The 112,891-nt window shown below is 35.6% G+C and overlaps 1 protein-coding gene across 3 annotated transcripts; it reads left to right on the top strand.

Moving 5' to 3' along the window:
* Window positions 1–19,300: 19,300 nt before the first annotated feature.
* Window positions 19,301–103,317, top strand: UBE2E3 (ubiquitin conjugating enzyme E2 E3). Of its 3 annotated transcripts, none has more exons than XM_024243529.3 (6): window positions 19,301–19,930; window positions 20,974–21,192; window positions 22,998–23,048; window positions 97,919–98,051; window positions 100,890–101,037; window positions 102,683–103,317. In XM_024243529.3, the coding sequence occupies exons 2-6, from the start codon at window positions 20,999–21,001 to the stop codon at window positions 102,778–102,780; spliced, it is 624 nt and encodes a 207-aa protein (XP_024099297.1). In that variant the 5' UTR covers window positions 19,301–19,930; window positions 20,974–20,998; the 3' UTR covers window positions 102,781–103,317. The 3 variants fall into 3 exon arrangements, with proteins under 3 accessions (XP_024099297.1, XP_002812689.1, XP_002812690.1); XM_002812643.5 differs by lacking the exon at window positions 19,301–19,930 and adding an exon at window positions 20,018–20,437; XM_002812644.6 differs by lacking the exon at window positions 19,301–19,930 and adding an exon at window positions 20,018–20,345.
* The last annotated feature ends 9,574 nt before the right edge of the window (window positions 103,318–112,891 follow it).

Genomic DNA, 112,891 nt, shown 5'->3' on the forward strand with positions numbered 1-112,891 from the left:
TGTTCCAACAGGTCTTTTAAATAAGTGTGTCTTAATTGTTGTGGGTAATAGTGACTGAAGGAGCTCTAACCTGGAGGCAGAGAGGCTAATTTTAAGCTGTTTGAGGGCTATAATCTAGTACATAGTCTACGAAGAGCTACATGATCTGGCCACCTACCTTTTCAGCCTCAGGGTAGTCCATTCTCTGCCCTCCACCCAAACTGGCTTTGACTCAGCATCATAAATGCCCCAGGTCCTTTCCTCCTCGGTTTCTTTCAGCACATTGTTCCATTATGCCTAGATTGCTCTCTCTCTGCTTCACTTAGTTAATGCACTGCTTCAGAGCCCAAGGTAAATAGCACTTCTTCAAGACATCGTCACTTGAGCCCTCCAGACTAGATCTGTCTCTCTAGTTATTTGCTGTTATAACTTTTCTTTCATCTGTGAAACTACCACAATTGTAGTTGTATGATTAATTTTACAATTTGTCATTTACTCTCTGTCTGCCTTGTTAGACTATAAATTCTGTGAAGGAGTGAAAGCATTTATCCTATATTGCCACAGTATAATGCCTTGTGCAGGGTAGGTCCACAATACATGTCTGTTGTATAAAAGAGGTAATAAAAACCTGTGCTAGGGTGGGAGCTATGGAAATGCAAAGAAAGGACAGAGGAAAGGTTTAGGAAATGTTCTGACTTAGCAACTGCATGTGGTGGGCAAGGAAGGAGAAATCAAAGATGGTACCAAGATTTCAAGTGGGAGAGAAAGATAGTACCACTGATAGAAATGAAGAGGCCAGAGGAACTAGGTTGGGAGCCCCATCTCACCATGAGATAGATGGTGAGACAGGCAAGTAGAAACATGAACCACTTAAAGAAAGAAAGGTAGGTAGACAGATATTTGGTTGATATGTGGGTCTTATGCTGGTTCCAGGAAACTCCCAACAATCACTGTTGAGGGAAGTGATATTCTAACTTATTTGGTCTGCATTTCCAATATACATTTACAGTCATTTTTCATATGTGTAAGTATTTTTTATTTTTAAAACATTCACATTTAAGGTAGATAATTTGGAAAATAAAAAAATATAAAGAAGACCTTGTGGGACAGGTACACATAAGTAGAAATTGACTTGCCTACAAGGGAAATATGTAAATTGATATAATGCTTCTGGATGACTATTTGAAAATGTAACATAAAACACTTAAAAAACAAAAATGGCAATATGCCTCATACTGGATCATTTACATGTTTTGGAATTTATTCAAAGGAATTAACCAGATATGTGTAAATGGTTTGCTTAGAAGGATGCAATCTCTTTATATGGATATGACCGCTGCATGGTTAAGTTTTCATTCAGTAATTTTTAAATGTTTGGTCTTACTGTACTAATAATTTTAAAATTCAGGTCACACTATATACACTGTTTCAAACTCTGCTTTTATTTTACCCTATCTTTGCCATAACCATATATTAGCTTATGTTTCAATAACCTAATAATTAGGTTATTTCATTTTTCTTTTATAATTTTGCTGTGATAAACACTTCTATACATAAAGCCACTTCCTCCAAAAGTGGTGATCAGATGTGAGCACAAAGTCAAATTGCTGTGCCTTTCTAAGTCTCTTGATAAACTACCAAATGATCTTCCAAAAAGTTGAACCAATTTATACTCTCACAAGCAGGATATGATATTTTATTGTGTCACCAAATTCTGGCCAAGTTTAACGCTATTTCTGGTTAGATATTGGTTACTTACTGGGGCCAGTCGATGTCAAACAGGCATTTGTCTGGGCTTTCAGAAAGGAAGAAGGAAAGGAAATCACCTTAATCACATACCTATGATTAGTGAGACAAATGATATGCACAAACAAATGGGTGCACAGAAGTCAAGAAGTGAGGTTTGAAAACCTCCGCCTGCATTTCAGAAGATGTATGGAAACACCTAGATGCCCCGGCAGAAATTTGCTGCAGGGGTAGGGCCCTTATGGAGAACCTCTGCTAGGCCAGTGCAGAAAGGAAATGTGGGGTCAGAGCCCCCACACAGAGTTCCTACTGGGGCACTGCCTAGTGGAGCTGTGAGAAGAGGGCCACTGTCCTCCAGACACCAGAATGGTAGATCCACTGACAGCTTGCACTGTGCAGCTGGAAAAGTCACAGGCATTCAATGCCAGCCCATGAAAGCAGCTGGGAGGGCGGGCTGTACCCTGCAAAGCCACAGGGGAGGAGCTGCCAAAGACCATGGGAATCCACCTCTTGCATCAGCGTGACCTGGATGTGAGACATGGAGTCAAAGGAGATCATTTTGGAACTTTAAGATTTCACTGCCGTGCTCAATTTCAGACTTGCATGGGGCCTACAGCTCCTTTGTTTTTGCCAATTTCTCCCATTTGAAATGGCTGTATTTAGCCAATGACTGTACCCCAATTGTATACAGGAAGTAACTAACTTGCTTTCAACTTTACAGGCTCATAGGCAGAAGGGCCGTGCCTTATCTCAGGTGAGATGTTGGACTGTAGACTTTTGAGTTAATGCTGAAATGAGTTAAGACTTTGAGGGACTGGTGGGAAGGCATGATTAGTTTCGAAATGTGAGGACATGAGATTTGGGAGGGATCAGGGGCAGAATGATATGGTTTGGCTGTGTCCCCATCCAAATCTCATCTTGAATTTACACATGTTGTGGAAGGGACCCAGTGGGAGGTAACTGAATCATGGGGGCAGGTCTTTCCCATGCTGTTCTCGTGATAGTTAATAAGTTTCACGAGATCTGGTGGTTTTACAAAGAGGAGTCTCCCTGCACAAACTCTCTCTTTGCCTGCTGCCATCCATGTAAGATATGACTTGCTCTTCCTTGTCTTCTGCCATAATTGTGAGGCTTCCCCAGCCACATGGAACTGTAAGTCCATTAAACCTCTTTCCTAAATTGCCCAGTCTCAGGTATGTCTTTATCAGCAGTCTGAAAACAGACTAATACAATCTACAACCCAATATGGAACACAAGCTGAGATGGCATGTAAACTTGTCTTGTTCCTAAATTTAAATTGACTAAGTTTTACTGGTAAGATATACTTTAGTCCTCACAAAATCCCTGTGAGAAAGTAGGCAGTTATTATTTCCATTGTAGAGGTGTAAGGTCAGTCTGTCGCTAAGAGTTGAAATAAACAGGTTCAGTATTACACAACTCAAGTTTTAGAGCTAGAATTTTCATCTAGGTCCATTGATTCTAACACCTGAATTCCTAACCACTGTATTCCAAGTATGCCTTCACTGCATGCATGTATCTGTGTATTTACAAAAAACAAGAGTTAAAATAACCTGTGTTCCTTTTGAGTTTCTTTTTACTCTAAAAAAAGTAGTTGAATCATTTTTAAAAACAAAAACTTAAAAGAACCCCCCAAAATAAAACAGATACAAGTGAGATTGTTCTGGGTAAACCTGGGATAGATGGCCCAGAGCTGGGTCTGTTCTGTCTATTCCATTCACCCTGGTATCCTTGCTTGAGGTACCTATGAATTCTACAGCACCTGAAACTGCATCTGAAACCACCAATTTAGAATATCTCTCCCTTTCTAGGCAGACAAGTAGATGTTTGTCTTATTTAATAGGAACTGATACTTAAAGACAAATCCACCCTACACCCATGTTCCTCCTTGGCAGTTAATTGGCTGTTGGGTAGGTCAGAGTCACTCAGATACTGTTTACCAAACCGCAACAGCAATGGTCTGAACAGAACGGCCAGCGTCCACCACAGGATTGGGTTTGCTAACTTGTTTTGTTACGCCTTTTTCCCCACAGTGCAATGGATCCTCCAGTTGCCTGACAGCAATTCAGGACAAGGGAAGAAGAGGCCCTCGAAGCTCTCTTAAATTATATTTGTATATGCCTCAGCAACAGCCGATCTCAGGAATAATCTGCTGCAATGAGAGGAGGGGCGCCTGAGCATCTGTTGAGAGTTCTCAGTAGACTGTTCTGCCCTAGCAGTCTGAGTGTCATTTTTGCACCAAGGTTTTCAGAGAATGTTCCAAAATCAATGTGGCATATTCACAAGTAGCTCTTATTTAACTACCTAGGAGAAGGCTTTCTGTAAAAGACACTGTACACAAGAAATAGGTTATTAATCAAAACTTCTTAATTGTGTTATGGCTCCCTTTTTTGGTAGTCATAGACATGGCTCTCCAGGATCTAGACATCTTAGAATGTGTCACAACTTTAATGGGTAACTCAGAATCAATGTAAAGTAAATACAACAGATGGGCAATATGTATAGAACCTAAGCATAAGTGGCAGACTGAATAATCGTCCCCAAATATCTAGGTCCCAAACCCTGGAAAGTGTAAATGTTACTTACATGCCAAAGAGAACTTAGAGACATGACTAAATTAAGAATCTTAAAATGGGAGAGTTATCCTAGATTATATGAGTGGGCTCTGAATGTTATCACACATATCCTTGTAAGATATTTGACACCGAAGACAGAAGGTCATGTGACTATCTCAGCAGAGAGAGTGAGAGATTTAAAGATGCCATGCTTCAGGGGGTGGGGGTAGGAGGGTGAGCATTAGGGAAAACAGCTAATGCATACTGGGTTTAATACCTAGGTGATGGGTTGATACGTCCAGCAAACCACCATGGCACATATTTATCTATGTAACAAACCTGCACGTCCTGAGCATGTACTCCCTAACTAAAAATAAAAATTAGAAAAAAAAAGAAATAAAGATGCTATGCTGCTGGCTTTGAAGAAAGAGTAATGGGGTCATGAGCCAAAGAGTGCAAGAACCACAGCTCTAGAAGCTGGAAGACCAGGAAACAGATCCTCCCCTAGAGCTTCTGGGAAGAGCATGACTCCAACAATAGTTTGGTGTTGGCCCAGTGAAACTTATTTCAGGCTTCTGACCTGCATAACTACAAAAGAATAAGTATTTGTTATTTTAAGACACCAACTTCGTGGTAATTTGTTATAGAAGCCATGGGAAACTAATACAACATGTTTTGGATACATAGCAAGAAAAGATAGGGGAAATCAAAAAAGTTGCTGCAAAAGTAATGATAATGTTATCATTGAATAAAATTTTCCAAACCCCTGGGAATTTTTTACTAGGAATTTATAATCTGAGGATGTTTTGTTGTTGTTCTAATGGCAATCTCCCTATTTTTAGGCAATTCCAAAATCTGCACACTAAAACAAACAAAATGCAGTCAGTATATAGTTTCCAAATGCCTGACCCTAGAATGAGGCTGGCATAGGATATTTTTAATTGGTCCTTAGATGAAGTGAGAAAAATAAAGACAATGTAATGAGTTTTTTCAAAATTAAATTTATTTATGTATTTGCTCTTACATGTTATATTTATATTATCTTGTAAAATTATATATGCCACTGTCGTGTTATAATTTTAAGCAGTAAGTTTAGAATAAGGCAGTAAAATTAAAAGCTAGCAATTGGTTCCAGCACTTTTTGGAACTTTTACTGGTCTATTAAATTCATAAGTTTAGTAACCATTTACCTAATGCAGATAATCACAAGAATTTTTCTACCTTATTAATTGTATTAGTTACTTATTGCTGATGTAGCAAATTACCACAAACTTACATCAACAGTGTATTATCTTACTGTTTTGTAGGTTAAGATGCCTGAGTTAGATCTCACCAGAAGAAAGTTCACTCACTTCTGGAGGCTCTGGAGGAGAAACTCTCTCTTTCCTTTTTCCAGCTTCTAGAAACCTCCCACATTCCTTGGCTTATAGCGCCTTCCTCCATCTTCAAAGCCAGCAACAGCAATTGAGTCCTTCTCAAAACACATCTCCTTCTTTGACTCCATACTTCTGCCTCACTTTTCCATTTTTAAGAATTTTATTATTAAATTAAAATTTTAATTGAGTTATTTAACAATCATATTCAACAGTTTGATAAATGACTAATCTTAAAAATTAGTATGTTTTTTTATGTGCTTTTATCATATTTCATAAAATTGAAAATTTGATTCTAAAATGTCATTATTTTATAAACTTCTAAGAAAAATTGTTGTCAATTAAACAATAGCCCACTATTAAATCAAATTAAAAATCTGATTCTATGATGAATCATTATTTTGTGCTACTATGGAAGAAAAGTTACTGCCAGTTAAACTACGATGATTTTTTTTTTTACTACTTAGAATTGTTACTTTATGTTTATTGAAAGAATTTTCTTAAGCTTAATTGGACTTATATTTTTATCATACATCATAGCAATATGAAGAGCTATGGCCAAGTTCATGCAGTCACAGGCAATGACAACTATATCACCAATGCTGCCTGGCTGAGAGTGATTTAAGACATCATTGATTGGAAGGTATATTTTGATTTGAGAGATGTTAAAATGTGCATGTTAGAATCAATGACATTATACATTAGGGAGACTGTTAGAATATGTTGATTCTTGATTCCCACTCTTTGGTAGTAACTGAGGTGGTTCGGGATGGGAGGTGATTTCTGCTTTGCTGGGAAACACATTGCACGTTTCCTGTCTGGTGCACAGGACAGGGTTCCTCAGTTAGTGAATAAGCCTGGTGGATTATGCACTCAACTCGCACAGCTATGAGTGCACACTCATGCAGAAACGGACACTCTCCTTGCCATCTGATGCCTAAATTTAAGTATATGCAAAGATTTCCTATAGCCCTAAAAAATAGCAAAGGTCTACCGTGGGTAGTTACAGAAAATAGACATATATTCCCAGGGAGAAAAAAAAGCAGGTTTTCAAAAAATCTGTTTGAATAACTAAAAATCGCTACCATTTATTCGGGGCTTACTACATGGCAGGCACTATGTAAGAATTCTGTCAACATTTCCCCCATTTAATCTCCCACAACTAACAACCTTACACAGACGATGTAAATACAATCCTTTCATACATGAAAAAAGTGAAACCCTAGACTAGGTAAGTGATGTGCTCTAGGAAACATGCTAGGAGGGGGCAGAGCTAGGTTTTGAGTCCTGGTTTGTTTGAGTCTAATCAGTGTACTAGACAGTCTTCTATATTCTACATTGATTATATCTAATCAAATAAATAACTGCTTCCAACTTACTGAAATTACATTAAAGTTGGAGGGAATTTTTGTATCTCTACTATAACTCGTTTTTCTTACTGGATAACTCTAAGATACCTCAGGAAAACATACTTTATGAAAATGAATATAATTAAGGAATAATAGCAGAAAGCATAGATTTATCTTTTTTCCTAAATTGAGAATGGCTTAAAAATCAATTTCCCAAGGACACCTGCCACCTCCAATTACCCATTTGAAAATTATTCATTCTGCCTCATGACTACACAATAATGTGTATATTATACTTCAAAACCACTTGTTTGAAAAATGACTAAACAAGTTAAAAATAGTTCTTATATGACCACAGAGGAAATCTATAGGAAAAAATAGTTGTCATACATTAAAATACAGGGGCAAGTGATTTACTGGTGTACTTCAGAACACATTTCTATAATTTGTAAATTTATTATTTCATGCAATAGATGGAACTGAAGTTAGGATGTTTCAATGAATCAGAAAAAAACAGCCAAATAATCTCTTTCTATACATCACTGGTCTATGGCAATTTGAACAATCACTAATGTTCATTCTTTAATTTAGCAAGTAGATATCATTTTCTTACCATTTTTCCACAGTACTGATTCTTCACATCCCTACCACTAAGTTATGTAAAGCAATGATTCTCAACCTTGACCATACATTGGAATCACCTAGGAGAGCTTAAAAAAATATTAATGCTGAGGTCTCACCCCAGAGCTTATGATTTAATTGATTGGGAGTATGGCCTGTGCATCAGGATTTTTAAAAGCTCCTCAATCATCCCCAGATGATTCTAATGTGTAGCCAAAGTTGACAACCACTAATATGAAGAGTTAGATAATCAAAAACACATCTGTCAGTTTGAGAAAGAAGGCTGACTCAAATAGCTTAACAGTGGTACTTTTGAATTAGCTACAGACTTCTTTGTATATATTATATATGTTCTTATAACACCATAGATAATGGAGACTTAGTTATGTTGCCAAATACACTAGGCATTTCATGAACCAAAAAATATAACCAGATCCTTATCTCATTATAACTTTGCTCCTAAAATTATCTTATTTGTTTTTAGAATTATATAACAAATCTGTGTTTGGATCATAACACCATAAAATCCAATACTACTACTGTCTTGGGGGTGTAGGTGGGAGTGTGTAGTAAAAAGGTTTAAAATTTATAACTTGCCATCTTGGGCAGTAATCCTGGCCAAGTTTCTTAAAAGACAATTTGATACACTAATAAAACTTCTGCCAAAATAACCTTTTGCAGAGCCAAAGTAACTTTAGGTATGATAAGCTGGCCCCAATGCATGAACTTATGAAACAAACAGATAATAACAGGCTATCTGTACTTCTGATATTACTGTTTTCTTGAAAAGTATACATAGAAGAAAGTAAGATTTTGTATAATAAGTGGTAGAGATGCAGCTAGGCCCCCAAATAATACTTTCTATTCACATGTAACTTTATACTCTGTAAAGCTTCTTTACAATAAAATTCTTTATTTGGTTTCTGTGGTTATTTAAAGTCACTTGACTCCTTGGTAATGTTCTTAAATAAATATCTTTCCAGCTCAAGTGGTATACTAATAAGGTAATTTAAAAGAAAATTCATGATTGGTTGATGAGAAGCTGTCATGATGCTGTCAAGAAAGTTAAGGTAAGTCACTATGATGTTTATATGTAGCATTATTGCAGTTTCTAACTAGCACATTTACTTCTGGTTCAGATTATACATCAATACTCCACTTTACCTAGCTCCTTTAATATTATGCCTTCTAAACAGACAATTGGCAACCGCAATAGCAAATACTCTGTAAGAGGAAAATATGTTCTCTTAAGAGGAAAGTGTCATCTACTGGGACTTGATGTCAGCAAATGAATATTCATTCAAATAAACATCTGTTACTTCCACAAGCCACTGCAGTAAATCAGTTTTAAGAAGCTGTACAGAGATGAATACCATATCACCTTTTCTCACCCCAAATCAATCTCTTTAAACTGGGATCCCTGTTGTCTGGATTTTACATTGCACATACCACATTAAAACACATTGTAGCTGGGCAATATAGAGCCTGTGCATGTGCTCCTGATGTCAGTCCCTGATATTGGTTTTAACTTATTTAATATTTGCAGCACTCAAGTTACATGTGTTTGTCAAGTTATGTGGTTGAGATTGCTGCAATGTCAGTCCTCATTTGTAGTGTCTTTAATAAACAAGTGCTTGTTCTCGTAGCAAACTGACCATCTGTGCACACACACACTTACATGTATATATGTATGTGTATACATATTATATATATACTTGCACTCTGTTCGATTAGAGTAAGTACACTTAGATCTAAGTCATTAGTCCAAACACTATTTGTGCCACAGTAGACACAGATGCCTGGTGATGCTGGGAATTTTCCCCAGACAACTCCTTTAAATAACTAACAATTATTTTTATATACTCACAGTTAAATACACAAATACAGCTTATCAGTGATTTAGTGTTCTTTACAGAAACTCAGATTTCAGCATTCTATAAACTATCCCTCAGCCTACATTAGGCACACATGAACTTCTTGTTCCTGTTATAAAGTGAAGGGTCTAATCAATGTTCCTAAATCTAAATGGGGGATTTAAAAAAATGTAAAATTTTAATAGGAAATGCTTTGTATTTAAGATTTGGCCATATCTTCTAATATTGAAGTGACAGAGTACCAAGATTTATTTTTCATAATCTCTCACTTTTTATAGTCCACTTAGGGACACTATTCTTCTGTTAAGAGTCACTGACCTCCATGTTCCTCACCAATAAGAAATCATTTTTAAGTTACTTCAGTTGTTTTCTTCTAATGGAAGTGGAGAGTGTGTGACGATATAGACATTTGATTTAATAAATATTTTAAAATTTAGGTCAACATTATAATAGACTAAATGGGATAGTAGAGGAAAGGGACAAAGAAAGAAAATGTCATAAAGAGAAGGAACTAGAGAGAGTTTGGTAGAAGAAAAATTTCCCAGGAAGACCACAAATTGTTTCTGATTTTTACAGGAGCTTCTTTACACACTTCTTCCTCATTGGACAGTCACTGTCAATCCCACTATCCAAAGGCTGTCCAAAAGCAACCTCCTGGGGATGCCTGAAACCACAGCACTCCCCCCACTCCTCACTGGCTGTCAACATCTCCAGGCTGTCCTAGACATCTCAATCCTTTCATGCCACTGTGGGGACAATGATGCTGTTAATTTCTTCTCCTCTTTCTCATCTCTTCACTTGGAATGCCACTTTTTTCTTCAGAAATGGCAGAGCACAGCAGCCAAGAGCATGTGTTTTGGGGCACATTCCAACATTTACTAGTCATGTAATGTGACCTCGGGTATGTTGCTTTATTTTTCTGTGCCTGTTTTCTCATTTGTGTTTATTAACATATAATAATTGGGGTTATTGGGGGTATTACCTGAGTCAATGTATATAACAGACAGCATAAAAGACAGTAACGCTACAAACTTGTTTGCTATATTTATTCAACAAATGTTTACTAAGCTCCAACAGGGTGCTAGGCACTGGGGATACAACTGTGATGGTAGCAAGTGAGTGAGACAGTCCAACATCTGAAGTATCCCAGCTGAAAGGTTGAATTCTGAATTCTTTTTTTTTAAAAAAAGATAACCTACCACAATGTGAAAATAATTAAACTGCTGCTATTTAACCACCATATAATTATCCTAAGATAGAACTTGTTTTCTATCTACTCAACTAGTCCTTATTTCTTCAGAGACTGCTCTGTGTGCATGCATGCATGTGCTCATGTGTGTGTTGATGGACATGTCACCTACATTCAGAAATACAGTTTTCTCTCTGCAGGACTAGGTATTACAAAACACAGTTTTTTCATTTGTTGAATAGGTACTCAATATTTGTTTGCTGAGTCAGTATATAAATCTACCTTTCATATGCTCTGGCCTACTCTCTAATGAATTTGAAGGTAGCAAAACAATTCCAAGGGGCTACTTATTACCTAAAGAATAGGTAAATGAAATTCAGCCGTTGTTTTTTAGGTAGGAAGTTCCTGTTTTTAGACCTTCAGGCCATCCCTCTTAAACTATCCTCCTAGATTATAAATCCTTTAGAGCAGAGATGCTATCCTATTTTGTTTGGCACATATCACTCTAGTGCCTTTGTACTGTACAAAGTCCTTTAAAAGGACTTTATTATATTTATTATATGAATAAATAAAGTCTCAGATATGCATGTAATTATATTTCCTAAGTTCAGTTTTATGGGACCTTTTGTGTGTATAGCAAGAGTAGCCATAAGGTAGTCATAACTTTTTTTTTAAGAAATTCTTCTAAGAACAAGAAAAAAATTAAGTTTAGAATTAATCTAACCAGAAAGTGGAAATCTCACATGATAGAAACAACCTTATTAAAAATGAAAAATGACATCAATTTTTTTTATACAATTCTAAACAACTTGAATTGCTGATGTATTTTTTCCCATTTAAATTGACAGCTGGTTTGGATACACATATGTTCATATAGCCAAAATAATGGGGAAAAGGTGGCGCTGGTTATGGTATCCTTTACATAAGACAGACATTCTAATTTTTAAAAGCTAAATTGAATTTTAACAGTTAATCGACTCATGTGGATATATATGGACTTAAATCATCACTGGCATAAGTGGTGCCTTTAAGCACTGTTAGTTTTGTTGTTGCTGTTTCTGTTTTTAAAGATGCTAAGAACCATGTTAGTTAATTCTGTGTGTTCAACATTATTTATTTAAACAACAGCATAAATCATAGGGATTCCAGAATTGGAAAGGACTTTCAGACTCTTCATTTTACTGATAAAGAAACTGGCATCTAGAAGGCTGAAGCATTTTAACTAGGACTTAAGATGCTGGGTTTCTGGGTCAATGACCACGATGTTTTGATAAAGTAGTAGAGAAAGTTGGACCAAATGTATAACAGTTTTATTTTCCATCAGTTCTTTTAAATTGCTCTGCCAATGAGTCTGAGATTGATTGAGGTGATTGATTTTAATCTTAACTGCCAGGCTTTAGCTTTATAGAACACAGAACTTGATCTCTTCTATGCAGACATTTTATTAAGCAGGTTAGAAAAACTGTGCTGCCCTGCTACACTTTTAGAAAACAGCGTAAGCCTATAGTCCAGTACTCATTCTCTGACCATGATCTTATTAGAAATTGGGTGAGAAAATGTGGTCATTGTTCTCCCTGACATTTATCTCAGAGGTTAGAGTCATATACCAAACATCTTTAATTTATTTCACTGTATGAAACTACTGTCCTTTAATTTCTCTAAATACCTTTCAATTCCTGTATGCTTGGCCTATGCTGTCTTTAATGAAACTGGCTCCATAAATATATTAGGCAGTGTGAAAAGATAATTTTTCTTGTTGTTATTATTCCATAACATTTCCTTCAGTTGGCTCTCTCTGAGTGTGAATGAAGGTAACTTGGTCTCATTCAAGAATTATTTTACTAAATATTATATGCCACGTATGCCAATATACAGTCCTAGGCACAAAAAATGGATATGGGACCTTCCCTCCTTCTAGTAGGGGGAGAAAAACATTGCAGAAATAATCACACAAATAAATATTTACTTATAAATTGTGATAAGACTTATCAAGAATATATAGGATTATTATATAGAGAATGATTATAACAGGATTACTGAACTTATACTACCATATTAGAGAAGGTCTCTTTCATGTTTATGAACAAAGATGCAAAAAGACTGTTAAAGTTATAATAACTTTCTGATGACAGTCTTTTGACAATCTCTACAGGAGCTGGTGACTTGGGAGACTGGACTCTGTGCCCTAGTAGATATGACAGAATAGCAGAATGGGCATAGAATTCCAAAGTGCTTTGTACAGTTCTGTCAAGAGCTACCTTTAAGACTTTAGGAAAGTGATTTATTGTCTCTAATCCTTAATTTCATCGGTAGAAAAAGTCTAGTACCTCAACATCCTTTCTGGATTATTAGTACTGATACTAAGTGGTCATTCCTTTATGAATCTAAGTTGGAGATGTTCCTTACCTCTACCACACAGAACATATATTCTTTTTGAAAATTCTTTATCACTGTTTTTTTAACTCATTCACATTACTCTGGGATATTTACTTTGTCTGAGTTATTTTGGGATATTATAATCCAGAGAAGTTAAAATCATATACACTTTGATATTTTACTAGGCATAAAAGATTTTTGAGATCTTTATAAATTATAATGAGCCTTTAAAACGGACCTGAAAAAAACTAAGTCTTACTCTTGAAACAGAAACATTCTGTAAAAATATTTTGTTTTACTACTTTAGTTATATACATGTTCAATTGGCACATAAGCCTGATTATCATATCAAATTAAACTACTTTATTTGCAGCCCCAAAAGAAAGCACACTGCTCCTTATTGAGTCTTTTCTAATTAGATAACCATTTATGCAATATGGAAGAGGTAGCCAGAATCACAAGCAATCAGGCTACTTATTCCAAAATAATTGTTTGCATACTTCTTCCAAATCTCTATTATACATTTTTCAACCATCATGGATACAACTTCGTTTTCTGAAGCAGAAAGGATACATTTAACCTGATTTTACAGAAGATGCTATAAGACATCTCAGAAAAATTTAAGTGACAATGTTAAGTAAAAATATAAGTTAAAAAAATGATGTATGACACTTTTGTTAGTCTTTTTTAACTAAGCAGGACATGAGCTGATTTCACAGAAAAGGATTTTCTGACAAGGAGGAATTGATAAACAGTTAGTTATAATACTCACCATTTTATATTCATGTGTCATATTTCATCGAGTGAATGAACCATAATTTACCAAGCATAGTCCTTATGTTGGACAGTTTGAGTGGTTTCCATTTTTATATAGTATAAATTATACTGGGATAAACATTGTCAGGCATATAGCATTTAAAAAATATTTTGGATTATTTCCTTAGGATAGATTCCCAGAAGTAGAATTACTAGGTTAAAAGAGTATGAACATTTTTATGATTCTTGTAACACATTGCCAAATTGCTTCCCAAAAAGGTTATATCAATTTACAATGCCATCAGCAATATAGGAAAGTGCCCTTCTCATAATACTCCTCCAGGTATTTGGCATTACAGTTTTTAGATTTGCAAATTTTGAGGGCAAGAATGTTGTACCTCATTTTAATATATATTTCTTACATTTTTAAAGGCAAAGATAAATATTTTTACATACAGCTTAATAACTTTGAATTTCTAACATGTTCTTTAACTATTTTGATTTTTTATAAGCCTATTCAGAATTATATGTGATATATACTAATCATTATTCATAGTATTATACAAACCATCTTATCTAGCCTGTTGTTTCAACTTGCTACATGTACGTGGTTCCTTTAGGAAGGCATATTGAGGCTTCAATTTTTGTACCTGGTCAAATGCGTTGTTTCCTGTAATTTTTTGTGTTGTTGTTGCTTTTTAGCATAGTATATCGTAACTCTCTCTCTCTCTCTCTATCATGTACTCAAATTATTCTAATTTTCTTAAGTAGTGACTTTTAAAAATGTTAACTCTTGAATTCACTTGTAATTATGTTGATGTATGAAATAAGGCATGATTTTAAGTGACCTTTTCCATATTGGTAACTAGTTATCTCAGTCATTTATTGCATAATACTTCTATTTTGTATGTTTTAGGTAAAATCTCATCTGTTACATAATTAAATGATCTAATTCTTGGTTACTTTTTTTCAGTGATCTATCTGTCCTTGAGCCAGAGCTTACTGTTTTATTTAATATGGAGTCTCTTCACGTGGCTTTTCTCAGTATTTAAAATTGGTCTTCCCTATTTTTTCTTACATCAAATTTAAAGTCCTGACAAATTCTAAAACAGTCTGCTTGAACTTTCATCATTTCTTTTAATTTATGTAAGAACTTATTTTGAAAAACTGTTAAAACAAAACAGCATTTATTTTTGCCAAATCTACACCTCTGCATTTATTCACATCTTTTTTCCCCTCATAAAAGTAGTACCTGCTCATTAAACTAGAAAAACACTGAATATAGTAAAAAGAAAATAAAGTTGTTCATATTCATAGTCACTTTAAAATCTAGGTACTGGTCAACCTTTTGTTTTCAGACATTTTTGTTTTGCTTATTATAAAAATATGATGCATATTCATTCAACAAATATTTATAGATGATTTACTTTGTGCTCGGTACCTTGAGAGGTATTGAGGCAGGCTCTGATTTCACAGTGACTAAAATAGACAAACTTCTACCTTAAGTGTATTTTATCATAATCTGTTTTTGTATTTTAGCTTGCTTTTCACAACTGTTATTTTAATAATGGCAGATTTAATTATGTGGGTGAATCAGTATGTGTAATCATTTGCATATTGTTGGACATTTCCAATTTTTCAATATAATTTTTCTCACTTTTAGAATGTTTCCTTCAAGTACATTTCTTTTGAAATGGAGAAATCTGGTCAAAGGGTATGGCCACATTTAAGGCTCCAGAAAAAAATTTCCAAATTCCTTTTCGAAACATGTACCAATTTTCATTCCTACTGGAAATGGACAAAGGGATTTTTTTTAAACCAATTTGCCAGAAATTATTATAATAACTAAAAATTGTTTTTGTTATTTTGATAGATATTTCATTTCAACTTTCCTTTCTGGATAACTAGCAAGACTAAATTTTTGTTATAATGTTAGATATTTCTTTAAAAATTTTTGCCTTTTGACATACTAAGGTGCTCACGGTTTTGTTTCATGTGTACAGGCTCCTTACCATGACATGAGCCTTTTTTGGTATATACCTTCCCTGAGAGTTATCTCAAAAGAGAAATACAGAAAATAATCACTGAGTTATCTGATGTCAAACCAAGGCTTATGCACCTTTCCAACTCCAGGGCCCAGCCCTTGGTGTAGCACACAGCAGATTTTCCCCTCAGGATGCAGTGGAAGTGCACCCAGATGTCAAGCGGCACATTGGATTCTGGGGGTCCAAAAACACTGGGACTAACAATGACAAACAAGGCTGTGCAAACTAAGGCTGAGCCAAGAAATACCTTCCTAGTAAACCAATCCAGTCTTTATATGGGTAGAGAGAGAAAATTTCTTAGCCAGAGGACTGAGAGGATACAAGTAACTGGAAAGCATCAGAAACAGCCAGTAAAAAAGAAGGGACTCTTAGAAAAGTTATCGACTGGAAGGAAACAAAGTACCTTAAAATCAACAAAATAAATTCATATTTATTCTACATTTTTTATGTGTGAGGGATGCTGCTGGTCATGATGGATGAGTAGAGGTCTATACCCCAGCTTATATAATCATTCAATTCAGAAACTTCTTAGGTAACTCAGTGATAGATCCTGTGAAATTCTTAGCTATACATACTCACAGTTATGTACACAGATAACACTGAGACTTATTGAAAGGCGCAGGAAAAAGCATCTCCCAAACTAGGGGGGTGCAAAGGATTCTGGGGTCTGCCTTATTTGCCCTTAGGCAGGCCTCTTTTTGTCACAACATTTGGTGGATAAGGGGATAAGAGATAATCATTGTAATACTTACTGCAATTGGATTCGGCATCTTTCCTCTTACCACTGCCCTTCTCAGGGTTGTGAGAGGCTGGCAGGACCCCACACCAACAAGAGAAAATAAAAGAGACTGAGAGGAAACAATCTTCTTTGTGGTAGCTGGTGTCTGCTTGTGGAACTATTCTGAGGGACCTTATGGGAAAAGGGCCCTTTTTATATTTTATGAAATAATTGCATTAGGTCAAATTTGTATGCTCCCAAGAGTGCCTTTGAAACATGATCCTTAATTTCAAGGATTGACATAGCAAAAACAAGAGAGAGAGAAAAAATAATTACAAAACAGGTTGTCACCCGAGGAAGAACTAAACATTAGAAACAATTTATACCTTACAAGTTACTTCTGGTGGAGGTGATGCCATGTCACCTGGGAGAGGAGCTGTGAGCTGAAATCATTTGAGCAACCCCTTGAGTCAGCTGAATGAAGGCAGCCAGGCACCTCACATTGTAGGGGCAGGGCACCACTGCCCCTAACCTTATGGAGCCATTCATTATCTTTACGGTGACTTTAACAATAGGTATTAGCTGTTGAACCCCCAAATTCCAGGTATTTTGCCAAGAGCATTACCTATATTATCTACATTATCACTGGCCCTAGTGCTCTCTCTAGGACCAATCTAATGTTTCCTTCTTTGACCTTTACCTCATGCCCCACAATTCCAACTTGAATTAATAGTTCCATTATTAATTAATTGATGATTAGTAATGCTCTTTTCTCATTCTCTTTACTTCTTTAATACGGCACTTCTCATTCTGCAGGCTACGTTTCTGGCTGCCCCACTGCACAATTGAGCTTGGTTAAGAGCATGACCCATGTTTCACTCCAGTTTCCCAAGCAGTTAGTAGATCCTAAATATTCTGTTGGGTGAATGTTAAGTTAAACTCCATGACTTCAAATCCACCAAAGAATCACGGAATCATGGAATTTTTGAGCAGGAGAGGACTTAGAACCTTTGACACAATCTCCTTTTACATAAAAGTAATTGAAATAACTTAACTTGCCTGAGGTCATATGAACTTCGTAGAATGAGGATTAGAATACACTTCCCTTGCTTTTCAATCCAATACTATTTCTTCTATAGAAAATGTTACCAAACAACTAAATATCTTTCTCCCCTAAGCTCCTTACCCCACTAAATCCTATCAGCAATTGGCCTTTGGGCCTTCAGGCTATTTCTGTTCTTAAATTTCCTAAAAGAACCCATGTTTAACATACAGCTTTCCTTTTATGTCTCCCCATTCCAAACAAAGCAAAGCTTCAACTCCAAATTGGCTGGCTTTTGCTGTAACATCACATCGTGTAAAGCTGGGGGAAAATTCTGCTTTTATTTTCACTAACAAGCTTTTCCCACAGCACTCTTTGACCCAGCCAAATCAAAATGCTTGTTCACACACAGACCATGATCTTTTTTGAGGCATGAGATATTCTATCTGTTCACTCTGAGTGGAATATCCTTACTACTTATGAACCTAGCGAACTTTAATGAACTATTCCCCTTCTGGACTAGGAGCTCTTAGCACAGAGTAGAGACCTGGCTTTAGTCACACAGCAATTGAATGAGTGTATGTCCAGCACCTAGCAACATATAGCCCTCAATAAAGTTAACTGAACGTGTCTTTGGAAAATTACGGAAATGTAACTTACTCTTTAGAGTTGTTATCAAGCCTTTACCAAAAGTTTTCTATTAGGAGAAATAATAAGCAAATACGTTGGCTCACTCAGTCTTTTCTTCTTTCCCTTAGCTCTGGTACATGTTTTGACTGCCATTCTCACTCCCTCTGTGAACTGCACATTCTCACAGCACCCCTGCCCCTGGACACTTGTGGGAGAGGAATCCACAAATTCCTTTGAGGCTCCATCACCGGAACAAGTTCTCAGTAGCTGGAGAAGGTCTGGGCGGCAAACAGGAAGTTTTTGTATTCTGGCTACTTTGTGCCGCGGGGTAAAAACCGCAGAGTCCACCTGGAGACTGCAAAAAGAATGGTAGAACAAACAAAACTGTCACTATCTCCACCTAAAGCTTTTCTGGGTGGACATTCTGACCCAACATCACTCAGGACTTTTCTTTCCAGAACTGGCACCTCATGTGCAAGACAGAAGAGTCCCTCAGAAAAGTGTCATGTTTTAGCTGTCATCGCCACCTCCCAACCCCAAACTCTTTTTCACTTTTAAGAATGTTGAGCGGGACATTTTAAACACTGTTTTGGATTTTTAAGGTTTCAAAGAATCCGAAGGACAGTTCCCTTTGGCAGCGACAGTTGCAAGGTATGACCCAAAAAGAAATAGAGGTTGGTCCCCTAATCTCCAAATACATTCTACCCTCTTCAATTCCCAGGACCCCAACTTGTCCCTTCCTCCAGCTTACGCGAGAGGCAAGTGGCAGCTCTTCTCCGCCTGCGTGCCTGGCCTCGTCAACAACACCCATTAGTCTCCCGTCTCCCGGGGCGGCGGGGGACTCCCAACCACGCGCCCAGGGCCCTTGCCCAGGTACTGGGGCCCCGGGAGCCACGACGGCCCCCGCGCAGGCGGACGGGATGGAACCAGCCCTGGGGACGCGGGTAGCCCAATGGGCAGCCTCGCCCCGGAGGCGGGCCCAGGCCGGAAGCCACCCCGCGGCACAGCGGCCCCGCGATACGGTGCCCGCGCCCCCGCCTTCTCTGGCACAGGCTCCGCGGCCAAGGGCGGCAGGGGCCAGCCCGCCGGGTCCCCGCCGCGCTCTTTGTCCTGGCCGCGCGCGGGCGGACGCGTGCACCCCCAGGGTGAGGGGAGGTGCGGCGAGCGCGCGCGGGAGCGCGCGGGAACGGCTCGCGCCCGCCGGGCGTCGGCGGCGCGCGCCCCTCCGCCAGGCAAGCAGCGAGCACGCGCGTCGCCGCCGCGCCCGCCCCACCCCCCGCGCTCGCCTCGGAACTTGCTGACTGCGCGGCCGGGAGGAGCCGAGCCGGGCGGCGGCGGCGGGAGGCTACAGCGCGCGGGGGTCTCCCGCGTCCCCTCCGCCTCGCCGGGAGCTCGCGCCCTCGCCCAGCCGAGCTCCCACCCCCCCCTTTTTTCCGAAGGCGCTGGGCGGCGCCACCCTCCGGCCGGAGCCCGGCACTGCACAACCCCCTCCGACTTTCAATGTTCCACACTCCCCGGCCAGAGCCTCCTCGGCTTCTTTTTTTCCCTCCCCCCCCTTCCCCCCCCCACAGCTGCCTCCATTTCCTTAAGGAAGGGTTTTTTTCTCTCTCCCTCCCCCACACCGTAGCGGCGCGCGAGCGGGCCGGGCGGGCGGCCGAGGTAAGGCGGCGGGGCCGGGGGGCCGCGTGGGGGGCGGCCGGGGCGGCGGCGGCGGCTGTGGGGGAGGGGGCGGGGGCGGGCAGCTTTGTTCGCGCCGGGCGCCCGCGCCGCCGGTGTCCGCGAGCCGCGGCGGGGCCGGCCGGGCTGCTCGCGTCACTTGGCGCCCGGTGCGGCGAGCGCTACCCGCGGCCCCCGCGCGGCCCTCCCCACAAAGGGCCGCGGAGCTGCGTGGCCGCCGCCGCCGGCCGTGGCTCGCCTCCGCGGGCGCGGAAATTTGTTGCACTTCTTGGGGCTTTGTTTATTTGTTTGTTTTTTCTCTGGGTTTCTAATTTTTTTCATTATTTTGGACAAAATGTCGGTCCGTGATATAAAAATTGAGCGAGGAACCTTGGTGGCATTGGGAGCTTTGCAGAAGGTGCAGTTTGAATTCTGCTTTTCCCAGGGTGGCAGCTCGGTCTTGGCCGGATGAATCTTCGCTGCTGGCCGTGGAAACAGCTAGAGCAGCTTGTTAGTTGATTTTTAAATTTCCAAGTGTTGTGTTTAAAGGCTTTACGTGCACTGAGGAGGAATCGCCACCTTAAATAAGCATATGGGCGATTAACAGGGTGTGTTTTCCTCTCGGAAAGGGAATTTGGTAGCTTTGACCAATGTCAGTGTGTAAATATTTAGACGTTATTAGTGACTTTTAAACATTTTTCAGCGAGATCTGTTATTTACAGTGTGTCATATGTTATTAATGCTTGTTGCCTAAGTTCCTTGGCAAATCTGTTTCATGCCTTCTGAGAAAGTAGACAATTGATAGATTGTCCAAGAGATGGAAAAAAATGTGAGTGGGTTTTCTAACTTGAGTTCGGCAAATCCCTGCACGCTGGCGTTGTGTGACACATCACCTCCCCTGTACCCTTGCTGTACGATGAAATAAGTGTGAACACTTTTGAAGCTTTTTCATTACAAGACGATTTTAGATGACTAGAAGAAAATGCTGTTGGTTTATTTCCTAGATTTAACATTTTCTCCCCCTCCTCCCCTGTTCTCTTTAAAAGTTTTCCAAGAGATAACTTCACCAAGATGTCCAGTGATAGGCAAAGGTCCGATGATGAGAGCCCCAGCACCAGCAGTGGCAGTTCAGATGCGGACCAGCGAGACCCAGCCGCTCCAGAGCCTGAAGAACAAGAGGAAAGAAAACCTTCTGCCACCCAGCAGAAGAAAAACACCAAACTCTCTAGCAAAACCACTGCTAAGTTATCCACTAGTGCTAAAAGGTAACGTGTAAAAGAAGGATCCAGCACACTTTGTCAGGTTGTCTTCCAGGTGGTTGGACGCTTTTGTTGGTTTTACCTCAATAGCAATAGTTCAGAAATATTTACTTCATTATCAGTTTAATTGTACTTGAATGAGTTGTCATTCTTTAAGTGGTATGTAAGCAACATTACTAGAATTATACTTTTAAGCAAACTTAATTCTGTACTTCGGTAACTTCAGTTAAGAGTGTCCTTGAGTAGAGATTAGACTAACATTCTGACAGATTGTTTAAGGAGTTGGCAAGGAAAATTTGGTGAACCCAAATTAGATGGTACTTTGGGGATGTTTCCTTTTATGAGTCATAATCTTCTTTAATGAAATTGACACTTCCAGAGATTAGCAGTGCCTCTCTTCATGAAACTTAATGATCAGAAATGATCATATTTGCTAGAAAATTTGCATATTCAGGCCTTTGCTGTATTTGAAAGCAGATTTAAAATTGTGCTGCACATCTGCTTACATTTTACAAAACATGACTTTAAATCGTGTATCACAGGTAACTTTCCTGGTTAAATTATGATTATCCCTTCCTGTGCTTGTGAGGGCAAATCAAACTGAAAAGTAGCCCTTTACAATTTGAGGTGTCACTGGTGATACAAAACTTTCATTGTCCTTGGGCCTCTTCACTCTGAAACTTGTGGATGTGCTTGACAAGTTAATACTCAACAGCAGGAGAAACATATTTAATTGGATGTAAGTGAAAGATCATTTGTTTCCTATTGATTTATATTTTCTGATGGAGAAAAAAAGATTCTGTCAATGAGACTCTGTCAGTGGTAGTAGTAGTGGAATATCCACAAACTCTAGTAATTATACATAAAATGTATAATGATTACAGCATTAACCAATTTTGACAGTTTGTTAATTTTTATTGTTCACAACTAAAGGAAAAAATATAAAAACTGATCAAATATTGCATTCTGTGGTGATTCATAAATACTCATATTTTTCTATGGATTTTCACCTTTATTGTCTCAGTAATGAAGTATTAATAACTTGAGAATATTTTTGAGTGGCAGCAGTCTTTGACATAATTTAAAATTCTCAATTTGGTATAGTGTTGATGTGGAACATATTAGACACATCTAAAGTTTTGAAATCATCTTAAATTTAAATCAAATCAGAGAACTGCTTTTCTCCACCTTAACTCAGGCCTATGTATTTTCTCCTCTTTCTCTCAATGTTTATTAAATTTAAGTGCTGTACCTAAAATCAGGGAAAACAGAAATGGTTAAATTAGAATGTCAAGTAGTCTTTGAAAGTTTTTCACAAGTAAAGACATTTGTAAATTTTAAACTTTTTTTTGACAGATAAAATATTGTCAGAACTGTTAGTGTGCTCTTGCAGTAGCCTGTTAATTTTTACCTCAGTAAAAGTCACTTCAAGTCCTTGTCAAATATTCCAGTGCTTTCCCTCCTCCCTTTTTGTCTCATTTGCATATAAGCTTGAAAAGAGAATTTCTTTGGTAAAAAGTGTTTTGAAATAGATATTATATTCTTTACTGAGTACTAGTGGATGAGTATTTCTCCAGTCAAGTGTAAATGACTTACTTGTTTGCAGCAGCAAGTGAGAAAAAAAGCTGCAAAGTTTCTGTTAAGGGATTTGGGTTATGCCTCTGAGAACAAAGAGGAAGCAGCCATGTTAGCATTACTGAAGGCAGAGCCAGCCTTGCATTTAACTGCATGGTGGTAGAGGGCAGTGTAATTCCCTGGTTCTTCTGTAGACTGTCTCAAATCCTTTTTGTCTCTTCTCATTTCACTAACAGAATTCAGAAGGAGCTAGCTGAAATAACCCTTGATCCTCCTCCTAATTGCAGGTAAGAAATGAATTTTGTTGTTTTGGTTCCAAATTGTGGAAAAATACTAAGAGATTGATGTATTGTCTGGATATGTGTGCAGCAGAGGAGACAACATTTGCTTCTTTACAGCTTTGCAAGTGCATTAAACAAAAATTGTAGAAGGTGAACTAGATAAAATTGGGAGAAAAAATACTTTTTATCATAAGTATACATTGTGGATTTATGAATATACTGATTTTGTGCTTCTGATATTCGTATGAATGGTGCTGATTTTTGTTCTGATGTATTTCTGTAGAGGGTGTTTATTCAGAAGTATACTGAAGAAACTTCTAAAATTTTGCTAAGCTTTAAAGTTACTGCTTGTGTGTGCAATCTGAACTGACCTTCCACATTTAGAAATTGCTGAATGTGGTGTTACAAAATGTAAATGCAGTAAATAAGCATATAGTTGTTTCTGTTTCATTTATTCAGTTACTAGCCTTAAGGACAAATTTTATGGGCTAAGCTAATGCTTTTAGTCGTCGTTTCCTACAGAATGCATTGTTGGAATTATTTACGTTTTAAGCAAATGTCCTAATTGCTTGGGAACAATTTTGGTAATTTTGGTAGTTGGAATATGTGTATGAAAAGCAGTAAATGAATTGGAATTGTGGGAATTCATTTTAGTGGAAATCAGGTAGATGAATTTAAGATTATTGGTTGGTATAAGATACATTAAAAGTAGCTGGTTGATTATTTTTTCTCCAATAATTTTTTTCATTTCATTTGTATAGCGCTCTATTCTTTTTTTAATGACTGTATGGCTTACAAAATTGAACACACATAGAAAACAATATTGTAGATAAGTTTGTGAAGAGATATGTGCTCAATAATGCGAGTGGCAGCAAGAAATTAGGCAGTTTTATGGTTTGATAGGAAAATGTTTTTGTGTTTAACCTGTATTTTTGCTACAAGTTGTATTCACTTGGGATGATCAGACCCTATCTCTGAAGTCTATTTGTGATATAATATGGTATAATTCAGTTGCTTCTTATTGTGTATGTTAACTGGATCCTCAGATAAGGTAATTTGATCCTGATTTATCCATTGAATGAACAGTTCGCTTGTATTTGTAATTTCAGTTCAAACAGGAAACATGAATGTAAACTAATTTTAAGGAGATAGTGGTATGTGAGATCTCGAAGTATTACTTAAGAGCTATGCTGTCCAGTAATGTAGCCACTTGCCACATGTGGCTATTGACCTCTTCAGTTGTGGCTAGTCCAAAATGAGATGTGCTGTAAGGGTAAAATTTATGCACATTGGATTTGGAAAACTTAGTACAACAAAAGAATGTATAATACTGCATTGACTTAAAAAAAGTTCATTAATATTAAAATAATATTTTGGATATATTTGGCTATATAAAATGTTAAATTAATTTCACTTTTTTACTATTTTAATATGGTTATTAGAATATTTAAAATTACATATGTGACTTGCATTATATTTCTGTTGAACAGTGCTGCTTTAGAGAACAAGTAAATCAAAGTATTTTCCCTCCAGCCTTCTAAATGGTGTGTCAAATCTGTAGCCATTTAGGGAGGTCAAGTTAAATTTGCACCCTGGAAGAATCACTTAACTTGCAGAGTGTATTCTGATATTTCCCATTATGAAAAATGTAAAGATCTATCAATTCAGAACTCTTAAATGTTTTAAAATTGCATGTAAGGTCAAACATTTTTAAAGGTTTCTGTTGATTTTCTGCAAATGGAACAAACTAATGTATGTGCATAAATCTAGAGAGCCTAGTAGACATGTGTTGAGTGCCCTCAGAGCAATAGCCTAGTGTTGCAGTTGCCAAAGAAATCTACTTTACATGTTTAACTTGGGAATGTTTCCTCAAGGTCACTGAGGATTATTTTAGAGGGAGTAGAATCTTTCAATGAGATAGGAGGTTACACTTGTCTTTCTCTGTATATACCAGATTTCATTTAAGTCCTTGAAATAATGCTTCCTCATTTAGTGATTAGACTAGCGAAACATCAAAACTTTGGGCTTTCTGTGAACAATAACATGGAACACCTCATCCCTGCTTTCACTTGTCACAACCTGTGATGACTATCAACTATTGCAAATGACATCTTTCAATTCTCAAGTTCTTTTAATAGATGAGTTTATGTGTGGCTGTGGTATGTGAAAAACAGACATACAGTATGTCTTAGTAGGGAACCAGGATAAGTGGTTTCTTATTATTTGGAGGCAGTGTTTTACCATATGCCTCACATGTAAAATATCCAAATAGTTTGTTTGTCTTCAAATTCTTTTGGGTGGAAGAAGAACTAGTTTTTGTCCTTGAGTAGGAATTGGAATACTGAGTGTTTAGTAAAGGTGTTTTAGAATTTTGACAAATAAAAAGCCTGAATTTGTATTGTATTTTTGCCTTCATGTCAGATCTGTGACATACTGTGGTGTTATGTTCTTTTAATTCACAAGTGCGTAAATGAGAATTTTAGCTTTACGGTGATTGTACAGTTTAAATTTATTAATTTATGCTGTAATTAAAAATGGAATCTATATTCATAAATTCTAGAATATGTGAATTCATATTGCCTGAGATCTATGAAACCTAATACATTTGGCTTCTGTATGTAGTTATTTAATCAGAATTCCATTACAGTTTTGAATATGATTTTTACAAGCTTGTCAAAGTACATGACAAATTTAATTCTTCCTCAGGGAAGAAATGTAAAGTATATCTGTGTACATTCAGGAAAAAGTTGAATGAGACACAAGAAAACTCAGCAAAACCAAAATTATTCAGACTGGGATGATTTCTCTAAAATCCCTTCCTGTGTTTTAATTAATGAAATATTCTTTAATTAGTATATAGTTATGTCTAGTACATACATACCCAGGGTGATCTTAAGATAGATTTAATTGAATTGTGTATGGCTTTATACATGTTTTAATATATTTTGATAGCACTGATATTTCTTTTCTCGATAGTGTAAAAGTTTGATAATGACGTTATTTCCAGTGATTTGATGTTATTTTAAATGGTTTTAGGTATTGGAGGGCCATGGGCCATAGTGTACTAAACATAGGGATATATTTATTTATTGGTTTCAGTTTATGCTGTTTACATAGAGTATAAATAATTTATACATCAATGAGAGTCAAGGGAAATTGTGTTATGGGCATTTCCCTATTTGTATTTAGAGAGAACTATTGACTAGAATTGTTTAGTGATGTGTTATTAAGACATTTACTTTCCATCTGTTTCCCAGAGGGTGTCCTTGTCCTCTCCTAGTCACCACTTGTGCAAACAGCAAAAGTTTAGAAAGGTACTGGAGTTCTAACTTAACCCTTAATTTCTTTCCATACAGGAAGAAGCACAAATATACAGTCTTAAAATATTCGTCAGTATGTTCAGATTGAATCTATTCTGAAGATATTTGGGGGTATTTGTATTAATAAATAGTTTCTTGATGTAGGAAAGGCCATATTGGGGGAGGATATGTATTACAGTTTCAAATTAATAGTATTAATATATTGACTAGCAAAACCTGAGATCAGGTAATTTCGTTGACTTCTTTAAAAATAAAAAAATAATGAAATCACAGAAGAAGCAGTTGTTTCTAAACCAGTACTTGGTAATCTCTAGATTCCTCATTAGCCTAATTGTCTGAGGATAAATTCTACTTTCTTCTGGGGGTTGCTACCACTTTCCATCATTTTCTAGGGTGGACTAGAACTTTGCTACTTAAAAGAGTGATCTGCTGACTGTCAGCATCTGCATCACAGATGAGGTTGTTAGAAATACAGACTCTTGCTTCCCCCAACCCCCAACCCAGAATTTGAATTTAACAAGATTCCTGGTGAATTGTATATATAAGTAGGTTTGAAAAGTGCTGGTACTGGAGCAAGACTGTCTGGTTTCAGATCCATGCTCTGTCACTAACTTGCTATGTTATTACCTTAGATACATTTTGGAATATTTCAGTTCTTCTCAGTTGTAAAGTGGGGATTAAAATGATACCCCCTTTTATAATAAGGTTATTGTGAGGATTAAATGAATTAATGTGTTTAAGTTTTGTAGCAGTGTTAATCGAGTCAGTAAAGTGGCCACAGCAAGATAAAAATGGGAGAGACAGTGTAGCCTGTAGAGATGTGCTCTCACTGTTGCTGGCATTTTCTCCAGTGCATTGACATCTTATGTAATTTTATCTTAGTTCACCAGATTATTGAGTACAAGTACATAACAAGCAATTTGTTTTTTAATGTCAGTAAAAACAGTTCCTAGGAACTTGTGTAAAAAAGAAAATTAGCCTAAAAACTTCAGGCATAGATGAACAAATACTGTATCCCTTTTAAAGGAACATGCATAAGATTAATGATATTTAATTCAATAGAGAAAATTATGATTGTCCAGTAAAGTATAATAAACAATTTTTAGATGAGTAATGTTTTCCCCTTTTAAAATATAAGAATTTGTGATTTTACTGTGAGTGGGATTATATCAGCAGTTGTAAAATTCACATTCTGGATTGCTGTTACCTGCATTACCTAACCCCATAGCATTCTTTCCTTGTCTGTGAACTAAGGAGAAATTTTGAAAGCTTTTTTCTAATTGGCATATGAAAGCAGGTAATAATTGAAATAACATGTGATCCCTATATTAGCTTTGTTGGTTGCTTATAGAGTACTTGGTTTTAAACTCTCTCACACATGTAGTTAGACTGCTTTTTCTTCTTTACTTAATACATTTGATTGTTTTTGTTTTAGTGTTTGCTACAAGATTGTATCTCATTAGTTATCTAGTCCTTTTATTTTCAACTCTTCAAAAAAAAAAGGTCCTGGAACCCCCTTTTTATAAAAATTAAATCCTAATTGGAAGCTCGACTGTAAAACAGATAAATACATAACTACTCTGACAAAGTATTTTTCATCCCACTGTGCCGAGGGTGGTCATCTACAGATAGTTTGTATTATTAGTTTTATTGTTAATAAATTCATTTTGGCATCAGCATAAACCTCAAAAATCATGAGGGTTTTTCTGGGGACTTGGGTGTTAGTGATAATTTTAAATGGTTTCTGATCAAAGCAAATTGATGTTTTATTTTTCAATAAGCCAATAGTTTCTTCAGCACAACTTTGAAAAATACTTTTTTCATGCTGTATTATAATATTTGTCTACTTTCTGCAAGAGCGACTGTTCCTTGAAGGGAGGGATTGTCTCATTCATTTTTGTATCTTTTCCTTCCTTCACATGGTGCTTTGCATGTGAAGGTCTGTTAATAAATAAACTGAAGTCTCTCAAATTGACATAAAAATAGCTATTCCAGGCAAAACAATGACTTCAGAGAAAATTTATTAAATATCCTATACATTCTTTATCTTTTTCATAATTATGATACTTAATATTTAATAACCTATTCAAAGTTTACCTAGCTACTGTTTTTGCTTATAAGAAGAAATTGATACTCACAGTAGGCCTAGTTATTTCCTCCATACATGCCAGTGTAGCAGAAATACTCAGTACTCTGTGTGGCTGGAAACATTTTCCAAAAGAGTGACCAACTGAAAATAATATTCTTCCGTCTAAACTTCACATTTTTATTAAGGATCTATTAAGTTCAATGCAGATAATGTAATTAGAAGGTAGGTAAAACAGCATGTGCTTTTAAAAAAAGTTTTGTGTTCACTTTGCAGCTACATGCTCTCATAACCAATCATATTCCTCTCATAACCAATTAGTACTTTATGCTCTCCTTAAATGAGTTGCTGTAACAACAGATGGATATGTTTCCTTTTCAGGAAAATCAGTAAGTCTTGCATAGAGTGTAAGGACATTCAGATTGAGAATGAAGAACTTGACCTTTCAGTCTCTTCTTCCCTATCAATATGAGATAAAAACATAATAAAATCACTTGTAAATCTAGAGAAATAGAAAGTGATTTTTTTTTTTTCCGCATACCAATTTTGACAGGTAAGTATATTTGGGCATTTTAATTGGAATCTGGAAGCTGAAACATCTTCAAACTTTTAATCTTTCTTTTGCCTTTGGATCAGTGGTTCTCAACTGAGGCAATTTTTGTCCTCCCCTTCCCCAGCCGCCAGGCTAGGCGACAATTGGTAACGCCCGGAGATATTTTTTGCTTTTCATAACTGAAGGAGAAGGGGGCTACCACTGACATTAGTAGGTAGAAGTCAGGGATACTGCTGAATACTCTATAATACATAGGACAGACCCCCACAATAAAGAATTATCTGGGCCAAAATGTCTAGTGCTGAAGTTGAGAGACTCTCCTATAGATATTTGTTCCTGTACTTTGCCTCTTGAATTTTTGAATAGTTTGCTTTTGACTGTTTTCCTGTCATACTAGTGATGCCTCCTTAATATATTCACCTACACCTTCCTCAGCTGATTCTTCACTTCCTGCTACTTCTATGCATAGTTTACATATGTCTTATATTATTTGACATACATGTGTGTTATTTTTTATGTGAAACCACAGGAATGACTACCTTGAGTACTTGCTAAATTATGGTCTTCTGAGGCCAGAAATGCTTACAGCAGTATTTTATTTCTTTTAGGTCTTGTGCCAGTTAATTATATCCCTGCATGATCTAGCTTTAGGCTGGTTATATCTATTATGTTCTACTAGGAGTATTAAAGTAACATCATGGAGAAATAACATTGGACAGTCATCAAAATTCAGTTTGACCTTGAATTACACACAGGTTAGAAATGTGTGCTCTTCGTTTGGGTTTTATTTTCATCATTACGACAATACACAAGTTACTTCAATTTTTACAAGTTCGCAATCCTTTATTTCAAACCCTTGGGGCCAGATGTGTTTCAGAATGCAGAAATTTTCATGTTTTAGAAAGGTAATATGATGTGTTTCTGGTACTTTATGTAATCTGTTCCACAGCATTACTGTTTTTCGACATTACTGTTTCCACACCACAAATGTATTAATATTCATACAGGTGGGATAAGTAGAAGCTACAAATAGTTTCAAGTCAGTTCAGATTTAGGGTTGCTACCAGATTATTTTGTAAGAACCTTATTAAAAAACCTTTGTTTTTTTTTTTTTTTTTTTTTCAGAGTTTTGGGATTCTAGAATTGTAGATAAGCAGTTATGGCCCTATATAATAGTTCCCCCTTATCTATGGGGAATACATTTCAAGACTCCCTCAGTGGATGCCTGAAAGTTGAGATAGTATTGATTATATACTGTGTTTTTTCCTATACATACATACCTATGATATGTTTACATAAGGGTTACAAATTAGGCACAGCAAGAGATTAACAACTTCCCCTTAGCATATCCAAACTGCCAGCATCACTACTCTTGGGCTTTGGAGCCATTGTTAAGTAAAATGAGGGTTGTTTGAAAATAAGCACTGCGGTAGTCTATAACTGATTTTAATAGTGGAGTCTGATAGCCAAGACCACTACCAAGTGACTAGAGCAAGCTTGTTCTACCTGCGGCCCTTGGGCCGCCTGGTGGCCAGGATGTCTTTGATTGTGGCCCAACACAAACTCATAAACTTTCTTAAAACATGAGATTTTTTTTGCGATTTTGTTTGTTTGTTTGTTTTTTTAGCTTATCAGCTATTGTTAGTGTAGTGTTAGTGTATTTTATGTGTAGCCTAAGAGAGTTCTGCTGCTGCTGCTGTAGCCCAGGGAAACCAAAAGATTGGACACTCCTGGACTAGAGCATATACAGTATGGATAAAGTGGACAAAAGTATGATTCAAGCCCAAGTGGGATGGAGCAGGGCAATGTGAGATTTCATCATGCTACTTAGAGTGAGGTACGATTTAAAACTTAAGAATTATTTCTGGAATTTTTCCATTTAATATTTTTGGACTGTGGTTGACCTAGAGTAGCTGGAACTGTGGAAAGTGGAACTGCACAGATAGGTAGGGACTGCTCTGCTACTTCTGTTACGTGACCATGACTGAAATTACTTACTACTCATGATGAAAGGGTATTTTTATTTCTTTTGCTTTCTTTTTTACCTGTTTCCTAATAGCTGATTTTGGTTTCTCAGTTGTTGTTTTTGGTTTGTTGGGTTTTTTGTTTTGTAACTTGTATGCTTAAGAGTTCTTTTCTCTTAAGGTGAAACTATCAGTGTCTACTCATTTTTAAGTTCTTTGTATATTGGGTTGTTTTTCCACTTTGCTTTCAAATACTGTCTTTTAATCATTCCATTCATTCTAGATACACAATATTACACAGAAAGGAAGATAATCTTTTAATACTTAAACACAAGTATTAAGTAATACTTAATACTTATGTATGTATTTTGCCTTGCATTATTTAAGTGCAATTAGACTGTAAAAGGAGACATTAAATTTTTCTGGTTGTGTTGTGATTACAAACAAACCTACAAGGCTCAGTGGCTCAATGTATAAAGATTTATTTCTCACTCATGTGAAGATCACTGTGAGTCCAGGGACTATCTTGGGCAGCTCTTCTCTGTGTTGACTTATATCTGTATATCTTGTAGCTCTGACATTTGGAACATATGTCCAGGCAAGACACCTGGAGGGTCATGCGGCAACTTTCAAGTGCTTTGCTCTGAAAGTAAGGCATGAATTAGTCATCAGTGTAGAGTAACTGCAAAGTAGCTGAAAAACTTGGAGAATTATACAGATAGTGAGAAATCAATTTCCGTGCCACAAAGAAGATAGACACACAGATACTCCCTCTCTCTCTCTCTCTATATATATATATATATAAAAGAATAGGTGACTTTCACTCTCACTTCAAAAGCTTACAGAGGAAGTAATTGAGTACCAGCTTGGCACTATACTAGGTTCCACAGTACAGTAACCTAATAATACAATATTTTGTTTTAATTCCCAAAACAACTCTATGAAATATCATTATTCTGTTTAGATTTCAAAACTGAATGTGAGTGTTGAGAAAATTGCCAAATGTCATGCAGTGTGTATGTATATATGACAGATCCAGGGCAAATACCTAGTTTTTGACTTGAAATGAAAGCATTCTTGGTTTTGTACAGTGCTGTTTGAAAAATCTGGTAAAAGCAGAGTTGATATAGATCTTTAAGTACATGCTTAGTCTAAGTATATCCCATTCATTTGCTTATTTCTCAAAGGATCCAAAATACTGTTGCTGTCAGGCTTTAGAATCTGGCAAAGTCCAGATGGTAAATTGGGGAAAGAAGAGAGTTTCCTTCTTTGGCTTGGGGATGCCAGGCCCTTCCTACATTTATGTTTTTAAAATTATCATTCAGAAGCATTTTCTTTTCAGGTAGTATTCCTCAAGTGGTCAGCTGTCTTTTCTTGTTCTCTTTGTAAGAAGACGGTCAGGGATTGAATATGATCATAATGGAAAAGGTAAATCTTTGTTTTCAGCCATGTAGTTCTTTATGTATGGCTTTCTTATAGGCAAAGGAGTAACTTTTAAATCTACCTTTACTTTTTTCTCTGGGGTATTGTGAAACATTCCATGTTTATGAATTGCTTTGAAGTTGGAAAAAATCTCTCTGCAGATAAGAATTTTTGTGTTTTATGAGGAAAAACTCCAATCATGTAGGATTTTAAGGGATTTTTAAAGCTGATATCTCAGTAATGTGAGCATGTATTATCTTTTAATATTGATACCAGCTCTGTTTTTTTTTGCAGAAATTTGGATTTTTTATTAGGTCCCTCTTTATTTTGTCTTGTTTTATATATTTCATAGTTTATTTAAACTGTTTTTTCCAAACTTGTGAATTTGTACTTGTGAATTTATATAAACTTATCATCATTAGTATGGGGATTTGCTTTTTCTTCTTTCTTCTCTTTATGTTTTTTTGAGACAGGCTCTCACTCTGTCACTCAGACTGGAGTGCGGTATGATCTTGGCCCAGTGTAACCTCTGCCTCCTGGCCTCAGGCAATCCTCCCACCTCAGCCTCCCGAATAGCTGGGACTACAGGTGCACCCCACCATGCCTAACTTTTTTTTCTTTTTGGAGACCGAGTCTCACTCTGTTATCCAGGCTGGAGTGAAATGGCGCAATGTCAGCTCACCACAACCTCCGCCTCCCGGGTTCAAGCAATTCTCCTGCCTCAGCCTCCCGAGTAGCTGGGACTGTAGGCATGTGCCACCACACTCAACTAATTTTGTATTTTTTTTTAGTAGAGACAGGGTTTCACCATGTTGATCAGGCTGGGTTTTGCTTTTTCCAGTGAGTCTCTTTGGAAGAGTGGCTGCTCCACTTTACAAAACAGAACTAATGTTCTCAGGGTGACCTACCACATTTATATATTTCATTTTAAATTGATGACATTAATGAGTTTTATGAATCAAATATGTGCCTTGCATCTTGTCTAAATGCGGTAGTAAAGTTAAATTGTAAAGCCTTGGGATTTTTATCTCTGTTGACATTCTATCAGTTTTATAAGGGTATATAGAGAAATAACAAAAGCTTGTTTATCACATCTGTTTTGGATGTGCCCGTCGGTAGGTGGTGATAAAGTAATACCAATAGTGAGGATCAGCTTAGGGTCATTCAATTTTTAAAAATCCCAGTTCCTTCTTTTTGGTCCTTGATGTATATAATAATTGTTTTAACTTTATGGTTATTCACAACAAGTGAAGCTTTGAAAGGAACTGTGGTGTAGTCTGCCTTTTTTGGAAGCTTTTGGACTAGTTATGCCATTCCAAAGTTTTTTTGCTGCTTTAATGTTCCAGAGCAAATATACTCTGTCATTCTGTTTAACTTCCAGCTTGTCTGGGGAAAAATAAAGACATCTCTAGTCCAAAATTGCTTTTGGGAGTATAGTTCCACATCTTTTGGTCTGAATGAAAGGCCTAGGGAAACATGAATTTTGTTACCTTTTTATTTTATTTTCCTTCACTTATAAATCATCATCATGATCCCCCTTTACATGCATGCATCTCACTTTTTATAAACACTGTTTATTCCCTTTCTGAGGATGGTTATTTGTAGTTAGTTTTGCCATTTATGGTCGTATAGGTCCTTTACAAATGGGTCATTTTTTCACATTAAATTTTAGTAGATCAAGAATCCATTTATTCAGGGTCCTGAAGAGAATCGATCTCAGAAGATTGTGGCTACATATTTTTTATGGCTTCCTATTGCTTTCTGTAGTCTTCTCAATTTAAACAGTAGCAACAACAAAATATAGAGGGTACCATAAGGCATTGGCTTTATGATTTATTCTTGCCTCATACTTGTTTCTTAGGGTATTGGTGTTATTTGTTAGATTTGTGATATATATGGTTGTACTAAATTTACCTGGTATCACAATGAGAAGAAACCTGGCATTTGAAGGCTTTGAACACAAACTCAGAGACATGTAATCTATATGGAATTCAATGGCAGTTTTAACTAGTGTGCCTTTAATTTTTCTTCATTTTATATTTACACCAGTGTCCTTGTGAAATTTTAAAAGACATTTTTCTCATCTTCCCAGGTGCTTACTATCCACATTTCCATTAGAAGATGCCAAATACTCATTTTCTTCTTTTGAAAACCCTAAAATAAGCACGTTGCAATGATCACTTTTCCCTTCTGCCGAGGTTTCTTAATTTTGGAGAACTTGAAACATATACAAAAGTAAACAGGCTGGTATGATGAACCCCCATATATATAACCTTTATCCAGTTTCAGTAGTTACCTAATCATGGCTAATCTGGCTTCATCTATACCTCCGTCCATTTCACCCTCCCATTATTACATTAAAACAAATCTCAGACATCATTTCATCTATATCTTAAAACATGCAAATATTTCACTATGCACTTTCAAAAGATAAGACTCCTTTTAACTTAACCATTGTGACATCAGCATGCCTAAAAATTTTCAGTAGCTCTGTAATCAGTCATTGTTTAGGTTTACAAATGGGTGTTGTCCTTCCTTCCCCACAGTTATTTGAATGAGGATACAAATAAAGTCCAGTTGACCTTTGAACAGCATGGATTTGAACAAGTGGGTTCATTTATATACAACTTTTTTCAATAAATGTATTGGAAAAATATTTAGAGATTTACAATTTGAAAAAAACTTGCAGGTGAATGGTGTAGCCTAGAAATAGTGAAAATATTAAGAAAATATTAAGAATCCACAAAATATATGTGGATACTAGTCTGTTTTATCATTTACTACTATGAAATATACACAGATCTATTATAAAAAGTTAGAATTTATCAAAACTTACACAGTCATTTACAGACCATACATGGTGCCATTTGGAGTCAAGAGAAACGTAAATGTAAATATTAAATCATAACTGCATAAAATTAACTATAACATACTGTATTACCGCAGTAATTTTGTGGCCACCTCCTGTTGCTGTTGCAGTGAGCTCTAGTGTTGCAAGTATCTTCTTAAAACACTATGTGATGCTAATCATTTCTGTATAAGCAGTCCATCACTCCAGTAAATTGTGTATTGCGGTAAAAAGTGATTTCTCCTGGTTCTCGTGTGTATTTTACTGTGTTTCGTGCAATACTGTAAACCTTGGATAACACCATGGGACCCATGTGAAGTGGCACTAGTGATGCTAGAAATGCTCCCAAGAAGCAGAGAAAAGTCATGACTTTACAAGAAAAAGTTGAATTGCTTGACATGTACTGTAGGTTGAGATCTGAAGCTGTAGGTGCCTGCCATTTCAGACAAGCTTACAATATTGATAAATACAGTTTAGTACTGTAAATGTATTTTATCTCCCTTATGATTTTCCTTTGCTTATTTTACTATAAGAATACAGTATGTAATACATGTTACATACAAAACGTTTTTGTTATTGGTAAGGCTTCGGGTCAAGAATAGGCTATTAGTTAAGTTTTTGGGGGCATCAGAAGTTATACTCAGGTTTTTTCTTTTTTTTTTCCTAATCTATAAAGTTCTCAGTGTTGTCTTCATTTTTGCAATTTATTTATTGAAGAAACTGGGCTGAGTTTCTTAGAGTCTGTTTTGCTTATTGGATTTCTATGGTGTAGTGTAATATTTTTCTTCATCCTTAGTGTTTCTTGTATGTTTGGGCGTTAGATCAAGAGGCTTGATCAAATTCAGGCTGGATTTTTTTTTTTTTTTTCTGACAACTGCCACTTTTTGTTTGTTTCTTTGTTTTGTTTTAACAAAACAAAACTCCTGGTGTGCTTTTCTATCAAAAGGCACCTAAGATCTGGTTGTTTTTCTGTGATGTTAGCAGCCATTGGAATACAGCTCTAAACAGAAACTTATTCTCATCTCCTATTTGGTTACCTAGTCATGTAAGTTACATGGTAAAGGTAAGATATGTGCTTAATCTTTTTCTCTTATCAGTTTTTTCTTCTTTTTCAAAATAATGAGTTGGTGTCCTAGTATCCTTTTCAGAATGACTGTCACCTCCTAATTGTGTTTCAACCCATTGTAGTACTTCAGTATATTGCTGTTACCATCCTTATAGAATTTCTTAATTTAAAAAAAACTTCAGCTTAAATTGCTTTGCTCTGGGAAACCTTAGAGGGTAAAAGTCATATGGACCTATTTGGTGTATAACAATGTGAGTACATACACTCAACTTAACTATTGCTCTAGGTATTTTGAAAACTGAATACTTATTGAAGCTGTTGTTTCAAACATGACATTCTCCTAGCCACTTCCTTGTCAGTTGTCAGAGATAATTAAGTCTTGGCATTAGGAGAACTGAGATATCTTTATTAAAACTATAGGTCTGCTTTAAGTTTTGAATTAAACTGAGGGGGTAGATTAAGGTAGAACGCAAACCTTTATCAGAATCAAATTAATTTGTCACAATAATTGGAGTTAAAAATTAACCCTGTTAATATACAAGAAGCAGCCTCCTTTGTTTAGTGTTTCTCATCAGGGGCATCTTGGTTATTTTTGACTGGATTGTGCTTTGACTTGGAAGACATTGAACATCCTCGGACTCTGCTGACTAAATGCTATGTTCTGGCCACCAAAACCTGCCTCTTCCCCCCATTTCCAGGTGTCTTGGAGGGGAGGGGCTGTCACTTGCACTTGCAAATTACTGGTCTAGATTCCACATTGTAGTGATAGCAAATCATAATGCTGTAAGAAACTAATTTTATATAGCATTACTTTGAGTAATATATAATAATTTGTAATAGTTGTGTTTCTTATGTAAAATGTATGTCGACCAAGATACATTTGTGTGATTTTTACTGCATATGTAATTGTCTAATACGTAAAAAAAAATTTCTTCCTCTAGCCTTTTAGTTTTTACACCTCCCCGCAATTCTGAACTCTCATAGTATATTTGAACTTTGTGCATGAGCTTAATGTGTACGTATGCACACATGGCTCTTATAAATATGTGACTCTTTGTATCCCTTTGATCTTTTTATTATTAATGAATTTATTTTTTCCACTTACAGGAAAACTTGTGTTCTTAAAAGGATTTCTGTTACCCCATTGCCTCAAACTACACTTTTTTTTTACTCCTAATCTCTCTTCAATTATTTAACCTCTTTCCTTTTCTAAGAGATTTTTTTAAGCTCATTTAATTCTTTCATCTTTCTCTACTTATTATCCACTATCCAGCTTCCCATTTATCTATCTGTATTTATTTTTTTTCTGTCCACTTTTGTGTCTTGTATTTCTTTCATATTTTTGTTATCTGGCTTTTCCTCTTCCATTTTATTTTAGAAAGGTCATTTGGTAATACTAGCTGTTAGTATTTTTTCGTATGACTTATTCTGGTTTTTTTTGTTTTGTATGCCCACGTTCTCTTCAGTTTCATTTTCTTTTCTGATGTACTTGAAATGTGTCTTCTTTCTCCCACTCTCCTTAGTATTTAGTATTTCTTCATGTATGTGATATATATTCTTTTTTCACCCTTGTGTCGTTTATCCCTTCTCATCTCCCCTAGGCTCTCATGCCACATTGTATCACAGCTGCTTTTTGGTGATGGATTTCCCTTAGAATCCCAGTGGTTGTCTATCAAAATTACCTGCATTTAGCTCTCTTAATTTATCTTTATTTTTATCTTATCTTTATTTTTTCTTCCAGTATGTAGAAAAGTCTTATGTTGTAGCGAAAGTATTGTTTCCTATTACCTGAGTAAAAGTTGGGTTTTCTAGATTCTGCATCTTTGTTTACATCTCTCGTTGCCTAGGATGGCTTTCATCCTTCAAGTAGTAGTGATCTTTTAAAGCCTATTTCAAATGTTACATCTTTTTGTGAAGCCCTTCCTGCACATAATTCTTTTGAGAGACATTTGTACTACTAATATTTAATTCACTGGTACTGCCTCTTGTCATGTGCCCTTTTCTCCCAGCTGAACCTGGCACTAGGACTGGGTATAGCTCTTATGTTTCTTTATATTTTCATCTCAGTAAAATGCCGTAGTACTAACTATGAGAATAATTTTAATTAACTTAGTTGAAAGTAGTTCTGAAACTTGCCAGACTCAAAGTGTAGAGCACAATAGCAACAGTGCTTGACTGTACTCCTTGGTTTACATCTATTGTCTTGACAAAAATATTAATAGCATTTCCTTTCACTTTTAGAAATACTCGAGTTTGTATGATAAATTTTAGGTTCACTTTACCCTCATGCTATAAATTGGTGGTGTTCTGGTGGGACTTGGTGAATCAGGAGATTCTTATAATCAACAATTACCCAAAGCAGAGATTCTGATTTAGTAGGCCAAGGGTGGCCTACTAAATGTGCATTTTAAGAAGGCATGTCTAAGGATTCAGGTAGTAATGTGAGAAGCAGTACTCTGTTTCTGGTACTGAGGCTAATGGTCTTAGCTGGGATAAGGAGAGTGGGGAAGGGGCAGGGGGAGATGATAAAATTCATTTATCCTCTGTGAAGCTATGGAAAACAATTAAGATCATGTTTCCTACTTGATTTTAGTGGCTAGTCATTTCTTAATCTAAGCACCCCCTATAACTTACCTACGTCATAATGCAAAATCACCACTGGTAATAATGTGGGGGCAGGGGGAGTCTATACAAGAATATTAAGGCCCTGTGTGTGAGCATGTCTGTAGTTAAAGACTTAATGAGAAAGCATCAAATTGTAATGCAAACAGCCGAAAGTAGAAGTAAATCAGAACGTAATAAGATGCAACTTTGGAGGAGCTCAAAGCAACAGATACATTTTTATCGAAAAAGGAGTAAAACAAAAAAATCGTCAACGGCAGTTCCTTTAGATAATCAACAGATGATTCATTTGAAGACCATAATTAACTAGGTTGTTGGTAAAATAACTTTTTTCAATTTATACTTTTTAATGTTTATCAAATTAATTTTCTCTGTAGATCTGCAGATAAGATGTTTTAAATGTGTAAGTGGTATAAATGTCCCATGTGTCTTTTATTGTAGAGCATAAGAAAGATGGGAAGCTACCTCAAACTTGTTTTGAGGCAAATGTAATATGAATCCCCAAACATAACACCAGTGCTGCTAAATGACAGTTGTCTAATCTCACTGATGAACAAGAATATGAAAATTATAAAAGGTTGAATTTATTATGATGAGAATAATACCCCTCCACAAAGGGTATTACATGACCGCAAAGAATGGCAGTTCCCAGTACTCTGACATACCACAGTAGGCTAAAGAAGAAAAACGGAACATTTCAAGAAATACCACAATACCAAAAAAAGCATTTGGTATAGTTTATCTCCTCACCAGTTGTGAGCCTTTCGGTTGTTTCCACCTTTTGGGTACTGTGAATAGGGTTGCTATGAAGGATTCACGAATACACATCTGTTTGAATACGTGGTTTTATTTCTTCACTGTATATTCCTGGGAGTGGAATTGCTATGTCATGTGATAATTTCTCTGTGAGGAAACATTGAACTGCTTTTCACAAAAGGTGTACCATTTTACTTTCCCAGCAGCGTATGAGGGTTCCAATTTGTCCACATCCTTGCCATACTTATTTTTTGTTTTTTTCATTGTAGTCACCCTCCCGCCCTCCACCCCTCCCAAAAAAAAGAAAACCAAAATATAAAAGAGACCTTGTTGTACATCAAGGACATCCACATGACTCAGATAAAGGAGTTAGACAAATGGAAGTTCAAGTCCTGGCTTTACAATTGAGTAACTGTAAAAGCTTGAGCAAGTTATCTCCTCTGATTCTCAGAAATGTGAATAATAATCCTGTTTCATCGTTCTTAAGTGTTTTAGATATTATGTAACTGGTATATGTTACATATAATGATATAAAAAGCAGTTGTTATATGGACAAATAAACAGGCATGTTTATGAAAGAACATTTTGAAAAATGAAGTATTAAAACCAGTTATAATAACAAGATATATTTTTGAAAGTGGTTCTGGCCCAGAAATAGCTATGATCAGTGATACAGAATAAAGAATATTAATACAGTTTGATAATTGTTTTGTGTTTCCAGCTGCCTTTTGCAATTTTTGTTCTTGGCATTTAACCCAATTTCTAGATGTATTAGATACATACATATTTATAGTTTTAAAGTTTTGTTCACTAGATGTTCAGAATAAGATTCAGTGTATTATAAAACAAACACCTCTTTAAAAAATCTATTAAAGTAGCTTTTTACAACATGGGGTTAAGATTATTAAGTGACGTTGGGATACATGAATAGTGATTTAAAAAATTGTTAATCACAACTTCTATAATATAAACACAAGATGGATGAAAATCTTACATTTTGTAAAGGGTTAAGCTATTGGAAAACTTTGCAGATAGGCATATATATTACTGGTTGAATCTAAAATGTTAACACTGACAACTCCAGGGGGTACCATTCACACTGTACTCTGTATTCCGCATAGCACTGCACAGAGTAAGTATAGTATAAATGGTATCCCCTGAGTTATACAGTGTGGTGGCCAGGATTAGACCTTAAAGAATAATCTTTTTTTTTTTTCTTTTTTGAGACAGAGTCTCGCTCTGTCGCCCAGGCTGCAGTGCAGTGGCTTGATCTCAGCTCACTGCAAGCTCTGTCTCCCGGGTTCACGCCATTCTCTTGCCTCAGCGTCCTGAGTAGCTGGGACTACAGGCGCCCACCACCACACCTGGCTAATTTTTTGTATTTTTAGTAGACATGGGGTTTCACCTAGTTAGCCAGGATGGTCTCAATCTCCTGACCTCGTGATTTGCCCACCTCGGGCTTCCAAAGTGAGAGTAACTTTTTAAATTCATAAGCAAAATCATAAAGGCATTGATTGAAACTGTTAAGTAAGAATTCTTGTGCTTTGAAAAGTAACAAAATTTTAAGCACATTAGCATTTGATGTGTGTTTAAAATATTTGCATCAACATTACAAATAATATATGTTGTGCATCATCAACTCATATCAGTAATAAAGATATTAAGATTTACTATGATGAGATGGAGAATATGACACACTGACTCTTAAAGAGGCAAAATTGGAAGCAACTTGGGACAATTTTCATTACTTGGACTCTTTCAGAAACCTGTTGAAAGTTTTGAACCACCACTTCAGAAGAATGCTTAAGAATTTTTGGTTTTCTGTACTCCAGAGTTCCTTTCAAGCTCTAGTGTTTTAGAAACATGAGTTACTACATTTAATGTAAATTAGAGTGAGGAAATGAAATGAGGTAAAATATGTCACTTAATCAGGAAAGAGAGGTGGGAGAGAAATATAGAGTAGCCTCCAGAAAGTTGAGAGCTTGGATTTCGAAAGTAGAATTTTCGAGCTTCTTAAATGGCTGGGGAAAAGAAACATACAATTATGTTTTGTCTTGAGTCCCAGAAGTCCTCCACCCACCACACCCCCAACTGTGAATGTAGAGGGTGGGACATCAAGAAGTGGAAGTACAACAAAAGAGGCAATTTGGAGAAGGGGTGGATTGATACAGGCACCAGATAAATAGGTTTGCTTAAGCACAAGAGAAGGAATAGGCAGAAAAGTGAAGAAAAAAATAAAGGAGATTAGGAGCCTGAAATGGCCTAAGAGCCCTGTCAAAACTGAAGGTAAGGATTCTTACATGTAAAGGCCATAGGAAATCTTTACAGCGTTTTGAAAAGAGGAGCTGGGATTTCGAAGGTGACAGATTAGCATATAACGAGTTGTGGTGGTTAAAAAGACTTGGGTAACAAATTGGGGAGGGCGGAGAGAAAGAGAACAAGCTGGATGCAGTTTACCTTTCATATCTGTTAACATACTGTTTTCAAGTATGGATGAGGGGATTTTAAATTTTTATTATTTTTTAATCCTCTAAAATGGCAAGACTGTCTTTACTATTAAGTATTTGTTGACGAAAAGAAATACGTTTGTACATGTCTTTGCATTAATAATGGAAGTTTGCAAAGAAGTTGTAGTTTTCCAGCTGTTGCGTATGGAGATTGAAGGGCTTGAATATCCCAAGCAGCAGACAGTACAGTATCATAGAAGCCTAGTTGGCATTAGCTAGAAATACATGTGGCCTTCCACACCTAGCATTTGCTGGCAAATGAAATAGTAGGGATGAGGTTGACTTTATGGCTGGCCTACCGATCACATCTAGAATGGATTTGTTTTAATGGATTTCTATTTTACTGAAAATGTATGCATATCACTTGTTGGCTGCATAAGAGTACTAGTACACAATTAACAATATAATGCCCTTTGATCTAGTTTCATGTTTAATCTATATTATTCATTAATATGTTTATTTTCTATTGCTCACTGCGTTAGGTAAGGCATCCTAAGAGGTTGTATGAAAATGTATAGAAGGATAAAGTACATAGAGAATGTTTAAGCTGGCAGATACCTATCAATTCACACTACTTTTTTTAAAGACAAACTTAGGAATGATTACAAACGAAGAAAACCCTCTAAATTCATAGATTTGATTGCCATGATTTACAACAGTGCTTTCCAATAAAAATGTAATGCATACCACATATGTAATTTTCAGTTTTCTAGTAGCCACATTAGAATTTAAAACAAAGGAAATGAATTTTAAGATTTTTAAACTCAAATATGAAAAATTACTAATTTTAATGTAATATAAAAATTAATGCGATATTTTATAATTTTTTTGTACAGTGTTTTTGAAATGTCGTGTTAAAATATACACCACCTTTTAAGGACTTAAAATAGCCACAGGTAGCTAGTGGCTACTGTATTAGCAGAGATTTACAATTGCTGCCCTGTGTTCTTCCACTTATCTTCAATTATCTTTTGTTCCCTCTTACCTCTTTTATTGTGCATAGATTTCAAGAACTGGGGCACACCCCAGTTTGTAAAAAGATGGACAACCTTTCTTGGCTAGAGATAACTAGATGTGAAAGGTCTGAAAGAAAACTCAACACCCGGTACAAAAATGCAGGCTTCTTTTTAAGGGCTTTTGTTTTGAAACACATCTCTCTGCCCATGTGTCTTTGTTATTGGTATCTTATGTAGTACATGTGTGCTTTTTGTTTTGAGAGTCTCTCTGTTCCTTTTGAGAATGGAGTGTATGTCCTGAACATCACTTTTGTGACAGGAAGTATAATATATGTGGCTTAATTAGTATTCCCAGATGGAGGAGTTTATTTAGTAAGGAGCTTATATTAGCCTAAATATATTTTCATTGGTGTTCTGAGATGAAATGTTATTTGTTATGAGTTTAATTTTTTTATATTGACAGCGTTTAAGCAAACATGAGCTAATAATGTATTTCTAACTGCTTTATCACATTATAGACAATCTTGCCGTTAGCAGTACTCATGTTTCAGATGACCTGTAATGAGCAAATATGGTATTCTCACTTGAGACATTTCTAGAAGTACTTTGTAAATAACTTTAAATCAAATTATTTATGTCTACTTTTGAAGAACTTCCAGGAGGGATGACGCTGTCTCAAGATTTAAAAACAATCTAATTACAATTGGACTTTATTTGATATAAATTAAGATGTAGTTAGTTTCTGGATTTTTGGATTGTGATTTTACTCAGTACCCGAATGTCATAAGTCAGTTTGCTGGTTTTGAACACTGAATTTGAATATTATAAAACTTTATAAAACAAAATTTATTTGTTTGCACATAGTACACTGTGGAACCAGACTGTATTTTCTAAGACTTCCAGCCATGGACATTTTCATTGCCATTTACCTTTTCCTTATATGATGAATTGTTACAAGTATCACTTAATTGCAGCTATATATGCCCATTTGAATGTGATTTCAAGTGCATTACTTGTTCAGTGTGGTAGGTACTATTCTAGGTAATTTACATGTATTGTTGATATTTCTGCATTCTCCCAGGAAGATGTTACCATCTTTTTAGAAATGAGAAGAATAAATCCTTCAGAAATTATATAACTAGTCTAAAGACATACTAATAAACGGTGGAAGCAAGATTCAATCTTAGGTCTGTCTGACTAAAGGTCATGCTCTTCATCACACTGCTTGCATCAGGTGTGAATGTGTGTGTGGGAAGGTCTTGGTGAGGCTAGGGTGGAGAGTTAAGAAATATCTAATACTGTGAAGTTAAATTAATCAGTACAGCATAATACTTTGCTTTTCTCTTCACTTTCCTCTGTATTACACAGAGTTTGAAATTAATTGACTCAAAGCAACTTTCAGAAATTATAATTTTTAGAGTTGAAACCAATGGTGTAGTGTATAGTAGTTCTCAAGTTGTAAAACTTGATAACATAATGTTAATATTTTAAATTTCTTATTTGTATACAAAAAATTACGTGATTAGCTGTAGCTTAAGAAACAATACAGCTGAGTGTGGTGGCTTGCACCTGTAATCCCAGCACTTTGGGAGGCTGAGGAGGGCAGATCACAAGGTCAAGAGATCGAGACCATCCTGGCCAACATGGTGAAACCCCGTCTCTACTAAAAATACAAAAATTAGCTGAGCCTGGTGGTGTGCGCCTGTAGTCTCAGCTACTCGGGAAGCTGAGGCAGGAGAATCACTTGAAACATGGAGGCGGAGGTTGCAGTGAGCCGAGATTATGCCACCGCCCCCCAGCCTGGCGAAAGAGCGAGACTCCATCTCAAAAAAAAAAAAAAAAAAAAAAAAAAGAATTGTGTTAAGTAACTTTTGATTTGGGACTAAATGTGTTTAATACAAGGAATACTTGTCAGTTTATGTACATGTCCTTTGCACGTGCTTACAGCATATTTCTTTTTAAGAAGGCTAAGGCATCATAGCCTCCTATATTGTGAAAAAAGTCATATATATATTACATAGTAGGTGACAACCAAGGCCTTTATTGTTTCTTGGCCTTTTGCCAAATGTAATTTTGAACACTGGTGTTTGTATGATAAATCTTCAGACAGACAATGTCTTACGAAGAAAATGTTTTGGAAGGATTTTAAGTAAAACTCAAAACTTATATTCGCATATACTTGCATACTGTCAGCCTATAAAACAAACTCAGCACTGTGTGTAAGTTACTTTTAAAAATTGACTTTGAATGCCTGTATCAGAACTTACTTGGTTGCAGTGGCATACAACTCAAACCAAACCAGCTTAAGTAAAACATGATTTTGTTGGCTCACATAACTGATAAAGTCAGAGTAGATTTGGCATTTGGCCTGCTGTCAGCATCTGATTTACCTTTCCATTTGCTTGCTTTCCTTCCTCTTGACTCCATGATTAGACAGACTTTCTCCTTGTGATCATAAGATAACTGATAGTACCTCCCAGCTAGTTCTTCAGATTGAAATGCAGTGTGAAATAGCATGAATCTTGGCCCCAGTTTTTTCATCAGAAGTCTAATGCATTTCATTAACTCCAGTTGAGTATATTATATCCATATGGTTCATGCCTAGGCCACTGCTCTATCCCCAAGATAGGAATGGCATTAATTCCATTGGAAGCATGTAGACTGTGAGAAGGGGTGCAAAGGTGAATTGGGTTACCACAAGTTAAGTAAATGAAGCTGAAGCTGAGTAGCAAAATTAGTATGTATCTTTTTGGACTGATAGGCATTATCTATTTCCCCATAGTCCTTACCTCCTCCTATTATGATGGTTCACTTAACTAATTTACATTACCTGTGTGGCACCTTACTGACATCTGGGTTTGATTCTTCTGGTTTATAATTTCCTGTTATCTATTGAATAATTTGTTATGGTTATATAGTTATATATTTTTTCTATTTAACAGACCTACATTTATAGCTTTAATCTTTTGTATAGATATTTAATATTTTTATGAATCTGAAGTTACCTTTGTTTGAGTTGTGAAATGGCAAGGATGTTTATAAAGGGTCGGGTTAATTAGTTTTTCAAATGACTTTACCAAACACAGGTTTATGTGTTGGTTAAAGCTCAGCTGGTAGTCTTGAACTGCTTCTGGCAATTTCTTAGAAGAGGCTGTAGCCCAGATTTTGGCTCATGTGTATAATTATAGCTAAGCCAAGAGCTGCTGATGTAAACACCAGTTTATGGGCTAAGGACTGGGAGGCTGTCATAGTTGGAACCAAGGAGGTCCAAGCCTAGTGCTTCTGAGGAACAGAATTGGGAGGCATTTCCAGAGTCCCTTACTCTGACAGCAAGGCAGAACTGGAGAGGGTAAGGAGGCAAAAGTCTGTAGGGTCAGAATTCATATCACCAGGATAAAATGAACAGTGAGAGCTGGAATTGAGCACAGATAGTATAGAAAAAATTCCCCAGTCAAGATTCCCTTGAGCCGGCATTAGGTTTAAGGCCATAGAGTTTGCTTAAATAGACATACTTTCACTTGTTTTAAGGTAAAGGCACACCTCCCTGTTCAATGTATATGCATTCTGTTCATATTGTTTGTGATTTCAGATTTTGTTGCCTTCCACCTTTTGCCTTTCCAGATTCCATGAAGGATACTACTTCTGGATCTAGGATGGCCAGATAAAATACAAGATACCTAATTAAAATTGAATTTCAAATAAACAATAATTTTTATAAGTATGTCCCAGATGTACATGGTGCATACTTATATGCATGTTAAATATCAGGAACATGCTAAATATTTCTCTTTTAACTGAAATTCAAATTTAACTGAGTAGTTTCTGTTTTTCTTTAATTAAACTTTTGATTTTGAGATAATTATAGATTCATATGTGGTTGTAAGAAATAATTCAGAGAGATTTTTTCTGTATTTTTATTTGCTAAATTTAACAACTCTCTCTCTGGGTCTTTTCATCATAAAGCAACCCAACCTCCAAACATTTGTGTTTTGCGAATAGTAAATATTAGTTAGAAACCCTTTGGATCCTCTGATACTTCAGAGAAGACTGATTTTTGAAAGATCAGTTTTTTAAGTAAGATACTACTAAAATTACTTAAACATTTTCAATTTCTCAGAGTAAAATTACTTTAAAAGCCATGCAGAATTTATAATACCTAACAATCTAATATTTCTAGCAAGATACTGCATTGGAAATGTTAGGAAACAAATAATTTAGCTTAAGGCATCTCTGAGCAGGTAATATTTTGAACCATTCAGTCTCAGGTCTCTTTCATCTCCCAGTCCTTCAAAGTTCTTCCAACTCCTTTGACCTAAATTTAATCATATTTTTTTTCCAGTAGTCTGTGGTGACTTTATTAGTGATTTCATAACTATGGGATTATAATTTGGATAAATCAGATCTTAATGCCCACCACCCCTTTGAGTAAGCTGAGAGAAAGAAGTGACCCTGCAGGTTTTCAGAATTTTTGAGCCTAATTAAGATAGCTTGCTACCTTATCCTTTTCCCTCATCTCTACAGTAGGTGGTATGGCCTGGGGAGAAAGATGGCTAGCGTGTTTTCCACGCAATTACTTAGCCCTACATGTTGCTCCCTATTGATAATCAGACCTTGTGAGTACTTTCATCATTTTATAAATATAAGAGAGTAGACTGGACTCGGGAAGAGGAAGTGGAGATAAGTAAAACCGTGAACTAAGTATAATTGATTATTTATTTTTTCTTTCTTTATACTTAGAAATACCTGGGCAAACAGCTATAGAACATTGTTCTCTAATGAGATGGAAATTGGAGCTGGAATTAATGGGTCCGTTTGACCTTCCATTGGTTGAACTTTGGTCTCCAGTGTTACCATCCTGGAAGGGCAGTGCGTCAATGTATTCTTTCTGCCAAGACTGTCGAGGGGGCCCAACAGTGAATGGAGGCCAGTAGAGCCAAAGGTGGTGCTGCAGGTTTCTGTCTACACTAGTGCTGGACAGAAGAACTTTCCACAACGGTAGAAGGGCTTGGTATCTGCCACATGTGGGAAATCGAGCACTTCAAATATGGCTAGTGTGAATAAGAAACTGAATTTATAATTCAATTTTAATTATTTTAAGTGTATAAATAGCCACAGCTAACGTATTTAATGAAGTCTTGAACCCTTATCAAGGAAGGTTTCTACAGGAAAAGTTTGTTAATCCTTATTCTTCAAGCATCCACTGAAATTAAAGCCAAACAAATACAGTACTTTGTATTCTGAATTGTCTTTTTAATCTGGCTTTTAAAAAAGTAGGACTTGAAAAGTATTGAGATTTAATCAGTTTAAAGTTGGGCCTTGGTGATAAAATAAGCAGTTGTGACATTATGGGATCTCTGCAGTGTAGACAAATATGATGGGTATGCCAATCAGGCATATGTTATTTTGCTTGTGGTGTTTTGTTTCTTCTGCATGAGGTTTGGATGGAAGCTGTGCAAATAATTCTGCTAATATTTATTGACCAATTACTATGTAGCAGGGAATACTGTAAGTCTCAAAGCAGCCTTATGAAAGTTATCCTCATTTTGAGGTGAGAAAACTGAGGTACAGAGAGAAGTTCTTCCTAGGATCACATGGTTGGTAAAAGGTGGAAGCAAGATTTGAAATCAAGCAGTCTGGCTCCAGAGTTCATGCTCTTAACTGCCACACTGCACTAGTCTTGTAAGTTGTTCTTAAAGTGGTCATAGATGCTTCGTATGTGCATTTCTAATTCTGGCTGAGGTCCGACTGGATATATACAGCAGTCCTGATTGGGTAAGGGAAGGTTTCCCTGTTCCAAGCCATGCTTAGGGCAGCATTAGTGGCAGCCCCAGGTTCTAGCAGAGAGAGGAATTAGGCCTGGCTGTGGCGGAGTCTCTAGTGGTGAGAGGAGGATGGAGGAATTCCTTAGTGGACTAATTAAAGGGAACGTCAGTGGGAATGCTTAGAGCAGGTCAGAGAGCACTGGGTGTGCCTGAGTCAAGTCTGTATCCCACAAGCAAATGTTAAACAGTTATTGAGAGTGGTGGTTTAATTTCTTTAGAGCTAAGCTTGAAATAATTTTGTAGACAGTGACCATGATTCTCTGTTGCAGTGTTTGACAAAGTCAGTCTTGCAGTATGTGCTTTTTTTTTTTTTTTTAATCAGACTAGGCTATAATTTGTTTTATTTTTCACGGGAATGTAAAATTAGTTGAATGAAACATCATTGGATCTTGATGCATTAAATATTATAGCAGTGCTAAGGATGCTTATTCTAAAACAACATAAACAGATAACCATTTGTATAAAATCGTTAAAAGGTAAAGAAGTAGTGATTTCTTCTAGCCAGTTCTTCTACATTTTGTCACTTGTCCTTCTCCTTTAGAATGTTCTATCTAGTCCCAAATTTTCTTCCTTAGTAATTGTTAATGTAATGCTAGAGTGGTGTTTTCCCCAGGTCTGTAATATTTTTGATGCTAAGAGATTGGACACATTATAAAACAAATAACTGAAAATCAGTGACCTTTTATACTATTTATCTATAAAACCAACTTTGAATTATTAAATTATCTTACCATTTTTGTTTATTGTGGTGTATACACCAAAATAAAAAATGCAGTTTTTACCCATTCACATGCAGTTTTTACCCATTCTTGACTACAGTAATGTTTTACTAACCAGAAACAAAGTAAGATGAAAGTCCATCACATACTACTTCTCCTACCATAATGGTGTAATAATTGGAAAATATATATTTGTACTGGGCTTTATTATTTTATATTATTAATTGTGGTTCTCTATATAGTTCTTTTTCATTCAGATAACCAAATATATTTCAGTATACACCAAAATAAACACTTCACTGCTTGAGGTCAGTGAACATACTATTTTCTTTATTTTAGTGTTTGTTTTTCTAACTTCTACTTAAGTGATAATTGTGACAATTTCTTCTGTCTCCCGTACTGTAAAGTACAAGCTAAGACTAATTCCTTTATGAAATGTAAAATGTACTATTTTATGGTTTTGTTGATAACTAGAATGTAAGTTTGTATTAATAAAGTGCACTGGCACTTAGCTATATACTTTATAAATGCTTTTTCTATTATTAATGTATAGCCTATTTTTCTTGATAAGCTAACTTTTCCAGTTTTTTAATACTTTTTTTACTCTTCATTTATTTTTCTCAAGCATATTTGTATTTTGATATTTTAAATACTATTTCTGCTTTGTTTTATGCTACCTAGATATGTGGTTGCAAGTATAAACAGATTCTAGTCACATGCAGTTTTTACCCATTCTTGATTACAGGAATGTTTTACTAACTAGAAACAAAGTAAGATGAAAGTCCACCGCATCCTACTACTCCTACCATAATGGTGTAATAATTAGAAAATATGTATTTGTACTAGGCTTTATTGTTTTATATTATTAATTGTTCTCTATAGTTCTTTTTCATTCAGATAAATTGGTAGGCTTAATTTCAGGTGTGTCAGCCAGTTACAGGGTTAATATGTTACTATGATACTATTTCTTGTCAGTCATATTCTGTATTTTCAATACAGATTATTTTTTTGGGAAAGATTACTTTTTTGAGGTGGTCACTTTAGCTGTTAAGAGTAGTGGGTGTACAAGTCGCGCTCTTATTGAAGCCGGCAGCATGTCGGTCTCATAATCTGAAGAGTAGTGGTTGATATTCTTAGCTGTAGAAGAAATCAGGGAAATCAAAGGGATATTTGCATATTTCTAGATTCTGCCTATCCTCCTGAATCTGTGTTCTCTAATGTAAGAAAGATGATCTGAGTTTCACAGGTAGATATAAAAGGAAAATAGTAGATAGCACAATTTTTCCAGATGTCATCTTATACTTTACTTTTTCTACATTTGTATAAACAGTGTTTTCTGGTGGGACTTCAGAATGACTAAAACAGCCTGTGACTGATACAATCAATTTAGGGGCAAAAATGTTTGCTAAGAAGAGGTCTGATGTTATAGAATGTTGAAAATATTTACCTCCTGTTGGTTGTTTTTGTTATATCCTCCTCTTTTTTTTTTTTTTACATTTTGCGTGGATGTGTTTATTGGCAACATTCAAATGTGCCTCAGACTTTTATGTGTGCTTTGAGTACCTCTTTGCAAAAATGAACCTACTGATTTCTTTACTAGTTAGTGCCTTGAATTAAAACTTCCTGCTGAAGGATTGCCAGCTTCAACTTCACATCATACAACAGCCAGAGCTTTCACAAACTTACCTAATATAAGCCCTTCACTTAATAAAATTAAAGAGAGACTAGGTGACTTGAGCACAGGGTCTTGACTTTTTTTTTTTTAATTAGTTAGAGCCAGAACAAAAATTCGGATTTCTAGGCTTCAGTCCTGTCTTAATCTGTTTTGTGTTGTTGTACTGGAATGCCTGAGACAGTAATTTATAATGGACAAAATTATTTGACTCATGTTATGGAGGCTAGAAAATCCAATATCAGGGTGCTGGCAGGACCTTCTTTCTAGGATGCTGCTTATCCCATGGCAGAGTTCAAGAGAGAGAGGTGATGGGAAGAAAACGGGGATGATGAGGTAGGGAGAGATAACTGCACACAAGGGCAAAAGGGGGCCAAACTCAGTCTTTTATAATGAACTCACTCTAGGGTAGAGCCCCCGCAGCCCAGTTACCTCTCAGAGGTTCTACTTCCTAATACTGTCACAGTGGCAGTCAAATCTCAGCCTGAGTTTTGGAGGGGACATTCAACCCATATAACAAGTCCAGTACTCTTCCCAGTGCACCTAAATCAAAACTAAGTCACAAATTTTTTAAGAAAAATAATGCACTGGCTGCACAGGAACGATGGTATGTAAGTGCCATTTTAACTGTTAGTTGCTAGGTAATGTCTTTCTATTTTTTAACTTCCAGCTTACTGCCAGCCTTATGTGAGCTGTAACAATTTAATCATTGAGGTCCTCTGGCAAGTAGTGTTATAGAAATTGGATCATACCATTATTTGTTGTTTTTATTTTGGCTTTTAAAATGAATGAACCATGTGTCCTCTTTTTAACTGATTTTAGGAAGAGCAAATGATAAGGATGGACTGTAACATTTTTTCCAGTTACTTAATTTCACTTTAAGAATAGTGATTTTTATTTGTTTTAAAATTTCCTGAGTGAGGGTTGTTAGGCAAAATGGAATCCATAGAGTGTATCATATTTTCTTGTCACTTTAGTGTCTCAGAATTAAACCATCATTTTATGTGAAAGCATAGCTCTGCTTTGCTCTACTGCAAGGTAGAGTGCTCAGTTATTAGGTCGGAAGGAAACAAGTAATTGATGTTTTCTTTTGAGAGAGGGCAATATGATCAGTCAGCAACTCCAGGTTTTTGTCATTTGTGATGACATTTTTTAATAGTATTCATGTTCCTTTCTTGCGTCAACACTTACTGCATTAGCAACACTGATTAGTTTCAGTAAATCTACATGTATAACAAAGTATACATGTACTAGTATATACTGTAAATTTTCAAATATAACTCAAGCAAATATTTTGTCTTATGCAGTTGATGGGGTATTGGTCAGTTACAGTTGTCATTTGAATCAGTGCTGTCTTATTTACATTATTTTCTAGATAGTTTGCTATGTATTTTAGGTACTTTAATAGCTCTTTAAAGAATGTCAAGGGATGTGTGTGGGTAGGTGGGTGTACACACACACGTACATGAGGTCGCTCATGGATTCAGGTTTGTGAGTGTAATTGATTTTAAGTCATTTATTTGACAACCACACATTGTCACATAAGCACAGAAGAGGTTTAACATGTAATGGCCACAGAGTAATCTCTTTGTTATCTATGAACCCGGTTTGGAATGTCTGACTGAGTAAAATGAGTGCAGTATATTCTGTGTAAACTAATAGTTCAAAATATACATATATCCCATGTCCCTAGTTGTTAATTATACAGATATTTAGTTGTAATTACAATCTAGGTTTTGAATTATGGTGTTAAACCATTTGGTGGCATCACACATTAGACTAAAGTTTTATTATCTAACCCATGTATAGGCATGAATTTAGAGATACTAGCAAGTATTGGTATTTCTCATATTGAATATTTATGGAGCCCCTACTATGTGTTAGACATTGCTTGGTATTTAGAATATACCAGTGGACAAAGTCAGGCCTTGTCCATTCCCATATAGTCCTTCCTAACAAGGGACCAGGAAGACATGCACATTACTTTTTTAATTTTTTACATGGGAGTCTCATTATGTTGCTCAGGCTGGCCTCGAATTCCTGGACTCAAGCAATCCTCCCACCTCAGCTTCCCGAGTAGCTGGGACTACAGTCATGCACCACCTTGGCTGACTACATTAATTTTTTTAAGTTGCAAATATGTTAAGTGCAACAAAGGAAAAATACTGGGTGTTACGATAGCGAACCATGGGAGTTGTGTTATCTATTGCTACTTAACAAATTACCCCACAATTTAGTGGCTTTAAATAGAAAACATTATTATTTCATACTTTCTGTAAGACAAGAGTTTGGGAGAGGAGTAGCTGCTAGCTGGGTGGTTCTGGTTCAGGGTCTTCCATGAAGTTGCAGTTAAGGTATCAGCAGGCTGTAGTTGTCTGAAGACTTGATGAGATTGGAAGATCTATTTTCAAGGTGGCTCACTCACATAAAAAGCAGTTGGCAGAAGGTCTCAGTTCCTCACTGGCTGTTGGCAAGTGGCGTTAGTTTCTTGACTTGTTGGCCTACCTGTAGGCTGCTTAAGTGTTCTCATAAAAGGGCAGTTAACTTCCTCTAGAGTAAGTGAGCTGAGGGAGGGAAGGATGACATTTCCATGTAACCTGGACTTCTATAAACCTGATGGCTGGGTTTCAAGAGCAAATATTCTGAAGCAGGGGAAGTGGGAAGAAGAGAGGGAGCTCGTGTGTGTGTATGTGTGCAGCAGATGAAATCCTCATTACTTTTTTTGACCTAGGCTTGGAATTCATACAGCATCACTTCTGCTGCTTTTGGTGGAGGTAATCAGAAAGTTCCACCCATATTCAAAGGGAGCAGAAATAGACCATGCTTCTTCATGGGGGAATGGCCAGGTTCTGAAAAAGCATTTGGACCAGTATTATTGATGTGGTCATTTTTGGAAAATACGGTTTGCTACAGAAGGGAGAGCAAGAGCAGATGCTGGGAGATCAGTAACATGCTTCTCATAGTCTAGGAAGGATTTGATGGTGGAAGTGGAGGTTGTAAGAAGTAGATAATACAAAAGATGTGCCGAAGGATGGATAGCATCTATTGATTGAAAAGATGTGGATGGTGAAGGAGATGTATATGTCTGGGATGATCCCCATGTTTCTGACGTAAGTATTAAATGCAGTGCCGTATTCGGAGATAGGAAATCTGGAGGGTGTAAAGATGGAAGTTTTAGTTTTTGTTTTCAATGGTTGTGGTTGTGGTGGGTGGGGGAACATTTTAAGTTCATTTCTGAACAAAGTGAGTTTGAGTTACTTAAGGAATATTCAGTGGAAATAGAATGTTGCTAGTTGGCTACATTTCATTCTGATACAGCTCAGAGAAGCAGCCTGGGTTGGAAATTATTTGAGTATTTTAGGTGTATAGATGGCAGTATGTATCAATAAAGTTCACTTAGGTGAGTGTAAACTGAGAGGATGAAAAGGGGGAAAAAAAGCTTTGAGAAGAGTTAACTTTTAATGATTGATTAGAGAAGGCTAAGGTCAACTTTTAATGATTGATTAGAGAAGGCTACATGAGCAAGCAAGGCTGAGAAGGACTAATCTGAGAGATTGGAAGAAAACAAAGAGGTTGTATGTCATGGAAACCTGAGGTAGAAAGTGTTTCATAGGTGTGCCAGGTAAGTTGAGGACTGGATAATCTTTATTGATTGTTGTCTCTTGGAGGTGACTTCAGCAGAGTTGTTTTATTATTTTTAAAGTTTTTATTGATATAGTTATATATATTTTTGGGGTACATGTGATATTTGATACCTTTATATGATGTATAATGATCAAATGGGGATAATTGGGATATCCATCATCTCAAACATTTATCTTTATGTTGGTAGCATTACAGATCTTCTCTTTGAGCTACTTTGAAATATACAATACATTATTAACTATAATTTCCCACTGTATTATTGAAGTGGAAGTGAAGTCAATTTAGAATGGTGTGAAAAGTGAGTAGGAAGGAAGAGAATGGTGATGCCTGATGAGGCAGCCCTTAAGATGTGTGGTCAAGCAGGCAGTAGAGACTGAGTTCAATAGCTGCAAAGAAAAACGAAGTAAAGAGTTGTTTTTTTCTTAATTAATATCTTTTTCCGTTTTAAGATGGAAGGGGTTCAAAACCTTTATATGCTTATGGTAAGGATCCGGGAGACAACACAAAGGGTGGAATCCTATACATGTGAATTTAGTATAAAATTCAGGACATGCAAAAACATATTTAAAAATTGAAACAGCATTTATGGCCCAATGTTTTAAGCCTACATTAGGACATTTTAAAATGAGGGCTTTATCACATAGCTTATATGTGTTCTTTGTGAACTAAATTGGTGGCTTGCATTTTTTTTATTTCAATACATCTAGAACATTTTGTCAATAACTACAGTGTTTACTGAGACAAAGTAGGGATAGATGATAGTACTTAATGATTTTTGCAATAAAGACTAACAAAAACAAAAAGACTACTTATTAAAAAGACCAAGTGGTGAAATAAATGATAAAAGTATAATCTGGAGGAAATACAGTATTAAAAGACAGTGTCAGAATTCTTGGAAAAATGAACAGTTTTCATTATATGATAAAGGTAAGACTATTTTTTACTTTAAATTTTTTATAATAACAGATAAGGATGGAATAAAAGCAAGTTAATTGGTTTTAGGAAGTCACTAGGAAAAATCGACATTTAAAAAATAAATACCACAAATTCCATCAAAGCTGAATGGTAAGAGAAAATCTTAAAAGAATGCACAGAAGCCTGGACTGGAGTATAATCACTAAAACGATCACATAGTCCTTGTTCCATATACTAGAGATGATACCCACAAAACTTAAGTCACCAGTTCAGTAATTTATAGCTAACTATGCTGCAAGTGCCCAAACTAGAAACTGGGTACTCTTCTCACCAGCAAATGTTGTTTCAGTTATATAGTACCATGGAGCATGTTAGAGCAGTGAGAATGAGACCAGAGTAATTAGCCATGAAGATTAAAATTTGTTCAATTCAACTAGCTTTATAAAGTTACAGGAAATTTTAGAAAGATAAAATAACCACATGCTACTTCAGGCATTCATATGGCAGACCTTGAAATAAATACTAGTGAACAATGTAGTGGGCCCGGTTTCAAATAACTGAATTATAACCCTGAATCTGCCACTGATTTCACTTTGTGAGCCTGGGCAAGACACTAACCTTTACCTTCTTTATACCTTTTTGGGGTTTAAATTTTTTTTTTTTTAATTTTTTAGTAGACACAGTATCTCACTGTGTAGTCCAGGCTGGTCTTGATCTCCTGGGCTCAAGCGATCCTGCTTCCTTGGCCTCCCAAAGTGCTAGGATTACAGGCATGAGCCACCATGCTTGGCTAATACCTTTTTGTCTTTATCAATAAAAATGACAGGGTTGGAGTCGGAGCTATAAAAAAACTCAAATTTATTGGCACCAACTATGTGGCAGGTCATATCATTTTCTTAATATTTCTTATTTAATATGTAACACCCTATGAGACTGCTTATGTCAGACTCATTTTACAGTTTAGCCTAGATAACTTGACAATTACCTGGCTTATAAGTAATGGAGGTAGAATCCCAGCTCAAGTCTGTTGACCCCCAAACTGATTCTTTTTGCAAAACATTAGTGTTTCCCAAACCTTAGTTTTGTACAGCTTTAACAACTGTCGCCCTGTCAGTCTCACGACTACTATGATTTAGTAGATATTTTTCTTTAAATGTGTATTCATATATTTTACTTAAATATATTTCAGAAGGAAACTGCTTGATAAATAAGAACAAAACTTAACAAAAAATTGGTATGAAAGTCTGAAAAGATAAGGAACTCTTTCTCCCCTGAGGGGCAGCGGGGTGGATATATATGAAAGGAAGGACCAAGGGCCCAGAGAAGAGGGAACCTCTTTAAGTTAGAAGCCAGAGCCTGGAAATGCCATAACTGTTCCAAGAATTGTGCTTGAAACTGGCAATTTGATCCCATCTGATTGAGAACTTTATATCACAGACAGAGTAGGGAGAGTGAGAAGCAGCTGGATTTGATTTAAAAGAGAAAACTGGAGGTGGAGACAGAATTGGGCCAGGAATGGAACCTGGGTTATAGAAGGGCCTGAGACTGATAGAACATTCCCTGAGAGTGGGGAGAAGGTTAAAGCCTGAAGGAAGGACATAGGGATCGGGAAGTATGGAAGAATCACAGGGGCTGGAAGTTTACATTAAAGTGGTATACAGTGGTCAGGACTCCTGGAAATAGATGTGTGCATGTAAAGGCTGAGGTCCAGGAGGGGCCCGTGGGACAAGTTTAGAGCAGAACCAGTAAAGGGGGCTAAGAAACGAAGCCTTAGACATGGTTTCATCTGAGGTTGGGATGATAATTTTTGAGTTAGGGGCCTGAGAGAGGGGGAAACCAAGCATGATCCCTCCTGGATTAAGCCAACACTTTTTCTTCTGAAACTGGACTACGAATGTGACAATTCTGAGCAGTTTTCTCCAAGGGAAGACAGTGTATATGTGTATTGTCTAAAGTCACTTCATGGAAATGCGGTAATATGTATACCATCCTTTTGGGAAATGTAGCTTTTTCTAGACTGGATTCATCTATGCCTTCCTACTCTGGACTCTTCCTTGATCCTTTTTTTTTTTTTTTTTTAATACGGAAGTGTCATATGTTGCTTATTTAACAACAGCATAAAAGTTTTTTTTGTTTTTGTTTGTTTGTTTCCTAATTTGTTTAAGTAATAGTTAGATCTAGTATGCTTTGGGCTTACCTTGTCTTTCAGCTCCGAACTAAAACAGGGGGATCTGCTAACTACAGGATAGGGGGTCTAAGATGCTTTTTAAAAGGGAGTGATTGACGAGGGCCCTGTTGCTACAGGATTTTTTGGTTAGAGGAATCCCAGCTTAATGTCAGCCATCATCTTCCAGCTCAGTCTTCTGAGCGTGACTCACTTTTTTCTGTATTTCTTTTCACAGTGCCTTTACTTTCTGCTTTCTCTTTCTACCTAGAAGACCACCCTAATTTTGTTTTCGTTGTATTTTTTACCTAGCTCTACATTATGGGACTGCTACAGTGATTGTGCTTTGGCTTCATTTATGCCTGTGGGACTTTTCATTTTCTTTGCTCTTCTTGGTACTTTACTGGCTATCTTCTAAAATGAATGTTCTTGAATGTATAATAAAAACATTGATACTCTAGTAGCAATTTATGCCAATAAAATATAAAGAACACTGCTTATATTTAGAGATTCTGTCCACCTTGGAGGAATGCATTCTGGTGATGTACCTGTGTACATAAATACATATCCACACATATAAGCACCTGTGTTTACACGTGTTTAATATTTTTATCTGTATATATATATATATATATATGTGTGTGTGTGTATATATATATATATATATATATACATATTTGACCTAGGAAGATAATATTTTTATCTGTGTATACATATATATTTGGCCTAGGATTGTATGGTATATCTCTCTGGGTGCAGATACCTATCTACGTTTCAGTGCAGTTAATCTATTCTTGATGAGCTTTTGTGCCGAAGGACTCAGGGGAGTATAATAGTAAAACTGTGTGCCCTTTTTACTTGCTGATCTCCCTGCATTTTGTTTCAATTTCTGTTTGTTTTTTTCTTTTTCCATTAGTGAGCTGATTCTGAAGAGCTTGAAGGAAGTCATTTTAATTGAAGGAGTTAGGGTTTCTTCCTCACACTTTCCCAGTCCTCCAGGACTCTTCATCTTTGATTTCATACAGTTGGTAACATCTTAACAAATGACCATAGTATAATAATAAATATGTATAATTATTTTCTTCTGTGTCTGGAGGGTCTAGAAAAGCTCATGCCTTTTATATAGGGGAGTGTTATTTTCCTCATAAACAATTACCTGAGTTGGATGTCAGGATAGATCTAGGTTCCATGCTCTCAGATTTTTCATTGTAAAGTAAGGAAGCTGGAAATACTACAACTCTTAAGTTCCTTTCTAGCTCTAAATTTTTTTTTGAGATGGAGTTTTGCTCTTGTCGCCCAGGCTGGAGGGCAGTGGTGTGATCTCCGCTCACTGCAACCTCTGCCTCCCAGGTTCAAGCGATTCTCGTGCCTCAGTCTTCCAAGTAGCTGGGACTAGAGGCATGCGCCACCACATCTGGCTGATTTTGTATTTTTAGTGGAGACAGGGTTTCGTGTTGGTCAGGCTGGTCTCGAATTCCTGACCTCAAGGGATCCACCTGCCTCGGCCTCCCAAAATGCTGGGATTACAGGCGTGAACCGCCGTGCCTGGCCTAGCTCTAAAATTTATGAGAATACGGGTCTCTGAAATTCTTAGTTGATAGACACTAAATCATTGGAACATGTTCAGCCAGTGCTCAAAATGTGCTGCCTATAAATGTCACTCAGAAGCATATTAACTTTGCATTAATCTTTTTTCTACCTATAATATAAACTTTTAAACTTTCAAAATTCGGTGTTCAGTGTCATTTTTAACTTGGCGGTTGTTTCATCTTGTTACTTTGGAAACCACAGCATATATTTTATTTTTGTTTTGCATTTTGAAGGAATAATAGAAACTAGAAAACTCTCAGGAGATGGGAGCTTCATTTGTAATTATTTCAAAAATTATTTTCATTGGGGAACACAATGTACCAGTGATTTTTTTTAAAAAGTCTACTTACTATTAGTTTTTTTAAACATAAAAAATATGAGCTTTATTGAGATAATTGACAAATTTAAATATTATGTATAGTTAAGGTATACAGCTTGATATTTTGGTATATATATTTTGATACATGTATATTGTGAAATAATCACCATAAGCTAGTTAACGTAGTCGTCACCTTACATACTTACCATTTTCTTTTAATTTTTTTCCTTTTTTTGTGGTGAGAACATTTAAGGTCTACTTTCTCAGCAAATTTCAAGTGTATGATACAATATTGTTAACTGTAGACACGTTGCTGTACATTAGATCTCCAGAACTTGTTCATCTTTCATAGCTAGAATTGTGTACCTTTTGACCAATATCTCCCCATTTCCCCATACCTCAACCCCTGACAACTAGTGTTCTACTCTCTGCATCTCTGAGTTTGACTATTTGTATTTCCTATTCGTTTTTGTGGGAAGGTTGATATATTAGTTTCCTGGGGCTGCCATAACCAAGTACCACAAATTGGGTGACTTTGAACATAAATTTATTATCTCACAAATCTAGAGGCTAGTTCTCCAGTATAAGATGTGGACAGGGCCATGCTCCCTCTGAAATCTGTAGGGGGAGCATCTTTCCTTGCCTCTATTAGCTTGTGTTTTTGACATCACTCTACCTCCATTGTCACATGGCTGCCTTCTTCCTGAGTATCTCTGTCTCTGTTCTCTTCTTGTAAGGACATAACCCATAAAGATTAAGGGCCACCATACTGTGGTATAACCTCATCTTCACTAATTACATCTGCAGTGGCTCTGTTTCCAAATATGCTCACATTTTGAGATACTGGGGGTTAGAACTTCAACATTATCTTTTAGGGGCCTACAATTCAAGCTGTCACAGTTGATTAAAAGATTTTGATCCTTAATAATAATGTAATAAAACTAGAATTATTTCCTTTCTTTTTACTTCATAGTCATTTCAATAATACCACTAAGACTTTTCCATCTGCTGAGCAAATGTTATCAAATACTTCTTTGTTTCTTGTGTCTAAGTTCAAATAAAAGCCATAGTATGGATTCAGAGGGAATGCCTAAACTAGTCTTCATATAGAGCTAAGGGAAAGAAGGTAAATGGTTAAAGTGGGTTTCATATGTAATGCATAAGAAAAGAAATAAGGTAGTCATAAAAAGTAGACAACTTGAAATTCACCTCATTATATCTGGATTTCCCTGACATGGGTAAATCTAGTGATATGGTTGTAGGTGACTGGATGGATTAAGTTTTTTATTAAGTTTTTGGAGTTAGAGAATGGTAGAGGATAGAAAAGGGGAATTTTTATCCTTCCTGTTTTGTAATATTTTAGTTGGACATGTTTCAATATTTGTGTATGCATTTGAAACTGATGAAAGGGTTATTACATACTTTGTCAGTGATTTCGTACCCTACTGTATGTGAAAAGTAGTAATTATTTCAGGGAAAGGTGGTTTACAGAAATAGGATAATAGCTACAGCAATATACCAGTCTTTGTGGGCTTTCACATATAGTAATGTAGTTGCGACTACGAAACATGAGATTAGTCAGGATTGTGATGTTTTTGCTGACAAATAAGATATTAATCCTAATGGAGTATTGTTTTCCCTTGTGAAGTCATATATTCATTTAAGTTACATTTTTCTGTCTTTATCCGAATGTTAAAAATTGATTATCCAGATAACCTCACCATTACAATGTTTCTTCTTTTCTCTTCTTCTTTTTTTTGTTTTCTTTTCTCTTTTTTTCTCTTTTCTCTTTTCCCCTCCCTCCCTTCCTCCCTTCCTTCCTTTCTCCCTCCCTCCCTCTTTCTTTTTCTTTCTTTCTCTCTCTCTTCCTTTCCTTTCCTTTCCTTCTCTTTTTTTCTTTCTTTACAACTTTTCTTTTAAATATACTCCTTTCCTTCCTTCCTTCCTTCCTCCCTCCCTCCCTTCCTTCCTTCCTTCCTTCCTTCTTTCCTTCCTTCCTTCCTTCTTTCCTTCTTTCCTTCCTTCCCAACTTTTCTGTTAAATATACTATATCTATTAATGTCTGTGGTCATGGAACCATGTAAAGTAATTTAGCAGTTTTTGACCAGTAGATTTCTTAATACTTTTGCAGACTAGCTTTCTATTTGTTTTTATTTTATCTTTTTCAAGGATTATAAGTAGGTTGGAAAATATTTCTGGGTTTTGCTTTCTTAAGTGATTTTTAAATGCATCTAAAAGTTTAGAGTAAAAGTCCCCAGAATCCTTGACCTTAGTCTTCCTTCTATGTGAAACCACCAATTTTTCCCTTTTGGTCAGTTTTTTGCTGTTAAGGGTAAAAACTGCTCTGCCTTAAGACTTTTGTGAAGGTAAAATAATAATGTACGTTAACATTTTGGAAATTGTAAAATGCAGTACAGTTGTAATAAGATAGCATTAACAGTAATATTGGAAAGTAAATGGAACATTAAACTTTGATGTACTATGATTAATATTGTTATGGCAAACATACTATAAGTTTAGGAGTCAGACTGCCATTTTTTATGAATGTTAATAGTTATTTTATAGGAAATGTAACCTTTTTGGTTAGACTCTTAAAAATAAGATTAATATTATTACTAGCTCTATTTCAGGAAGATTTATCAAACATTTAGAAAAATAAACACAGTTGATTTTCATTATTCTCAGTGGTGTTATGTTCCATAAAGTTGTCAAACACTGAATTAGCGAATACTGAACCATTACTTCTAGGGGAAATAAAAGATTATCTTTTTTTGATCTTCTAGTTAATTATGTAAATTAATACATAACCATTTTATGTTTCTGTTGAAAAACATCTTTTAAATGTATATTGTTGATTCATTAACATTTAACTCATGGCCAACAGCACTATAACCATGCCTGAAGGAAGCTTATCTAACATGTATTTTCTCAGTAAAGTATGTCACAGCCTTCTTGCACTTAGAAACACTAGATAGCACTTTAGCATTAAGTTGGGGACCATTTCAAACAATGAAATTACTAACAAAAAGCACAAAAATGCAAAAAGCATGGTACTAAGTAGGCTGCAAAAAAAAAAAACAAAAACCCACAGGTTTACAGAAAGAGTGCTGAAACAAGGCAGAGTACTGCCTTGTTCAACCTCAGCTGGGACTCAAATTTTTCTCCACTCTGCACATTGTCTGCAAATGACTACAAAAGCCACTAGTATTGATTTTTGGTTTACAAATACCAGATGTCCTTCAACTTACAATGGGGCTGTGTCCTGATAAGCACTACTGGAAGTCAAAAATACATTTAATGCTGGTAATAAACCAGATAGTCCCCAACCAACAGTGGTTCCACTTAATGTTTTTTACGATGGTGAGAAAGCAATATACATTTAGTAGAAATCACATGCATTCAGTAGAAACCATAACCCCAACATGAGTAAGTTGTGAGGAGTTCCTTGACTTACAGTGGGGCTGTGCCCCAATAAACCCATCCTAACATCTGAAAATCATTAAATAGAAACACCAGGAACCATCTTTATATTTTTAGGAGTAGGTGAATTCACAGACACAAAATCCCCAAATAATGAGAATTGACTGTATGCTGAATAGTGAGAAAATGATTTGGATTAAGTTAGTATTTTAGTTGTTAAAATTTGATTTAGTTACTTTTATCTTGAATTTCTTAATCTTTCATAGTAAATAGAACATCCTGTACTTTTGTCTTCTAATTTCTCAAACAATGTATATTGCCACAAAAACTCCATTATCAATGATATTTGTTACAAATACTTAAAATTAATGCTTTCACCTTTCATTTGATAATAAGGAGTCTGCTACTTAAAGGAATCGTGAATTGCTTTGTGGCACAAGAAGACAGAGGAATTTGGCCAGTGTGAGGCATCCCTTACCTTCTTTAACACAGCTGCCTGATAGAACAGTAGCCATGCTCTTTAAGTAACTCTACTCTGACAACCTCGAAGGATTTCTGGGCATAAAAATTGGGGGCATCCAATATAGCAAAGGGGTTGAGAGTATGGACTCTTATCTTGGTACCATCACTTACCAGATGTGTGGCTTTAGGTGCATTACTTAAATTCTTTGTGTGTTAATTTCTTTTAAATGACGATGATAAAATATCTACCTGATAATTTTGGTGTGAGAATTAAATGAATTGATACATGGGAAGTGCATAAACCAGTGCCCTCCACGTTAAGTTGGTGCTCGATAAATGTTAGCTATAATCATTACTACTATTATTATTATCCTTAATTTAAGTAGACTCTTTATTTCTCCCTACTCCTTACTGTCATAAGTGATAAAGCAATGGGAATACCTGTGTTTTATATTTCTTTTGTATTTGTAACCTCTCCCAGTACTCAGGTTTGTTACTAATATGGTTAGTCATTTTTTTCCTATTGATACTGTCGTTGTAGGTCAGGTAAACATGTATGTTCAGTCCTTCACTATGAATGAGCCAGAAGTTCATATGAAGACTTCAGCATTGAGTCCCCAAAGGATTTTTTAGAAAGTTCATTAATATCTTCATTTGTCTTCTTCCAAGATTAGCCTCTTGACTGACTCTTCTCAGAAAATGATTGACACTTTATGTGAGAGTAAAACTTAAAGTGAGCTATGGATTAATGTTAAAACCAGATTACGAAAAAGTAAGACTTCATCCTACCATTCTACCATCCTATTATCCACTCACCTTGTACAAAAAAATAATCCAGAAACATTTTCAAAAAGGAAGGAAAATTCAGTCAAGTATTTTGGAAACTGAGTTCCAGTCATCATAGAGTAAACAAGCAATAACCAGATTAGGTAGCGCTCCAATAAATTAAAATTGTAACAGCTATAAATTAGATTCTGAATGTTTTCTAAATTTATTTTCAAACTTGACTTTTAATATATATGATTATAAAGATGTAATGGTGATGTGTTATGTAGATATGAATCAGTGTTACAGTAATCTGTTTTTCTTTTAACATTTTATTATGAAAATGTGTAAACATACAATAAAGCTGAAAATTTTAGTGACTACTTATATGCTCGTCTAGATTCTATCCTTGAGTAATCTATTTTTATAAAGGTATTGATGTAACTATTTTATAAATGAAAAACTACACACTAAAAACATGTGATCTCCAGCATCACAGAAATGAAATAAGGATTTTTTTTTTAACTTAGGTAATATTGCTTGAACTGTGGTAATTCAAATGTAGCAATTTCAAAGGTAGAATTTCCCATGTATTACTATACTGCTTCACATCAGCTCTATTAATAAAAGTAGAACAGTTGCAAAGGAACTTTTATGATCTGTTTGACAGGACAGACAATTTAAAAAGCTGTTAATAAAGGTTTTTATAATTCACTATAAGCCTTTCATGTGGCTTTAGTTAGCCACATGGAGATACGTTCTGGGATGAAAGTTGGAAGTATTCTCAAGAAGTAAAAAATACCAAATAATTTCTAGGGGCATGGGTGGTTTGAAGTACTGTTTAGGATTAGAGTGGGTCTTGGCATTTGTCCAGAAACCAGACTGCTTTGCACAATTATACTTGAATTCCTAATCATATCCACTAGCCTACTCTCTTAAATAGACCACAGAAACCTTGCTCTTAACATTTAAGACAGTGGAGTGTCTTGCTTTCTAGAAATGCTTTTATTTTTATTACCACTATGCAAATAAATGTAATTTTCGCAGTGTCATAACATTGATTTTGTCATTGAAGATATTATCTATTTTTTTTCCCTGACAGTTCATGTTAAAATACATTTAGCTTTGTTAGGTAAGAGAACTTTGATACTTCCTTTTCCTATTTATTGTGTAAACAGGTATATTTGCCTGGGATATATGGCATTTAAGGGTATTCTTTTAGAAGAGTTGTCTAAGTTGTTAATAGTTGTAAAATACCACATGTTAATTTTTTTCTACATTTAAATGACCATCGTCCTGTGTTACTGGACTTGTCTCAGAAATGAGGGAAATATAGGGCCATTACTAATTTTGTATTTGAATCATATCATTGGCTATTAATAATCTTCTACAGTCACATCTACATATATTAGCAGTGAAGAATCATTTTAGTGACAATTTGTTAGTCTTCAAAGAGAAAAAAGAAAAATCTGAGTTCATACCAAGTCTTCTATAAGAACAATTCTAAAGTCAGTGTAGAGCCCTTTCTTTTTTGTTTTTAAAACTCTCTAAGATAGCTCTACTTTATATGGAAGCAAATTTTCTAAAGAGCAGGCAATGGATTTATGGAAATTTGCACATAAACGTGTAATCACATTTTGTCTAAAAACTGTAAAAATATTTTAATGTCATTCAAAAAATACGTTAAATGTTTAATAATACCAAGAAGCAATTTGATCTCATTTGCAGGGTCAGCAGAGCAGTTAATACAATGACAGTAGATTTGGGGAGGCTTTGCGTGGAATCAAATCTGTTGGGATAATGAATACTTAAATAGTTTTAAACAGCAGGAAAAGATGAAAAAACACACTGAAACCCTTTGGAGGATTAAGTTAAATTTAGAAAATAATGATTGAAGCTAATACTTTAGATATTCTCATAGAAACAGAAAAACAAGTTGTTTAGTATAGCAAATATAGATTACATATTCTGTAGATTGTCATAGCATTTTCTTGTAATCTGATTTTTTTTTTCAATTTCAGAAGATAGTGAATAAACCCTAGGTAACTCTTTCATTTCCATTCTCTTAAAAAATAACTGCAGTCTCTCTTAGACCATTTTGATTCCTGCTGGTTTCTCTATCTTGTTTGTCTGAAGGTAGAGCAGAGACACCTCTGTGTATTGTATTTTCTGTCAGCTAGTTCTTAGATCTTTCAACTTTTTTTTTTTTTTTTAATCCTTGATACATGCTTTCCAAAGGCTGAGGAAACAAAGTGAGAGAGGGGTGAAAGCTGTATATAATGGGGATTATCTGGAGATTAGTTAAAGTTTCACTGATGCCATTAATTTAAATATTTGACTCTGGCCCTTTCGTGTATGAGATTTGTTCCGCCATTACTTCAGGTAGATTTCATTACCTCGACTGGACTGCCTAAATACAATTTTTGTGTCAGTCAATATGGTTATACTTATACTTAATTTACACATGCTAATGGCAGTATTAGATCTATCGAACATATATCAGTAAACATATTAGTTAATGATTGATATTCATGTCCAACTTTGATTATTGATCATATAATATTTTGTGTAATTTCTGTGGTTATTATAAATATATGATTGATAACCAGTTATTCAGGCAATTTGCATTTAGAATTTTTTTATGTAGATTTTACTAATCAGCTAGAAATATCTCTTCATGAAGGTAATTATTAGTAAAAAAATTTGTGCAGAGAATTGCACAGAGTATCTTAGCTTTATTCTAACTTACCCTACTACTAGGAATGTTCTTAATAATCTTTATTAAAAACTTACCCAGTTTCTTAGATTGTCTGTACCTGTGTTAAAATGTGGTCTACAGCCGTTTAAATAAAGGGTCTCTATTTTATGACTTATGTGAATTTCGGATTTGTAACGTATATATGTATGTGTATTTATGTGTGTGCATATGTGCATAAGTTAAATCTTTGACTAAAAGATGGACCACAACAAGTGTTGGAAAGTGTTATAGTTACAATATCCTGCTTTTTGCTTTTCTGTATAAGAGACTTGGTAGCTGCATCATGGTCATCCAAACCTCTTGTTTTAAATGAGAGACATAGTTAATCATAGTTAAAAATGCTAAATAAGTTTGAAATAGGAACTATTTGACCCATTAAATAAAAAGATCCCAGGAATTCTTAGCTGTAAAGTTTTCTAATTCTTGAGATTTAACTTAAAAATATAATTATTTATTTATGGGTAGTTTTTTTTTTTAAATTTGTCTTTCAGGCATTATGGAGATTAGAAATTTTGTGTGCTTTTTTTTAATTTGAAGGTCCTTAATAAAACAGTATGTAACTGTGAGAAGCAAGAGTGCTGCACCATGTTGTATCTTTTAAATATCTTTGAGAGTAACAGAAAAGCCCAAATTCTCTCCGTGTCATTTTTAAAATCAAGTATTGAAACCGAATGTAGTCCAGCTAAGCTTTCTTTGCTGTCCCTCTTAACATTGCCATAACTACTTTCCTAGTCATTTGATTGTACAGAAAAAAGTAAATTCTTTTATTATATAAGTATACCCTTATCATCAATCATGTACTGCATAATGCATAGAAAAGAATACATGTAACATTTTTTGAAGCATAACAATAACACAGTATGATGATTTCTCACCCAGCTTAAAAACTAGATGATACCATTGAATCTCTATATGTTGTCTGTCCCTATTCAGTCACTCTATTTCCCTTCATCCAGATGTGATCATTATTCTAAGATGTTTTCATTCATTTCCTTACTGCTTATAAAAATAATGGTTTCTGAATGTATTACTAAACAGCATATATTGTTTAATTTTGAGCACTATACATGACATAATGTAATTACCTATTAATGTAATTATACTTTTTTCTCTTAAATCTTGTTTCAAGATTTATTTGAGTCTTGGCCTGTAGCTAGTTAAATTACATGCCGTATATGATTTTATTACGTGGATATACTTGTATTCATTGTAGTAGGGTATATTGAGTGTTTCATGTTTATTTTGTTTTTTGTCACCATGAACAATTGTACTGTGAAGATTACTGAACATGTGTTCTAGTATATGTGAGTAAATTCTTTCATTGTATATCTAAGAGTGGAATAGGTGAGTCTCACAGAGTACGTGCATATTCAGCCATGCAAGATAATGCCAAATTGGTGATACACTCATACACATTTCCACCAGCAAAGTGCAATAGTTCTCTTTGCGCTACAGGTTTATCAACTCTGACAATCGTCAGACTTCTTGATTTTTCCTAGTCTGTGGGTATAAAAATAGTATTTCATCATGGTTTTAATTTGCATTTCCTAGTAATGAGGTTGAACTTTTTTTTATGTTTATCTTCCATTCCCATTTCTGTGAAATGCCTATTTTTGTTATTTGTCCCCCTGCCCTCAATTTTGTTTTATTAGGGGTTCTTATGTATTGTGGATACAGATGCCTTTTGTATATATATATGTTGCAGAAGTCTTCTGTCTGTTAATGACTTGGTTCTTTTATGGTATATTAGTGAAAAGAACTGAATTTAAATGGTAGTTAAATGTATCAGTCTCTTATATGATTAGCACTTTTTGTGTCATGGTTAAGAAATTACTCTCTGTACCAAGGTCTCGAGGATATCTTTATTTTTTTTTCAAAGGCTTGCCCTTCGTGTTTCAAATTTATTTGGAATTGATTCTTTGAAAAGGGTAAGGTAGTAGTCCAATTTCATTTTTCTCCATATGGATAACTATTTGTTTTGGTAACTTTATTGAATAGTCCAGTGGCTAGAGTGCCATCTGTCATTTCATGATTCTTTTTTTGCCTGGTTCTGTGTTGGGTTCTTCCGTTCTATTCATCAAGTTGTCTATCTCTGCACAAATAGTACATGATATAGTTTTAATTACTATAATTCTAATGAGTCTTGATATCTAGTAGGACAAGTATCTGTATTTTCACTAGAGCTGCCTGATGCATTCCTATAAAATGAGAAGCTTATCGAATTCCTTGGAAAAGTATTCTTGTGGTTTTAATTAGAATTTTATTGAATTTGAGAAATTAGAAGTGGAATTCTTAAAAATGTTGAATTTTCTTTTTCATGAACATACTATGTCAGCTTCATTTATTTAGGATTTCTTTAATTCTGATTTTGCTTTGTAATTTTCTGTATGCAAGTATTGTACATCTTTTGCTAGATTTATTTCTAGGTGTTTAATATTTTTGATGCTATTGTAAATTTTATCTAAAAACTTGTTTTTTATCTAGCAACCTTGTATAAATAGTTCTTTTTAATTCTAATAATTTGCTTATACATTACATTCTTTGATTTTTATCTGTAGACAATCCTTTTTTTTTTTTTTTTTTTTTTAAGTTCTGTTTCTTACTTTACTGTCCAGGACAACCAAGTCATAATTGAGCTTCTTTTCTTGTTCCATATTTTAAATGGAGCGGTATAAACTTGTCATCTTTAATATTGATGTTTGCCGTGGGTGTTTGAAAAGGTATTCTTTATCAATTAATTCGGTCACTTTTTTTTTTTTGAGACGGAGTCTCTCTCTGTCGCCAGGTGGGGGTGCAGTGGTGCAGTCTCGGCTCATTGCAACCTCTGCCTCCAGGGTTCAAGTGATTCCCCTGCCTCAGCCTTCTGAGCTGGGACTACAGGTGCCCGCCACCATGCCTGGCTAATTTTTGTATTTTTAGTAGAGACCGGGTTTCATCATGTTGGCCAGGATGTTCTTGATCCCTTGACCTCATGATCCACCTGCCTCGGCCTCCCAAAGTGCTGGGATTACACCTGTGAGCCACCACACCTGGCTCCTCTATTTTTCATGAAAGTATTTTGGTTGTCTTTGGTGGTGGTCATGGTGGCCTTATGTAAACTCTTCATTGGACATTAAATTTTAATGAATACTTTATCTACTAAAGTAATAATCATATGGTTTTGCTTTAATCTATTAATATAAATTGAATGTGTATATTTTTCTTATTTATTTATTTATTTATTTTTTTTTTGAGACGGAGTCTTGCTCTGTCGCCCAGGCTGGAGTGCAGTGGCGTGATCTCGGCTCAGAATGTGTATATTTTTCTGTCAGACTAACTTTGCATTTCCAATTTGGCAATATATATTATCCTTTTTCAATATGAACACTCTTGGATATGATTTGTTACTTAGAGTCTTACATGTGTGTTCATGATTTGAGATTGGCTTCTTTTTTTCTTACACCTAATTAGCCTGTTTTTAATACTGGCCTCAGAGAAAAAAAATTATTTTTTTATTTTTTATTTTTGATTCTCAGAAGTGTTTTAAGAGTGGAATGATCTCACTTGAAATTTGATAGAAGTCTCCTGTAAAACTATTTGGACCTGGTGGTTTTGTATTTGGGATAAGGTGGGGAAAAGGTGGAAATTAACTACAAGTCCATCTCCATATTGTATAACCAGTATTCACTTAGTTTGTTCCTTTTAGTAGGTTGAATTTTTCTAGGAATTAGAGCATTTATTTTTTTCATGTCTGTTATTTCTGTCTTCTCTCAGTCTTGTCACAAGGTTTCTATGTTTTATTAGTCTTGACCCAAAAATTTAAAAAAAAATTTGTTTTTATTGACACTATTTTGTGTTTGTGTTGTGTTTCACTAGCTTATACTATTACCTTTGTTATCTTTTCTATTTACTTGAGCTAATTTTGCTGTTGTTTTTTGTAATTTTTTAGATTGGGTTCTTAATTTTTAGCTTTTCTTCTGTAATACAAGCATTAAAGCTGTACATTTACCTCCTAAGTACTGATTTTTGTGGCCCCTCATACTATTTGTTTAAAAAATTGGTTGAAAATTGCTTTTGGACCTAATGTATCGTTAGATTTTATATACATATGTCCAGTGTGCTTGAGAAAAATATCTCTTCTCTGATTGTTACATATAGGGTTCTCTATGTTTCCATTAAATCATGTTCATTTATTGTGTGGTTCAGATATTCTGTATCTTCATTTTTTCCCTCTGGTTATCAAAAACAAAACAAGATATGTAGAAATGTGTTTGCTGTATTACTTTTTATTTATATATTGCTGTATAATCTTTGCTGTATTACTATACCTGAGGCTATTTTATTATGTAGAGCAAGCTTACAGTGTTTCAGTAGCATATATTTTTACCGTTTTTGTTTTTTTGTCATTTTAAAATGCCACATTACTCTGTGTGTATTTATTTAGTCTGACAGTCTTTTAAAAGTTTGGTTTGTTTGTATTCATTATGATAGGGGTTTGTTATACCATTTACTTATGACTACTTTCTGTTTTTCTCTTTCTGCGCCCCTCCTCCTTGCCTTGCCTTTTTGATTGATTGAGGACTGTTTGCTTATTAGTTTTGGTGTTTTGTTTTGTTTTGCTCATAATTCCATTCCTTCTTTACACCCATTTTTGGAGGATATACACTATTTCTATATCCTTAGTGGTTCTGAAACTCTACTATGCTTACTTAAAAAGAAGTCGTAAGTTAATAATCTTAACTCACTCTCGTATAAGACAATGATTGTGAAACAGTTTAATTTTAATCAGCTCCTTTCCTGATTTAAATGTTTCCAGACTAGTGACTTTTAAAATGCCAGTTGCTTCTGTTTAACTCAAAAGTTTGCCCGGCTCACAAATGCCATTTTGGAAATGCCATGTAGCCTGTTCTTAAAATCTAAGAGTATTTTGCAATGGAAAACCAGCTTCAGGGAGGTGCTCCATTAGGAAATTCTAGAAACCAAAAACTGTGGATAATCACTTTGCTGAGGTTTTTATTCTCTGAAGAAGCAAAAGTTGCTCGTCTCCCTTTGAACAAATTTTATGCCTAGCTTTCCTGGGTTTAGAGGGCAAAATTAACTTTTTTTGTTGAAGGTAGTATGTTATGAAAGCTAAAGTGAAAATCATTATTTCAAAGGAAAAGTAAAATAGAATATGGTCTTATTCACCTGGTAGCAATTGCATAAAATAACGTGTATCCAACATTAATTTTTAATCGGTAATATTTTTTCCTCTGGAGAGCCATCTTCTGCTGTCTGATAAAAAATATATATTATCCTTTTATATACATGGGTTACAAAAAAGTCATTTGACTAACTTATTCAAATGGCCCCTATTAATGAACCTCTGTAGTAGATAGCGTGGATAAGATAATGAAGTTTCAAAGAAACATTTCAGTCATTTAGTATTTTTGAATATCTTTATATCTTAGGACTTTCTCATTTGTTAGTGTCTCATTTGACCCATTTCTTTATTCTTATTCTTTATTCTTAACTCCAGATTTTTTTAACTTGATATTTCTTTTCTTCTAAGAAAAATTGACCATCTCTTTGAAACACTGTAATTTGGACATGCAAAGAAAACAAAGTTGAAAAAATGTAATTTTTAAATATGCCTCCTTATTCCCAACTGATTCAGAACCACTGAAATTTATGGGCAAGTGCTTTAATTTAGGATTATCAAACACTGTCTCAGCCCAAAATCTCCTTAAGCTGATAAGCAACTTCAGCAAAGTCTCAGGATACAAAATCAATGTGCAAAAATCACAAGCATTCTTATACACCAATAACAGACACAGAGCCAAATCATGAGTGAACTCCCATTCACAATTGCTTCAAAGAGAATAAAATACCTAGGAATCCAACTTACAAGGGATATGAAGGACCTCTTCAAGGAGAACTACAAACCACTGCTCAACGAAATAAAAGAGGACACAAACAAATGGAAGAACTTTCTATGCTCATGGATAGGAAGAATCAATATTGTAAAAATGGCCATACTGCCCAAGGTAATTTATAGATTCAACGCCATCCCCATCAAGCTACCAATGACTTTCTTCACAGAATTGGAAAAAACTAAAGTTCATATGGAACCAGAAAAGAGCCCGCATCGCCAAGACAATCCTAAGCCAAAAGAGCAAAGCTGGAGGCATCACACTACCTGACTTCAAACTATACTACAAGGCTACAGTAACCAAAACAGCAGGGTACTGGTACCAAAACGGAGATATAGACCAATGGAACAGAACAGAGCCCTCAGAAATAACACCACACATCTACAACTATCTGATCTTTGACAAACCTGACAAAAACAAGAAATGGGGAAAGGATTTCCTATTTAATAAATGGTGCTGGGAAAAGTGGCTAGCCATATGTAGAAAGCTGAAACTGGATCCCTTCCTTACACCTTATACAAGAATTAATTCAAGATGGATTAAAGACTTAAATGTTAGACCTAAAACCGTAAAAACCCTAGAAGAAAACCTAGGCAATACCATTTAGGACATAGGCATGGGCAAAGACTTCATGTCTAAAACACCAAAAGCAATGGCAACAAAAGCCAAAATTGACAAATGGGATCTAATTAAACTAAAGAGCTTCTGCACAGCAAAAGAAACTACCATCAGAGTGAACAGGCAACCTACAGCATGGGAGAAAATTTTTGCAATCTACCCATCTGACAAAGGGCTAATACCCAGACTCTACAAAGAACTCAAACAAATTTACAAGAAAAAAACAACCCCATCAACAAGTGAGTGAAGGACGTGAACAGACACTTCTCAAAAGAAGACATTTATGTAGCCAAAAGACACATGAAAAAATGCTTATCATCACTGGCCATCAGAGAAATGCATATCAAAACCACAATGAGATACCATCTCACACCAGTTAGAATGGCAATCATTAAAAAGTCAGGAAACAACAGGTGCTGGAAAAGATGTGGAGAAATAGGAACACTTTTACACTGTTGGTGGGACTGTAAACTAGTTCAACCATTGTTGAAGACAGTGTGGCAATTCCTCAGGGATCTTGAACTAGAAATACCATTTGACCCAGCAATCCCATTACTGGGTATATACCCAAATGATTATAAATCATGCTGCTATAAAAATACATGCACACGTATGTTTATTGTGGCACTATTCACAGTGGCAAAGACTTGGAACCAACCCAAATGTCCATCAATGATAGACTGGATTAAGAAAATGTGGCGCATATACACCATGGAGTACTATGCAGCCATAAGAAAGGATGAGTTCATGTCCTTTGTAGGGACATGGATGAAGCTGGAAACCATCATTCTCAGCAAACTCGCAAGAACAGAAAACCAAACATCGCATGTTCTCACTCATAGGTGGGAATTGAACAATGAGAACACTTGGAGACAGGAAGGGGAACATCACACACCGGGGCCTATCGTGGGGTGGGGGGAGCGGGGAGGGATAGCATTAGGAGATACACCTAATGTAAATGACGAGTTAGTGGGTGCAGCACACCAACGTGGCACATGTATACATGTGTAACAAACCTGCAAGTTGTGCACATGTACCCTAGAACTTAAAGTATAATAAAAAAAAAAAAAAAGAAATTTCGTGGAACTAGCATGTCAGAATACCATTTTATGCCCAGCTTAAAGTTTAGTGTGAACCTTGAATTTTATTTCTATTTATATTAAAGTTTCTAAAGAACAAAAGTTTCCACGCACAAATGTGGCTTTCAACAGGTGAAATGATTTGAGTAATAGAAAAAAATTAGAATTTGAAAAATTTAAAGAATTTAAAAAGTTAACATATTTGAAGCATATGAAATAGTAACATCAGGGAAGATTAGTTTGATACTTTTAACTTAGGAACTATTAGAGAAAAGGGAAAGACAACTAATATTTTAGGTGATTCTATTTAGATAAATGGCAAAATCTGCCTTGGAAAAGCTACATAATAAATATACAAGTCATTTGTAAACTATTCGGATCACTTAGGTGCTTTATGGTTAGTATTCATATTTTAAAATTAATGTACATTACAGCAAAATAACTTTTGTTTTGATATTTATATGCATTCTATATAAGGGATAACAACCTTTGGAATTGTAAAAAGTGAAACCTACAAAGTAAAACCTACACCTATTATACTGTGATTTGCATGATGTAGAGCTATAAATATATATTCCTTTTTCTGAACTATTCTTTCAGGGGTTGCAGTAGTACTGTCAACTGCTGATTTTTCTTTTTGGACTTAAACACAGCTTTTGTCGTTGTCATGGAAATATTACCATTTTCTTTATTCTAAATTTATTTATAAAAAATATGAATTACTTTTTAAATAGTAATAACTACTCTTACTAGTGATATATATTACTTTTGGTAGATGTATTATATATTACTCTTAGTAGTAACATTATATATGTATATTAATAAACATACGTAAAAAGCATGTAATACTAAGCTCATTAGTAATAGTATATAGTAGTATATTAGTAATGATACATAGCAAGCTTGTTCAACCCATGGCCTGTGGGCCACATGTGTCCCAGGACGGCTTTGTAGCCCAATACAAATTCGAAAACTTTCTTGAAACATTATTAGATTTTTTTTGCAATTTTGTTTAAGCTCATCGGGTGTCGTTAATGTTAGTGTATTTTATGTGTGGCCCAAGACAATTCTTTTTTTAGTGTGGACACCCCTGATATATAGTTGTACTTGATTGTTCCCAAGGGTTTTTACCATGGGGACAGAGGAAGGTCACATAATAGGTAATATAAGCTGATGATGAATTTTACTCATAATTTAATGGCCAGCTGTCTTAGAATTTAAGATTTATTTTGTTTGGTGTTGAACTCTATAGGTATAAAGTAAGCCTCCAATGTGGTAAGTGATGTCAGTACAGTGCATTCTTCAAACAGTAGAGTCAATCCTGATTTCTTGAGTGGTATGTTTGAAATACCAAATTCCTTATTGAAATGGACAGAATGAAGGACTTGGCTCAGAGCAGGCAACAGGCAACATCTTGTACATTCTAATTTTTGCAAAGAAAGAACGAAGTTGGAGGACTCATACTACTTGATTCTGACGTACTAGGCAAACATACAGTAATCAAAATAGTGTGGTATTGGCATAGAATGGGCATATAGATCAGTGAAACAGAATGAGCCCAGAAGTAGATCCACACATAAATGGTCAGTTGCTTTTCAGCAGAAATGCCAAGGTAATTCAGTAGGGAAAGGATTTCGACATAAAGTGTTAGAATAACTGAGTATCTATACACAAAATACAGCAGGTCCTTGAATAATGTTTCATTCAACATTGTGTTGTAGTTACAACGTTCATGAGGAAAGAACCTGATTCCTGGTAGGGGCCATTGTGTGGCGTTTGCATCTTCTCCCATGTCTGTGTGGGCTTTCTCTGTGTATTCTGGTTCCCTCCCACATTTCAGAGATGTGCATGTTAAGTGAATTGGTGTGTCTAAATTGTCCCCACCTGAGTGAGTGAGTGGGTGTGGGGGGGTATGTGAAAGTGTGCCCTGTGATGCAGGGGCATCCTGTCCAGGGATGGTTCACACCATGTGCCCTGGGCTGCCGGAACTCTTCAGCCACCCTCTACCCTGAACTGGAATAAGTGGGTAAACAATACTCTAACTTCTTTTTTATTAACTTTTCTTAACTGTATGTATAGCTCACATTTATTTCAATGCTTGATATTAGAAATATTTTGGTCTTTATTTAGTAAATTTTGGTGATGTTGTGACCAGAAATATGACATAGGAACTTAAATCTTGTTTATGTCAATTAGCCTGTGGTTAAATTGGTTTCAGTATATGTCATTTCACATAAAGTTGCAGTTTCCAAGAACCTATCCACAACATTAAGCGAAGACTTACTGTATTGAACCTTGATTGTTACCTGACATCATCCATAGTTATGCATTGTATAATGACATTTTGATGAACAACAGTCCTCATATATAATGGTCCTCATATAATCCAGAAGATTATGATAGAGCTGAAAAATTCCTGTCACCTAATTGAGGTTGTAGTCATCGTAGCATCGTCAAACAGTGCATTACTCACATGTTTGTGGTGATGCTGGTGGAAACAAACTTGTGCTGCCAGTCATATAAAGGTATAGCACATACAATTATATGTAGTACATACTTGATAATAAACAACTATGTTCCTGGTTTATGTATTTACTGTACTTTTTATTGTTATTTTAGAGTGTACTCCTTATTTTTTTAAAGTTAACTGTAAAACAGCCTCAGGCAGTTCTTTCAGGAGGTATTGCAGGAGAAGGCATTGTTATCATAGGAGATGACAGCTCTATGTGTATGTTATTGCTCATGAGGACCCTACAGTGGAACAGAATGTGGCGGTGGAAGACAGTAGTGATATATATGCTCCTGACCCTATGTGAGCCTAGGCTAATGTGTATGTTTGTGTCTTCGTTTTAAAAAAAAAGTTTAAAAAATTAAATAACTTTTAAAAATAAAAAAGCTTATAGACAAATACAAAGGAAAATATTTTTGTACAGCTATACACTGTGTTTGTGTTTTAAGCTCAGTGTTACTACAAAAGAATCAGAAAGTTAAAAAAAAATTTAAAGTTGACATAGTAAAAAAGTTACAGCCAGTCTCACACCTGTATTGCCAGCACTTTCAGGAGGTCGAGGGGGGAGGATTACTCGAGGCCAGAAGTTTGAGGCCAGCCTGGGCAATATAGCAAGACACCATCTCTACCAAAAATTTAAAAATTAGCGGGCATGGTGGCATATGCCTGTAGTCCCAGGTGCTTGGGAGGCTGAGGTGGGAGGACCACTTGAGCCCAGAAGTTCAAGATTACAGTGAGCTGTGATCATAACACTGCACTCTGGTCTGAGTGACAAAGTCAGATCTTGTCTCTAAGCACAAAATAAAAGTTATAGTAAGCTAAAGTTAATTTATTATTGTGGAAGAAAACTATTTTTGTATAAATTTAGTATAGCCTAAGTGTTTATAAAGCCTGCAGTAGTGCACAGATATATCCTACGCCTTCACTACTCACCCCTGACTCACCCAGACCAACTTCCAGTCCGGAAGGCTCCATCGTGGTAAGTGCCCAATACAAGTGTACCACTTTTTATCTTTTATATCATTTTTACTGTACCTTTCCTGTTTAGATACACAAATAACATTGTTTTACAGTTGCCTACAGTATTCTGTATAATAACATACTGTATGAGTTTGTAGCCTGGGAGCAATAGGCTAAGTAACCTATAACCTAAGTGTGTAGTAGGCTGTACCATCTAAGTTTGTGTAAATACACTATGATGTTTGAAAAATGACAAAATCCCCGAATGACACATTTCTGAGATCATATTCTTGTTGTTAAACATTAAGTGACACATGACTGTACAAAAATTAATTCAAAGTGGGTCATTGACCTAAATGTAGGAGCTAAAGCTATAACTTCTAGAACATAACATAAGAGCAAAATTTTATGCCCTTGGATTAAGTAAAAATTTCTTAGGACAAAAGCAAGAAATAAAATAATTGGCAGATGGAACTTAAAGTAAAAGACACTGTTGAGAAGATGAAAAGGCAAATCACAGAAAGGGAGAAAATAATTTCAAAACCTGTCTGATAAAAGACTTGTATCCAGAACATGCAAGTCTTAACATACAAGTCTTATATCTTAATAGACAAACCAATTTAAAATGGACAAAAGATTTAAATAGACTTGTTACTGATGAAGCTGTATGAATAACAGTGGTGCTTACACATCATTAGTCGTTAGAAAAATGCAAATTAAAACCATGATGAGATACAACTACATACTGACTAGAATGGTTAAAATAATTATAAAAAAAACAGGATGAGGAAGGATATGTAGCCATTGAAACTCTCATACATTACCATTGAGAAGGCAAAATGGTATGGCCACTTGGGATAACAGTTTTGGGGTTTCTTACTATAAACATACACTTACTACCATGTGACTCAGTGTTACTGGTTAAATTACATCCTCCAAAATGGTATGGTTAAGTCCTAACCTCCAGTACCTCAGAATGTGACTTTTTTTTTTTGGAAATAGGGTCATTGCGGTGGAATGAGGAAACATTTTTGGGGTGGCGGAAATGCTCTATATCATGGTTGTAGTGATGTTACAGGACTATACATTTGTCAAAACTTACCAGTGTTTATTTCAAAATGGTGAATTTTATTATAAATAAATTATACTTCAAAGCTAATTAAAAACATTTGAAAAATACAATAAATGGCTACATTGAAAATGTAATGAATATGCTTTTAGTTCAAAAAGTGGGTGCAGATGAGCATTCTGGCTCCTGGAGCGGCTGAGAGGGCGACATAACTAGAATGCCTGTGGTCGAATGTAAAAACATTGTCTTAAGAGTGTACAGGGACTGGTGTGGTGGCTCATGCCTGTAATCCTAGCACTTTGGGATTTCCAGGTGGGCAGATTGCTTGAACTCAGGAGTTTGAGACCATCCTGAGCAACATGGCGAGACTCCCATCTCTACAAAAAAACAAGTATACAAATGCTAATTTTGGCCATGATAAAATTTCTAATAGTGTCACTTGCAAAGTCAAAAAATTCATCTCAATAATTTTATAATGATAAAGACACTGATGTCTAGGAGTTGAATAAAATTTTCATAAAATGTCATCCTGTGGTATCCTTGGGGGATTGGTTCTGGGACTCCCACAGATACCAAAATCCTCAAAATACTTAAGTTCCTTATATAAAATGGCATACTATTTGCATATAACCTATGTATATCTTCTGGTATACTTTAAATAATCTCTAGATTACTTATAATACCAAATACAATATAAATAATAGTTGTTAAACTGTTTTGGCTTTTTATTTGTGTGATTTCTTATTAGTTTTTTTCTGCATATTTTCTGTTTGTGGTTGGTTGAATCTGTCTATGTAGAACCCATGGGTACAGAGGGCTGACTGTATTTATAATTTACCACATGGGGTGATTTTTAATATCTGTAGCTAATAATTATTTTAAGTGGCCATTTGACTGTTTCCTTGACATTCCTAAAAATTTATATACTTAAATTGGGGAGGAAAATATGTTTGTGTTCTTCTTAGTGGGTAAATGGAAGATTGCTTTATAGTCATATATTCATAGAGCTTTCTGATATACCCAGTTAAGCAATTTTGATACATCCTTCTTCATCCTTCCACGGGACATTGACCTGTCTCTAGTTCTGCACATGTTACACTGTATTGCCTTTAGCCTTTTCATAACAATAAATTCAATTAGATGGCATTTATTTCTTTTATCCCTACTACAGTGCCTGGTTTATGATGTACATAAAATAAATATTAGTGGATACGAAAATTTTTTTATAAAGAATCAATTTTGTGCCACAGTGCATTTTTTCATGGTTAACATTTATTCAAGAAGCATTTATTGAGCAACTCTTATGTGGAAAGCATTATACTGGCTGCTTTGGGATATATAAAAGAACTATAACATCTAAATATTTAATGTTAGAATGAAATGTAATTTCTGTTTAGTATAAGGTATACTACAAATTATAGGATGAAGGTGGGTAATCACTACAGATTTCAGATGGATCGTAGGTAAAAAAAATACTGGAAAAATAGTTTAGTCTGATGACAAAGGAAATCACTTTTTAGTAGCTATGGTATTCAAAATAATCATAGTTTAAAATGTCATTTAACAGTTTCTGGAATTTTTATAAAATCGTTCTCCTTACTGTTATATTGTTAGATCCATAGAGTTGGACTGTGCAGTAAATGAGCTATTTTTTACCTTAGAAGAGCAGAAGACTTGAATTTTCATAAGTAGACTCTTAGAGGTTCCTTCTGATGCTTCAGCACATTTCCTTTTCTCTAAAGAAATGCTTCAGGGCCGAGTGCAGTGGCTGACGCCTGTAATCCCAGCACTTTGGGAGGCCCAGGCGGGCGGATCACGAGGTCAGGAGATCAAAACCATCCTGGCCAACATGATGAAACCCTGTCTCTACCAAAAATAAAAAAGTTAGACGGGTGCGGCAGCACGTGCCTGTAGTCCCAGGTACTTGGGTGGCTGAGGCAGGAGAATTGCTTGAACCCGGGAGGCAGAGGCTGCAGTGAGCCGAGATCATCCCACTGAACGACAGAGTGAGACTCCGTCTCAAAAAAAAAAAAAAAAAAGGGTTTTTTTTTTTTTTCTTCATATAGAGTGTCAAATAGCACTTGAACCAAAGCCCTTTACCTCTCCTCATAGCGGCATTGAACAGTAATAGAAGCTTAGAACATACTACTTTTTATATAGATGATCCGTATAGATCTATTTTAATTGTTAAAATGGATGTCAGGGTTTTCTGTGAGCAGTGTGCAACATAAGGATTTTTTTTTTTTTTTTTTTTTTTTGAGATGGAGTCTCACTCCGTCACCCAGGCTAGATTGCAGTGGCACAAGCTTGGCTCACTGCAACCTCTGCCTCCCAGGTTCAAGCAGTTCTCCTGCCTCAGCCTCCCCAGTAGCTGGGATTACAGCACGCACCACCATGCCAGGCTAATTTTTGTATTTTTAGTAGAGACAGGGTTTCACCATGTTGGCCAGGCTGGTCTTGAACTCCTGACCTCATGATCTGCCTGCCTCAGCCTCCCAAAGTGCTGGGATTACAGGTGTGATGTTGCACACTGCTCACAAAAACTGTGGTAAGCTCTTGTCAAATAAGAATTATATTTTTGGCCAGTGCTTTCACTAGGTGAGTTGAATGACAACCAAACCACTGTCAGGAGGCAGTGTGGTCTGGAAGAGCAGTGGAGTGTGAGTCAAAACACCTCATCCTTGCCATCACAAAGTGTGGAGGGTCATCTCAGCAGACCTTAGTACTGTTGACTATAAACATTATTGTGATATACCTACCCTAATTTAGACTGGAAAGCAAGTGTAAATGAGGATATAATTGTGGAGCCTTCTGCATTTGTCAAAACTAAGAAATTAATATTGGCAAATTAATATTAACTGAACTCCTGGCTTTATACCAGTTTTTTCACGAATGTCCTTTTTGTTTCAGGATATCACATTGCGTTTGTCACATCTCTTAAATCTACCCTGTCCCCATCAGTCATTCTAAGCTTTCCAGATGTTTGAAAATTAATGTTTGCCTGTCTTAGGAATCAGAGAATATGTGCTGAGCGTTGCTCAGTCTTTCCTTGTTAATTCAAGGGTATTGTGAAGCATCAGTTAATATTCTGTGCCTTCAGGGGCTGTTTACATGTTTAAAGTTTTCTGACTTTAAGTGGCTGTGCTCTTCTGGTTAGCCCTCCATCAGTGTGACCTAATCAAAAAGCCAAACAGCAATCTGTACTAGAGTTCAAAAAGAGGGAGAAGTCCCTTTTGGAATTAGGGAGGGCCTTCTATTTATTAATTGAATTCAGATAAAGAATATTGAAAGAGGCAGTAGTCATCAGGGAGGTAGAAAGAAATGGCATGAGCGAAGTCCTGAGAAGTTTTCTAAGGATGCTGGTGAAAGAGTGCCAAACTGGAAGTCATGGAACAGGCTAGAATTCAGGTTCTGCCACGTATTAGCTCTGGAGCCTTGAGCAAGCACCTGACCTCGGTTTCCTCATTTGTAAAACCAGGAACCCATACTAAATGATATCTAAAGACCTGTCAATTCTAAACATCCATAATTGAGTCCCAGGCTAAGTATTTGTGCTAAGTATTTGGGTTGGAAGTAGTAATAAAGAAAATTACATAATAGTAGGAGCTGTCAACTTCAGTATAACCCCAAAGGCAGGTGCCATCACATACAGATGGAGAAAAATTGAGTAATTTGCACTACATCACACAACTGGTAAATGCAACCAGATTTTAGATCTTGTGTGATTTCCAAGCCTTTTCAATACAATTTACTGCTTCCTCTTTATTGTTACAAGAAAGATTGTTCAGAAGAACTTTCAGGATGTCTGGTGAGCAAGGAAGCTTAAAAGTCAAGTTTTATGCCTGCACAACTGGAAAAATAAATGAAAGTGCCATTTAAAAAATTGTTTTAAATAAAAGTATATAACAGGTTGAGCATCTCTGATCTGAAATCTGAAATGCTCCAAGACGTGAAACTTTCTGAGTTCCAGCATGATGCTACAAGTTAACCTGAACACATTTTTTCATTGTATCCATGGTATGTTCTATTTTTTACTAAATACTTAATGTAACAAGAGTCAGGAATGATGGTGATGCCAGTCAACCAGATTGTCCACATGAGTGGCTGAGATACAGTGCTTTCTGATGGCTTAGTGTGTTCAAATCTGTTTCATGCACAAAATTATTTAAAATATTGTATAAAATTACATTCAGGCTTAGTGTATAAGATGTACATGAAACATAAATGAGTTTTGTGTTTAGACTTTGGTCTCATCCCCAGTATATTTCATTATGTATATGCAAATCTTCCAAAATCCAAAAATATAAAAAAAGTTAACACTTCTGGTCCTAAGCATTTTGGATGAGGGATACTTAACCTGAATTATTGTAGAATATTTGATAAGACAAAAACACAAGAAAGTAAAATATAATAATTAACGATAATAACCATAGACATAATCAATGTTATTTCCCCCATCCTCTTTTAAAATACACATAGACATACTGTATACACATATACAAATTGTTTACGCAATATGATTACTGCTGTGTATGTATAGTTTTGTGATCTACTCTTCTTTCTTAATCTGTCATGAACATTTCTCCATGTCATTAAACAGTCTTCAAAATCCTGAATTTTTTTTCAGTGCCTACATCATGATTGATTGAAAACCATAAGTGATTTAACCATTATTTCGTTGGACATTTAAGCTGTTTTGAGTTTCACTGTTGTTATTTTGCTTTGAGCCTTCTTATACAAAAACTTTTATTCACATCTCTGTTTTTTGTCCTAGGATAGCTTCTTGGATGTGGGATTACTTAATCAAATGACTCTTGATACATGTGGCTAAGAATCTTTAAAAAGCTGTATTTCTCCTCCGATCTAGTAGTATTTGAGCATAACTGTCCCTCCACATTTTTCCCAAGTACTACAATTTCTGGTCTTCGGCAGGGCCAGGTTTTATGTTAAAGATTATTTTGATTTTGTTGAGTTTGAGATGACGGTTGGTCAGAAAAGTATAATGTTCAATAAGTACTTAAAAAGTGAATAGTGCAAAATACACAGTGCTACAACTAAAAATTTAGAAACTGACTATATGTAATTTATATAAAACAGGATGAAATCTCTAAGCGATAAATATGTATAGTTTGTATTATCTATGGCACTATGTATGGCAAGAAGGATGCCAAAGACAACTTCAGGGCAAACCCAGATCATAAGGGATAGAAGTGGAAAAAAAGAATCTTTAGTGGTAATAGAGAATACTAGAGGTGACAGATAGAATGCAGGTTTACTTTAATAGGAGATTGTGTTTTCTATAAGGCTTTATCGTAAGGAAGATTCAGTTTTAATTTACTGTGTAGAAACTACTTTTTGTAATTTCAAGATTTGTGACATAATTCCACTATTATGCCGATATAATTTTTTATGTCACTAGATTAGTGTATTGATCTTCTTAATGCACCTTTTGCTGTTTTGTATGCTTATAGATGGTAACATAATTCCTAAAGTCCCTGTGAATGGTTCTTATATTAACCACTATGTTAAAAGTCTTAATTGCTCACTAGTTTCTGATTTAGCTTACTGTACTCTCCAGTAATTGTGAAGTTCTAAGAATATTTTATGGCATAGTAGTTATATAATGTCAGTGGTGCACTGGTTAATGTTCTAGAATTAATAATACATTTTCTCTATTTTCATATTATGAAGAATTTTCTACATGTTACAATTTAAAGTCAGAGAACTTACTAAATGTTTACATAGGACACTAAAATAAGAGTTTACCTTCCTCTAGTAGTATACCTTGTGTTTATGCTTTTAAGTCTGCTGCTTTATAAGCAGAAAGAGAGGGAGGGAAATGGCAAGAAAGCATACAGCAGGAAGAGCTGAGAATCTTAAACTGTCATAATCTACTTTTTAAAGACAAATGTATAGGCAAAATTACTTGTGCTGTGTATGAGTAAGAAGGTTGTAGAGACGTTTTCTCATTTGATCAATTTTAAAAAGCTGTTATATTATGCTGATTATCATTACAGCTTTTTGAGGTGGTGATAGGGAAGTTTTCCAAGGAGGCTGGCATGCCCCTGGCTGAGCCCAGCAAAGCTGCATTACCTTAATAAATTCACCACAATCTAAAGATGTTAATGAGTTTTGGCAAAAGTTATAATAGCTTCTTACATCTTTCTGCACAATAGGAGTAACAGTTACAGAGCCCAGGCAATTATGTCATATCTGAGGACTGGAATACTTTCTTGTTTCCATTCTGTTTTTTCCCATATCCACTCTCCCCATCTCCAGTTGTTTTGAATCATGGCTGAGCATTTTATCACCTGATGAGTTTTTAAAGCTCTGTAAGCTCAGACCAAGCCCCAGACTAATACATCAGAATCTCTAGGGGTGGGACCTGGTATTGGGTAAGTTTTTAAACTCCACAGGTGATCACATTTGGCAGCCAGGGTTGGGACCCATGGTTTCAGATGTAGTAACCACATCAGTTAACTTAGTACCGCTTAAGAAGGTTGCTTATTAGAATAACCTGGGAGATTTTCTCCACACTGTTCCCTCCCTTCCACTTCCCTTATTTATTTAGTGAGCCAGTGTTAACTGATGGGAATATACACATACCCTTGGATATGTTGGGACAGAAAAAAAAAGACAACAATCAATTTGTTAAGTACTATTTTTCCTACACTCTTTTTGGAATATAGTCTGCTTATATAAGTGACTTTGTATTTATCCAGCATTATTTTATGTGGATAATTTTGTGTTGTTCAGTATTTGCATAATCATTGTGAGGGCAAGGACCTTGTATGTTCCGTTCATCACTGTATTTTCAGTGCCCACTAGTGCCTGGTACATGGTAGATAATCAGTAAATGTTAGAAGAGTGAATCAGTAACACTGAGTACCCTACATATGTGCCAGCTATATTATGAAGCTTTGTAATTACATTGTCCACCAAGGAAAAAGATCTTCCATAAAGCCACAGATAAGCAGGAAATAGATTTATTGAATTTTGAGTCTTTCACAGGTCAGGGATTCTGTATAGGCATTAAGGTTCTGAACAAAAATGTAGCACAAAACACAAATACTTGCTGGCAGAAGATACATTTCCATACCTGCCCTCGTATATCAAACTGCAAAACATACAGAAAAAACTAATGGACAAACAGGTGCTTTTAGAGTCTGTGCTTAGTTTAAGTCTCATGATAAACTGGGCTAGAGCTTGACACATTTATCAACTGTCAGTTGTATTTTACCTGATCATAGCCTGTCTTAAAGGCAGAAAATGAAAACAAGATGATCTGTCACATATGGTTAAGTTGTAATTCAGATTTACAATACATTGGCAAAATGGCTTCAATTTTGGATGAGCCCTTAAACTGTACAGTGTGCAAAGAATGGGGGAGGGAAGATACCTAAGAAGGGTAAGTAATCTTAGCCAAGATTTCTAAAAGCTCTTATTAATCTGATTTTTCCAGAATTAGAAAATCTCTGTTGTCAGAGATGTCCAGTTTGGGGTTTGATAAGAAAGCATATCATAGAAATTACTCTGCCTATCTAAAATCCTTTATGGTTTAGATTTTATTCTGTAGTGCCTTTACAACACTCTTAGTGCTTCAGCCATAGCCCCAGTTTTGACTTACTGGGCCCCTGTCCCTCTTATTTTTCAAATTAAAAATTACACAGAAAACTATTCAGAGTGGAAAGAGTATAAGTGAAAACTAGGTTTCCTTTTCACTACAGAGCTCCACATCCTTCTTAGAGGTAACCATTATTAGCATTTCCTTCTGTATTTTTACAGAAAGAGTTAGTTCATTTTGCCAGCATACACATGCAGATAGTTTTTGTAGTTTATTGGTATGATCCCCACATGACTAGATGATGTCTTTAGTTTCTAACACACTTTTCAAACCCAGCTTCTTTCCATATCTCTTAATGTAATTAATCTCTCCTCCGCTTTGTTTCCATTTGCTTTTTTGTCCCTCTGTTAAACACCTGTTACAGGTCTGACATGTATTATTGGGACTTAGGTGTGGTGGTCTCATCTCAGGTATCATCTCGCCTTCTTACTCTGTACTCTACCTAGCCTGGCTCATCCCACCTGCAGGACATTAAGGACCTGTGTATCAAGGTCTCACAAATTTATATCTATAGGATCAGGCCCCTTTATCTTACTTGTCTGTCTCTTTGACATACTTATCTTTTGGATATCTCATAAACTTCTTAGTCCTGGTGTATCCAAAACCAACTTTTTTTCCAACATCCATATCTTAGTTAGTGGCATATACATTATCTCAGTCATACCAGTCTGAAAACTATAAGCTATTCTTGATACCCTCCTTTTCCTCACTTGTCCTATTTCAAAACGTAAGTCTGGTTGATTTTTTTTGTTTGTTTTGTTTTTTTCCTCCTAAATAACTCTCAAGTCCCTCTTCTTTGTCTCTGGTACTATCATCATCTTTCACCTCGATTACTGCAGTGGTCCACCCACAGCCCCTCTGGGCCTTTTCCAGACCGTTTTCCACAGAGCAGCCTGAGGAGGCCTTGCAAAATGTCCATATTAGTTTAACACTCCCCCTTTGTTGCTTAAAATCTTTTGATAGCTGCCTGTTTCTTTTAATATAAAGACAAGTCTCCTTCATGTAGCCTTACAAGGTCCTGCCTAGACGTTTGTTACAGCTTTCCTCATCAGGTCATGTTTCATTGTACTTCCCATGTTCTCGTCCCTTCTGCCACATTGCCCTTCCAGGCCCTGCTACTTGTTCCTGATGGCCTCAGGGCATTTGCATATGCTATGAAGTCCTCTTTCCCAGCCCTTTCCTTTCACCTTCTCGTGATAAACCCCCACTGGGGTATTTGAAATAATCTTTTAAGTATTGCTTCCTCTGACTCTTCCTTTATCTCTCTAACATTTCCCCGGCGTTCAACAAAGAATACCTTGCCTTTGTAGCATTTTCTGTTTTATGTTTTTTTGTGAGTTTATTTGATTAAGATCTATATCCTCAGCTAGGCTGAAATCTCCATTGTATATTTAGTTTCTTATACAGATTCCTAGCCCCAAATTGTAGACACTCAATAACTCCTTAATGAATGAAAGAATTTGTTTTCTTTATTGAATCTAACAAGTACTGTATTTTGTATATTGTTAAAGCTTAAATACTTTTTTTGATTCAAAGTAAATTCATAGGTTCACAAGGCACAGTATGGATTAATAAGCAATACCATTTCCTGGTTGGTTGTAATAGAGATTACATAAGAATTCACACATTTACCAAAAAGAAGTCATTCTTGGGAAGAGGAGTAGGAAGATAAAATCATTGGAACTGCTAGCACATACCTAGGTCTGCCCTTTTAGTTAGTAGAATTATTTTTCTATATTATTTCCCCAGCCACCCCTCTCACCCTAATTGTCTGTATTATAGCTTTCCCTAATTGTGAACTCCTGATTGCTTTCAACCTAAATAAATATGATTCTTTCTAAAACAGGAATAACAACTGTTCACTTATAAACAGTTTTTGAAGTTTGGAAAGCAATATAGAGGTTTGGCTTTCCTTTAGAAAAATATTACAAAAGCTACCTGTGTTCTCTGCCTAGTTCACACGTGCCCATTTAGCATTTGATGTACTTCATATAATTAAATTTGTTCTGCATGGTAAGGATATTCCTAAGTCCCAACTGCCTTGATAAGGTTGTTAAAATGAACAACTCATTGCTAAGATTACCTTCTCTCCCTCTCTTGGGCAGTGAAGATAGAACTCAGCTGAGAGAGACAATAGCAGCAACTAAGAGAAGAAAGGGTGATGGGTTTAGATTTCTGGAGATTTCAGCTGAGGGAGTAAAGAAGCTTCAGAGGATAAAGGTATTCTTTATGTCACCATTAGCAGAGAAGTCAAGGATCTTCTGGACAGAGCAGCTTTTTGAGTGTAGGTATTATAGCTAAGTTGGATATTATACACCACAATGAATGTGAATATAAAAAACAAGGAATTTAAGTGTGAAATTGTGACCACAGTATTAGCTAAAGACAATATACTTATAGATGTTGATATTTAATTTCACCACACCCACAGTTTATCCTGGCATCCCAGTGCCTGGTCCATAGTAGTTATTCACAGTGTTGTTTAACTGACTGGACTTGGATGTGTGTTTGTGTGTGTTTTTTAAAGTATTTCACCTTGTGTATGGTTGTACTTTTAGAAATGTTTTCATCTACATTTAGATAAGTGTACAGTACTTTGCAATGAAAAATACCTGTACCAGAATTCTTCTCTTACAAAGTGTTTCTTAATGATTATACACAATAGACTTGACTGCGTTTGGATGATGAATGTCATAATAGGCCTTAAGATAGACAAAGCACAAGCTTTATAGTAATAGTTTTGAAGAAAGACTATATGGTAATTACTAGATCAAGAAAGCATTATTGCGTTATCTGTGCAGATAGAAGCCTTTAGGCAGATGCCATAGTTTTTTTTACTTCATCGGTCTTTTTATATGTACACCTGACTGCCAGAAATTAATTCTTTAATGAAGATGGTTTTGCAGACTGAGTTTATGTGTATGTATATAGCATGCACACCCAGCCATTTTATTTTTATGTTCAATCTAATTCCTTTAAACAAAAGACTATGAAATACTACTACTTTTCTGTAGACCATGTGATAAGGTTGTTAGGGCTGGACAGAAAGAAAAAATATATTTATTTGCCATACCCTGAATATAAGAAACGAAGACTAGATTTCAAAAATCTTACTTTCAAGCATCACAGTAATTTACAAAAGGGCCAATAAGTTACACAAGCATTTGTAGTAATTTATGTAAAAGATGTGAAGCTGGTAAGGGATGGTTCAAAAACTTACAAATCAGAATCTGCTTAATACAAATTTTAGGAAAAGAATCCACTTCTTTACAAGGCAATACTCTGATCACTATTTCCGGAACAGTTATTGAAGGTGTTTCAGGCAAGAGTTACATACTAGTATAGATTTTAATGCAAATGACCATATTTGTTTTGAAGGTGATACCTTGCGGGTTTTCTTCAACTCTTTCAAAACTTGAATTTTATATCATTTTGTTTTTCCTCCCATCCCCACATCCTAAGTGCTAAAAGACTCTAAAACTCATCTTGTCACCTGCTGTTTTGTTCAACGGGATTCTCTTCAGAAATATAATCCTAAAGTTTGGGAGGGACTCTTAGAGTAGACACTTAAAACAGAGATGGAACAAAGAATTAATAATCCAAATTATATGAAGCATTTAAAAGTCTGTAGACTAGAAGCCATTACAGAATCACCTTTAGTACGTGATTAGATACCTTTATTTCTGAATCTGTTTACATTTTATTTTTGGCAGGAGCTGGGTAATTAAAAATATTTGTATGGATTTATTGCTTTCAAATTTGTGATGAAGACATTTTAGAAGAGAGTCTTAGCTCTGCATATATAACCGTAGGCAAGTCACTTAACCTTTCTGGCTCGATTTCTCATCTGTGAAATTGTGATAAAAATACTTGAACAGGATTACTACTATTGAGTTAGATGTGATATAAAGCACCTGGCATAGAGTGGGCACTCCATAAAATGTTCTTTCTTTCTTTAGTTATGTTAGTAGTAAAATAGAGCTCTGGTGTGCTTTGAAACTTCCTTCTTTTTTGTTTCAACGTACAGTAGTAGGTAAGACTTGAGTAATAATCCAGTAATCCTTTCATATATTCCAGCTTGAACATTTTTTTAAAGGAAATAAAACTATATATAGTTGAAGTTTCTTCATACTTTCTTCCCAGTCTCATTCCTTTTCCTTCCTGCCCAGAGGCAATAACTATCCTGTATTTTTGGTCCATGATTTCTATATAAGTTTTCATACTTTCACTGTGTATGTATGCATTCATAAACAATATGTGGGATCTTTTTTGTGTTTTTAAAACTTGAATAAATGGTATTAAATTACATGTTTAATCCTTCAGCTTAACGTTTTTACTCAGCATTATTTTTGAGATCTATCTCTTGCTGAAAAATATAGGTCATTCATTTTAATTGCTGTATAATTATCTATTTCCTTATTGGTAGACATAGTGGTTTTATGCAGTTTTTTCAGTATTTTAAACAATGCTAGGTTAGATATCTTCTCATTTTTAATATTCTTAGAACTCAGGTGTACATACTGAGTTGCAGCTTAATCCCTGAAATGTGCATTACTGACCTACAAACGTTTGTAATGAACTTATTTATAATCTTAATTACCTAACTCATTCCAGTCTTTTCTAAAGATTGGTCTAATTTAAGGGCTCCTCTTTCTAATCTCTCCTACCCCCATTACTCATACTGAGATGCTAACTTGATAACCTCATTGTGGGAAAAGTCGTATCAACATTAGGAACAGTTATTGCTTATTTTGGTGATATTAATAGTGATTGATTTTAACTTTCAATATTATGCATTTTAAGTATACCAGTTCTAAAGTATACTTTGCAATAGAATATGTGTGCAAATTCTTAGGACTATTAAAATACTTAGTCCAACCTAATGGAGTAACCTTTTGTATGTAATTTCTTTTTAAATATGTGTTTATAGTGAATACATGAGCTAGTTTTATAATTACTATTCTCTGTGTTTTCTAGACTGCTTCTTTTTTATGCAGTGTGGCATTGTATCTAAAATTTTGTATCTCTGTTTTTAAGTCAAAAATACATTTTCCAAATAAAATTATTTTGTATAGAGTCTGAAGACACTGGATACATTTCTGAGTCACTGAGGTATTTCCATATAGTTTGGCACATTGCAAAAATTGTGTGATTTAAGTTAATTATGACTGAATCATTGTGCTGAAATGTCTCCTTTTATTAGCCATATTATTAATCTGAGTGAATCTTATCTAGTTGTTAAGGTTGGGAAAAGAAAGGTGGCTGACACAGCCACATCCTATAAGAAAATGTAATACTTAAATTACAATCATTAAGGTGTAACTAATTCTCCCATTTAGTTAGGATGTTGGTGATGTCAAGAATTAATTAAAATACTTTGCAGGGGTGTCCAGGGGAAAGAATACAGTCATAGGTTCTTGAAGTTTCTGTTTCCGGTTAGGCCAGTAAAGCCCCTTCCTCATCCTCTTTTTCTCTTATCACTAGAGACAGAAACTAAAACCCATGGCTTTAGGCTGCTAAAAGCATAAAACAGCACAACAACAACAGCAAAATAAGGCAGGTTGGACAAGTTTGCTAGAGTCTGTGTGGCATTTAATGTTAACCCAGCTGTTTAAGGTATATGCTCATTGCTTTTCAGAAATTTTGAATTTTAAAAATATCTGAAAATGGTTGAGTGCTGAAAGTTAACAGTGCAGGCAGTTATCATTGAGAACACCTGACTTTCACACATTTTAACACCACTAACATTGGCTAGTCCTTTTTATTGTCTAGTAATAGCCTCAGAAATACTCCTTTCGTGTTTACCTCCCAGTTTGTAGTTTCTAATCATATCAAGACCTAGTTTTTAATCACTTTTGCTAAAAGGTCTGCCCACTCTTAAGGCCAGGGTAGACTCCTTGTTTTATTTTCTTTGTTCTGCTTCTTCTGCCTCTGCTGTTCCAGGAGAATCTTCATTTTCCTATCTGCTGTGAAATGCTTGCTGGTCACTTTTCTACCTTGGTTTTCTTTTATCCTTACCTCCCTTCTATCTGGCTGATTGGTGGGCTTTCCATGTGCCTCTCTGTGCACAGGACACCTCGCCATCACTTTTACAATGCTGTTGCCTCTTAGTCATTTCTTAGTCATTTCAGCACCCTTTAAGTTTCCAGGAATAATCTTTTTCTTTTCCTCTCATTCTTTGTGACCAGAATTTCCTTATTTTTACATCTCTTTTCTCCTTGGTTTATAAAGATATGTTTGAAAGAGTAGAAAAAGATCAGAGGCCAGAGTGAATACATGCCAACTACATGAACTTTGAGAGCCAGAGTGGTCAATTCGAAGGCACTCTGGTTTATGTAGTTTTAAAATGTCTAACCATATATCATACTTTTCAGTATTTTTTACTGCAGTTACACAGTACCTTATTTAATGTTATAGAAGAAATAGTTTAAATAAATTTTGTGGACCAGGATTTAAACCACCTTAGTTCTATGGTCAAAATGTGTTTCAAGTTCCAAAATACCTGATTTCAAAACAAATTTTTGGAACATACTCGTTTATAAAAGTTAGTAACTCTTTTTATAAACCATTACGTAGAGAAACATTGACTTCTTATTTTAATATATAAATATTTGCTTGTTCTAAAATTTATTTGTATTTTTTAAATTAATAGCTTTTTCTGGGCAGTTTTAGGTTCATAGCAAAATTGAGTGAAAACCCCTTGTCTCTCTGCCCCTGCACAACCACCCCTGCTGTTATTGTCCCACACTACAGTGGTATAGTTGTTACATTCCTATCGATAAACCTACATTGACACATCATTATCATGCAAAGTCCCTAGTTTTCATAAGGGTTCACTCTTGATGTTGTACATTTTATGGATTGTTACACATATATAATGACATATCCGTCATTCATACCATACAGAAAAGTTTCACTCCCTTAAATATCCTCCGTGCTGTGCCTCTTCATCCCTTCCACCCCACTAACCCCTGGCAACCACTGATATTTTTACTGTTTCCGTAGTTTTGCCTCCAGAATGTCATATAGATGGAGTCATACAGTATGTAGCCTTTTCATATTGGGTTCTCCCGCTTAGTAATATGCATTTAAGTTTCATCCATGTCTTTTCATGGCTTGATAGCTCATTTCTTTTTAGCACTGAATAATATTTCGTTGTCTGGAGGTACCGCAGTTTATATATCCATTCACCTACTGAAGTACATCTTGATCACCTTCAAGATTTGGCAGTTATGAATCAAGCTGCTATTCACATCTGCATGCAGGATTTTGTGTGGACATAAGTTTTCAGTTCATTTGAGTAAATACCCAGGAGTGTGATTACTGGATCTTATGGTAAGATATGTTTATGTTTGTAAGAAGATTGCCAAACTGTCTTCCAAAGTGAATATCCAGATGCATAAAAATGAATGTAGATATTTTGCATTTCCTGTACCGCTTTGTATTCTCCACTAGCAATGGATGAGAGTTCCTGTCACTCCACATTTTCGTCAGCATTTGTTGTTAGTGTTTTGGATTTGGGCCATTCTAATAGGTGTGTAGTGGCATGTTTTTCTTGTTTTAACTTGAAATTCCCTAGTGACATGAGTTTGAACAGTTTTTCGTATGCTTACTTGCCATCTGTTTATCTTTGGTGTGATGTATCTGTTCAGGTATTTCGCCCATTTTATAATCAGGTTGTTCGTTTTCTTTAGTTTTAATGGTTCATTGTGTATTTTTGATAACAGTTCTTTATCAGGTACATCTTTTGCAAGTATTTTCTCCAAGACTATTGTCTGCCTTGTTCTCTTGACATTGTCTTGCAGAGCAAAAAAAATCTAGGCTGCAGTTACAGATTTGGAAGTTAAGAGCATATTGGTGCTATCGGGAGCCATAAAACTGCATAAGATAACCAAAACAGTATATGTAGGTAGAAAAGAGAAGAGTGTAAGGTCTTAGCTCTGGAGGACTGGTGATATTTAAAGCTTAGGGTGATAAGGAATAGGAATAGAGAGTGAGAACGAGGGGCCAGGAAATGTAGGAAAGCTAACAAAGTATGTTATTCTAGGAATGAAAGACAAAGTGTATCAAGGAGGATGTGATTGGCTGTGTCAAATGTTGCTGGACCAGTCAAATAATATGAAGATTGAGAAATGATCATTGGGTGTAGTGATGAGGTCATTGGTGACCTTGGATAAGAGCTGTTTCAGTGGAGTAATGGGAGGAAATGCGTGTTTGGAATGAGTTCAAGTAACAACAGAGGAGAGAAACTGAAGATAGCAGGTGTAGATAAGATTTCCAAGGAGTTTTGCTGTAAAGGAAAGATGATTGAGATAGAAGCTGGAAGGGATAGAGAAATAGAGATTTTAAAAAATAATAATGAAGTTGGGAGAAATGGCATTGTTGGATTCTTATTGGCATCACTCACCAGAGAAGGAAAAATGGATGATTCAAGACAGTGGAAGAGGCAGAGAGAGAGAGTGTCAGTCGGTTGCTAGCCTCTAATAGGGTTTGTTTAAATTACAGTGGACTCAGCCCTGCAGCTGCTCATGTCCCTTCCTGACCCCTTCCCATCTTGCCCTATGTTTTGACTAACAAATGGTACATTTATGAGAATGAAAAGAGGCCCCTAGTCCAGACAGGTAGCCAACAATACCTGGATTTTAGGACTGGATTTTAGCCCTCACTTGTCCTAAGCTAGGTGTCTTTGGGTACAGCAAAGTAATCATACTACCATAGCTTCTCTGCTTAGTCTACTCCAAGACAATAGGAAAAGTTATTTACTATCCTGTAATAGTTAAATGTCCACTTTGTCCTATAGTTAAATGTCCACTTTGTCCGATGGCAAATAGCATGATAAGTGGGAAGAGAGCACATTTAAGAACTAAGAATTTGGTGTGGGAATCCAAGCTCTTCTGTCAACTGGCAGTAAAATATATTTGAGGAGAGTTTAAGGCATATGAGTCGTCTTATCAACAAGTGATTATGAGTATAGATTTTATTTGAACTATCTCTCTTGTTTGTATTTTATAAAGTAATGGTGTGTTAAGCGCAATGCACCAAAATGTAACTAAGACTTAGTAGCACCTAGGACTCAGATCTTGGTTTTTCTTACAACATTCGCACTGAAAGGAACCCTGGCTTTTTGGAAAAATGGCTGATTCCAAGGATGGGATTCCTTATGCCAAAGGAAGGAAATGCTTTTAAAAAAAAAAAAGATGCTAACATGTTGCAAGGATGTAGGAGTCATTTTGAAAGGGTTCCCCATCGGCCAAATCTGTGATAATTTGGGTATCAAAATAATTAAAGTCAGTAATGACTTATAAAGCATTGGGAAAAAATGAGACCATACCAATAATACTTCTGTACATACGTACAGGCAGGAGAAGAGGCTCAAGGGGTAACTGTTAAGTGTAGAGAAAGTTCTAGAATTGGAAAATCATGATTTTATTGCTATAACAGAATACCTGAGACTGAGTAGGTTATAAGGAAAAGAGGTTTATTTGGTTCACCTGATGGGCATCTGCATCTGTTGAGGGCCTCAGGCTGCTTCAACTCACAGTGGAAAGGCAGGCATCAAGTGCAAAGAGATCACAAAGCAAGAGGAAGCAAGAGAGAGAAACCAAGGAAAGCCACTCTTTTTAACAATGAGTTCTCTTGAGAACTAATTCATTTTTGCTAGAGTGAGGATTCACCCCTGAGGGAGGGCATTAATTTATTCATGAGGGATCTACCCCTCTGACCCAGACACTTCCCAACATTGCCACATTTGGGGGTCAGATTTCAACATGAGTTTTAGCAGGGACAAATCAAACCATAGCAATCACAAATGGATGCTAAATCTTGGCAAGAAATTTTGATGAGAAGCAGGATATTTGCCTGGTCTTGAAGTGTCTGTCCAAAGATTGCTTACTGGTTGCAGGAAAAAGTAACTAAGCAGTAGGAAAATTGGATAGCAGTTTGTCTGGATGATGAAACTTAACAACACCAATGAGGTACAGGTAGATGCTGTGTGCCTCCAAATGTGATACCATGAGAAGGACACATCACTTACATACTATTTCAGCCAGAAATGCGTTACATGAATCAAATCATGAGGAAACATGGCAAACTCAAAATGATGAGCATTTTTTAAAAAAGAAGACTAGATTCTGCAAAAAACGTTAATGTTATAAAAGTTAAAGAAAGGCAGAAAGGACCCATATTAAAGGAGAATAAAGACACAGGAAATAACGTGGTTCCAAGACTGGGTCCTGCATCGGAGAAAAACTAATTTTTAAAAGGGTATTACAGAATCAGTTGACAACATTATAATACAAATTGTAGTTTAAAGAATTGTATTAATGTATTTACTGAAATTGTAATTGTATCGTGATTTATAGAAGATTATTTTTAGGAAATGCACACTGAAGTGTTGATGGGGAAAAGACCGTGTGCAACTTTCAAATGACTCAGAAAAAAGCATGTCTGCATGCATGCTTGCAGGTTTAGAGGGGTGTGTGTTTCGGGGAGAGAGAGGAGCAAATGGGGCAGAGCAGAATGCTAATGGAGACTGAGTAAAGTTATACCAATTTTTCTTTGTACTTTTCTTGCATTTCCTCTGTAAGTTTGTAATATTTCCAAATAAGTTCATACACACACACACATGCAAACACATTGGGGCTTATTTCTTTTATACTTATTTTACTTCTTATTGCTCTAGATTGCTAATTTACCTTTAACACTTCCCTGGTTTTAGGATACTAACATTCATTGCTAATATATGTACATACTGATTTTTAATTTCTTTTAAATAGTGCTGGGCCTAAAGGAGATAACATTTATGAATGGAGATCAACTATACTTGGTCCACCGGGTTCTGTATATGAAGGTGGTGTGTTTTTTCTGGATATCACATTTTCATCAGATTATCCATTTAAGCCACCAAAGGTAAGAAGCTTGAAGTGCATTCTTTAGTATTTAATCCTTCTCTAAAATCGGTTATTCTAGAACTTAAATGTGTGTTGATGCAGTTATTTTGATTTCATTGCTTTTCATGGATTGATATGGAAAATTTCACATAATCAAGAATTTTAAAACAGTAATTGACTCCTTTCACAAATAATTTGTAATAAACAAAGAGTTTAATTCTTAATTGTAAATAAAACTATACCTTGCACATCAATAAAGCAGATAAATTTTATGCTTATGAAGGAAAAGATCCTATGAACCTTTATTAATACCTTAATTAATAATTAATACCTTAACTATTAAGGTTTTAATGAAGGTATTAGGATAAAAAGTAAAACTGTTTGACAGCTTCCAGAAATAAGGGTTTAATAATGTGAATTTTGTGCTGAATACCTTTATAGATAAGCAAAAACTTCATAGCCAAGAAGAGGGAAACTAATAATATTTAGTAAAACCATTTTGTACCTTCTGTGGGTATGATGTGGTAATGGAAACAGAATGCCTGAGTTTTGTTGGCTCTGAGTTCATTTGAAGTATGAATTAGATGGATAACAGAGAACGGGGTGAGTTGTGCCTTGTAATGACCGTCAACTTTGCAAAGCTTAAATATAACAATTACTTGAATGGCTCCCTCCGCTAACTTCTGTTTCTACAATGGTCAAGTCAGCAGGTAAAAACCACTGGAATTAAGCATGAGCATTATTATGCTCTTGTTACAGAGATGTCTGACATACCAGGGGAAAGCGTATTTTCAAGTCCATAGCCCTTAACTATGGTGAAATATTTTTCTTTTCCAACGTGATGACTTTTGTTCTCTGTACTTTTAAAAATTTATGTTGCAGTCTACACCATTTAAAATTTATGTAGCCTGTATGTGTATATGTGCACATAAACGGATTTATTTTGTGAATAAGAGAGGGTTATTTCTCAGGAATGTATTGTCTAACAAGGTAACAAGGTGCCATCTAGTGGTATTTACCCCAAACCTCAGACACCATTTACTCTCAATTACAGCTGTTAGTGTTTAAAGTGCTTTACTGTGTGGTCCCATCAGAATGTAAGATCTTGAAATTATTTTTGCATATGGGGAAGATTAATTGAAGAAAAAGACTCTTAAGTTTTCCTGGACACCTTTTAATAAAAAACAGAAATTGACTAATATAAGAATTTCACAGTATATAGTGCTGTATATGATTTGCCAATAATTTTGATTAATATAATGATTATAAATTTAGCATGTTAATTTTTTGCTGAAATTGCAATATATTATCTAATTCTTTAGCGTTCACTCTGTTGCTAAGATATACAGTATTAACCATTAAGATCTATAGTTGGACAAATGAAAAATAAGATTTCTGGTATGATCTTGGTATTTAGAACAATTATTTCTCTGCAACGCTAAATCTTTTTGAAGTTTGGAAAAGTTGAGCTTCTTGAAGGATAATAAATATTTAATAGAAATCTGTTCATGAATGCTATTCTGTTCACTAGTTATAGCTGAAAATACATTTGTAAATCACATATGTATTGAGTAGTAATGTCAGTGATCTGAACATAAATTATTTCTATATTCTAGAGCAGCATTAATGGAAATATAGTAAAATCTACATGTATAATTTTAAATTTTCTAATAGCCACATAAAACATAAAAAGAAACAAAATTTTAATACTATATTAGTTAACCCAACATACTCAAAATATTGTCATTTCAACATGTAATCAGTGTAAGAATATTGTTAATGAAATCTTACACATTTTCTTTTTGGTACTAACTCTTTGAAATCTGGTATTTATTTTACACTTTTAGTTCGTCTCAATTCACCTTGCCACAATTTAAGAGCTGTATATGCACATGTAACTAGTATATGCTGTATTGGTCAGAGCAGTTGTAGAGGGGCATGCTCTCCTCCTTCCCCACTAAACTAGTGTGTTGGTCCCCTACCCCCTCCCTGTCATGCATTCTTTTCAGAAAGACACTTTTGAGAGCATTTAATATTTTCCTCCCAGATTCCACTTTTGCACTCACAGTACACTGCTAGTTTTCAAATGATCAGAAATTGTTTTTTTTCTCAGCAACTCCAATTATGAATTAGCTATCCAATTAGCTTTTTGTGATTGTTTTGAGACTTGGCAGTGTTTGTTCTTATGATTTATCTTCTTTTCTCACACATTTCAGGGATATATTAGTTTCCTTTATCCAGTAGCTAAAAACCTTGTTTATTTTATTTTAATATTTTAGCCTAACGAGACAGTGAACCAGCTGTAGAAATAAAAGGCTAAGAAACAGAAAGGCAGGTAGTGTAAATGATTTTACCAACCTTCTTCTAAATCCTCCAGTATTTTCTAACGTTTGGTAAGAAATTAGTTGAATTGATACTGATCTTTTCTACTAAGAAACTGATGTAACTTTTATGTTTTAAAAAAAATCTTCATCAGTTCCTCTTACCTTCGGCACCAAAACATTTCTCTTCTTCCTCACTTTCTGTCTTTCTGTATGTATGTGTACACACACAGTTGTATATGGTGTGGATGTGTATGCAAACACATGTACCCACACACATAGATAGAATTACTGTATCAGTTATTTAAGTATAAATGATCAGTTCCTCACTTTAGTTCTTTCTATACAGGATAAAAACAAAAAATTTTTTTCAACTGAGTCAAAACCATTTAATTTTGTTATTAAAGCTAATCTAAGTTTAGCTCCAGTCAAATAATTTAGTATCATCTATGATATATTACCCTTCTTTTTTTTTAGTGTTTTAGTTGGTAATATAGCATTCATTTTCCTTCTGTTTTTAATGTGACTGTGCTTAGGTTACTTTCCGCACCAGAATCTATCACTGCAACATCAACAGTCAGGGAGTCATCTGTCTGGACATCCTTAAAGACAACTGGAGTCCCGCTTTGACTATTTCAAAGGTTTTGCTGTCTATTTGTTCCCTTTTGACAGACTGCAACCCTGGTAAGCAAATCTTTATTAACACCTACAATAAGGCTACAAAAACCAGTGCTTTTTTTTTTTTTTTTAAGTTAGCTTTAAATGTAGATTGAGAGGTAAATGTTATTCATAGAAAGATCCCCATAAAACAGTTTGTGAGGAAATTACCAATGCCATTTGAAGTAGACTAGGCCAAAAGTTTCTCAATACCTTCATTTAATTTGTTAATGGCATGCCACTCTATAATTATTTTGTCACCATCATTAATGGAATCTCTACTTTTAAAACTATTTAGGTGCACAGATCACTTCTAACGAGAGTAAAGCAATGTCTCTGAAACCAGTGCCTCGTTTTCCTGCTCCTTCCATGCTGCCGTATGCTTTTAGGCAACTACTTTAATGATAGAGGGCTTCTTGTTCTCCCTTCCTTTTGGAATTAATTAGTTAGATTAAGTGTAGTAGTAATGGATATTAAAATGATAGCCAATGAGAATTGAACTAGATTATGATTATATAACCTCAGAGATAAAATCATTTGTGTATAATTCATAACTTTAAAAAATGCCTGCCACATGTGAACTTCAGAAACTTGGGTAGCTGACTTGATAAAGTGATGTTTAGACCCGAAATTTCACACATTTTGTTTTGCTATGTGACCTTTTTTTTTTTAAGTTGACTTACTTTTTCTAAATATTTGATAAGTCACTAAAGACTGTTACTGTTGTTACCTTGTGCTTGGCAGAGATACATATGCAATAGATAGTGACAGATGGATATTCATTGTGGTATCATTTATTAGAGTATTGGAAACAACTTCAATGCCCATTAATAGATGTAACTTTTTAAAAGAATGTGACAACTCTATATGAACTAATAGGGAAATATCTTCAAGATATATTAAGTATAAAAGGCACTGGAAAAAAATACATATACACAACATAATATTCTAAATGCTTATCAGTGCATGTAAGAACTCTGGGAAGTAATGTTGTAAATGGGTAACAATTATTTGCCAGGGAAAGAAACTTCTGAGCAGTTGGAGTCAGGAAGGAAGATAGGTTTTTTTTACTGGCTGTGGTTTGGTACAATTCAAATATTGTACCATATGTACATATTTTTTTCTTTTTAAACATCAAAATAAAAATTTATATCAGGTTCACTCTAGTTCAGAATTCTACTTAAAACAAAATGGCAAGTAAGTTTTCAAGTGTAAATATTGATAGTGATTAGCGTCATATCAGGCACAGAATGAAGGAAGCATTTTATTTGAAATAGCATGGTATTGTAAGACTGGAGTTTTATTTTAAAATTACCATTTTTGAACTATTCATAAGCAGAAATATAACCACCTAGTATACTTCCATTGTTGAATGAAAGGCCAAAATTACAAAATAGTTTTTGTATATTAAAGACATATCTTTTATAAAAGTAAAATCTAACTTTTTATATATAGCTCAAAATTCATTTTTTTTTTCTGAAGGGGGCTTTCCTAACTCGAATATTAAAATATACATATGATCATGTTACTTTAAACTTTTTCTTTTGAAAATCTAGCTATTATATATGAAGATACTGCTGAAAAATAAGCATTTCATTTTAATAGAATATTAGAACTATACCTTGAAGAAGATACCACAAAATAGCTTTTAATGTTCTTTCTGCTTTTCCAGCGGATCCTCTGGTTGGAAGCATAGCCACTCAGTATTTGACCAACAGAGCAGAACACGACAGGATAGCCAGACAGTGGACCAAGAGATACGCAACATAATTCACATAATTTGTATGCAGTGTGAAGGAGCAGAAGGCATCTTCTCACTGTGCTGCAAATCTTTATAGCCTTTACAATACGGACTTCTGTGTATATGTTATACTGATTCTACTCTGCTTTTATCCTTTGGAGCCTGGGAGACTCCCCAAAAAGGTAAATGCTATCAAGAGTAGAACTTTGTAGCTGTAGATTAGTTATGTTTAAAACGCCTACTTGCAAGTCTTGCTTCTTTGGGATATCAAAATGTATTTTGTGATGTACTAAGGATACTGGTCCTGAAGTCTACCAAATATTATAGTGCATTTTAGCCTAATTCATTATCTGTATGAAGTTATAAAAGTAGCTGTAGATGACTAGGAATTATGTCATTTGTATTAAACCCAGATCTATTTCTGAGTATGTGGTTCATGCTGTTGTGAAAAATGTTTTACCTTTTACCTTTGTCAGTTTGTAATGAGAGGATTTCCTTTTACCCTTTGTAGCTCAGAGAGCACCTGATGTATCATCTCAAACACAATAAACATGCTCCTGAAGGCATAGTTTCCTGTCGTAATATTTTAAGTCAGTCTTGTTAGAAGGTGTGTCTGAGATGATTGTTGATGAAATAAAAATGTGGCTATGAAGATTACTAAAGACTAGCACAAATAAACCCATTCTTAAATTGAAAACATTTAAAATCCTATTAAATGCATAGAGTTTTTTTCCTTTGTTATTGAAAGAATGACCTTAAATAATCAAAAGTGGATTTTAACCCATTGGTCTCAAACACATAAAGTTGTACTTCGGTAATATGATGTTTAAGCAAAAAAGAATATGAAATCCTGGCTCACTCACTCAGGAGTCTGGTAATGTGTTATGGAACATGTTGCTTCCAAATTGATGATTTTTGTTCAGCACTGGGCAATATTGTCAGATGGTAACTGTGATGTGGTAGCTAGTCTGTGATGCACTTTTTACTTCTAATCCTGGTCTTGAATGTTCGTGTTGTGTATTACCATTCTTACTATGGCAAGTGGCCAGCAAATACAGCCAGAGGCAGAGTTGAACACAGAAATCTTTGTCTGCCTTGAAGGTAGACTAGAACTGTGTTAGTGTACAGATGTGATATTATTTCTCAACTGGTAAAATACCAAATTGTAAGGTTTTTAGAAGGTTAAATTTCTTCTTTCTAGTTGTAATTGTGAAGTGTTAGATTTCTTGAAAGTTAGAATTACTTTGCAATATTTAGATTTGCTAAACAGAGTATAATTCTGTGTGGTGGTGTTGTTTTGTTTTGTTTTGTTTCCCTGTGACTAAGGTAATCATCTCTGGTCATGTAACCAAGGTTGTAGTATATGGGGCAGGTGTCTTCTCCAGTCCTTAATATGGAAATGAAGTATCATCTTAAAAATGTATAGAGTGAAAATATTAACATAAAAAATGCTTCCGGATAAAGTAAAATGTGTAGTTGTGTGTGTCACTAGAATAGCAGACTGCTATTTGTCAGTAGAAGTCTTATATCAGAGTAAAATTAAAATTACACTTACATATCTGTTTTTCACTTAAACTCCCCACCCCCAACATTATTACAGAGGAGCACTATACAAAGGGACTATTTTGAAGAATTCAGACTTTACCTCTGTGAAAAACTAACTAATAATTTATAATGGAGTCCAAGTCAATGTGATGCAAGTGGAGACCGTTTATTAAGTTGTAAGGTTTTTTATCAACTAGAGGTGAGCTGTAGAAAGTAGTTTTTCCTCCACTGCCAAAATTGTACATTCTACACCCTAGAGTAATAAGCTTCTCTCTTGGTGTTAGAAAAATTTAAATCATACTGAATGTTAGGATGTTTGGGGATGCTATGATTAGACTTCCATTAGTTACCATGAGCCTAATTACCACCGCCAACCTATTTTGCTTACTTGTTGGCTGTGTCCATACTGGTATGGGATAAAGTGGAAGGAATTGGTTACTTAAAATATTTGCAGCTCTTCTACAAACTACCATTGTGGCCTTAAATAAGACACTTTAACTCTTTGAGTTTTAGTTTGTTTATATATGAGACAGAAGAGTTGATTGGATAATTTCCCTCTTCTCTGTTGGCCGTCAAGCTCAGTAATTTTAATCTTGTAAATTTTGTTGCGCTTGTCCTGCTTTTTCTCTTAGGAAACAGGCTACTCTTTGAAGTGGACTAGTAGTATCTTGGTGTTCTAATGAACAGATCAACCTATGACATGAGAGCCACTGCATGCCAGGGCACTGTTCAGTCACTGATGTGCCTTATCTCATTTGAGACACCTAAAGAGGTTTAGGAGAGCAGACACTGATGAATCTTAGTTGACAGTTGACAGTGTGCATAGACAAGTTTAAATAACTTATTCTATATTACACAGCCAATACGATACTTCCTCTCCCCCTGCACCTTCATGCTTTCCCGCAGAGTTTTTAACGTCACAACTTTATATTGAACACGCACACACAGACACACACACACACACATATATATATATACACATACACAAGTTATAACTGTTCCCTATAAAAGTAGATATTCATAGATTATAGCTTCTGGAAATTATAAAGTACAATATTGCATTTTAGCAAATCTTTATTTTAATATTTTATTTTAGTCTCAAATGGAACCTTACAAAATATAACTGCTGTTTGCAATGAATATGAGGTAGGTAGGTTTGTATTCTCCCTTAGATATTTGTCATAGAAATACTTTCAACATCACAGATTTCACTTTATCAATTTGGAAAATGAGATAAACAATGTTATTTCAAATTTATTTAACCATATATTGCATAATCACATTAGAAAATTTATATTGATAAATAAAGCAAGCTTTTAATAAGGTGGTGTTTTCTGATGCGTACTTAAAGAACTTGGAGTCTGCCCCACTAACTTGTCTAAGTGTTCTTACAACAATATAAGAATGTGACTGTATGGTAAGATTTAAGTCAATTTCAGTCCTGTGACTTTAGGTAGTAACCTACATTATAGTGATATACGTGCACCACATTAACACAATTTTGTTAACATTTACATTGTAAATTCTTTGGACAGAATTATGGCATGATGTGAAACGTCAATTATTTTTCTCAAATGTTTATAAATTGTCTTAAGAGAGTGAGATAATGGTTCTACATAAGCATTATCTACTTATATTCCAGTTAGTGGTCTTTATTTTAGGTAAATACAATATACAAATAAATTCATTTGTTTCATATTTAAATAAATTACTAAGTTTTCTCAAGTAATAGCCAAGTAAAAATTACAATTACATTCTAGTAGATATTCATTATTTGAAATGAAACAAAATTTTTCAAACTAGTGTGTCAACTTTTTCTTGTAAAGTTCTTCAGTGATTTAAATGTGTATCTGCAATGTGTAATGGGATGTTTCTACAGAGTAAACTGATAGACCTTTCAAAATGGCTATCAAATGAATGACTGGGAGTGGCATTTATAACTGCATTGCTGATAGTAATAGGTAATGTTAAAGCCTTTGTCTTTGTCAAACAGAATCAATCTTGTTAAATTAGAAATGAGGAGTGATCCTGTAAGGTGTATGCCTATCATATCTAAGGCATACACACACAAGCCTCACTTCCTTCTTTTCTCCCTGACTCTCTTACGAGAGCTCCTAAACTCATAAGCATTTCTCTTAAGGGAATATCCTTGGAACTCCAGCAGTATCTCTCTTACTTCAATTTACCACCTGCTGGGCTCTCAGCTTCTGTGGTTCTGGTAATTCATGTAACAGGAAGCCCAAGGTGATTTTTAAATAGCAATATCCAATATATTAATAAGACCATATATTGAAAAGCTAAGTTTTGAAAAGAAAAAAAATAAGCAATAGATTACCCAGATTCAGGCACAAGTACAGTATAAATAGTCTTTAGTAGTCTTTGTTGTTAATTTAACTATACATGAGAAAGAGTGATTAAACCATGATTAGGCAGCAGAGCTTTGGTACCTAGTCCTGGATATATTTTGAAGTAAACAGAACAATGCATAGCAAAAGGAATTTTTGACAAATGTAGGTATTGTCACTGGCATGCATTTACGGAAATTTAAGTTCACACTAAATCTTCATATCTGTAGGGTTACCTTGTTGAAATCTGGTGAAGCTAAAGCCAATTACGCAAGTCCTCCAAACACAGGTCACTAAAAGCAAATTTTTTCCCCAAATCCTCCAATCTCTAATCCCTAAAGTTTATCTCAAGTCCAGCTCCTTTGATGGAAACCTTTTTGTTACACTGCTCTCACATACCTGTTGGTCTGTTTCTGTGAGATGCCTTCTTCACAAACATCAGAAATAATAAAAGTAAATCAAGTATATGCATATTTCCAAGTGCCAACAACAAGCCAGGTGCCTTCCTCAACAATGTGTGCCCTAAAGCCAAGAACTCTTTTTCCTTTTTCTTTTTTCTCTTTGGAAGGAGGTAGGGGGAGATTAAAGGTGGTTATGCTATATAACTCCTTAGCTGATCTTCACTCTGTGTATATCTGCTCTACAAATTTTATGTGTTTGCTAATTACAAGGTTCTTTCTGGCACTGTGATACATACAGAGATGAATACATTTTCACATCCTTAAACAGTTTATCATTTCCCTGTCCAGATAGACTTTTCCCTTTGCTAATGTATATCCATTTTTATTGAATGAGAAACTGAACAGATGTTCCTGATGATTTAGCAGTGAAAATATTAGTATAATATTTAGTAAGTTTTACTCTCTCTATATTAAATATTCTTAATACTATTTGATGCTTTTAAAATAATTATTCTTTCTTAAACTACACTTAGTACCCTATGTTTCTAGCATGCGTTGTGGCATTTTATTCAATTTTATTCCATATCCATATTTCTGGATAATGAGCTTTTGGAGGATAATATCTGTGCTCTGTGTCTCCTTATTTCAGTATCTAGCCCAATATATAACATGATATATGTTTGCTGAGTGAATGATAATTATATCATGGGTGTAAGTCTTCTCCATAAGGTTATCCAGAGACCATGCGAAGCATATCTGTCATGTCTCCTTTAATTCCCCATGTTGATTCAGTGCTTTGTATGTGGTTGGTGCCACAGATATTTAAATTGTTAAATTGAAACTGTTAAATTGAAATATGGGAAGTAGCAATGGGTTATTCATATAACCTACTTAATGACAATGTGTTTAAAATAGAGACTGACTTAATCTTGTAATTTTAAACTTCCTTAAATTCACCAGAATGCTTTCTGTCCTACAAAGTTTGCATAATTTCTCATTATCATTACTGTCTTCTTAATGGATATTTCTCCTATCCTTTTTTATTGGTAAAAAGAAAACAACTAAATGCATGTATCTGCTTGCAGTATTTTAAGGAAATCTAATAGAAGAAATGAAAACTGATGGACTTTGAGAAAATCTTTTAAGATAGATATTTTAGGGAAAGGGAACTAGTATACCATTTGGTAATGTGGAACAGAGTATTTTGGAATGTTGGAAGTCATTTATTGAAATATTTTTCAAGTCTTTTTGTTTTCTGTATGTGCGTGTGTGTTTTTCACTTCTCGCTTCTGGGAGAAAAGGGAAATGGAGTAGGATGAAGAGTCACAGGGTCATTTTTTTCTGTATTGCCCCATGTTCTTTCTTTGCCAGTAGGTTGAATTGAAAGGTAACTGTAAGAAGCGCCCTAGTTTCAGAAGTATAATTTCAACAACTTCTATTTTGTCTCACACCATGAATATTTCTTAAGTTAGCTTAGCAAACTCAGATATGTTGGCTGCTCCCACCTCAGTCCAAGAGAAGGAAAAGGTAAATCTGTGGAGGAATGGGTTGCCGAGAGGTGTGTGGTACTGAGAAGTCCTGACAATCAGGGGCCCAGGTCTGTAAGGAAAGTCAGGGATTGTCTAGTGATTGAGATTGGAGTAGTTAAGTCTTCATATGAGCATTTCAGGTTTTCGTCTACAAAGTGATGAAGAAGAGTAGTAATTTATGAGATAAAGGGTATGAGGGGATAACACTGTAGGGCTTTCACTGGCACCCCTTACCTGATTCCTTTATCATCGTTTGAAGAGCACTTTTTAGCCCTCTGCTAAACTCTTGCTGTGGTCACACAACTCTCAAATGGTGAAGGTCATTTAAAATATGCATAAGAGACCATGCTTTTTCTTTCATGGTTATTTTTTTTTAAGGACACATAAGGTTTTACTTGTGTATGTATATCATCTCAATTATGAGCCCCTAGAAATAAGGGATCCAGTTTATTTGATTCAAGTAAGTTATTAGTTGTGTACACTGGAATATTGGTCTGGGTGCTTAGGATTAGCAGTGAATAAAACACACAAAAATTCCTACCCTTATGGAGTTTACTTTCAATTGCTAGGAGACAGACCAAAAAAATTTAAAAGTACGTTGTGTGTGTGTGTGTGTGTGCATACACACACATTCTCTCACACACACATATATGTATGTTAGATGGTAAGTGTTATGGAGAAGAACAAAGTAGGGAAGGGAAATAGTGTGTGCAGTGAGGGAGAAAGAAAGGGGAGGTTGAATTAACAGTTATAACAAGGGTAGTCGGGGAAGACCACACCTAAAAAATGAGTCAAGAGCTGAAGATGGTGAAGAATAAGCCACATAGGAAAAGAGTCCTACAGGCAGAGGGAATACCAACTGAAAAAATCTTGTGGCAAGAGCATGCCCAATGCGTTCAAAAGGTAGCAAATGCTTAGGAGGGCTGGAGCAGGTGAGCAACTAGGAGAGGAAGAGGAGGCCACGTCAAGAAGATGACAGGTGGGCAGATCACATAGGGTCTTGTATTTCATTTTAAGGAGTTTGGCTAGTATTCTAAATAAGATGGGACACCACTGGAAGCTGTTTTTAGCCAAAGAGCAACGGGACATGATTTATTAGAACCTGATCAGTCAGGGAAAAACTTGCTGTGGGGCTAAGGAATTGGGAGCAGGGGGACCAGTTAGGAGACTAATGCAGTAATCCAGATGAGAGATGCCAGTGACTTCAACCTGGGTGGTGGCAGTGTAAGTAGTAAGAAAAGGTCAGGTTCTGGTTAAAAATACAGCTAAGAAGATTTGCTGATAGATTGAATATGTGGTGTGAAAAAGGAGTTACAGTTTAGGGCCTGAGCAAACTAGTAGGCTGTAGTTGTCATTAACCAAGGTGAAAAACTCGAGGGTGAAGCAGGATAGGGAGAAAGCTAATGAGCTTAGTTTTTGACAGGTTAAGTTTGAAATGCCTATTAAACATCCAAATGGAAGTGCAAGATTGGATATGCAAATTTGGAATTCAAGAGTTCTGGGCCAGAGATGTATATTTGTGACACATGAGTGTGTAGTTGGTATCTATAGCTGTGAGACCTATGATCACTCACTCAAGGGAATGAGTGCTGCTAGAGAAGAAAGAAGCCTAGGCACTCCCAGCATTAGGAGGCTGAGGAGAGATGAGTCAGCAAAGGAATCCAGGAAGGAACACTCAAGAAGTAAAAGGAAAATCAGGAGAGTGTGATAACCTGAAAGGGAAGTAAAAAGTTTCAAGGAGGTGGGAATGATCTACCGCATGAGAGACTACTGATAAGCCAAATAAAATAAGGACCTAAATAGCCATTAGCAACTCAGGAGTCCTAGACACTGGTGACTTTTATATGCAATTTTGTTGGAGCAATGAAATTAAAGCTTGATTGAATAAAGTAACAAGGAATAGAGAACTTGGAGACTCCTGATAATTTTGCAGTGAAATAGAGAAGTAGGGAGTAGTTGGAGTTTCTTTAAGAGGGGAGAAATTACAGCATGTTTGTATATTGATAGGAAAGAGAGACAAGGAAGTGGATGGTGTAGGGGAGGAGGAGCAGTGTCCTTGAAAAAGTTATCTGCTACATCATTTATTCAGGGTGTTTTCAAAGCTCTGCACTACCTTGGACATCTGTCTTTCTCCCTGACTAGTAGAAGCTCTTTGGGAAGTGCAGCATCCAGCACTTACAGCAGCATTGTCATTCACCAAATTCTTGAGTTCCCCTAGATAAGCAAGAGGGGATAGGATCTAGCACAAGTGAGGTGTTTGGCCCTTGTTGTGAATTTGCAGAGGACATGGGCATAGGTGAGATTGGAGGGTAGATGTGGTTAGTAGGAAGTTCTTTGGTAGCTTCTACTCCTCCATGAAACAAGAGATGTTACTGAAAGTGAGAATGGGGAGACCACAGTTCATATATCTGTGTGACCCATTAATGTCCAGCAGAGTAACTAGTCGTTTGTGGTCAAGTGTAAAAATGAATGATTGAGTTGTCTATTTGGATGAGCCTTTCATTTATTTCATAGTTAACATGTTAATGAACATGCAATTAAAACATCCATATCAGCTCGAATGGCTCCTCTTTTTCATCAGGTATGGTTTAGCAGTTTGAATCTTTAGCACCTTAATTTTTGTTTCATTCAAGTGATTTTCCTGAAGGCATTGAAGAATCTACCTTGACACCACTTTTAACTAGAGAAATTCAATTGTTTGCTGAAAGTTAGTACTGCTTTAAATGCTGGACACAAAAATAGTTATGCTGTGTTTCCCAAAGAGGTCATCATAGTCTAGTCAGGAAGAAGGATGTCCAAGGTGAGTTACACAGAGGTTTGGAAAAGCCTCAGTGGATGGTGTGGCAGATGACGTCCCTGAGTTTGCTAGAGGAAAAATGACTCTAGAAAACTAAGTATTCTTCCCAGTTCTATTTTATGGATGTGGTGGTCAGAGAAGGACATAGTGACACCAATTTCTGTGACCCTCACTTCCACCATTGGTCCCGTGGCAAGACTCAGTTACAAGCCTTCTCTCCCTTTGGACTGTACCTCACTCAGGAAGTAGGGAATTTGAAGATCAGGTTTCATTTCCAGAAAATCCATAAGGCAGTCACAGCTTATGACCAAGGCTCATACCTTTTTTTCTGCTTACCTTTCCCTGCTGTTGTCCTGACTTCTTGCCTCCCAAGATTGATATGTAAGAAGTGGGGCCATTTTTTTGCTTTTCTCTGAAAAACTAGTCAGCAAAGAGGTTGGAATTTTAATTGGTTTAACTACTTACCTTAGAAAGCCAAGAGTTAAGAAATACTTAGAAGTGAAACTTTTTTTTTTTTTTTCCTGATTGGTTCTTTCTGAACAATACTTTTGCTCTGATTATTGCACATTTAAGCCCAACTGTCCTTTTTATCTGAAAAAAAATGGGATACGACTCTTAACTTTCCTAAGCAGATTACAATAATATTCTTTAGAAACGGGTGTCTAATCTTTTGGCATCCCTGGGCCACATGGGAAGAACTGTCTTGGGCCACACATTAAGTACACTAACACTATAACAGTAGCTGATGAGCTAAAGAAATGGCCCATGCATAAATCTCATAATGTAAGAAAGTTTACTAATTTGTGTTGGGCTGCATTTAAAGCCATCATGGGCTGCAGGTTGGACAAGTTTGCTTTAGAATATTTCACATTTAGAGTGGTAGTTGCTTTCTTTTTTTCTTATTTCTGAAGGAAGTCATGTCTTGATTCTGTTCTCTTCCTTCCACTCCTACTATCTCATTCAGGCCCTTGGTTATTCCTTATCTAAAGGAACCTTTTAAAAGTTATCCTCTTGTTCATCCAAACAACACCAACCCATTCTTCACACCACTATCACATTAATCTTCCCAGAGTAAACTGTTTATCAGGACAGTCCCTGCTTCAACTTCAGTGGTTGCCTGTTGTTTACTGAATAAACTCCACACTCCACTTTCTGTCATTACATCAGTGTACTCCCTGGATGAAGCAGCATCTATTTCAGTAGCAGCTTCGGATGCATTCATTTCCTAGTGAAATACCAGAGTCACTCTTACCAATGGCAGCAGTTCCGTATATCACTGAAACATATTTCCTCAGAGAAAGTGATAGTGACTCATTGAGAACATTTCCTTAATTCACTGACTCTTCTTCAAGGTTTTCTGCTCATAGGACTACAACTCTTTGATGCCCTGACGTTTTAATAATTTTACTACTAGCATTTGAAAGTATTGATGCATGTAACCTTGTTGCTAGCCATGTTAAGTTTCAATCAAGTATCAGAAAATGGATTGCTTAAGATACTTGGCTAGGCACACCAGTATTTTA

Source organism: Pongo abelii, chromosome 11 (assembly GCF_028885655.2).
Source record: "Pongo abelii isolate AG06213 chromosome 11, NHGRI_mPonAbe1-v2.0_pri, whole genome shotgun sequence".
In the NCBI taxonomy this organism is placed as follows: domain Eukaryota; kingdom Metazoa; phylum Chordata; class Mammalia; order Primates; family Hominidae; genus Pongo; species Pongo abelii.

What these genes read in the sequence shown, in the direction of transcription:
- UBE2E3 (XM_024243529.3), top strand. Translation starts at nt 20,999, where the DNA reads ATGTCCAGTGATAGGCAAAGGTCCGATGATGAGAGCCCCAGCACCAGC. An exon ending in ATCCATTTAAGCCACCAAAG is followed by an intron (nt 98,052 to 100,889) that starts GTAAGAAGCTTG and finishes GACTGTGCTTAG; the next exon opens with GTTACTTTCCGCACCAGAAT. An exon ending in TTTGACAGACTGCAACCCTG is followed by an intron (nt 101,038 to 102,682) that starts GTAAGCAAATCT and finishes CTGCTTTTCCAG; the next exon opens with CGGATCCTCTGGTTGGAAGC.